The following is a 144,179-nucleotide window of genomic DNA, read 5'->3' on the forward strand; positions in this document are numbered from 1 at the left end:
TTCTTTTGTCTTTATTAGAAACAAATTTGTATACTATTGAATAATGATGGAAGAAAGTGGAAATTATTTTTGAAGGTCTAGGCAATTTTTATTTTGTCATGTTTAGGAGTTTGGATTATTTTGTTATGTGTTACACTATGAGTTTTTTTTCTTTTGTTATGATATTTTTTTGTTAAATACTTTGATAATATTATTTACTTTTCGCTAAAAATTAATTTGATTTGATAGGATAAATTTAGTTGTAATTTAAAATATATTTTTATTAATAAAACAGGTTTTATTGAAAAAAAAAGTTTGTAATAGTTGTGGGGGCGGGTAAATTAACAAGAAGTAGAATTTTATAGGGTGAGGCAAGGTTTCACAAGACCCCAAGTGGCGGGGATGGGGCAAGAAAATTTTCCCCGTCATACAGAGAGGGGCTGAGATGGGACAAGATAAAACCATGCGGGGCGAGAATAAAGACCCCATTCTCCGGCCCTACCCCGTTCCATTGCCATCCCTATAAGAGAAACTGTCAAATATTCTTTTCCTCCTCATGGAAAAGAAAAGAAACTATCAAAACATCAGCTAAGACTAAAAAAATACAACAAATCAAAACATATAATGTAATTATTGAAAATCTCACTTAGTATATCGAGCCCCACAACTATTAAATTACTAACACAATTCAACTGCATCAAACCGATCTACCTCAACCAGCCAAATTTTATTATGTAGATAGTCTCTCTGATTATTTGATCTACACCATCTATATAAAAAGCAATGTGTCCTTGAGCGCAATACCTGTCTAATTGTCAAGTGTACTATTAACATACTTGGTGGTAAAATCATTTTGATTATATATATATATATATATATATATATGAGATTGGTTCAAGTTACACCTGGTGTAACTTTATAAGAGTTATACCTTGTTGACACCCCATTTTGTAACCCGCATTTAACCTCACATGGAGGGTAAAAGGGTAATTTCACCTTGGAAATATGCATCTTGATTCTGGTCATTAGATCCTTAATCTCATTTCACCAAAATGATCTTGATGTTGTAACGATCAAATTGACTGGTCATAAGCCCTAATCGGACTATCGGATTGAAAGTTATTATCAAATCAAGTTCTAATGGCCGAGATGCACAATCACAAATTGAGTCCAACTATATGTAATTATGAACAATTGATTTCAATTGGTTATAAGTATAATCAATTTGAGAACAATGATGTGTCATAATTTGATTGGTTAGGACTACATTTTATGGTAGGGTTGCACATACCTAATTAACTAGATAGTTAAATATTAATTATTCAATGAGTAATTTGTGCAATTATCTTTTAATTAGGGTAAATTTGGAACCAATTAAGTCTGAAATGGAAGTGATTGGAGCCATTTAATGTTAATTGGGAGCTAATTTGGGACCTATTAATGTTAATTGTGCTGAAATCATTTTCTAACAAATGACCTCTGTTCACCATTTCATCGATATCTCTCAAAATATTTTGAATCTGTGAATGAGGTTAGTTTTCCCAGAAACTAGACATCCAGGGCTTCAATTTGAGCACAAGAACGAAACAATTCCGATCAGAATTGTGTCAGATATGATTATTCGAAATTGGCTTTATAGGCTATTACAGCAGCTACGGGAAAACCGAATTTTGGCTTGCTCCTCACTCCCACCAATCTTTCCATTTAATGCACCAGATTTCCCCCAAAGCTAAAATGAGGTCTAGGTTCATGATTCTTTGTCAACCCTCATTAAATGGCCTTTCATTCATATTTCCTCCACCATTACTATATAAACCCCCCATCTCCTTCATTCCAAAGACAAAAACAAAAAACCCCCCTCTCTTCTTTTCTCTTGAGTTTTAGTGAAGTTGAGTAGCCTTGTCATATCTTGGTCTTCCTGAGACTCAAGGTATTGAGTAAGACTCACTCTCCCTCTCCTAACTCTTCTTTTCCTCCACCCTTAGAACCTCCATCAAAAGTCCCCTCCTCCACCATATGGATCTTGCATGAAGGTATAATCTCCTTCCCTAACTGTTTGTTTATGTTGCCATGATGAGAATTTCAGATTAAAGCATGATAATTCCCTTAAATATGTTTAAATGTTCTTAAATTTTCTTATGTGTTCTTCACATGTTCTTGATTGTCCATCACATGTTCATGCATAACACTAGTTTTAATCTTAAATCCGCATCAAAAATATAAAAAACATGTTTGTTTCATAATTCTTTCAAATCATTGAATCTAGGATATCACCATCCACACACCTTCACTAGAGTTTATTTTTCAATCCAAATGTCATGCTTAATAAATTGAATTAGGGTTTATCACATGCACACACATTAAATTCAACATGCAAATTGATTGACATATTGGATGATATGATATGAATGCTGGCCATCATAGTCTAGAAGACCGGTTTCACCGGGCAAGGTGGGTGCCTAACACCTTCCCACCTTGTAACATAGCCTCCGAGCTTAGATCAAGGGTTAGTAAATCAAATACTTATCCACGTTATTTTCGATTTTTAGATTGTAACTATGAAATAAAGCCATGTACTTTATCTTAGATTGTATCTAGGACCAAAGCCATGTAATTTTCCTATGATCAATGTAAATTCAATTTCAAATTAATAAAATGAGGAATTTTTCAATTATGGTTTTCTTGTTTTTCCAATAATTAAATAAGTGGCGACTCCATTGTAAAACCCTTAATCTAAAGGGGAAAATATAACTAGTTGATCCTCTATTTTGAGAGGCAATAACACAACTCCACCCATTCATATGGGTTTGGCCCAACATCTTATAAAAACGGGCCGGGGGTACGGTCTCTCACATACCTTTTTTAAACCGTAGATCTATATAAGATCTATGGGTGAAAAATACACAAATGCCACATCATCAATATTCTGTTTATTCAGTCAAAAAAGATATATATATATATATATATATTCTGTCTAAAAATTAATGAGTCACTTGCCTCCTCATTAATTTCCCTAAAATCAATCTCTCTTTAAAGTCTAAATCTGAAAAGCTTCTCTCTCTAAACTCATTTCCGTTCTCTATGGCTCCAACGCTCATATCAATTTTTGGTTCTTGCTATTTTCAAGTTATCATGTGATAATCTTAGCTCTTTTATACTAAGGTAAAAAATAAATAAATAAATAAATAAAAACCATATACCTCTCTTCTTCAGTTACAAGTTTTCCAGTGGTGAAAGCTGGTGCCTTAAAATCCATAATTTAATTATTTTCCCTTAAGTCATACCATCTCTGATTCAAAAATCCAATTATAAGTACTTTTCCTTATGCGTATCCTTAAATATGGAAGCTCAAGCCAAAGAATATCGTCATCGCCCTTTTCAATCTCTTAACACGCCCAAATAATCTTCATATCATTTTTGAAACAAAACCAACCCATTCAATACTTAATTTCCTTTTAACACACAGAGAGAGAGAGAGAGAGAGAGAGAGAAACTGTTGAAAAATGCAATGCTCTTATGCAGTAAGTTTCAATGAAAGTAGAATTTCCTTGACATCAGAAAAAGGTGGAATGCTTGCAGAGAAGGGGTAATACTGCCAATGGGCTAAGCATGGAAATATTTTTTTGATCTTTCCCCTTTTTAACCTTATCTGTTCGAAAATTTATACATTTACCCAAAAAAAAAAAAAAAAAGACCCATAAAGACCAAGAATTATTAATGAAGAAAAAACACCAGTTTTCACACAAAATTATTCCACCACGACCTCATCATAGTTTTGGATCCTCCACTGCAAGCACAAGCATCTTCTCCCTTTGCATCCAACTGGGTTTATCATAGCCTGGGCAACTCAGCTGTTAGCAGGGTGTTGGAGAGTGTGGACTGGAGTCGTGGAGAAGAAGGTTAGTTTAGAGAGAGAAGTTGTTCAGGTTTAGACTTTAGAGGGAGAAGTGTTGATTTTAGGGAAATTAATGTGGGGGCAAGTGACTTGTTTATTTTTAGACAGAATATTGATGAGGTGGCATTTGTGTATTTTTCACCTTTTGATCCTATATAGATCTACAGTTTAAAAAATGTATAACTCTTATAAAGTTACATCAGGTGTAACTTAAACCCATCTCTTATAAGTTACACCTGGTGTAACTCTTACAAATTTACACCTTTTTTACCCCATAAATTTCTAAGAGATCTAACGGTTAAAAAAAACACCATTAAATATTATTGTTTTCCACCTTATTACCTAATTAATACTAGCATTCTCTCTCTCTCCTTATTTATTGCTTTCCACCAAATAATATTTTCTTCAACACAATCTAACAAAAAAAAATTTTGAAAAATAATCCCATTTTCATTGATTTCACAAAACTACCCAAAACAAGAGTCAACAAATGACTTTCAACATGCTCCTTAAAATAAATAAATAAAGGAACTTAAAAAAAAAAAAAAAAAACTTCAAATCTTCCTATCATAAACTAGACAATCAAACCTCCCATTTCATCAAAAAGCAATTGAAAGGTAGACCTATATATAGTCACTTACAAATAATAATATAATAATTGGGAAAAATAAATATGTATACGTTTTGAACCCAAGTGACTGTTATGTTTCCAAGGGTAGGTGTTTGTGTTTGTATCATCAGCGAAAAATACAAAATACAATAAGATTCATACAATCTCTTACAAAAATAATAATTGGAAAATTAATTAAGGAGTCTCTATAAAATAAAAGAAAAAAGGGTTGGTATTTGTTAATTTTGGACAGATTTCAATTAAACAAAGTTCCTAGAGGACAAGCAAAAAAGATTAATATAAAATATAATTCACTCCAACTAGAATATTGACCTGCTATATATTTCCATAGCAGTTAAGTTTAAGCTTGGTCACTTACTAAAAACACTTTTAAGCATTCCCAGCCGATTTGATTGTTTAGTGTGTGATAAGCTCAAATTTTGATGTTTTTTTTTTTAAGTTCCTTTATTTATTTATTTTAAGGAGCAAATTGAAAGTCATTTGACTCTTGTTATGGGTAGTTTTGTGAATCAATGATTATGGGATTTGTGGGGTCAAGGGCCCAAATCACATACTGGCCATGGGTCCTGTCCGAGGAGGTAAGTAATCTAAAGACGAGCAAGCAATATAAAATGGTTTGAGTTAGACTTTACGAACAAAACATGGATGGGAAGGTGGTCTGAGGAGGAGTATCTCCTCGGACCGGCTAAGAATAGGTCAAACACAGATCCTAATGATCAAGGCAACCTTCCAGGAAGCCTCAGTGACAAGGACGTACCCCAGAAACATACAAGAGAGAAGGAAACTCCAAAAAATATCTAAAAGGAAAGCTACTACCACCGCATTGAATGTACTGCAGCTACTTTTCTGGCCGCATTTATGTGGAGAAGACTCCTGAACAGTGCTGTCTTGGCAACCGCAACTCACAGAAAGCTAAAGTGGGTGTCTGATGGGACAAGTACTCAAGTAAGGGCTCAGATGATCGACAAGCGTGGGATCAAGATAACCCAAAGGAGGCTATATAATGTGTGAGACCCTCCATTAGGAAGGGATCGGAAAAAGAAGAGAAACACTGTAGCAATTAGGAATCAAACTTGTAATAGAGGTTCAAGAGCAATTCATAGGAACCAGTCTCCTCGGATATTGCCGAGGATATCTTTCCTTAGTGTTAATTTGTTTTCTTTCTTTATCATCAAAATCTATTGGCCTTTTACTTAATTCACTAAAGTCTAGTTTCCCGACCCACTCTCTACAAATTTATTACTTTGGGCTTCTTGGGCTTAAGTCCATACATTTGTTGGGCTAAAAGTTCAAATCAGGTCCTTATAGGATTATTTTTCAATTTTTTTTTTCTTTTTGTTAGATTGTGTTGAAGAAAATATTATATGGTGGAAAGCAATAAATAGGGAGAGAGAGAAAGAGAGAGAAAATGCTAGTATTAATTAGGTAATAAGGTGGAAAACAATAGCATTTAATAATGTTTTCTTAACCATTAGACTTCTTAAAAATCTATGGTGTAAAAAATGTGAAAATTAATAAGAGTTACACTAGGTGCAACTTGAACCCATCTTATATATATATAGGGTTAGGTTCAACTTACACTTGGTGTAACTCTAAGTAATGTTACACTAATCAATATTTTTTAATTAGATGTGAATTTTGACAAATCGGCCATTGGATTACATTATCTTTGTATATTCTCTATGCTTGCAAAATTTCAAAGTGATCAAAGATCAATAGACATGTCATCAATTGATTGTTTAAATGCAAGTTTTAGTAGTTTAAAATAATGCATAAAAAATAAGTTTATGGATTAAATGGTAAATAAAATCCAATTAACATGAAAATTGGCATGACTGTTAAGAAGATATAGAACTTGTAATTTAACGATGGAATTTTTAAAGTATGAATTCTATAACAAGTTATTGGGTAGTGTAGCATTGCTTAGAGTTACACATTTTTTAAAATATTGGATTTAAGTAGATCTTATGATAAAAAAAAAAAAAAAAAAAAAAAAGACACTTATTAATGCTTATATTTTGATTAGGATCTCATTAAATGTCTCCTATTTATGACATTCTATTTCTCTCTCTCTCTTTCTCCTCCACAACATATTATTAAATAAACTAATTAAATTTTAAGTGAAACTCTATTACCTAGATTTCAATAAGATTAAATTACTACATAAAAATTATTATTTATTTTGAATTATTTAAATATAGACTATAATTTTTTTATTTTTTTATTTTACTTTTGACATAATGTGTCCTTGAGCGCAATATCTGTTTGTCAGGTGGTAAAATCATTTTGGTTCTATATATATGTGTGTGTCCTTTATTGTTTATCAGTTTCTAATTGACTTGTAGTCTTGTAGATAACTTTTACGTACAAATTCATATACTGTGAGCTAGATATCATTCATTATAATATTAAGTACAAAATTTTTATCAATGCTTTGAGGGAACAGAACCAATCTATTAAAATTTGATAATAGACAACTTTGAGGGAGTCCTACCTCAAACAACATATGAATACAATGCTCCATTTGTTTCATTATAAACGTTTTTTTTTTTTATAGAAAATTGGTAATTTTCAAGGAAATCATATCATTTTCCTGTGTTTGGTATTGACCTTGAAAATGAGTTTCAAATATTTTCTAGTGTTTGGTATTTGCAAAAAAATCACTAACATTTCTTGTATAATTCAAAACATGTATAACATGTATATTGTGTAAACTAACTTTATGATCAATATAAATAGTACATAACCAAGAGTCTTATAATTCAATTGGTAGATACTTCTTAGTGTTTCTAATAGAATCATTCATAATTCAATCCCCTCCTATTATAACTCTTAAATTATCAAATATATATATATATATATAATATTATTATAGCACATAAACATTATAAAAATTATAAAAAGTTTGTATAATTTTTTAGTAGCCAAAGGTAATCCAGGTAGATAAAAAAAAAAAAAAAAAATTGTTGTCCTCAATTTAACATAACATTGTGAGATTGAAATAATTTTTTTACTGAATAACCCTTTGGGATGCCATTTCCTCCGTAGTTGTAGAAACTATCTAGACTAGCCTAAAGTGGGAGAAATTATAAGGTCCTCATGGTGATAAGTGATGTGGCCCACCATTCCACTAAAAGACTCCCACCTGTTTAAAATTTCTGAATTAGAAAAAAATTTTAAACAGAAACTAATTACTTACTCAGCAATTTTAAACAAGTGAGAATTTTTTAGTAGAATGGTAGACAAGTAACGTGATCCACCAGAGAACTGTATAATTTCTCCTAAAGGGACCTTATAAAGGAAGGCAGATAGATTGCTTTCTGATGACGTCTAAAATTGTCACCAATGGGTCACACCGTACTCGCGACTCGAACCGAACCTGCACGACAAGAACAATCGACGGAAGTCCTTCAGTGAGCACCGGTGTGGTGCCGGCCAAAGGTTCTCCGACGATCAAATTAGAATTGTTCTTTTTACTTAGAGCGTTAGAGAGGGTCAATTAAAGGGTTGACTTTTCTCCTTGGTTTCCAAACCTTTTCAATGTGGGATTCTCATACAAATTCCCTTGAGCGTAGTGAGTCAAGATTTCCGTTTTCGGATCATGGGCCCTTACTGGGCCTGTCAGCGATGGGCCTTCAAAGCACGTGGGATAGCCCTTGCACAGGCCCAACAGTCCCAACCCGTCAGGCCCGTTCAGGTGGGCCCGTCAAGCAGGGCCGTCAGGCCCGTTCAGGTGGGTCCGTCGGGCCCACCAGATGGGCCCGTCAGGTATACCGTATTTCTAACCGTCTTCAGTTGCCCCCTTCACCCCAATGGTCCGTCAGTTTTTAGGATAAAGGATCAATGGGGTGACGATTCGAATGTGAGGGTATGACGGGTATTTTTACGACGGAAGAAGGCTCATGTGATGGGGAGTTTAAAGTTGTCATAACGGGTTTGACGGATCAACGCAAGATAGGATGACGGTTCAAATGAGGAGTCCGTCGATCACACCAATTACAGACAGGCTGTACGAAGGTAATTAATGCCGATGACACGTGTTACAAGCTGATTGGACCTTGTCTCGGATCGAAGCGACGCTTCGACTTCCGTGCATCTCTCTTATAAATAATGGAGTGATTCCTCTCATTTCTTCAGTTTCAGTAGAAATCAAGCTGTCAGAGCTCACCCGTCACCCTTGTCAGAGCGCACCCGTCATAATTTGCTGATCCGTTCATTTACCTTAGTCGTCAACGCCGTCCTTCGTCACTTCGTTGGCAAAACTGGTAAGTGCTCTTCTTAAAACTTATACTTGTTTTAATTTTCCTTACAATCCACATCCGTTATAGACACATAGACCGTCAGAGTCTTAGGCTCTTGTCGTTTCGTGTAGGAAATGTCTAGTGCGTCGAGTAATCAGTCAGTTATTCGTGACGGGGTGGATTACGAGGAAGTATATCCGTCCAGTCAACGAGAACAAGGTAGTCCAGATGATAGTAGTCCGTCCACATCCTCCTCGTCCTCAACATATGAGGATCTGGAGGTGGTTGATCCAGACGAGGGACATGGTGTTGGTGAGGATCAAGTTGTCAGATCCGTCATTGGTGCTGATGGGCTTAGGAAGTTCGTCATGCTACCAGAGTGGACGGTGAATTTCTTCACGTCCGTTATCAAGGAAAAGCACTTTAAGACATTTAGAGATAATTACCAACTTCCAGAGAATGTTACGATCCGTCTACCCTACAAATCAGAGAGGTGTTACTATGACGGGGTAGAGGGAGTCGGGGTGTATGAGCAAATGTTGAAGGCCGGACTTAGATTTCCATTGAGTTCGCTTCACCGTTTGCTCCTCCGTCAGCTGGGGTTATCTGTGAACCAGATTTCCCCTAATGCTTGGAGAGTTTTTATAGCGATGGAGGTACTGTACGGTGCCATGTCCAACGGAGAAAGGAGGCTGACGGTTAGGGAGTTTTTCCACTACTACCGTCCGGACGAAATTGACAAATCCAGGGGAATTTATAGCTTCGTCCCTAGGAGTCCGTTGCTGAAAGTCATCTATGACACGCCGGACTCAAATAGGGATTGGAAGAGTCGGTTCTTCTTCCTAGAAGGCGACGGTTGGATGGGTCGTCCTGGGGAGACAGATTTCATGCCCGTCGACACTACTTGGGGCATATTGGATCCGTCTAGTATGGACTATCCTCCAAACTTTAACATTACTAAGTTTTTTTTTTTTTTTTTTTTTTTTTTTTTTTTTTTTTTTAATATAATCTAACCGTCCTCTTTCTTCTTTTGCAGTTAGACGACGGCCCCAAATTGACCTTGAGGAGTTTGCTTTCATTGAGAAAATCCTTAGAAAGACCAAGCCGGAGGAAAGGACTTGGGCGAAGCTGGTAACACTAAATACCATTCACTGGTATTGCGACGGACCGGAACCTACAGCGGCTGCCGTCAAGTACGAAACACAGATAAGGAGACGTAAGTTCGTCACCCTTTAGTTAAAGAAATTGTGCATCTTATTTTTTGTTAATTAACTCTCCCGTCCACGTTTCAGAGATGGACGATGCTAAGAGAAGAGCCTTGATTCGGTCAAAGGCTGCAAAGAAGACTGCTGACGACACTCCTCCTGCGACGGGCCCAAGCAATCCGTCTGCTAAGCGGAAGACTCAGCCCAAAGCGGACCGTCAGGCCAAGAAGGCCAAAGTGTCTTTAGATCCCGTCGTGGGACTCATGGCGGAGCCTCCGAAGACGGTCACTCCAACCAAGCACGGGGTTGGCAAGGGTTTGATGAAAGGCCCGTCGAAGGTTGACGAGAAGCCGCCCGTCCTTCTTCGAGAGGACTCTAAGCATGCCTTAGAACAGATTTCCTCCATCATCTCGGCGGAGGATTATGAAGACTTAGGCAACCACTCGACGGAGGCCATGGGGGAGACGGGCCTGTTTGCCATTACACAGGTAAGATAGTCCGTCTACTACTCAAATACAACTTAAATCATCTGTCGAGAGTTTGTTTTATAACTGTGTTGTTATTTTTCAGGCAATGGTCATGATGAAGGGGCTGATGGGACGGTGCCTCAGCCAAGAGACGGCCTTGGATCGTGTACGGGCCAAGGCGGAGAAGACGGAGGAAGAACTCCTCCAACTGCGAAACTGGAGACCTAAAATAGAGAAAAAGCTTGAGCTGTCGGAGAAGGCAAGGAAGAGCCTTGAACAGACGACGGAGGAGGCAAAGAAGGCTCTAGAGAGCAAGGACAAAGAGATAGCCGAGCTGAAAAACGAAGTCCGTCAGGCTAAGGACGCGGCGGTCCGTGAATACCGTGACTCCGACGCCCTAATCACTGAGCTGGGCGATTCTTTCCATCAGGGCTTCATGGATGCCCTCCGTCAAGTCAGGCAAGCTTATCCAGATGTGGACCCTTCCAAGTTCAAAGTTGAAGACCCGGTCCAGTCATCCGTCGTGCCTGTTGCCTCCGAGGATACAGACGACCTCTTTGATGTCGACGACGCCGTTGTTGACGGGGCGTCTGCGCCAGCAAAAGTTGACCAAGCTGAGGCTGACACGGAGACAGTTCCACAGCCCGTCGATAATGCGGACAAGGCTCAGTAGAAGGATTTTTATTTTTATTTTATTATTTTTCTTTTTGGAACAATTCTCATCCGTTGGTGATGATGTGTAAACATTGCCGTTTAATGGCCTATTTTGTTAAATGAATCCGTGCACTTCATTTTATATGTTTTGAATTTTGTCGTTGCTTGACCTGTTTACATCCGCTTGCGTATAAGTATGTTTTTGATCTTAAAAACTTATTCTTTGCAAAACCTGTGGAATGCTCCGTCCATCTTGTTGATACTACTTTGTTATCTAAGATGATTAGTCCGTCTTCTTTGCTTCATCTTATTTCCGTCCACGTTGTGGACGATCCGTCCAACCTGTGAACTTTAAGTGGTCATTTTGTGGACTAAGTTATCCCCATTTAGTATAGTCCGTCCACCTTATGGTGATCGTCCTTGTAGGATGATCCGTCCATCTTGTGGACTTAAGGTGGACTTGAAGTGGTCGTCCATGCAGGATGATCTGTCCATCTTGTGGACATAAAGCGATCGTCCTTGCAGGACGGTCCGTCCATCTTGTGGACTTATATTTTGTCCGTCCATATTGTGGACTTCTATTGTGTCCGTCCATCTAGTGGGCTTATATTTTGCATCCGTCCATCTTGTGGACTTAGGGTTATCGTCCCTGTAGGACGATCCGTCCATCTTGTGGATTTCTGTTGTGTCCGTCCATCTAGTGGGCTTATATTTTTCATCCGTCCATCTTGTGGACTTAAGGTTATCATCCGTGTAGGATGATCCGTCCACCTTGTGGACTTAGGGTGATCGTCCCTGTAGGAAGATCCGTCCATCTTGTGGACTTCATATTGTATCCGTCCATCTTGTGGACTTAAGGTTGTCATCCCTGTAGGATGATCCGTCCACCTTGTGGACTTGGGAGATCGTCCTTGTAGGACGATCCGTCCATATTGTGGACTTCATATTGTATCCGTCCATCTTGTGGACTTAAGGTTATCATCCCTGTAGGATGATCCGTCCACCTTGTGGATTTAGGGTGATCGCCCTTGTAGGACGATCCGTCCATCTTGTGGACTTCATAGTGCATCCGTCCATCTTGTGGACTGTATTTTCTGCCCGTCCATCTTGTGGACTTAAGGTTATCACCCCTGTAGGATGATCCGTCCATCTTGTGGACTTCATTTTGTTTCCGTTAACTTTGTGGATAATTGCAATGACATACATTCAAGTAGAAGATCAAAATTGCATCTGATTATAGAAATGCGTAAAGGAAAAGTGCCTGCCCCCTTGGGCTTAAAAAAGGCACGACAATATTGTAGCAAAAATATAGTTAAACAGTTAAAAGAAAAGTTAATAATGCCAAAAAGTCTTAAAAGAAGAACTGGTTGTCGTGTCACTATTACTGGTAGTATTTCCTCAAGTGCTCGGCATTCCACGGATGCGGTAGCTTTTCTCCGTCTATTGTCTCCAGGTGGTATGTTCCTTTCCTTTTCCACGACGTAACTCTGTAAGGTCCTTCCCAATTGGGGCCGAGTTTTCCCTGTGTAGGGTCTCTAGTTGCACCCATGACCCTCCTGAGTACGAGGTCTCCTACTTGGAAGCTTCTTTGTCGGACCCGGGAGTTGAAATGTTTGGACATGCGATCCTGGTATCTAGCGATCCTCTGCTCTGCTGCCGACCTGACCTCATCTATAAGGTCCAGCTGTAGCCTCATGGATTCGTCATTCCTGCCCTCGTCGTGGTTGTGAACCCTGTAGCTTGTGAGCCCAATTTCTGCTGGGATGACTGCCTCGCTCCCGTATGTCAGTCGAAACGGTGTCTCTCCTGTCGGAGTCCTCGCCGTTGTCCTGTACGCCCACAGTATGCTTGGCAATTCTTCTGGCCATATGCCCTTTGCCCCCTCGAGCCGAGTCTTGATAATCTTTAGCAGGGATCGGTTTGTGACCTCAACCTGACCGTTAGCCTGAGGATGGGCGGGTGATGAGTAGTGGTTTTTTATTCCTAGCTGTGTACAGAAATCACGGAAGGGGCCGTTATCGAACTGCCTCCCGTTATCTGAGACAAGGACTCTAGGAATACCAAACCTACATACTATGTTCCGCCAAACAAAACTTCTAATGTTCTTTTCTGTAATGGTGGCCAAGGCTTCCGCTTCTACCCATTTCGTGAAGTAGTCAATGCCCACTACCAAGAACTTTAGCTGCCTTATCGCCGTTGGGAAAGGTCCCATGATGTCCAGTCCCCACTGAGCGAACGGCCATGGAGCCTTTATGGGGGTTAGCTCTTCAGCTGGCTGTCCAATAAAATTTCTGAACCTCTGGCATTTGTCGCATCTTTTAACGTAGGACTCAGCATCCTTTTGCATGGTCGGCCAGTAATACCCAGCTCGTAACAGTTTGTGCACCAACGACCGCGATCCAGAATGATTTCCGCATATTCCTTCGTGTACTTCCCTCATCACGTAGTCTGCCTCTTCAATCCCGAGACATCTTAGGTAAGGACGGGAGAAACCTCTCTTGTAAAGAATGTCTTTTATCAAGACGAACCTTGCCGCTCGGACTTTTAGCTTTCTCGCTGCCTCCTTCTCTTCAGGCAATATCCCGTCCTTTAAGTATGAAGCTATCGGCGTAGTCCAGTTTCTTTCGGAGCGTATCTCCTGCATGTTGTCGGGGTCTATTAGCGGAAAGCTTTGAACAAAGGGAAGTACATTACCCGGTGTTATCATATGTTCCGCTGAAGCGGCTTTGGCTAGCCGATCGGCGGGCTCATTGTCTCCCCTGGGGATCTGGACGAACATTGCTTTTAGCCTGTCGATTCTAGCCCTCACTTGATCAAGATATCTCTTCAACCTTTCCCCTTTGCATTCATAATCACCGTTTACTTGATTGGTCACGACTTGAGAGTCGCAATGCACGACCACACTTTCAGCTCCGGCGGCTTTGGCTAGGTCAAGTCCTGCTGCTACCGCTTCGTATTCTGCTTCATTGTTGGTAATGGGGAAGTCGAGACGGACCATACATTCAATCTCGTCTCCTTCAGGTGATAGCAATACTATGCCGGCTCCTCCAACTCGCTTATTGGATGATCCGTCGGTGTAGATGTTCCACTGGGGGGGTTCTTCTGCCCCCTTGTCCGCGTCATGCGTAAACTCTGCTATGAAGTCGGCTACAGCTTGTCCTTTAATGGCCACACGTGCACGGTACTTGATGTCAAACTCACTCAATTCTATTGCCCACAGTGTCAGTCGACCTGCGGCCTCAGGATTACTTAGTGCCCTTCGCAAGGGCTTGTCGGTCATTACGTTCACGGTATGGGCTTGAAAGTAGGGCTTGAGCTTGCGAGCCGCCGTGACCAACGCAAAAGCGAGTTTCTCCATAGGTTGGTATCTTTCCTCGGCACCGCGGAGCGCCCGGCTGGCGTAGTACACAGGCTTCTGTGCTCTGTCCTCCTCTCTGATTAAGGCCGCGCTAACGGCCGCAGCGGAGACAGCCAAATAGAGGAAGAGCTCTTCACCTGGTTGCGAGGGGCTCAGTAGAGGCGGTGAAGATAGATAGGTTTTTAACTCCTCGAAGGCTTGCTGACACTCGTCCGTCCACTCGAATGACTTTTTCAATGTTCGAAAGAAGGGTAAACATTTGTCCGTCGCTCTCGACACGAATCTATTCAACGCCGCTACCTTGCCGTTAAGGCTCTGTACTTCCTTCACGTTTCTCAGGGGGGCCATCTCCATTATGGCTCGGATTTTGTCCGGGTTAGCTTCAATCCCCCTTTGAGATACCATGAACCCTAGGAATTTGCCTGCCGTTACACCGAATGCGCACTTTCCTGGATTGAGTTTCATGTTGCAGGATCGAAGTGTGCCGAATGTTTCCTTGAGATCTTCCAAGTGGTCTTCCTCCTTCCGGCTCTTTACAAGCATGTCGTCGACATAAACTTGGACATTCCTCCCGATTTGCTGTGCGAACATCTTGTTCATTAGTCTCTGGTATGTTGCCCCTGCATTTTTCAGACCGAATGGCATTACTTTGTAACAGAAGAGTCCTTGACTGGTTACAAACGAAGTCTTCTCCTGGTCGTCCTCGTGCATGCGGATCTGGTTATAACCCGAGAAAGCATCCATGAAGCTTAGCAATTGGTGTTGAGCCGTCGAGTCCACTAGGATGTCGACCCTTGGAAGGGGATAGCTATCTTTGGGGCATGCTTTGTTAAGATCGGTGAAGTCCACGCACATCCGCCATTTGCCACTCGTTTTCTTTACCATTACCACGTTTGCCAGCCAATCGGGGTAGTAGACTTCCCTGATGAAGCTTGCCTCTTGGAGTTTGCGGACCTCTTCCGCTATTGCTTGGTCTCGTTCCGGGGCGAATACTCTCTTCTTTTGTCGGACGGGTGGAAACGAGGGCAACACATTCAACTTATGTACCATGACCGAGGGATCGATTCCTGGCATATCGTCATGGCTCCAGGCGAACACATCCTTATTGCTTCTCAAGAAAGCTACGAGCTCTTGACGGATTGCGGGTTTGGCAAGCATTCCGATCCTGGTGGTTCGGTCTGGATTGGAACTGTCGAGAGTTATCTCCTCTAGCTTCTCTGTAGGTTCTGCCGTCGTTCGGTGTTCTTCTATGTTCAAGGCTTGGATCTGGTCTTCCACCTCCATCATTGCAACGTAGCATTCTCGTGCGGCAATTTGACTTCCGCGTAGCTCTCCTACCCCATACTCCGTTGGGAACTTGATCATCAGGTGGTAAGTTGATGTTGCCGCCTTCCATGAGTTGAGCGTTGGTCGTCCAATAATAGCATTGTAGGCTGACGAGCAATCGACCACTAAGAATGTTACGTCCTTGGTGATTTGTTGGGGGTAATCTCCTACTGTCACGGATAACGTGACTGCGCCCAAAGGGAATACCCTACTCCCTCCGAAACCAACGAGCGGGGCGTTTGTCGGTATCAGCTGCTCCCTGTCAATCCTCATTTGTTGGAACGCCGGATAATACAAGATGTCGGCCGAACTACCGTTGTCGACCAACACTCGGTGGATATTGTAGTCTCCTACCCGCAAGGTGACGACGAGGGCATCGTCGTGCGGGTGGTGTAGGCGTCTTGCATCCTCTTCCGAGAACCCGATAATGGGGCCTTCCCTTCTTGCCATCTTTGGCACTGTACCCGCCAACTGGACATTCTGTACCATCCGAAGGTATGTTTTGCGAGCCTTCTTCGACGATCCGGCTGCGGTCGTTCCTCCAATTATCATCCTTATTTCCCCTAATGGGGGCCTTGGTCGCTCGTTTTCTCGACGGGGGTGTTGTTCTTGTTGGTGTTGCTCCGTTCTCTCCTTGCTGACGAATTTCTTCAGCTTCCCTTGTCGGATAAGGGCTTCGATTTGTTGCTTCAAGTCGTAGCAATCGGCCGTGTCGTGACCATGGTCACGATGGAAGCGGCAATATTTGTCTCTAGACCTTTTGTTGGGATCACTCTTCAGCTTTCCCGGAAACATCAGGGATCCTTCGTCCTTAATCTGCATTAGGACTTGGTCTAGCGGGGCGGTCAACGGAGTGAAACTTGTGAACCGTCCGCCCATTGGTTTTGGACGTCTCTCTTCCCTTCGATCTCCCATCCGTCCTCTCTTCCGCCCCTGGTCCTGTCGGGGGTCCTCTTGTCTGTCCCTTTTCTTGGGTCTGTCTTCTCGGGCTAACAGTGCGTCTTCAGCGTTCATATACTTGGTGGCCCTGTAAAGCACTTCTGACATGGTCTTTGGGTCGTTTTTGTATAGGGAGAACAAAAACTTACCCCCCTTGAGCCCGTTCGTGAACGCTGCCACCAATATCTTGTCGTCGGCTTCGTCGATCGAGAGCGCTTCTTTATTGAAGCGTGATATGTAGGCCCGTAACGTCTCCTCCTCTCTCTGCTTGATATTCATTAAACAAGCTGTGGACTTCTTATACCGATGTCCACCGATGAAGTGCGTGGTGAACTGAGCGCTCAGCTCCTTGAAGGTGCCGATGGAGTTTGGTGTTAGTCGGCTGAACCAAATCCTTGCCGCGCCCTTCAGGGTTGTAGGGAATGCCCTACACATAATTGCGTCTGCCACTCCCTGAAGGTGCATCAGGGTCTTGAAGGTCTCTAGGTGATCGAGAGGGTCCTTGATTCCGTCATAACTGTCAATACTCGGCATGCGGAACTTACTCGGCAGGGGGAAGGAATTGACGGACACCGTAAATGGCGAGTCAGTCCGGTTGACAAGGTCGTCAAGATCGCTGGACACTCGCCCCTTGAGAGCGTTCATCAGGACTTCCATCTGTTCCTTCATCGCCTGCATCTCCGCGATGATGGGTTGTGGAGCTGTATCCGTCACTGAAGGGATGCTAGCGTCCCGTCGCACTTGTTTGCTCGGGGCGTTACTCTCCTGTGGTCCGTCATTATTTCTCCTTTCCTCACTGTTCCCTTCTTGATCTTCTCCTTGACTATTCACCACCACACTCTTTTGATTCAACTGCTCTACCAGGTCGTGGTTTTGTTTGGTGAGGCGCTCCACGGCTGCGGCGAGCGTCTTGACCTGTCTCTCAAGGGCAGTCGTAGGGGCTTCTTCTTGGACGTCATTTGTGGTTGCCATCGAGCGTGTGAGTACCATGTAACTCTTTTGTCTAGGAAACGTCTTCCCCACAGACGGCGCCAACTGATGACGTCTAAAATTGTCACCAATGGGTCACACCGTACTCGCGACTCGAACCGAACCTGCACGACAAGAACAATCGACGGAAGTCCTTCAGTGAGCACCGGTGTGGTGCCGGCCAAAGGTTCTCCGACGGTCAAATTAGAATTGTTCTTTTTACTTAGAGCGTTAGAGAGGGTCAATTAAAGCGTACCTCGATCCCTGAGGGTGGCAGGCCTTTTATAGTGATAAAGGGTTGACTTTTCTCCTTGGTTTCCAAACCTTTTCAATGTGGGATTCTCATACAAATTCCCTTGAGCGTAGTGAGTCAAGATTTCCGTTTTCGGATCATGGGCCCTTACTGGGCCTGTCAGCGATGGGCCTTCAAAGCACGTGGGATAGCCCTTGCACAGGCCCAACAGTCCCAACCCGTCAGGCCCGTTCAGGTGGGCCCGTCAAGCAGGGCCGTCAGGCCCGTTCAGGTGGGTCCGTCGGGCCCACCAGATGGGCCCGTCAGGTATACCGTATTTCTAACCGTCTTCACTTTCCAAAAACTTTTTAGTTAAAAACAACCTCTGAAACAAAAACAAAAACAAAAACAAAAAAACAAAAAAACTTTATTTTTAATAGAGTTTTTCATTGATGAAAGATAGTTTTCTTTTGACCTTTATTTTTTATGCTATCAAAAATTGGAAAATACGAAAAACTATCATGATATAAGGTTTTCCTTCTAAACAAACAGAGCGTAAAAGTATTTTAATTTTTGGACTAAAAAGTTGATGACTTTATTGAATTATGTTGCTTATTAAGACATCTCCCTCCAATCATTTAAGAGCTACGAAATAAGAACTAACACAAACTTTAAATACTAAAAAGTAGGAAAAAATTAATAAATTATAGACTCAACAATATCTAATCTAATCATATTTCTCCTAAACATTAGGACCTAAAAAATAGTAAAACTTTAAATCTGTTAAAAAAAAAAAAACACTATTGTTAAGTATTGTACATGAAATGGGGGAACCTAATTAATAATCACTTCTTACACCTTGTATGGCATATAATAGTAACTGAATTTAGAGTTGAACCAAATAATATCTCCTTAATTACACCTTGTATAAGGAATCTCTCTTATAAATAACTGTAGGGACCTGGGGTCAGTGACCAATACTGGCCCTACATTGTTGGGGTAGGCCCAACCTAATGGTAAAAGTACAAGGGCATAGGATCAGCGCTCAGAGGTGGCCTACTGTAGTTGGGCCAGGCTAGGCCCTTTACCGGCAAGTGGGCCAGGGATGGCCGAATGGGGGACAATCAAGACTCTGGTTAGTCCCCCAAGCATAGTTAGTGCCTTGGGCAAATCCGCTGCTGAGCACTATTCGACATCAGGTGCAAGTTTCAAGAGAATTCTCAGAAGGGACCAATTTACTTGGATTTTGGGTAATAGTGGGATTACGTGGGAATTGATGCAAATGTAATTATTTGGATCCCCACTAAGGGGAGATTGTAAAAGGGAAGGGATGATGAATGGAAAAAGGGGTTGGGAAAAACAAAAAGGGGTGAAAAATTATGAGAGAAGAAGAAAGAGAGGGACAAAGGAGAATTTAGGGAAGGGTAAAAACTAGGCTTGGGAGCAGCAAGAGTTAGAGGGCTGGGTTGTCAAGGTAGCATTTGAAGCTATACCTAGTAGGATTGCAAGGAAACCCACCAACAAACAAATTGGGAGCCCAAATTCTCCCTCCCTATAGGTAGAACCACCAAATTTGGGCACCACAATAACATTTCTTTTTATGAACAAAAGAAGGCATTAAATATACCTCAAAAGCCCAATACTTGTGAGATCAAGGCTTGAGTTTGCTTCAAATTCCAAATACCACAAAATTTTAAGAAAGGGAGAAAAGGAGTTAGCCATGTGTTAAGGACCAAAATGTGACAAGGAAGCCCATTCCATGAAAAGTAAGGAAAGACCATGGACCTTAACAAAAGAAGGCCCAACTCATGAAGTTAAGAAGGACCATGAGGGCCCAAAGGCCCAAAAAGAAGGAAAGAGAAAGAAAAAAAGAAGAAGAAGAAGAGGACCCAGACTTAGGCCACGAATGGGATCTCTCCATCCTCAAGGAAGCGGGTCCTTTAAGAGAAATCCTGAAGATCCTGAGAAGGATGTGGACAGTCTAGAAGATCCTGAGGACATAGACAGCCTAGAAGATTCTAAGAAGGACGTAGGCGACCTAGAAGATAGAAAAAGTCACTCACATGTATCCTTGAAAGAAGGAAAAGAATAAAATATTCGTTAGATGTCTTGTCGAAATCAAGAGGTAGAGAGAAGCGAAAGGGACAAGTGATGTCCTCAGGTTCAGTACTTGACGAAGGAAACAAGGGATCTCGGTCAAGCAGAGGACATGCAGCAAAGGGGAGTATGGTCAAAGGCTTTCCAAGCTTACCCATTGCTATGAGGAATCTATTCCATTTCTGGGAAAATGTCAAACCAAGAAGAGTCAACATCAAGGCCCTAGGACCTTGATGTGTCCTTTTAAAGCCTTGAGAAGAGGACCTTGGCTGACACATGGAAAGCCAAGGTGTATGTTTGGATTCCCAGCAAAAGTCATTAAATATCTAGCAAACAAGGTATCATCTTTGTAACCCATGGTCTAAGCCCATGGGATCTCAAATTGGTAGTAAGGGAGAAGTGGTTTGATCAGTAGGGGAGTGATTTTTGGTGAAAAGAGGAACCTGAAGTTTTCCCTTGGTTAATGTATTTGCCTGGAATACATGAACCAATGGAAAACTCAATTCTTCTGTGTGCATGGCATCCCCTCACAACTTCCTCTTAGTTGTCCTTATCAATCAAAGCTGTCACCCATTGCATTGAATATCCCACCTACTCCTTTGACTTTCTAGAAAGGCATCTTCCATTTGTAGTTAAAGTCAAATACTTTTTTGAGTTATAATGGCCAAATTAAGCTAAACCTCTACCCAATGAACTCTTTTAGGTTCTTGTCAGAGGACATGGTTTTACCCAACAGACCAAGGACATCCTCACCTAAGAGTCACAGACCATGTCCACTATAAAAGAACACCAAAGCATAGTAGAAGACCAATAGGCCCTGAATAGGCAAAAGACCATTAGTAGACAAAGAAACTCATGAATAGGTGCAAGTGCCCACTAACGAGTATGAAAGCCCATTAATGAGTGCACAAGCCCATAATTGCAAAAGCTCACTAATGGGCAAACCCAACTCTATCGGACTTGGAAACCCAATATCTAGAAAGGCCCAAACCTAATAGCAAAACTTAGGCCTAACAAATTGCAAAAAATAGGTCAGACTCATCAGTTAACAAGGTCGCTTAAGTCTTATATTCAGCTCGCTAAGGAGTCCTGTAGTTTAATGACATTGATTAGCAAATCTTTAATATAAGAGAATTTGCGTTTAAATTGCTCGTCTTCCACTTTTAACTGATGAGAGGGGGGGGAGTCCCATATTATACTTGTCCCTAACTAACAAGCAAGTGGTCACACTTGTAACCATCAAGTCAACCCAAGCATTTAAGGAAAGACAATAACTGTCAATTTCAAAGTTCTCTTCGAAGAATGATTGTTATCTCCACTTAACCATAAAAATAATAACTAAAAATCTTTTAGTATAAATTGGGTTCCATGCATCAGTTATGGTAAAAGAGTGATTAATCTCCTATCCCTTGAGTTTCATTCTAAAAATAAAGGAATAAAGTTTTCTTTTAAGCCAGTATAAAGAAAAGTTCCTCCAAACCCCACTATGTGACAAGTGACAACTCAAAAGATTATTCACATGTATTTTTAGTCACATAACTCTTGTTCATATAAAATTACGTCATTTTAACTAGAGGGTCTTTAACGGCTCAAATTTGACGAAAATAAATGGGAGGATTGAATTGAACAAAGTTGAAAGTTAGAAGATTGAATTGAATGAAAGTGAAAATTAGATGACTATATTGAATTTTAAAGAAAGTTGTACATTATGTTCAATTTGTAATTTAGCTTTATTTTTCTAAAAATTGCAACTTACATATAGTAGGTTTTTAATAAATATTTATTGTTCAATTATGATATTATTAATACAATTTTTCTTTAATGTACATATAATCTCTAATTAATGCGTATATCACACAAATATTCTATCAAAATTTTGGCCGGCATTGAAAAAATACGTCAAACAAATGACAAGTACATTTTTTTTTTTTTTTTTTTTTTTTTTGAGTAAAGAGAAGAATACTTTTTAATAAAAGAAATTTAAGATTGACATCCAAAATTGCTTCCTCCAAGCTTATAAAGTTATAATAACAAGACAAGATGAGAAAATACAAGTACAGACAGTATAAAAAATTTATTTAAAACTCTAGTAGTTGCTTTAGTGTTTTTTAAGCTTTTATGATATTCATGACATTCTGAGTTTGAAATTTATTGCTAGTATTTTAGGGTCATTACTCATTAGTGCATCTGTGTGGATATAAAAGCTGACTGCACACACTCAAAAGAATAATCATATACTCAAAGAGGTTCAGATACCATTGTTTCTCAAAAGAAAAGAAAAAATTTACAATTAATTTCTTCTTAACATGTGTATTATTCAAGTTGTATTAGTATCTTACAAGTTTGTCTGACTTAATCAATGGAATAAGTATAAATAATAATCCCAAGTATTCGGTAAGACAAATAAGGTCAAAGTGTAAAGTGTTTACAGAATCAAGTTTGCCGTCCATCCTAACGCGTAAAAATAATCAACGGGTAGGGGTGCATTGGATGACAGCATGGGGAAGTCTCTTGTGAAACTCAATCTCTGCCGTCCATTCTAACATGTAAGAATAATCAACGGTTTGGAATCGTAGGATGACAACATAAGAAAAGTCATGGAATATGGAAAATTTGGAAAACTGAGACTTTGAACGATGCATGAACTGAACATGCAGTTCCTTAGCTGGAAAGCTTCCCCTAATATATATATTGAGATACACTGCTCCATGTTCCTTACACAAATTCGATCCAGCCAATATTTTACAAGCAAATTTTTTCTTCCATTGCGTTTGCCTTCGTCTTAACTTGAAAAATGGTGAGTTACTTCTTTTTTTGTTGAACATTATGTTATTTGTGGTTTTCTTTTTCTTTTTTTTTTAAAAAATTATTATTATTTTTTTTTTCTATTTCATGATGATTATTATTTATGATTAAGTCAAAATACCAATTAGTTTTTGGTATTAGTAGAGTTTGAATCCCTAATTTCTTTTTCAAGAGGCAAGGGACGTTATCAACTAAATAAACCGGAACCCACTTATGAGCTGTCTTTCAATAAACCTCATTTTTTAAGTCATACAATGTTCCATTCTTGAAAAGAAAAAATCAATTACTTTGTGAAATATGCATTTCCATTTTTTGAAAAGGTACAAAGCTAATTTTGAAGCTATTACCATATTTAGTTCGTTGAAGATTCTCTAAATATAGTTAATTAGAATGTCCTTTAATTTCACATTAGTGGGTGACCAATAGGCATATTTGAATCTCTAGGCAAGATGCCTATGGCATATGGAAAGAACATAGTTTTAATTTTTGTTAACTTTTTAAGTGTAATTGAGAATCAAATTTTAGTGCTGAACTGAGAAGTTTGTCCTTGTGGTATACAGACACAAGCACAACAATCTCTCTCGCTCAAAATTGAGGTATTGTAATGCTTTACTTAACTCATTATTGACTTTTACAACCAGGTAAATTCTTTGTTATATTAATTTCTTCAAATTGTTTGACTAACTTGCCGATTGAATATTTCTGCATCAGAAAGAATATGTTCAAAATTCAGAACGAGTAAAATCTGTGGATCTGCATCCAACTGAACCATGGTAGTTACATATCTTTTCAGTGGAAATTAAAATTAATTAAATGGTTTACACCTCATAATTTAAATATTTCATTTTTCTGTACTTGAAAATATATAGTATTCATTATAAAGATGATACAACTAATGTATGTTGCATACTACTTTCTGATGTAGGATTCTAGCAAGTTTGTATTCTGGAACTATACGTATCTGGAACTACCAATCACAGGTAAAGCAATATTATGTTAAAGACCTATAGCTTCTATCTTTATCAAATAGTATAATATGTCGATTAATCTAGACTAACTAAAAAATTTATGAATATTACATAAATATGAGAATGCAAGTGGGTATTCAGAAATTTAGTTATAAGTTCTTTGAAACTTTATGCATTTGTAATTGATTTTTCTCCAAGCATTTGGTTCTAACTTGGTTATACAATTCCAGACTGTGGAGAAGTCTTTCAAGGACACCGAGTTACCAGGTAAATGACATATATTTGCCTTCCCCAATTGATAATGTCACAAAACATCTTTCTTGCATTCCAATTTTCTTCAGAAGTGGTCTTATTTATGTTCTACACATCCCTTTATGCGCTTGCAGTCAGATCAGCAAAATTCATAGCACGCGAAAACTGGATAGTTGCTGCAGCAGATGACACATTTATTCGTGTCTACAATTATAACACACTAGAAAAGGTTAAAGAGTTTGAGGCACATAAAGACTACATTCGGTGTGTGGCTGTCCATCCTACCCTTCCATATGTACTGACAGCGTCCGATGACATGGTTATAAAGCTTTGGGATTGGGAGAAAGATTGGATATGTACTCAAATCTTTGAGGGACATTCACATTACGTGATGCAAGTTGCATTTAACCCAAAGGATAACCTTAATTTTGCAAGTGCATCACTTGATGGTACCATAAAGGTATTATAAGGTTCATTGGTCACTACCTTGTTAACTGCATTTTAAGGTTTCAATACTTGTGTGACACCCCATGATTTGGTAATGGTTAATCCTGTAGATATGGGATATTTCCTCCCCTGCTCCAAATTTTACATTGGATGGCCATTTGAAAGGTGTGAACTGTGTTGAGTATTTCACAGGCGGCGATGAACCAAAAATCTTAAGTGGTTCTGATGATTTTTCTGCTAAGGTTTGCAACCTATTGCTCTTCATTTTGAGTTATGCACACACTTTAATTTCATATGCCTGTGTCAGTGTGGGTAAAGATTTGAATCCATTCATTGAAAAATTCTCTATGAACAGGTGTGGGACTCTCAAAGCAAAAGTTGTTTGCGAACACTAGAGGGCCACACACACAATGTTACCTCAGTATGTGTTCATCCCGAGCTTCCCATAATTATTACTGGTTCCGAGGACGGGACTATTCACATATGGCATGCAACAACCTATAGGTAAGATCTGTACGATTCAAAATTTCCCCATTCTATGTTCAGTAGACTGACAGATTTTTCCATCAAATTGTCTTCCTTATATTGCTTTCGAAGAAGACTTATGTTATGTACTTGCCTTTTATCTCGACTAGAGCCCCGGTAGTTGTTGCACATGTACCTATAAATTTCTTTGAATTTTATTTGAAACTTTAGTAAGACTTTGGTTAATTCTTCTTCATTTTGGTTTCAAAGCTTCTATATAAATCTGATTAATTTGCAGGCTTGAGAACACATTAAACTATGATCTTGGAAGAGTTTGGGCAATTGGATACAAGAAAGGATCAAACCAGTAAGATTCTTGATTTTTCTTCATTTATTTTGTGTGTGTGTGTGTTCAGAGTTGCAGGAGATGTTTAGATCACTATTAGATAATGTAAACATGTGAATGAGTCATTGTATTATCAAGTTTGTGCCTACAGCATATTGAAATTTATTTAATTTCTAGAAGAATTAGAAGGAACAAAGGATTTCTATATTTTCTTAAAGGTGTTGGTTTTTGTATGCAAGTGTAAGAAAAACTGTTTTCTGCATGCCAGTTTTAAAATTAAATACTACTACATTACTTTTATTCCTTACTGATATTCCTACTCCCTACAGGATTGCATTTGGTTGTGACAATGGAACTATTATGGTCAATATGAAAAGTACTTGAGGTTTTCTAAACCTACAAGTTGAGGAGGAAGAGTTGGAGGAATTGATTCATCTACCATTGCTGCTACAAATAGTATATGGGGTGTTTTGTATGAATAATTCTATCTTCGAGTCAAAGAGGAAGACTAGAAAAGGAAGAATTTGAATAATCACTAGTGTTGTTTTACTACTTACTATTATGGTTTTATGTTCTGGCTTGATTATAGCTATGTAATGTCACTAGAATAAACTTCAATGGCATGGATCTATCTTTGTCTTTAGAGTGGAATAGTACAGATTGTGAAAATTATTCAGTCACATATATACTTTCATCTAATTAAATAAGCCCTCTAGCTAACATCTGCAAGTAAAAAAAAAGAAAAGAATCACATTAAAAGCTGATGGAAGACTTCTTAGTGGAAACATAGTAGGCACCTTATGAGCATTGCTATTATCAGAATTTTTTTCTGGAACAACTTGCTCAAATTACATGAATTCACTCTTCATTTAAACTCAGATGCACTATTTTCCACCTACACACAGACAAATACCAACAAAAAGAAACATTGTCAATGTATAACAATTAATTAATCAGCGAGCCTGTTCTTAATAAATAAAATGGAAGAATTGATTAATGCTGCATACACTAAATGTTATTGGTTGCTTCGAAGAAATCAAGGCCTCTAAGTTTGATAAAATGGGTAAATTTGAAGGGAGTCCTAACCTCCTGCACTTAAGTGCTTCTTTGGAGAATAAAAGATGGTTAAGATTTTGCAGACTGTAGTGGAGCGTTCGACATAAGCCAAACCTTATTTGTTTTGGCTAAAATATCTTAAAAGACTGGTATATTAGGTCTATATAATTCCTAATCCTAAAATATTACCTTTACAAACATAAAAGTTTCCAACTATAACTGCATATGGATATTAAAAATTTCCAAGTTGTAAATGGTAATAGTAAACTGTCCACATTTTAACAATAGATCTCAAAATTGAAATTCAAAAATATTTTGGTATAATATGGAGATCATCTTTCACTCATACACCTAATTAGCTATAGATTTATATCATCATGAAAAATAAAAAATCCTATAGGTCTACTTGAATTTCAAATAATGCTAGTAATATGCCAATTCTCATCCTTCTATCTGCTTGCTTTTAACTATGACAATCAATTGTGTTATCTACAAACTAAAAATGTTGCCGTTGAAATTAATGGATCAAATATTTACCTCCTCATTGTCTCTCTCCTTAACATGCGTTCTAGCAACAAAAATAAAAAACATGTGCCTAGTCAATTATAGGTACTACTAATTAGAATTGAGATAATTAATATATCAAATTTTAAAATGTTTCACAGTTAAAGAATAAATGTGGAGAGGAAATCATTGTCAAGTTCCTAACTGGAGAATGGGTTTTAAAGGAAAGTTTTTTTTTTTTAGATGGAAACAGGAGGTCTTATTTATATAAGATAAAGTTTATACATCACCAACATCTGATCCTCGGGCACATAGTCTAGTAACCCCAACGCCGGCCAAATCCCTTACATAGTACAAATATACAAAATTGGGATAGTTACTATATACAGACAAAAGGTTCCGTTGGTGAGTTCCCTGCTTCGCTAGAGCATCCGCTTTACACATTCATTAGCTTCACAATAAATGTGCTGCACTTGCACCTCTCAGTCCTGATCCATGAGGCTCCTGCAATCACAAATTAAAGGCAACATATTAGTAGGGTAACTCGCATTGTTATTTGTTAACCATGTTAGAACTACTTTAGAGTCAAGTTCAAGCTGTATAAACTTAAAACCCATATTCCATGCCATAGGCAAGCCCTGCCAAATAGTTGCCAACTCAGCCATATTATTTGTTGTTAGTCCCAAATGAAGTGAGAAACCTAAAATCCATCATCCTGAGTGATCCCTTAATATTCCCCCTGTGTCTGCTATACTTGGATTACTTAGTGCACTACCATCAGTATTTAGTTTAATATAGGGATTTGGGGGCGCGTGCCATCGTATAATCTACGGGAGGCTAACCTAGCTCCGTCTTGTAGTGCCAGCTAGGAAGTAAAATTACATAGCGACTTGCACAAAGGAGTAGATAAGGCTATGTTGGGATCGAGATTGATTCTTGAAAATCCTTCCATTGCGAGCTAATCATAGATTCCAACAAGTAAAAGGAAAATAAACATGCCAAGGGAGTTGATGGGGCATGATAATGACATCTGCTGTTGCATTGCACCGTAGCCAATCTTGCAACGGCAAGTGAAAGAAGGGCATGGCAATATTCTCGGGGATTGACTCCAGGCCTCTTTTTCCCAGGGGCAATCTCGTAGAATGTGTATGGTCATTTCTAGGTTGTGACATCAAGAACAGTGGTTATCTAGATGGTTACGCCTAAAAGTTAGGAATTGTTTGGTGGGTAACCGGTTATGCATAGCTTTCTAGAAGAAAATTTGGATCTTTTTTGGCATGATAATGTCCAAATCCAGTTCCACACCGGTTTATTCCAAGGTACTTGTTGCTGTTGAAAAAGAAATTGAGAAGCAAATTTAACTGAACAAGTACCATTGTTATGGGGCCACAGAAAAGTGTCAGCGATTCTAGAAAATCGTGCCACAAGAATACCCTGAATAAGATTTTGAAGTTGGGGGGGAAGAGGGAGGTTGAGAAAGTCGAATGACCAAGAATGATTAGTTCGCAATGAACTAACCTAACGATCTTCATCAAAGAGGAGGAGGGGACCTTCAATATAACTTAGAAGGGAGCCATATGGAAGCCAAGGGTCCTTCCAAATTCGAATAGTTTATCCATCTCCGACAATCCAGCTCATGCCCTCAAGTAACAATTTGGCTCCTACCGAGAAAGCAGTCTAAATATGGGACCCTCTTGAATTTCGTGGACTAGTAAACAAGGTTACGTGTGGAAAGTATTTAGCTTTTAGCACCTGGGCCCAGAGCGTAGTAGGATTGGTATAAAGGCGCCAGGCCTAGTTCATGAGAATCACACAGTTTCTTTGCCGGGTGGATGGGATTCCCAGCCCACCAGCCTCTTTGGGTAAAGTGACAGTCTCCCATTTAACCATGTGACAACCTCTATGTTAAGCAGTATCCCCCTATAGGAAGTTGCAACTCATTTTGTCAATCTGGTGACTAATCTTTTGAGGAAGAAGCGTGGTTTGCATGGTGTAGATTGGGGAAGAGACTTGTTCCAAGAATGAAAGATCTACATACTTCACTTGAGACCAAACATAACCAATGGGTTGGTTGGAGGTTCTCCTAAGAGCAAGTGAGATAATGTGTTGATGAGAGAGAAAAATTCTATAGAGTAAGGGTTTATGATTTCAAACCTTAACCTAGAACAATGTCTGCCATAATTAACATATATATAAGATGAAATGAGCTGCAAAGAATAAGAGCATAGGGTGGAGATATTGGCTTGGATTTCATGCCAAGCTTGTGGACATATACACAATAGTACACTTAAGGTAAATTTGATAGAGCTCTTAATTTATTTGCTTATTTTTGAAAATATACTTTCAACTAGTATTATTATTTTTAGCATATGTTGTGAGTGATACTAGTAGCTATACTAATTTGCCTATGGAAGAATATATATACTTTTGAGTACACATGTTGACTGACTCACCCTAGTCTTACATAATTCATTACTAGAAAATGCAAGGAAGCATGGGTAGATAATAAGTGTCTGGTCCTACAACAAAATGTAAAAAAAATCGTCCAAATTTTTTCTTTTTCTTTTTTTTGGATTAAATGGAATGATAAAATGTAGGATAAACTATGTATTTGGTCTCTATCCTCATTGGTACTAATTTTTCATTTAGGAATTTTATCAAATAGTTAGAGGGCACTTACATATAAACTAGATAGAGAAAAAACATAACAAGAACATAACTAGATAAAGATAAAATACAGAAAGAAAAGAATACATAGAAATAGAGTGAAATAAGCCTTTGTAGCATACCTTGATAAGTCATTCTTAGTTGCACTGGTGGTGCACCTCAACCAGCCCGACAAAGCAAAAGTAATGAGATGATTTGTGTTCTTGAAACTTCAGTTGAAGACCATCAAAATTAGAAGATGCCACTTAGAAGGATTTGCATTGTGAGAAGGTAGAGAGGAGTTATTGGGTTTCTTAAAAAATTTGGGTTTAAAAGATGGAAGAGATATTGAGTGGTAAAAAATAAAATGAATTTGGGTGTTCAAAGTTCAAACAATATGTGGTTTGGGTTTAACAATAGTTTGGTTTTTGCTTTGCCAATTTAGGAAGCTAAAGTCCGCATTGTTTTAAAGAGGTGGCTACTTGGAGGACCACTTTCACAATTCTCTTGTGTTAAGAGATTCGAGTGTCATTATTGTTGTCTTCTTGAATTTTGTGTCAGGTGTTAATGCATCATTCATTTTTGGCGCAAAAATTTAAAAAAAATTTAGATGACATGTAGTGGAAAATTAGCCATCCAATTTAGAATTTAATTGGATTTTGTCTTGGTTTTAACTTTAAATATAGATATATAATGAGACTAGTTTAGAACTGTTCATATGCATGTGTACAATTTTTTTTTAAGTAGTAAACACTAAACACACACTATCCATATAAGTTTCTACTAAATAAATAATAAATGTTCATAGTATTATGTAAAAAGTTGATAAATTTGAATTATTTTTAGTTAGACAAACAAATGGCATTGTAAAACATAATCTTTCAAACTATCTCTTCTTCTATATATATATAATTAGATATATGATTGAGTTTCTTATGGTTATCTATATATAACTCTTCGTATTTTGCACTGAATTATCTCATTTAAATATGACACTAAATTAGATTTTAATAGAAATCCAATTTGAATTCTAAATGGATTTCCTCTTAGCTTTGGTTACATATATATGAAGGCCCTATGTTAGGACATATGTGTTTCACTTGTTATGAACATATGTCATGATTTTATGCAGTTGGCTTATCCTTTGACAAAACGCACTTTACTTGTATTTAGGTAGATTTAGGATGTTTTAAATACTTCAAGAAACCTTGTTTCAAGATCACGTATTAAAGCTTTCAAGTTTATTCAAGAAAACAAGTTCAGAGTGCAAAATCATTAAAGCTCGACAACTAGTCGATAGCTGCATCTATCGAGCTTAAGGAAGCTGTTCTTCATTCGGTGTGCTCAACACCTACTCGACACCTGCTATCTGTCGAGATTTAAGATTTTTAGAATTTCAATTTGATTTTCTTGGGATCCGTGAATGTGTCTTTGGGCTTTCTTTTCTCCTAACCCTAGACATATAAAAGGATCAGTTTAAGGGCCGTCAAAGTGTTCACAAGTTGCACAAGCATTGAGCAAACTCTGTTCAAGCAAATTGTGACTGAAGACGAAGTTCTTGCCCTAGTTCATCTCTTTCTCTTGAAGAAGTTGTTGTGTATGTGCACCGTAGGGTTTTGTGACCAAGCATCTTCTTGATCTTCATCGTGTGAATGAACTGAAGAACTTTGCAACTAACAACCTTCTTAGTTGGTGATTGAAGTCGCGTACTGGGATCCGCGCAATTAGTTAGTCACGTATTGGGAGTCGTGCATCTGAAAGGGAAACTATCACTACAGAACAAGTCCAATTGGGTATTGAGATAAGGGTTCAACTGTAGGTTGGTAAGGTACTAGGATTCCTTTACTTGTAACCGCTTGTTGTGATAATAGTGGAGTTTCGGGAGTGGTGACCTGAAAATCACCCGGTGGGGTTTTTGCCATTAGGTTTTCCTCATTCGTAAACAAATCACCGTGTTATTTATTTTCCGCTGCATAATTAGTTTATTGGTGATTTGTTTGTGCTACCACGCGTTTGCATGATAAATTGATTAATTAATAACTTGGCTAATTAATTAATTAATTTCTATCACAAGGGGTCATTCAGTTTGTGGCCTATCACCCTATATATACTTAAAACGTCTAGTGCTAGCGAGATCAAGGCCTAAGCTTTCTTCAAAGTCCATATGCCATCAAATTTCGAAAGGGAGAAAGAGATTTAGCCATGGAAGGAACTGGATTTAGAAGGGTTGGGCTACTGATTAAGGTGATAATTTTGCTTTTAGTGATGGAATTGCAAGCCCAATCCTTCCAATGCCAAGTGAAATGTGAGCTCCAATGTGCTTTGGTCATAAAACTTAGGTCAGTTTGTGTTAGCAATTGTTTGAGAAAATGTGAGTCGTCGCTCTCAAAGGTTTCACATGACTCAGCTGTGCATCTTCATGGTGCACAAACTTGAGCTATGGTATGTAATCCTTAAATTGCTACACATATCTTATCTTTTCTATATTAAAGAAAAAGGCTACACATTCATATAACACATTTAGCTTTCAAAATGCTATAATTTCCCGTTCATTTCTCCCTCTTACGTCAATTCATCCAATTTATTTATATTTAGGTTAATAAACAAACTACCACACACCCTTGGTGCGGTGGTCACTCCACAAGCATAAATGCTTGTGGGGTGTAGGGAGAAAGGGCCAAGGTTCAAGTCTCCAGGAGGGAACTTCACACACATATACACTTAGATTAGAATAGAGTGTAAATTCTATCTTGTATCAAAAAAAAAAAAAAAAAAAAAAGTTAAAAAACAAGTGACACCATTTAAATTTGGGTGAATTGGTATTTTTGTCCCTAAAATTTTCTTCTTCTTTTTTGGTCATTTATTGTTGGAACATTTTAGCAATAAACTTGAATACTAAAGAGTAAAATGATCAAAAATTAAATTATGCACAAAAATGACAGTTCATCCAAATTTAAAGGTTTTAATTGAATTTGAATTTATAAATATTGAATAATTAAAATCAGAACCTACTTAAGAATTATACTAATGCTCTTTGAGTTTTTGCTAATTATGTGTCCCAAATTAAATTTCAAATTTTTGGGACTGCATTCCAAGATCATAGAAACATTCCTCATCATTTTAAGTTTATCTTGGTAATATTAGTCTAACATATATTGTTATTTCATATGTAGAAAACGTTGAAGGTTGTGTTGATTCTTGCTCAAAGATCTGCAAAAAGTCTAATTGTGTCCGTCACTAGCGTTTCTCCATCCCTTGTCAAATTATCCAAAACTATCTATTGTGTCTTTGTTTTTTCTTCTTTTGAAAAGTGAACGTTCAAATAGTATGTAAAACACCTTGAACGTTTAGACCCCCAAAATACAAATTACCAATTCAAACTTAATATCAAATAATGTATGTGCGGAATATGAAAATAAGCTAAACCAGAATTGATAAAACAATCTAAACCAAATAAAAATCACAACCACAACAGAAATTAAATGGCAAAGATTAAGGAAAGAGAGATGCAAACACAAAGACAACACAGCGATGTATTATCAAAGAGGAAACCAAAGTCATCGGTGTAAAACCTCTCTGTCGTCCTCCAAGTGGTTAATAATCCACTAGAGAATAAAGTTAGGATACATGAACAGCAGAAGACCCTCCAAACCTAATCTACCCAGTGTACCTAAGCCCTCCAAGCTTCCTGCTCCAACGAGGTTACGCCGAACTTTTGTCTTCTCTAACTTACCGGATCCCTCTATAACCTATAACATCAACCAATATCAATTGCTCCCTTCCTAACTACTTCCCAAGCACCAAATAGCCTCCTCACAGATATGGGTATGATGAGAAAAGGTTTTGGCTAATGTACCTCTCAAGGATGTAACAATGGAGGGGGTGAAAGTAGAGGAATTTGGAGAATCAAAGAATGATGATTGTGGATGAGTCAATTTTCTTTTTCTCTAGGGTTTCTCTCTCAAAATTCTCTCTGGAAGCCTTCTGCAATACGTGGGTATAAGGGGTATTTATACTGGTGTGTGTTTGGAATACGAAAGGTCAGTTTTTCCCAAACAGAGTGGTCTGACGACTTCACCTCGCGACTTGACTGAGTCGTAAGTTTGAGTCGCGAGCTAACTGCTTAGCCAGACTGGAAGTTTTGTCCTGTAGTGCTCCAGCTGGCGTGACTCTTCAACTCCTCTGCATGCTTCACATGTGTGCCAGCTTTGGCGACTTGCTAGCCATGAGCCAGTCGCGAGATCCAGTCATGAGGCCCTGCTGAGTACACACTCTTGAGCTTTTTTTTCACACTCTCTCACACACTACCCTTACATGATTCTCATCTAAATACAAGGTTTCTAAATGCTGAATTACAAGTAAATTTGGTACGGAATAAAGCTAACAAGATGGTTGATTAAATTCAACCTTACAAAATGTATTGTCTTTACTACCCTTTATTACTTAACAACCCTCTTTGAATTGTGTTGTAAAATCTTTATCAAATATGTTAGGAGTATTCAATTGAAAATTAGTGGACATAATATTGATATGTCATCATAAAGTTTGAAGTTGGGGTAGTTTTTAATATAAAAAGTTTCCATGTAGACAACAAAATACTATATCCTTACTCCATTAGACTGATAGGCTAGTTAAGTAATGAAAATTAATAGAAAGACCAATTGTGCTCACTTTTGAAACTTCAGAGATCAATAAAACTTAAAACATCGAAGACCAAATGTGTACAATATGTAAATTTTAGGAACCACTATTGTATTTTTTTGGCCAAAGAAATTTAAAAATTGACATCCAGCATTGCTTCCTCCAAGTTTATAATGACAATATGAGAAAATACACTCACAATATTAAAAAATTCTTTACAATTAATTTCGTGGAACTTCCTGTAAAAAAAAAAAAAAAAAAAAAAAAAAAAAAAAAAAAAAAAAAAAAAAAAAAAAAAAATTTGGTGGAACTTGGTTAATAAAAAATAAAAAAATCTTGCTACAGACTCGAAATCATCGACAGCAAATTATATTGAATTGTAGTGATAGTATTTTACACGCTTGTCTGACTTAATTTGTAGAATATATAAGTATAGTACCAAGTAGAATGGTCAAAGAACGAACGGGGCCCAAAATCAATCTCTGCCGTTCATCCTGACGCGTTAGAATATTCAACGGGTAGAGTGCATTGAATGACAACTAGGGAAGACTCTTGTGAAACTCAAATCTCTGCCGTCCATTCTAACAATATAAGAATAATCAACGGTTTGGAACACATAGGATGACAACATAAGATAAATATAGGAAATGGAAATTTGGTAAACTGAGACTTCAGACTTGAACAATGCATGAACATGTCGATTATAAATATAGAGATATGCTTCTCCATATTCTAACTCAAATTCTATCCAGTATTTTACAAGCAAATATTTTCTATCATTGCCTTCCCTGGTATCAACTTGAAAAATAATGGTGAGTTACTTTTTTCAGTGCAAATTAAAATTTTATTATATGCATGGTTTAAATATTTTCTACCATAATATCCCAAAAAATATATATATATATATATTTTCTACCATAGCCTTCTTTTGGGATATATATGAATCTTTTAGAGTCAAAAGTCTAGTAACTTAATTGACATATTTTAATGCACAAAATGTTCAAGGGTCTAGGGTGGAAAGGTTCGAGTGGCATGGTAAGCAGCATATTGTAACAATTTCAAAAAATAAAATAAAATAAAAAAATCTCTTGGGAAGCTGCCTATAACATATGGGGTACAGTTCTAACATTTGTTAACTTTTTAAGTTTATTTGAGAATCTAATTTTAGTGTTAGACTGACAAGTTTGTGATTGTGGTATACAGGCACATCAATTTCTTTCACTGAAAATTGAGGTATTGTAATGATTTACTTATCATACTTAATTTTACAAGTGGATAAATTCCTTGTTGATTAAGTAATTTCAAACTATTTAACTAATCGTGGATTGATTTCTATATCAGCAAGAATATGTTCAGAATTCAGAACGAGTAAAATCTATTGATCTACATCCAACTGAGCCATGGTAGTCACATATAAGTGCACGTTTGGTCACTTCAAGTCTAAGTTTTGCATGTGCACATAGGTACGATTCCCGTCCATACACAACACAAAAATTAATTATTATGTATTCTAGGAATCGTGTTTCCTCATTTTAAATAATAGTGATTGTTAAGTAAATTTATGCATTATTTATATGAGATAATGAAACACTGCTTCATGAATGTTAAATAATTTTTCCAATTTAATTAAAATATAACGTTGGCCAAGTTAAAGTTAGTGTGATACCCCAAATTGTGCATTTACATATATGTAATGCAGCAAGAGCGTTGTACTTATTGATGCCTTTTGAGTTGTGAAGTAAACAGCATATTGTAATTATCTTCTTAAAAAATATATGTATAATGTAATTTTTTTTAACTTACGAGGCACTAATTAAATTTAATATATATTTAAAAAAAAATATGAAGGGAAGGCAGATTTTTAAGCCACCCCCCCCCCCCCCCCCTCCCCCCTCTATGGTATTTTCTGCATGTAACAATAAGTTTTTTTTTTATTTTTGCCTTTGACATATTGGTGAGTCTCATGCTTGTGGGATCTATCTTCATGTGAGTGGGATAGCAACTAGCATGTAACATATGCAAACGCATGGATATATTTAAAATTAAGCAATTTTTTTATTATAAAAATGTAAATAATTAGTCAATTTTTTTTTTAAAGTAAACGTAATTAGTCACATACCAAAATTATTACCTAAATTTAATACTACTTATGATCAATTTTCTTTTAAAAAAAAAATTAATAACATAGATGTGGTGATTTTTATTGAGTATATGTAATTTTTTTTTTTTTAATTTTATAGTTTATTAATATTAGATTCATAGTATTTTGTACTCATTAACTCACTTGGCACAAACATTTTAACTTAAGTGGATAATTAGGGTATGATTCCTACATATATTTAGACATATGGTGTAAAATTGGATTCTAATTTCAAATTTTAATTGAATTTTTTCTGAGTTTTACCTATTAATATATATATATATATATGTATGTATGTATGTATATATAAATTGTATTTTTTTTAATTTTATAGTTTATTAATATTAGATTCTTATTATTTTATACTCATTGACTCACTTGATACAAAGATTAAAAAAAAAAAAAACTTAAAAGGATAATTATGGTGTGGTTCCCAGAAAAATTTAGACACATGACGCAAAATTGGATTATAATTTCAAATTTTAATTAAAATTTCTATGAGTTTTATTTATTAATATATATATATATATATATGTATATATATTCATAAAATCATTAATGTGTAACTTTAGTCAAAATAATAATAATATAATAAATTCACTCCAAGACAAAATATAAAGACCAGAATTTTAAACAAGATGGAACAAAGAGACAAGGTTTTCAGATCCGGACCGTTCATTGAACCGTAAAAAGGAGAGGTTCAAGGTTTTTGAGGTTGAACCGAGGTCGAACCGGGATCGAATCGTAATGACGTCATAATTAATTTAATAATTAATTAAAGTCTAAATATAGATATTAAATTTATAAAACTAGCAAAATTGACAATATATCTATATATGTGAGGGAAATTTAATAATTTTCAAGCATATATTTAATAATTAAATAAGAAAGTTAATAAAATAAAATAATAACCATGAAAACATTAAAATTTATGATTAATTTTGAAGTAAAGTTGAATATCTTTGAAAGATTTTAGTTATAATTTTTTTTATTCCTTGTAAGAGATGGATAATTTAATTAAATAGAATAAAATTGTGTTAAGTTGTTTTTTTTTTTTTTTAATTGCTAAGGGGTTGGACCGCACGGTTCTCACTGGTTCGTGCGGTCCAACCCCGGTTTTAGCGGTTCATGGAATTAATAAAAAAATCCGGTTCTTTATGCTTAAAAAACCGGTTTTCATCCCGATTTCCAGTTTTCATAGTCCGACCTCCCGGTCCGGTCCGGTCCGGTTCTGAAAACTATGCAAAGAGATAGGCAAACATAATTAATAACCTGTAAACATTATTTTGTCCATTTCAATTGGAATTGATCGAAATTGACAACTTTGAATTCTAGTCCTACAACTAATCTGACCACGCTGCGAGGCTGGCCTGTGAAAACAAGTGCTAACAATTAAATTCATAGAACAATTTCACCCAAAAATAAAAAATAAAAATAAAAATAAAAAAGGAAAAAAAATTATAGAATAAATAGACTGTAAGAGGTTTTCCTTGACATGCTTGAAGAAGATACATATTTCCTTTGTAGCCCTATTTGCATATACACGTAAAAGTTTCGTTACCCTCTGAAGTTATGGTTGTGTTTGGATGGGTGGAATATAGGGAGGATGGAAAATATAAGAGGGAAAATGGGGTGGAAAACTCAGTTTTCCACTATTTGGGAATGGGAAGAAAATAGAGAGAGTGGAAAACTAGGGAGAAAATTTTCTCCCTGGGCCCACAAATTTTTTCCTCCCAAATTGGGAGGAAAAGCAAGGGGGGGACAACTGCACTAAGGCAGTTTTACGGTAATGCCCTCCCTTCCCTTCTTCCTTTTTTTTTTCTTTTCACGTGACCTGGAAACGTTCTTCTTCTTCCTCTTTTTTTTTTTTTTTTTTTTTTTTTTTTTTTTTTTTGTGACCTGAAACGTTCTCCTTTTTTTTTTTTTCTTTTTTCTTTTTTTCACGTGACCTGAACATTTTTTTTTTCAATGTGACCTGAACGTTTTTTTTTTTTTTCAAATATGACCTGATCTAATTTTTACATTATAATAAGAAAAATAATAATATAAATTTATATATGTGATGTGATAAATTTAATATTATGTAATAAGTATAAATAAATTTATTTCTTACATATTATACAACAAGGGTATAATAGTCAATTTATATAAATTACATTTTTCATCCTTCCCTTTTTCTCTCCAACCAAACAAAAGAGTTTTCCACCCTCCCACTTTTCCACCCCTCCAACCAAACATACAAGAGGGAAAACTAAATATTTTCCATCCTCCCACTTTTCTATCCTCCCACAATTTTCCATCCTCCCACTTTTCCACTCCTCCATCCAAACGGACCCTAAATATTTTGCACACTTTGATCGTTCAATTCTCATCATACGAGAATATAATGTTTGATCAATCCCCCATTCCAATACCACAGGAACGTGGACTTCAGGTTTAATTGGGTATCTTAATAAATTGGCATTGAACTCGCGTTCCAGTAAAAATGCATAGTTGCATGCTTGGTCGTTAGAGTTGGGGCTGGAGATATATTTTGGCTCTATAGTTGCATTGTATGGGGGGATCGGGGTAAGGCAGCAATTGATGCCAACGCAACTACTTCCAGCAATTTCAGTACTGTTTATCCCACACCGGAACATGCACCCAGCGATAACTGAGCCATCTAGGGACTTCATTGAGGCAAAGATATTGCAACCTATGGCGATGAAACTGTTTTTGGATTGGGAGAAGACAAAAGGGCTTTTTGTGAAGTCCACAATTTCTGTGGTCTTTGTAATACTATTATAACAGCTTGAAAATGTGGGATAGTTGACGCGAACTGTGCCTTGTAATGAAATATCCAGAACCTCCAGGTTGAATCTCCTCAAGAAAGGCTTGGGAAGGTTGCAAGATATTGCAAACCAATCTTCATAGTAGCAATCAGCTCCTACTCCGAAAGGGTATGGAATTCTAATATTCCCACAGTTTGCTTGACATGAAGGCTTTTCTAAATCCACTGCTTGTACGAATGTATTAATTGACCCCAACAACACAATTGCCTGAAACACTATTAATGGACAATGATATTGGATCTACACACTCCCGAGATTTCCGTCATGTCTTTTCTACGCAATTACATCAAGTTATATATATTTGCCTGGAACATCATTTTACTTCTGTTGGAAAAGGACTTATATGGACAATTTACATCTAAACATTATCGACCAATGATGCTAATAAATACTAAATTGGAAAAAATGCCCACACATCCCCCTGAATTTTAAGCTGGTGGTTATCTCTAAACTTTTATTTTAGCCAATTTACTTCTTAAACTATACACATGTGCCAAATCACCATATCTGCTAGATTGCTAATAAAATTCTGACGGAATATGCATGCGTGTGACATAATGTGCATGTGAGATACACGTGATGTTTAAAATACCAAATCTGAAATCTTAACTGAGTGGAAGGAGAAAGAAAAGTTTTTGAGAGAGAGACGACCAGTCAGAACAACCGTGGCATCCATCCCTTCGGCGCTGGAAGTCCATCTTTCTGTTCATGTCCCACAGTGCCGTTCAATCATGTATTTGGTTCCGCACCTTACACCAAAAAAAAAAAAAAAAAAAAACAAGTCTGAAATCTCTCTAAAACCAATTAGTTTCAATTTGAGAAGGTTATAATGGATCTAGATATAGGGGATTACGCCTAGGAAGATCCTCAGACTTTGATCTCAAAGAAACCCAAACAAAAAGAGGTTTAAAAAAAATTTATTTATTTAATTTTTGATTGAATGATTTTATAATTAATTGTTTATTTTTTTACACAAAAAAAATCTGGGTTTTGAGATGAATTCAGTGAAATTTAAATATATGTATTGTTGGAATCTAGAATTGGATTGTACCGATTGGTGGTTTTTGGTAGATTTCTTAGTTGGGTTGGTAAAGATTATTAATATATATGGGGGACTTTGCTAATCACTACTGGGGTTGGATTTTGGTCTGGTTGTTGATTATAGCTCCCAAGGCATTCGTCCACATAATGCTTGAAAGGTAAAACATCAGTGAAGTTTGACTTTCCAACCCTGCAAATCAAACTCATTATAGGAAAATAGAGTCCAGAAACTAACGCATCTTGAAAAATCTTTAGAATGCAAATATCAGTAAGACAAAGACTTTCGGCGCAGAGGGAGGAATGCCACGGTGGTTCTGACTTCTGAGCGATCATCTCTCTTCTTCTCAAATTTTTTTTTTTTTTTTTGGGTATTTTAAATATCATGCATGTGTCACATGCATATTCTGTTAGAATTTTAACAGCACGCTGACGGATGTGGAGATTTGGCACATATGTATAGTTTAAAGATTAAATTGGCAAAAATAAAAAGTGAGGAGATGTAATGACCACCAGCTTAAAGTTCAGGAGGATGGGTTGGCATTTTGCTTGTGGCTTCATCGAGCATATAGGATGCTCATGGGTTCTCCATGTTGATTGGTAAGTGTTCTCTCTAACATGCATCAATGATCAAACAATCTTTTTACTTTCATTTTTGATAGTCATTTTGCATCAATCAACACGAAGAACCCACGAGTATCCTATATGCTTGATAAAGCCACAAGCTTAATTAATTATGGCTTGAGCCTATCATTTTTTTGGGGATAATTTCACTTTACTCACTTGTGGTTTGGCTAATTTTAACAGTACCCACCCGTGGTTTAAAAGTTATCACTTAACCTACCTGAGGTGGCTTCCATTAGACCCCCGTTACCCACCTCTGTCCTTTTTTTTTAGAAAATCCCCTTTACTATATAAGCCAAAATTAGAACCCAAATAGAACCCTAAAAAGAAGAACGAGCTCTCTCCCTCTCTCTACCTTAGAATCCCTAAAAATCCCCAAACTCGTAATCCCTTTCTCTCTTCACTTAGATTGCCAAGTGAAATCTGAACACTTGTAAGCAACCTTATATATAAAGCAACCTGATCCTTTTGTGTGTTATATTTTATTGAACTCAAGCACCAATTGATTTCCGTGTAATCGCAATTCAAACCCATAAAGTTGGTTTCCTTAGACTTTCAAAAATAAAAAATTTCACAATATTTAACACCAATTGCGAAATTAAAAGAATAAAGAAGAAATTATATTAATAGGTTTTTCTTTTTTTTGCTGAATTATATTAATGGGTATGGTCAATACCATGATAAAACATCACATGCTATGAATGAATGAATAATGAATAAATACAATAAAACACCTAAACCCAAAAAAACATAAAACCCAGATCCAAAATGGTAGCGAATCTAAATCCAGCAGCGAATCCAGATCCAAAATGGTAGCGAACCCAGATCCAATAGCGAACCCAGATCCAAAACGACAATGAACCCAAATCCAGCAGCAAACCCAGATCCAGTAGCGAACCCAGATCCAAAACAACCGCAAACCCAACTCTGTTCAAAACAGTGCCATTCTGAGCTAGTCCAGGAGCTTCAACAAGTGGAGTACTAGGCGACGGCGCTGAAGCTTTAGGAGCAGGTGCTTGTGTTGGTGACTTTGATGGAGAGTGTGAAGGAGACTAGGCTAAAATTAAATTCACTCACCTCAAATCTTGCGATTTTGAACAGTATTTCACATCAAGGCCTTCAATTTGGGACTTAAGGGCCAATATCTTGAAATTCTGAGACGTGATCTTTTGGTCGAGTATCAAGCACCTTTGCTCCATGGCCCTGATACTTGCGTGCTGTGATGCCAAGACCTGAGACTTGCTTGCTTGCAATTCTCTCTTTGCCTGCAATCATTTTTTTTTTTTTTTTTTTTTTTGGCGTGGTGAACACAGGTTGATAAAATTAGGGATTTACTCTTGTTTGGTTGGTGAAAAAATTTATAGGAGAGGAAAACCCAAGCTTCAATACACCACCTTGCTTGCAAGTGTTCAAATTTCACTTTGGCAATCTAAGTGAAAAGAGAAAGGAGTTATGGGTTTGGGGATTTTTAAGGATTCTAAGGCAAAGAGAGGGAGAGAGCTCGTTCTTCCTTTTTAGGGTTCTATTTGGGTTCTAATTTTTACTTATATAGCAAAGGGGATTTTTTAACGGAAATGGTAGAGATGGGTAACGGGGGTCTAATGGAGGCCACCTCAGGTAGGTTAAGTGATAACTTTTAAATCACGAGTGGGCACTGTTAAAAGGGGCCAAACCACAGGTAGGTAAAGTGCAATTACCCCTTTTTTTTTTGGTCCACTTATTTCACTAGGGAGTGCATTTTCATTTGGAATTGATTTGTACATATTGTTTACTAGTGTTGAATATATGTTTTCTCCTAAGAAAGAAAATCCGTGAAAAGAATAACTTTTGTGTCACAACTTTTGACACAATTCTAATATGGTAAACTAGAAGTAGTTGAGAAAATGTGGCCGGTAGATTCATATAAAAATAATGTAATCTTCCTACTAAAATTCACTATAGTAAATCGAGGACACAATAACCTATACTTACAAAACCTTTGTACACAATAATGGAGTGAGGAAGGTGGAGAAACAATTAGCATTAGTGTGTGTATATATATAATGTTTTTAGTTTGAATTTATTATGCAAAAGAATATTACATAAGTGTGTGTATATTTATTCTCAAATCACATGTCATGCATTCAATGATTTAAAAGAATTTGTTTTTTTTTTGGTCAATACATGAAATTATCTTTTTATTAGATTTTGTATAATTTAAATTTCATAATAATCATACTGGAAAAAATTCTTAGAGCCACCACTGGGTTGATGACAACATTTTGAGCATATACAATGCTCATGAGTTCTCTTCGTGTTGATTGTATGATGCTAGCAGGTGACTGTAAAAAAAAAAACAAAAATCTTTTCTAAAAAATGAATGTTTGATTCATGTTAGCAAGAACACTTACCCAATTTCGTATTAGCATCATAGGTCGACAATGTTTAGATGAGAATTGTCCATATCATCGATAATGTTTAGATGATAACATGACGGAAATCTTGTAAGAACGTAGATCCAATAACATAGTCCGGCCGTTTTGCCTTCTTCAGTCTCTATTTTTTCTTGTTTCTTATTATAAAATGCTAGTCTAGGCTTGGACACACATACTACTTCACATTCACATTCATCATCGCAGAGGAGAGAGAGATGGTGGTGCAAATAGTCTTTCCAATAATTTTGTTATTGGGGTCAATTAACACTTTCTTAAATGCAGCAAGTTTAGCAAAGCCTTCATGTCAAGCATACTGTGGGAATATTAGCATTCCATACCCTTTCGGAATAGGAGCTGATTGCTACTATGACGATTGGTATGCAATATCGTGCAAAGAAAATTTCGTCTTCTTGAGGATATTCAACCTGGAGGTGCTGGAGATTTCATTACAAGGCACAGTTCGCATCAACCATCCCATATTTTCGAGCTGTACTAATAGCATTACAACAAGCATAGAAATTGTGGACTTCGTAGGAAGCCCTTTTTCCTTCTCATACCACAACAGATTTATTGCCATAGGTTGCAATATCTATGCCTCAATGAAATCCCCACATGGCTATGTTATTGCTGCGTGCATATCTGCGTGTAAGAAATTTGCACCTTATAGCTACTCACAAGGTTGCTATGGCTTCAAATGCTGCCAAACTACGATCCCTCGATATCCCGGGGAATTCAATGCAACTATAGAAACAAGAAATACCGCCATCATTGACCATGAATGCAAGTATGCATTTTTAGTGGAACAAAATTGGTTCAAGGCTCACGAAGCAAACACAATTGAACTTGGAAGTCCAAAATATATCCTACGTCCCTGTGGTATTGGAATGGGGGTTTAGTGAAGTATTTTTTGAACTTCTAATGAGCGGACTGAGCAGTGTTTGGTCACACTAACTCAAACTATACATGTGCATCGCATATAATTTCAGACGGTAACTTGACTTTTACTTGTTCATGCAAACAAGGCTACGAAGGAAATGCATATCTTGCTCAAGGATGTCAAGGTAAACCTCTTGCAGTCTATTTATTTATTTATTTGGGGTGAAATAGTTCTATGAATTTAATTGTTAACGCATGTTTCACAGGCTAGCTTCATAGCATTGTCAAATTACTTTTAGGACTGAATTTCAAAGTTATCAATTTAGTTGAATTCCAATTGAAATGGCCAAAATATTTCATATACAGGTTATTAATTATGTTTACCTATTTCTTTGTTCCATCTTGCTCAAAATCTTGGTTTTTGTGTTGTGGCGTGGTATAAATTTATTATATTATTACTTTTCCATTTCGATTTAAATAAGTCACATAATTCAATATATGGGTCTTGCAATTAAATTAGTAAATTACACCTTGATAGATTTATGAATCGCTATACAATTAGTTGGAAGAATTTCCCTCTAAAATGATTTGGAGATAAACTCTCTCCAAAATTTTGTTTGACAATACCTCAAGTATTTGGCCTGCTTTTCTTTTCTTCCACATACCTTTCAATTATCAATTATATTAAAGTGTCAAATAAAATATTTGGTAGAAAGTGAACCAGTAGAATTATAAGTACTTGAATCATCTCTCATAAACTTGATCAAGTTAGTTTTAACGTACAAGACAATAAAAATGTTTTTTTATTTTTGGAAGGGGATTTTTATGTCTATATTATGCACTTAAGTTCCTATTCCTTTTTCTTTTTTTACAAAGCTTAGGCAGTAGACTACTAATGATAAGTAAAAAAGTAATATCAGTAATAGACTCAGGATAAAATTAATACTAATAACTTGTCATCTTAGTTTTTTTGTGAAATTGTTGTAAATCTAATGCATGTGTGAGTAACACTACTCATAGTATATTATTATAATAATACTATAACCACAAACTATTTTACAACTTTTTTACAAATTGTTGTGAGGGCAAATTTTTACAAGTTTTCATCTGGATCCATCACTTTTTCACTTACTAATAACTACTCACAGCATCGGCAATCTATTAAAAATTTTGTAGCTCTAGTATTTTTCATATTATTATAGAGCCAAAAATGACTGTTTGGGTTTTTCTTTTAAATAAATATGATGCTGACTGTGTTTGTCATTACATATATATTTATATTGTCAGATATAGATGAATGCGCAGATCCAGATGCCAATCCATGTTTGAATAATTCTTCTGACAATAGACTCTGCCAAAATACCGCTGGGAGTCACTTTGTTTTGATGGGGAAACATATGAAATTTCATTCATTTGAAATTGAGATACAACAGAGAGAAACATCAGAGAGGACATAACAAACATAACAGAAGCTTACAAGCCACAATCCTCTAAGATTACATGCCTCACAAAACTTGGACACATACCCTTCCAAATCCGGGACACACCAGAGGAGCTGGCAGCTCTTGCAATTTCATGGGCTGCTCTGTTGCCACTCCTTTTCAAATGCTGAAAGGAGCACCAGGAAAATGAGGAAGAGACATCTTTGATGTTCTGAATAATATGTCCCTGGTCACTGCCAGTATCACAGCCAGAGATACCTTGAATAACTGAGAGTGCATCGGACTCCACAAGGACATGGGAGATTCCCATATCTGAAGCAAGCAGCACCCCCTCTTGCAGCGCCAAGGTTTCAGTGATTTCGGCAGAGAAAGGCGCCGGAAGGACTTTGCTTGAGGCTGCAATGAGGGAGCCCCGACAGTCGCGAATCACAACACCAACACAACGTTATTGTAGTGATTCTTCAAATACTACTTCTGGGATCATAACGTTCTTAATAGGTACGTCTTTGTTTAGCAAAAAAAAATAATAGGTACGTCTTTCTCCTATATTACGGTTTACATATGGATTAATTTAAACGTAATAGATTCAAGCAAAAAATAAGAGAAGATCACATATGCGATTGGTCAACTACTAAGAAAATATTCACACAAGAACATGTCAAATTTACATGCAAAATCATCTAGTGTAAAAGTAGAAACCACAAGACAAATGAGATGAATTTACATTCTGAAAATTATCATTCTCCGTGACCACAATACTGATAAGAATCATCACCTACAGAAACATTCCAATTATGTGTCATAAATTACTAAAACTATCTTTTTGCTTCTTTTTCTCTCACACGCCAAAATGCACACTTTCTCATTCATACATAGAAACATAACATGTCCCTTGATTTGAAGTTCTCAATCAAAACTTTATATATATGCGTGCAACAATCACTACTCTATAACCCTCAGCACAGTGGATAATTTTAACCATTTTCATTGAATTAAGCAGGAGAAAGAACAGAACTTAAGCTATTATTTATACTTACTAGGGCATGGTGATTCTACAAGATAGTAAAGAAAAGGAGAAGTTCTTCAAATGAAATGGTGGTTTATTGTTAGAAAAATATATATCTTCAAATGAAGTCAATGTTGAGAAAATCAAGTTGTTTGATCCAAAAGATCTAGACAAGGCCACTGATCATTTTAATGTGAATAGAATACTTGGCCAAGGAGGACAAGGCACTGTTCACAAAGGCATGTTGGCAGATGGAAAAATTGTCACCGTAAAAAAGTCCAAGGTAATTGATGAAGGAAAAATCGAACAATTCATAAATGAAGTTATCATTCTTTCACAAATTAACCATAGGAACGTGGTTAAATTACTTGGTTGTTGTTTGTAGACAGAATTTCCTTTGTTAGTTTATAAATTCATTTCTAATGGAACTCTATCTCAATATCTTAATGAACCAAATGAGGAGTTTCCACCAACATGGGATATGCGCTTAAGAATTGCCAAAGAAGTTGCAGGAGCTCTTTTCTACTTACACTCATCAGCTTCTTTACCCATTTACCACTGAGACATTAAGTCTACAAACATACTCCAAGATGATAAGTATAGAGCAAAAGTAGCTGACTTTGGGAATCAAGAATTGTTGCTATTGATCAAACTCACCTAACAACCACATTAGTACAAGGTACTTTTGGATACTTGGATCCTGAGTATTTTCACACATGTCAATTTACAAAAAAGAGAGATATTTATAGTTTTAGTGTTGTCCTAGTTGAGCTTTTAACTGGAGAGAAAGCAGTCTCTTCAACAACGACACAAGAAGTTAAAGGTTTAGCTACATATTTCATTTATTCAATGGAGAAAAATAATTTATTTAATATTCTTGATGCTCGAATTATGAATGAGGATAAGAAGGAACAAATGATTGCAGTCTCGAAACTTGCAAAAAGATGCTTGAACTTGAAGGGGAAGAAAAGATCTGCAATGAAAGAAGTTGCAATGGAATTGGAGGCAATTCAAATGTCTCAAATAGTTCAGCAAAACTATGAAGAGGTTGATTGTGCTAGAAATGAAAAGTTCAAGCCATGGGATGTTGTTTCTACATCAACGATGTTAGATATAAAATGTGGTTTGGCCTCATCTTCAAATTCCCAACAATTATCTTCTTCTAAATTAGATTAAACAAAAAACTTGGGTCATTCTACCGTACCTCCTCTTTTTTTTGGTGGGTACAGTACCCACCTAAATCTGAACCATTAATTTAATATTATTTTGATCTTGACCATTCATTTAATTTTAATAGATATTGGTTACCGATTTAGTAGATAATATATATAATCCAAAAAAACCAAAAAGAAAAGAACAACTACCAACTTCTTCTCTAACTTCTTCACTTCCAATCCAACCACAAGAACCCAAACAGCTGCTAAGCAAAACCCTACCCACATGAGAAGGAATAGGGTTATACGCTCCAGTTCCAGCCATTATCTTTGCTTCTCTTGTCTTGCGCACCCGCAACCTTAGCTCAACAGCGCCACCCACAATCTTTAGGTTCTCTCTCTACTTAGGATTATACACTGATATGGGTTTATATTTTTGTCTCTAAATTTTGTGGGTTTATGCTATTGTTGTTTTGTTTGAGTTTTGGTTGTTATATATCAATATATACTTTGGCACATACCTTTCTATTCACTGTCTCCTCGTATTAATTGATTTTGAAATTTTGATTATTTTAATTTTTAAGTCATCCGCAGAAATTACTTTCTACTTTCAGACACGGTTATATATGATATATACTACTAAATATATAATGCCAAAAGGCACAATTGAATAAAAATTCTTTGCTTAAAAAAAAAAAAAAATCTTTGATATGCTATGTAGCCAAATTGGCTAGTTGATCAAGGTTTGGTGGCCCATCCATGATTTTTTTTTTCAACCAACTTGGCGGTAAGAAGACCAATTTCACCATCAATTATAGATTTATAGTTATAGTTAATTAGACACTGTTGATAAAGAACACCAATTTTTTATTATTTTTTTCCACACTAGACCATCAATTGGTGTTGAGTGAGAGAGAACTGTGGTAGGAGAGGCGGGCAGAGTCCTAGCAACCTAGAACTTATAATGCAAATTTATAATCATTAATCATCCAATATAAAACTTTATGTTCTACACACTTCATGTTCTATGTAATACTCAATTACTCTGGTTCTTGATCATATTTTGTAAAACTAATGGAAGTATCTCAAATCTTAATTTAAGTTTATGAAAATTGAGAGCAGTACCCAATCTAAACAAAACTATAAATATATTTTAATCACTCTTCCCTTTTCTCTCTTCTTACTTTTAAACCAATTTAACCAGTTAACATCTCATTCTTCCAATTTACAAAAAACAACACACTCCTTTTCATTGTTGAATTGTATTCTACAATATAAAGTTATATCATTGTTGCACATATGTGCAATAGAGAAGCAAGCTTATATATTTGGTCGACTTGAAGAGATCCAAGCATTCCATATACAGCCCTGCAAAATAAACTGTACTGATGTAACTTTGTACCAAAATTATGACTACATTTTTTGTTTGTTATTTTTTCTTTATTTGGCTACAAATAAATTTATTTTAGAATCTCTAAACATAATAACTATTATTCAAGAGGTTTTCCTGTCAAACCATATATTCTGATCCCCTCTTCCCCCATAGGACTAGGAGGACTTGTCCTTTTTTTTTTTTTTACAAATATATAATGTTGATGGCATCCCTTTTTCTTTGCCTGGGACTAAATTATGGTTTACATGTGGATTTTTTTTTTTTTTTTTTAGATCAAGAAAAAAAAAAGACAAAATCACATATGCAACTAGTCAATACTAAGAAAATATTCACACAAGAACATATCAAAATTGTATGCAAAACCATCTAGTGTAAAAGTAAAAACAACATGACAAATCCAATGATCCATTATGAATATTATTATTAATTCTCCTTCATCACAACACTGATGAGAAAATTCCAATTATTCTTCATAAATCCTTACTAAAACTATCTTTTTTCTTCTTTTTCTCTCACAGGCCAAATTAAATGCATACTTTCTCACTCATATATTGATGAATAGAAATGTAACATGTCCCTTAAGTTGAAGTTCTCAATCAAAATTATTAGAACCTTTAGTACAACAGATAATCTTTTCCAATTTAATTGAATTAAGCAGGCGGTAGTACAGAACTTGGGCTATTTTTTCTAATTATTGGTGGATGGTGTTCCTACAAAATACTAAAGGAAAGGAGGAACATTAAATGCAAGACGAAGTTCTTCAAACGAAATGGTGGTTTATTATTACAACAATATTTATCTTCAAGTGAAGAAAAAATCAAAATGTTTGATCCAAAAGATCTAGACAAGGCCACTGATCCTTTTAATGTGAATAGAATACTTGGCCAAGGAGGATAAGGCATTGTTCACAAAGGCATGTTGCCAGATGGAAAAATTGTTGTAGTAAAAAAATCCTAGGTAATTGATGAAGGAAAACTCGAACAATTCATAAACGAAGTCATCATTCTTTCACAAATTAACCATAGGAATGTGGTTAAGTTACTTGGCTGTTGTTTGGAGACAAAATTTTCTTTGTTAGTTTATGAATTTATTCCTAACGGAACTCTATCCCAATATCTTAGAGATCAAAATGAGGAGTTTCCACCAACGTGAGATATGCGCTTAAGAATTGCCACAAAAGTTGCAGGAGCTCTTTTCTACTTACACTCATCGGCTACCTTACCTATTTACCACTGAGACATTAAGTCAACAAATATACTCCTAGATGATAAGTATAGAGCAAAAGTGGCAGACTTTGGGACTTCAAGATATGTTGCTATTGATCAAACTCACCTAACCACCACATTAGTACAAGGCACTTTATACTTGGACCCTGAATATTTTCAAACAAGTCAATTTACAGAAAAGAGTGATATTTATAGTTTTTGGTGTTGTCCTTGTTGAGCTCTTAACTGGAGAAAAAACAATCTCTTCAATAACGACACAAGAATTTCGAAGTTTAGCTATATATTTCATTCATTCAATGGATAGAAATAATTTTTTTGATATCCTTGATGCTCGAATCATGAATGAGGATAAAAGGGAACAGATGATTGCAATGGCAAAACTTGCAAAAAGGTGCTTGAACTTGAAGGGGAAGAAAAGACCTACAATGAAAGAAGTTGCAATGGAGTTGGAGGCAATTCAAATTGTGAAATATTAGCATTGATACATCATGTTGAATATGCTAGTATGGATGCGGAAGTGAAAGCATAAAGTATAAAACACAATAACACATGAGGGTTACGTGGTTCAGCCTAACGGCCTACATCCACGGAGGAAACCCTAAAGGGCTACATTAATAATATATTAGAGTGAAGTACAAATCCTGTGTTACAATGAATCATAACATGTGTATATATAGTAGACTAAACCCTAGACTAATAGACTTCTAGTACAAGTAGGAGACTTGACTTGCACACAAAGTAGAATTAGGCTTGGGCCTATGCTAATGGGCTAATATATCTCTAACACCCCCTCTCAAACTCAAGATGGAAGTTTGATGAAATCTTGAGATTTGATAAGGTTGAGAAGATCCCTGAATGAAGTTTGGCTCTGTGACGGTAATTTGAGGAAAGCAATGGTCTTGCAGTGTTGATGCGACTTCTAATGGTGGCTTGACTGTACCGGAGAGTTTTGACGACAGCAGTAGGAAGCCAAAGAAGATGAACGCAGCGAAGAAAAACACCGAGGAAGACAAATATTGCTCTTAAATATACCGTAAGGACAGAAAACCATGGCCACAGGAAGGTGGCTCTGATACCATGTGAAATATTAGCATTGATACATCATGTTGAATATGCTAGTATGGATGCGGAAGTGAAAGCATAAAGTATAAAACACAATAACACATGAGGGTTACGTGGTTCAGCCTAACGGCCTACATCCACGGAGGAAACCCTAAAGGGCTACATTAATAATATATTAGAGTGAAGTACAAATCATGTGTTACAATGAATCATAACATGTGTATATATAGTAGACTAAACCCTAGACTAATAGACTTCTAGTACAAGTAGGAGACTTGACTTGCACACAAAGTAGAATTAGGCTTGGGCCTATGCTAATGGGCTAATATATCTCTAACACAAATGTTCCAAAAAGTTCAACAAAACTATGAAGAGGTTGATTGTGCCAGAAATGATATGTACGAGCCATTGGGTGTTGTTTCCGCATCAACTATGTTAGATATAGAATGTGGTTTGGCCTCATCTTCAAATGTCCAACAATTATCTTCTTCTGAATTAAATTGAACAAAAAACACTTTTGTTATATTATTTGTGAGTATCCTCTTGTAGCCAATATAATTAGCTCTTTTGTGTATATCATGGTATCATTTTTTTTACTTACATTAACCTTATCTAATGTCTTATAGTAGTCCAATAAAGCAGAAGTGGAATTTTATTTTTTATGAATCCATACTTATTGTATGAATCAAATGATTTTCTTTAAAATCATTGTTGTAACAAGTTTCCCAAGGTGCCCCAAGAGATTTAACAACAATAACAATGCGGTCAATGCGTCCACCATATTCATTACCTCTCCCTGCAACACCAATATTTTAGTGCCCAAAAATGCATTTTTGTTGTTGAAAGTTGATCCATTGCTGCAGTTTCCACTGGGTATCTGAACGTTCTCAATGCTTTGCTTAAGGTAGAAAGGGATTCTATTTTTAACAATTGATTTTGGGTAATTTAAAAAGAATCATTTAGACTCATTACGAATTGAAAAAAAAAAATCATCTTTTATCAATTACAATTAGTAGAGCAAGCTTTTTCATATCACCACAGGTACCAGCGGGAAGGGGAAATAAATATTTAACCTTATCTCAATAATTCTTTTAAGGGTAGTGAAATAGGCTGAGAATGAAGATTAATCTTAAATATGATTAGAGATATCACCACACTTGATGGGATAAATTTTAGCTGGTTACTGTGAGAGAAACATTTTTGGAGAGCATACCATGCATTCTTCTTTAGTTGATTCAGAGTACACAATACTATTTCCAAGTTCCTTTAATCAAAGCTTATACTATTTGATTTAAATTCATATATTTGCTCGATTATGAAAGGCTTAAACTCAAACATAGTAATTTAAACAAACCTTATACCATGAGTTTGTTTGCAATATGTTACTATGTTTGAGCTTAAACATTTTATAATTGAGCCTATATTCGAATTTAAATTTAGCTTCACGTTTTAAAGTAGGATGTATGGACACTTTATTTGGAATGTTGTATCAATGTCATATTCATATTGTACTCATGTCATAACGGTGTCCAATTTACCGTATCAAATTATAATTTTTCAAAAATTACTCATGTATTAAACTAGGATGTACAGACCTTTTATTTGGGGTATCGTACCTATATCATATTCATGTTATACTCATGTCATAACGGTGTCCAATCTATTATATCATATTATAATTTTTCAAAAATTACTTGTATCATTGTATCGTACTCGGACATGTATATGTGAGACTGTGTCTGTGCATCTAGGTATTAAATAAACTAAAATAAATAATGTGTTACTTTGTAGAGTGGAGCTGAGTTCATATTTTCACGAGACAATACTAAAATACTGATCAGCTAGATTCAATTATTCATCATAACCAAAACTTATGTTATTTTATTATTATAATTTTTTTTACTATGGCACCACAATTGGCCCCCTCTATGCCAGCATGGCAGACCCATCCCTGCCCGTCCAACACGTTGTTCATAACCCAAAGCGACAACAACTGCTCCTCCTCCAATCTTTACCGTCCATCAAAGTCGTTGTATACAATACCTGAGGTATACAAAAACTAGCAGAAAATGTTCCTCTCATATAGAATATTCACATGCATCTTTAGAAGATATTACATCTCTAGTTGTATATTAGTGTTCATTTGATATACTTTATTTGGCTTTAAAAATAATTGAGATTTGATTAGAAAATAATATGTGAGATAAAATTTGGTAGAGTTCCTTTTGGTGTAGTAAATTAAGGTTCTCAACTAAATTCAAATGCATAATTGCGTTAAATATAATTGTTCTCATAAAAATTAATACGGATGTGTTTCATTGATAAATGTAACCATGCATTTAAATTTAATTCGAGAATCTAATATATAATACTTAAAGAAGGGAGCAAATGGGCTTTTGCCCTTTTTTTTTTAAAAAAAAAATCCAGCATTTTGCCATATTTTCCAAACTAATTAGGGAAATGCTCCTGTTTTAAAACTCGATTTTGGACAATCGAGTTATAACAAACTGAAAATTAAAAAAAAAAAAAAAAAAATTTGGAGCCCTATAGTGGTGTTTTAAGGAGCCTTATAGTGGCATGAAGCTCGAGTTCCATGCAAGTTTTTTTTTTTTTTTTTTTTTTTTTTAAAAAGTTTGATCGCCCCATACCTATAGTGGCGTTTTAAGGAGCTTATAGTGACGTTGAAACTTGATTTTGAGAAAATCGAGTTTCAAAATAGGAGTATTTCCCTAATTAGTTTGGAAAATGGGACAAAATGCTAGATTTTTTGCGCGAAATGAGCAAATGTCAATTTTCTCCCTTAAAGAAGCATATTTGTGTTTTGCTAAATCTTTAATAAATTATAAATAGAGTAACAATATACACAACATTTTCGCAACAAATCTTAAGAAACAAGTTATTATTAATTAGTGAGTAAAAAAATGATGATAGTGGTCGACCCATATTAGATGTGTGTTTGTATTCAGCTTCTGCGTTTGGAGCTGCGTTTTGTTCCTTTTTTTTTTTTTTGGTTTTCACGCGTTTTGGAGTGTTGAACAGTAACCGCAAATGTTGACTTTCTGCAGTAAACAGTGCAAATATATACTGTTCACGGACCCACAAATTTCATTTTTTATTAATTTTTTCATTAAAAATGGGTCCCACAGCACTATTCACACATTTAAAAATTATTTTGCTACAGTATTTTCAGTTTTCAGTTTCAGCAAAATAAGTTCTATCCAAACACACCCTAGAACCAGTAACTACTTGCTAGCTAAAATTATTATCAAATCGTTGTGAAAAGCATTACTTTTATAAATAACCCAAACTTGTTAGATAAACTGGAGAGAAAAAAAATACTCTTATACTTTTCTTTATTTAATTTTTTATAAAAAGTAAAAAACCGTAGCAAAACTTAATTTAGAGCAAATGAGAGTCACCTCATTCTTCTCGGCAAACGTAACCAAAACTTGGGCAACATGAATGTATTTTTTTTTTTTTTTTTTGGGTTACAGAAAAACGCTAACCTGCCACTATTGCTTAAAACTAAATACTTTATACTTTATTTTTTATATGAGTAAGTGATGTGCGACTATTCTTCATCCATTTTTAAATTAGGATGATGCATTTTATTGTGAATATTTTATTTTTGATGTACGCTGTTTGTAGATAATATAATTTTAGTGGATAAAATTAGAAGTTGGTGAGATGCTCTAGAATCTAAAGATTTTTTTTTATTATTATTAAGTAGGACTAAAACAAAGTAAATGAAATGTAAGTTTAGTAAAAGTAGAAAAAGAGATGAAGGAGCGATAAGACTAGATGGTCAAGAGATACTAAAGGGTGAGTTTTCAATATTGTGGATCAATAATACATAAAGATGGAGAGATTAAAAATGATGTAAATCATAGGATAAGAGCAGAGTGCATGAAGTGGAGAAGCGCATCAAGAATTTAATGTGAACGTAAAATACAAATTAAGGTAAGGAAAAAATTTTATAAGACCGTTATATGACGAATTATGCTTTATAGTACCAAATGTTGGACTATTAATAGGTAACATACTCATAAAATAAATTGTAGTTAAAATAAGAATGTTAAGACGGATAAATAAAAATACATGGAAAGACAAAATTCGAAATAAAGAAATCTGCTTAAAAATAAGGGTAGACCCTATTGATGATAGGATGAGGAAAAGTTTCTTAAGATGATTTGGTCATATTTAAAGGAGAGAGCTAATGCACCATTAAAATATATTTTAAACATTAGAATTAATTAAAAGTTTCAAATTAAACTCTATAATTTCATAAGTTATAAAAAAGAGAAAGTTTATAATATGGTGATCTATCTTATAATGCCTATCATTAGTATAAAAAAAAAGGGGTTAAAAAAATTCTATGGTAAAATAGTAGTATGAGTTTAGAGTGATTGTAACTAAAATTTGAAATATTTTACATTTCACTCTTTTATTCGCCAAAAGAAGGAAAATACATTTTAAACACTATAATTAATGGAGAGTTTCAAATTAATCCAATAATTTAATAATTTACAAATAAGAGAAATTTATCAATATAGTTATCAAAGCACCATATGTTAATCTATCTTATGGGCTTTTTGTTAGTTATAAAAAGAAAGGGTAAATTGCAAATTAAACTCTTAAAGTTTGGGGGTATTTGGATTTTACAACCTGAAGTTTCAACATTTGGATTTTACCCTCTAAAGTTTGGGAGTATTTGAATTTTACACCTTAACGTTTCAAATTTGGATTTTACCCCCTAAAGTTTAGAGGTGTTTGGATTTTAAATTCCCAAAATTTGAAACTTTATAGTATAAAATCCAAACATCCCCAAATTTTGGAAAGTAAAATCCAAACACTTCTAAATTTTATGGGGTAAAATCCAAATTCTGAAATGTTGGAGTGTAAAATTCAAATAACCTCAAATTTCAGATAATAAAATCTAAATTATGAAATTTTAGGGTGTAAAATGCAACACTCCCAAACGTTAGGGGTGTAATTTGCAATTTACAAAAAAAAAAGGTTAAAAATTCTATGGTAAAATGTTTGTATAAGTTTAGAGTAAATGTAAAATTTTATGTCGTTTAAATAGATTAGTTAAGAAAGAAAAAAGAAACTAAAAAGATCACGCATTTTGTATGCAAAATGATAACTTTAATTATAAAGAATAACGTTCATGAATCAATATTTAATTCTTGTTGGTCTCTTCAAAATGGACGTGTCTTCAAAATCAACTTGATTTCTTGAAAAATTTAGATAATACATTTTTTTATTAATTGATAAATTATAATGTAAGAACAATTCAATAAAAAAATTGATAAGACCAAAAGAGATATACCAATTCCTTAAAAAAAAAAAAAAACTAATTTAATAAATAATGTGATTGTTTTTATAGGGTTTCAATTTATAATCTCCTTTTCTGTGATTTTTGCTCTTTATAAATAATGAGAGTATAGACACTTGTCACATAGAAAGGATAACTGTTTGACATCTAAGACCCAACTTTTAAATTGCCTACCTTTTATCATATAGCATAGGACAATATACAATATGACATCATGTTATACCCCAAATAAGTTTAAAATAGTAATATTTATTTTGCCTCATTTTGTTTTGAGTACCTAGAAGATAGACTTGATTTCTTTTTTAGTTTTAACAAAAATTTTGTCATAGCAAAAAAATTTAAAATAGTACCGATTTAAAATATAAAAAAGATCTTATTTTGTAAATTTTGTTTTTCATTAGAATACAAAAATATTATAATGACGTAACAACAAATTTCTAAACAATATAAACTTTTTTTTTTTATTGAAAATACTACGTATTTTAACATACACACGAAGAGATGGGGGAAGGTTTTAAAGAAATTGACAGTGGTGTATATTTGGATACACAGTATAACCTTTTTGTTTTTTTATATAATATAGAATTTTTACTCTAACCTAATCTAAGTGTATATGTGTACGAAACTTCCTCTTGGAGACTTGAACCTCGGTTTTTGCCTTCTACACTCCACAAACACTTATACTTATAAAGTGACCACTGCACCAAGAGTGCGCGGTGGTGATATATAGTATAAACTTAGTGATACATAAAAGTTGACATTATTATGTTTCTTTAATGATTTTATTATTAGGGAAATTTTTAATAATAGTCCAAATTTGGTAAGGATAAAGTTTAATACCATCTAATAAGAGATTGCCACGTCAATCTTTTATTTAAAATTCAATACATCCTATTACACCTAATAACATCACATTAGCCTTTTATTTGAAACCTGAAGTATGATATTTATTGAGATGTGTCCTATGTGATCTATTTATGTTTTAGTAATACAATGATGTAACATGTCCTTATTGGAGGGTGTAAATCAAAGGGTTTGTACCAAGTTTTTGTAGAATTTAGTCTCTTTTAATAATTGTTGCGTTTATATCTTTTATGAGTCGAGTTTGATAAGGATGAGGTGAAAAACTCATATTTTACACCATCCAATAAAAAATTGTCACATTAGTTTTTTACTTAAAACTCAATGTATCCTGTTATACCGAAGAACATTTTAATAAACTCTTCATTCAGTTGGATTTTTAGATAAGTATTAGAATTGATTAGATATGTTTGTACTTATTTTTTAATATGTGATATGATGACGTGTGATGCTAGTATTGAATTGAAGAGTTAAATATCCTTTTAGAATTTAATCTTTTAGTAAATATACCCAAAAAAAAAAAAAAAATCTATAATGTACATATACTATATAAATGTGTTTTTGTTAATCTCCCAAGTAAAAAAAAAAAAAAAAAAAAAATGTTATTATCTAAATTAATGCAGCCAGGGTCCAACCTTTTCATAGGCCATCCCGCACCAGAGCACCCAACCCAGTGGTAGTTTCGTCAATCCCTGTCCCTAACTGAAAGACGTAATATTTACACACACACACAAAGCTCCCTCTCTCTCTCACTGATACAAAAACCAAAACCCCCTTCTCTCTCTCTCTCTCTCTCTTCGATCTATATATTGTTCCTGGATTTCGATCTCTGATTTTCGTGATTCAAATCCAAGCGACTGAATTTTCCCTGACCTGCGAAAATGGTGAGCTTTTTTTCTCTTTTCGATTCTCATTTCTCTCTAAAAACGCTTAGATCTCCCACAATTTTGCTTCGATTCGATGCAAATCTCTATTCAATTCAGTTAATTCCATGGAATTCAAACACTTTTTGATTAATTTATCTTAATGCGAGCTTGTAATTACTTTAATCGGTTTAATTTTTCACGAGATCTGGTGTCTGCTCACTCACTGACTAGTTTTCTTGTTTGCTTTTGTTCTTCGCGCTGTCACAGCCTCTCAGGCTCGAAATCAAGGTACTGTGAAATCAGATCTCAGATTTTTATTTATTTTTATTTTTTTAGTTTTGGTTTGTTCTCTGTTTGGCTGCCGAGAAATTATCTGAAAGATTTCTTAGCATCCAAACAGTGTGCGGATGTGGTAATGTTTAAGTGCTTGTTGAGTAACGGTGTTGTTTTGATGTTTGGATCAGAGAAAGCTTGCTCAAAGATCAGAGAGAGTGAAGTCCGTGGATCTGCATCCAACAGAGCCATGGTAAATCATGAGCTTGTTACTTCAATTCTTGTTATTCATATGGTTTTGATTTGAAAATATTGAGCAATGGTATACATGTGATTGCCATTGTGAAATTGTTTTCGAAAGTGCTTTTAGTTACGACTATATGTAATGCAAAAATTGCTAGTATTGTTATGTGCTGAAATCTGATGCACTTTCAATTTTATTGCAGGCTTCTAGCGAGTTTGTATTCGGGAACTGTTTGTATCTGGAACTATCAATCTCAGGTATGGGATTGTATTTACTACTGTTATGAATGTTGGTTTTTTGTTGTTAATTGTAATAAGACAGTGAGATCTGTATCGAATTGTAAATGACTTGCACTGTTTTTACTTTGTATGGCCTCTTTCTTGCTTCGTTTGTTGAAGTACTATATGATCTTAGTAGTCATGTATGATGTTTTCCCTTAACACACACAAATGGGCACCCACAAACACGGGGCCATACAAGGATTGTACACCGAAAAATATAGTAATTAGGAAGAAGCATGATCTGTTCAGTTGACAAAATACTAAACCTATTATAAAAAAAAAATTCTAAATCCTTTGTAACCAGACCCACCACATATAAAGAAATCACGTGGGAAAGAACCTTGTCCAAAATCTTGAAGCAGCACAACACCCAAAAAAGATCTCATTTGTTTCCTGATTTCAAATAGATTGAAACAGCATGAAACTATTTAAATGAGTCATGCTTATTCTTGGTTGAATTCCATGAAATAAGAACTTCCCTCATTGTGCCATGAATAAATCGCTTACCTATGGAAAATGTTGCTTTTACAGTGAGGGAAAAAATGACAAGATTTCAATTAGTGATTTATTGTCCTAGGAATGTCACAGCACGTGATTTCTGTAGGGTGTATATTTTGTTTCTTTAGTTTATGAATCTTGTCCAAAATCTTGAAGCAGCACAACCCCCAAAAAAGATCTCATTTGTTTTTTGATTTCAAATAGATTGAAACATCGTGAAACTATTTAAATGAGTCATGTTTATTCTTGGTTGAATTCCATGAAATAAGAACTTCTTTCATTGTGCCACGTATAAATCGCTTACCTATGGAAAATGTTGCTTTTACAGTGAGGGAAAAAATGACAAGATTTCAATTAGTGATTTACTGTCCTAGGAATATCACAGCATGTGATTTCTGTAGGGTGTATATTTTGTTTCTTTAGTTTATGAAAATTATGTTACGTAGTTCCAAAATAAGATCCTCTGGTAGTGTTCTTCTGGTATCAATTTTGTTCTCTTTTACTTCTGCACAATGCCTCCCAGGCTTCTCTTATAGTCTTGGTGATGATGAAAGCTCCAATGCTTGTGCTTAAACAGTGCCATTTAGGGTTGTAGTTCAGCTTTGGTCCTCTTTCAGATTTTTGCCAAATGGGTGTACATATACACGCACACACACATCTGTGTGTGTGTGTGTGTGTCTTGAATATTTTTCTTCAACACATTTTTCTGTCTTTAATAGAATAGTACTATGAAATAAGGCTATTCATTTAGGTCATAGAGGCATATACCAAAAGATATATAATATGTTTTATCTACTTGATGATTTTGAACATTAGGAGTTAAACAAAGTAACAAAAACAAATACAACATGTGTGGCTCTGTACTTACTAATAAAAAAGTTTTATGTATCTATATATAATGGATTTATATGAAATGAAAGTACTTGGTTTTTCCCTTCTTTATGGAAGTTCTTAAGCCTATTTCAAGCCTTTGGATTTTGAGATTATTATTATTATTACTCTCTCTATATATATTTTGGTGTGTGTCCTTTGGAGGTCTTCATAAGTCTTTACATCTAACTTAAATGTCCCTGTCAATATACCAGACTATGGCGAAGTCTTTTGAGGTGACAGAGTTACCAGGTATTTGATATACAGTTTTACTTTCTCTTTGCATATTCTCCTACTTGATGACATTGTGCAAAACATCTTTTCTCCTGCATCATTCTTGCTATTAACATGGCTAGGGGGCTAAAGCTATGTCTTTATCTGCAGTTAGGTCAGCCAAGTTTATAGCACGCAAGCAATGGGTTGTTGCTGGAGCTGATGACATGTTCATTCGTGTATACAATTACAACACAATGGATAAGGTAAAAGTATTTGAAGCACACACGGACTACATTAGGTGTGTGGCTGTACATCCTACCCTTCCGTATGTGCTGTCATCATCTGATGATATGCTCATAAAGCTTTGGGATTGGGAGAAAGGTTGGGTGTGTACTCAGATTTTTGAGGGGCATTCCCATTATGTGATGCAAGTAACGTTTAATCCAAAAGATACCAACACATTTGCCAGTGCATCGCTTGACCGCACCATAAAGGTATGATGGGATTTGTCAATGAAACTTGTTTCTTTTAATTTCCCTCATTTTTTATAATTATGCTGATTATGCACTGGTTTTGCATTCTTTCTAGATTTGGAATCTTGGCTCCCCCGATCCAAATTTTACATTGGATGCCCATCAGAAAGGTGTTAACTGTGTCGATTACTTTACTGGTGGTGATAAGCCATACCTAATTACTGGTTCTGATGATCACACTGCTAAGGTCTTCCTCCTGCCCCTTTTTTTTTTGGCCCCTAGAGATTTCTGATTGAATGTATGTATGATGATCTGGAGCCTTTATGGATAAATCCTATGAATACAGGTGTGGGATTATCAGACCAAAAGCTGTGTCCAGACTCTGGAAGGCCACACACACAATGTCTCTGCAGTATGTTTTCATCCAGAACTTCCAATAATAATTACTGGTTCTGAAGATGGGACTGTTCGTATATGGCATTCTACCACTTATAGGTATTTTTTTTTCCCCATAAAAGTATGTCTAAAGTTTTATATGCCTCTGAGGTTGGCTTAGCCTGAGAGCCTCTTTTGTTGACTCTTTTCCTTCAGAGACATTTTTCTTGGGTGGTAAATCAATAGGTTTTTTTTTTGCATAATGGCTCCCCTCCTCATAATGATGTATGGTTTTGAATTGAAATTTGAAACTAGAGTTGATAAAGGTGTTCTTAGATAAGGTATAGGAAACAACTGTTCAAGTATATTATTTTAGCATTTCATTTCTTTCATGGCCTATATTTTCCTTACATATCCTTAGCAAATAGTATTCTTTCACAAAGAAGCCACAAGGTGCTGGGGCTTTTCGGATTGTTCATCCATTCTTGAGTTCCTTGTTTCTCTTAGACCAGTCATTTGATTTATTATTATTATTATTATTTTTTTATTCCTTTGGGTTCATAATCGTGAACTCAAAGTTCATCCTATAAAAAAAAACAAAGAAGTCACAATGAATTGTGAATGCTTTAAGGCAATATACAGCTTCCACACAACTTGATATCTTGCTCATGTAAACATAAAATCTATCATTTTATTCCTGGTAACATGGGGTAATTACGATAAACATCGTTTTAATTTTTAAAGTGACAAGAGGTTGAATTGTACTATAAGAGATTCAAGTAATAGTCCAGTGGTAGTAACATCCCTTGTGGTGCCTCATGATTGACACATTGTTGAAACTTATGAAGTAGAACCTGATTGGTGTTTTTTATCTTCTTCTTGCTCCCTTACTATTTATTTTTAGTTTTTGCTTATTTATAAAATGTGTTGCATAATTTTTAGTGTTGCTAACCCTTAACTTCCAGAATTTGAAATCTTTTTATTTATTTGCAGGCTTGAGAACACATTGAATTATGGTCTAGAAAGAGTGTGGGCTATTGGATACATGAAAGGCTCACGCCGGTAAGTTTCTTGTTTAGTTTTTGATTGTTTGTTTTTTTTCGTTTTAGGAATATTATTGTTGTTTATCTTGAAAGTTTGAAGTATTTTGGGGGATTTGTATCCACTCTTAAATATTAGAAATATGTTTGAGGTACTTTAAATTTGTGACTTTTGCTCATTTGCTTAGAGGATTGTTTTTATTTTCCTGGCACTTCTCTTCTTGAGTTTCTTTCTTAAATCAAAATTCTTTGTATGAGGTCAAATGTATGGATAACTTTTCCCATAAAGTTGTTCTATATTTTCCAAAATTGTTTCTGTCATGTGTTCATTTTGTTGTGATTTTTCTTTAAAAAATACTAAACTATAGTGTCTCTGTCTAGGGTTGTGATTGGTTATGATGAAGGAACCATCATGGTGAAACTTGGTAGAGAAGAACCTGTAGCTAGTATGGACAACAGCGGAAAAATCATTTGGGCTAAGCATAATGAAATTCAAACCGTGAACATTAAGAGTGTGGTTGCAGATTTGGAGGTTTGAACTCAGACCCTAAGTTTGCTACATGACGTGAACTTTATGTATGAAATGTTGCCCCCCACTTTTTCCTCTTTTGGTGATGTCATAACTTCTCTGTTTACTTTGCTTGTTAGGTTGCTGATGGAGAAAGATTGCCTTTGGCAGTTAAGGAGTTGGGAACATGTGATCTTTACCCACAGGTGATGCGGTGTCCTTCTGGTCTAATTTAATTTTAAAGTGCCTTCTTTGTTACTTGTGTATTTTTCATTTCTTCTGCTTCCCACCACCTAATCCTTAAATGTTATCAAGAAATATGTCTTCTTGTAAGTTTACATGCACGGTAATTATGGTATTCTATCTGACTAAATAACCTTCCTTTATGATTATGACGAGCTATTTTGTGTTTGTATTTTAGTTGTTTCTGCAGAAGTGAGAGTCTAGTTAAGATTTACCAATTGAGTATTATTTCTAATTTTTTAGGAACAAAAAGAATGTGTGAAATTCACAAGTTTTTTTGTTTACGAGAAATTGTTCAGTATAAGCCAGGTTAAATTTATGGTAGATTTTTTGCTTTTCTGTACTTTTAGGTCTCATACTCTTTTTTTTTGGTTCTTGCACTGCTTTAATTCATAGTTGTTTCTTCTGTAGTCTATACGTTTTGATAAACCATATTTTATTTTGTTTATTTCTCTGCGTATCAGAAATATTTTTCTGTTTTGCAGTTCTCCATATAAAATGTAATTATCTATAGCCAGAGTTCTTTTTTTCATAGAAGTGAGTGTTAATTATTAAAGTAGTGATTAGTGTTGTGGAAGTTTACTGTCTAAGCTGATTTTAGCTGTTCAATTTCTGTGACTGAACAAAAGCACTGCTTGTCTTAAGAATGTGTTTTAGGAGAGGAAAAAAATGGTTTTCTTATTACCAAAATAGATAACATTTACTTTAGTTAAGAAGAACTGTAATCTAATGTTTGTGGAGTCCAAGGAAATGATGCGAAAAATTTGGTTCTATGTTGATTAGTCTCTTATAAAATGTTTTCATGTGTCTATTTGCATGTGTTATTGACTTTGTTGGGCACTATTTTTGTTTCCAGAGCTTAAAGCACAATCCCAATGGGAGGTTTGTTGTTGTTTGTGGAGATGGTGAATACATTATATATACAGCTTTGGCATGGAGGAATAGATCATTTGGTTCGGCTTTGGAATTTGCTTGGTCAACAGAAGGAGAATATGCTGTTAGAGAAAGCACATCAAAGATAAAGATTTTCAGTAAAACTTTCCAGGTTTGTTATGTGTCAATTGAGATGCTGGAAACAAGTAATTACTTGTCACTTATGTTGGAAAGCTGGTTTTAACTTTCATTTCCTAATTTTTTTTTTTTTAAAAAAAGTATCATTTCCTCTAAAACAAGTGATGATGCTTGACCATTTTTAATGGTGGATACAAATTATTGAATATCAAAGATGATCTCTTACCTTCATATTTTTGGTTACTGTATATTTTTATATTAGATCCTGTATATGCCAATGAGCTTTAGCTCAAATTGCACTTCCTCTTCCTTGCATATATCAGGAAAAGAGGAGCGTGCGTCCAACCTTTTCAGCTGAGCGCATATATGGGGGAGCTTTATTGGCAATGTGCTCAAATGATTTTATTTGTTTTTATGATTGGGCTGAATGCAGGATGATTCGGCGAATTGATGTTAATGTGAAAGTAAGCAATATCATAACTACAATATCTCTATCAGTTTCCCTTTTTTATTTCTTTCCCTCGGCTATACTGTCTCGTATGTTACCTATGTTTCACACCTTCATTTAACCGTCTCAGAACCTCCATTGGGCTGACAGTGGAGATCTAGTGGCAATTGCCAGTGATACGTCATTCTACATCCTGAAATACAATGTAAGGATCTTTCTAACCATAATGTTCCATTTAGGAAAAAAAATTTCTGTAGGATACTTGCTACTTTCTTTTTACAGAAGATGTGCCCAAGCAAAACCTGATTTTCATCTTCAATGTTGCAGCGTGATGTAGTTTCTTCTTATTTGGATAGTGGAAGACCTGTAGATGAACAAGGTGTTGAAGATGCCTTTGAGCTTCTCCATGAAGTGAATGAACGTGTCAGAACTGGTATATGGGTTGGGGATTGTTTCATTTACAACAATTCCTCCTGGAGGCTTAATTACTGTGTTGGTGGTGAGGTATATATGGTCCATCCTTGGTTTGATATATATATATATATATATATATATCCAGATATTGTCTATCATTGATGTGGTAGGGCTATCCTGATAAATTACTCTATTTTTTAGGTAACCACAATGTTTCATTTGGATCGGCCCATGTATTTGTTAGGCTATCTTGCTAGTCAAAGTAGGGTTTATCTAATTGACAAAGAATTCAAGTAAGTAATGTTTTGGTTTTGTCCATGGAAGTCAAATAGGCTGCTGGCTTCATTGTATTAACTTGTTCTTTATCTGGTCTTGCAGTGTTATGGGGTACACATTACTTGTTAGCTTGATTGAGTACAAGACTCTTGTGATGCGTGGGGATCTGGAAAGGGCCAGTGAAGTCTTGCCATCAATTCCTAAAGAGCATCATAATAGGTGTGTCTAACATTTGAACATTTGCAAAATGATGGCAAATGACGATTTCTTTTATTCTTAAAAGAATATGTTTTGTATGTTTACGATGGCTGTTGGGGCACATCTATGTTTCATTTGATAGGCCAAAGGCTAGTATAGTGAAAACTTGTTACTGTTCCAAAATGGTTTGTGAGATTTATGTAGCTTTCTAGTTATTACTCCTCTCTCTCTCTCTGTCTGCACACACATGCCCTATCTAAATCAAAGGTCTTTCCATAATCTCTTCATGGTTTTTGGTTTCACAAATTCAAATTTCTATACGTTGCTGGAAATGGGAACTATATGTTTGGCAGATCCTTGAAACTTTTGGTACTACACAGATCTGCTATTTGGTTCTTGACAATACTTTTCTGGGTCAATATTAATAAAGTCTTATATGTATACATTTTGGACTTGAATGTCGTGCATTATAATAAAACTTTTTTTTTAATACTCAAATAATCTTATTGTAAGAGCGCCAAGGGGTGATCTCTTGCTCTCTAGTCAGATTTGTGTACTCCTAAACTTTATTAGAGAATTTAATAATATCTATTATGTATACATGAAATTTTGGAAACTAAAATGTGTCTTATATTCAAATGATTGATTTTCTTTTATTGATAGTGTGGCTCGTTTCTTGGAATCACGTGGAATGATAGAGGATGCTCTTGAAGTAGCTACAGACCCTGATTACAGATTTGAGCTAGCCATACAGCTTGGTAGATTAGAGGTTGCAAAGGTAAGTCCAATTTGTTTATGTCATGGGATATGAGTTGCCTTGAGAGCATTCTTCTACTTGAGCATGTGAACATTTTCTAATTTCCTTTTAAAGAATGCTGATGTCCTTTTAGATTTACAATATTTGTCCCAAGCAATATTCATATACCTTTTATTTTCAGGGTATTGCGTCAGAAGTGCAGAGTGAGTCTAAATGGAAGCAGTTGGGAGAATTAGCTATGTCCAGTGGAAAGGTGCTGATCTATAAATTAATCTTTTGTTGTCTGATCAAGATATCACCACATTTCAAAATTTCATCTCAGTTTTTCCCCACATTCCAGATCTGATGATTGGATATTGAATTGGAAATTTTGAACACAAGATCTCCCCCCCCCCCCCCCCCCCCCCCTCTCTCTCCTCTTTAAATGACTGAATAGCAACTTGCCTTTAGGATTTGTGTAGACATTTTAAAAAGGTATCTTGTTTTACTATAACTATGGTGAATTCAGATAGTAATCTTGGGTTGAAAAAAAAATCCTTATTCAAACCTGACAACTTTTCATCTGCTCTTACCACCTCTCTTGTTAGATGCTTTCTAGGAAGAACAAAGACTTCATTTTTGCTCAAATACTGGTATCCAATAAGTATCCGCATGCATGTCCCTGCTTTTAAAAAAAAATTATTTTTAAAGGTGCCAAAATGTCCTGGATACAACTGTGATATGGCCCGGATACGGTCGTAACCCAACCCCCACATAGTGGGAGATTGCCCAAATTTATGAGGATTTTATTTGTATTTTTTATATATTGGTTTCAATGTTGAACACATATCTAGTTATCTTTTATTTACTCTTTAGATCTTGGGTTATATATTAAAATCATTTAATGACCATGGATTCATTTTATTATCCATATAGTACTCTTAAATTGTAATATGCTTAACAGTATGTGAAAAAAAAAATCATTAGAACAATATATAAAAATTATAAATACAAATATATTTAATAGTGAATTAATACCATATCTCTGTTGTATCGTATCCTAGCTCTTCAAGTATTGCTGTGTTGCTATATAATGTATCATATTTGTACCCCTACCCAAAAACATGTTGTGCTTCTTAGGATGCTTTGCACTTAGTTTTTCTGATCTGGATTTTGGATTCTTTCTTCTTGTTGGGTATGTTGTTTTCCTGGCCACACTTTTCTAGAAACTTATATTATTAAAAGGTTAATTTATTAAAATATTAAACGTACTGACATTCCTCTCTTATTTGAGTATTGCAGTTAGATATGGCCGAGGAATGTTTAAAGCGTGCAATGGACTTGAGTGGGTTGTTACTGCTCTATTCTTCTTTAGGTGATGCTGAGGGGATATCACAACTTGCATCACTTGCTAAAGAGCAGGGGAAGAACAATGTTGCATTCCTTTGCTTATTCATGTTGGGTAAATTGGAAGAGTGCCTTGAGCTTTTGTTGGAAAGGTAATTATTTTTAATTTTTCTATTTTAAACACGAAGCGCGACAGCACAAATTGATACAATTTTATCAATCAGCAACCGGATACCTGAGGCGGCCTTGATGGCACGATCTTATCTTCCAAGCAAGGTCTCGGAGATAGTTGCAATTTGGAGAAAAGACCTAAATAAGGTAACTGTTTTTCCCCTGTTTGTTGTGCTGAGTTCAGATCTTAAAATAGCTTGACTAACCAATATCAATTACCATACTGGTAGAATAGATAAATGGTGGACTCTGTTGTAATGCCTAAAGCTATGCATAATTATGTATATACATCTATATATGCATACTTGTATGATCGTGTAGATTGTTTAAAAAAGTTTGATGCTATCTGACTATCTGTAGGTTAATCCAAAAGCTGCTGAATCTTTAGCTGATCCCGAGGAGTATCCTAATTTGTTTGAAGATTGGCAAGTTGCTCTTTCTGTTGAATCCAAAGTCACAGAGTCAAGGTACCAAAGCATTCTGTTATTTACCTGCTTTTTGTTGGATAATATTTCCCCTGAGCTTATTATTGCTTTTTTCTATGCATGCTATCTGAAGAGACGGCATTAACTCATTTCTTTTAATTGCATTGTAGGGGTGTTTATCCTCCTGCAGAAGAATATATAAACCATGCCGACAGATCACATCTTACACTTGTGGAGGCTTTCAGAAACATGCAAGTAGATGATGAGGAACCCCTTGAAAATGGAGATGCAGATCATGAGGTATACTCTGCCTATGGATTTCATATTGCTTAACTTGGAAATTAGTGTCTTTGGTTTTCTCTAACACAAATAAAACCGTACTAACTTTTTTTAAATGTGCAACATGTTAATCTTGGCCTACTTTAAGAGAGAGGATTTTTATACAGTAGAAGGCTTTGTTATTTGACTTATTTCATATTCTAGATATATTTGTATCAATTAGAACTTTGGTTCTTCTCTTGAACTTGTGAACTTATGATGAAATTCTGTTTGTTGGTTCTCTGAATATTCTATGGAGCTTGTTTTTAGTTTACTCTTATAATGTTCTAATTTGTTACTCGGAACAGAATGGAGAAGAACAGAATGCAGAGGAGCTGAATGCAGAGGAACTGAATGCAGAGGAACAAAATGGAGAAGAAGAGAGCCAAGAGGAGGCTGTCGTAGTGGATGCAGATTCAACAGATGGTGCAGTACTCGTTAATGGTAACGAGGCTGAACAAGAGTGGGGTACGAATAATGAAGGAACCCCGTCTGCCTAAAAGCAATTGGTTGGGCCAGTGTGAAAATCCAAATTTTGTCTCCGGTGATTAATTGATTCTAAAATGCCATTTCTGACTCCCATTTACACCACTTGCGCTTTTCTTTTTTCTTTTTTTTTTCTTTTTTTTCACTACTAGATCTACTAGTGTTAACCCCTACCACTACAACTACCACTTATTGAAATTATCTATTATTTCGGTATATATGTGTTACTTTTGTCTGTGCTATTGTTGGTAATGCATGCTTTATGTATGGGAACTATATTATGAGCATTAGTATGTATTATTTTGTATGGTATTACATAGCAAATGTCCAAGTCAGGTCTCCACTGGTTGTCATAAAATTAATGTGTGTAATTCTTTCCATTTGGTCTCTTGTAGAGAACTTTTAACTTTTGTAGCTTGTATGGTAGGCATGTAGGCTAGTTGCTTCTCGATGTCAAATAGGCAAAACTGATTTCCGTGATATTGCCTTGTTGGTATGAAATTGACATCACATTGGCCTATTGGATTTCTGACTATTTCTTTCTGTAACTTTTCCTTTTACAAACTTAGTGCTACTGCTTGGTGATGCTTTCATTTTAGATGTATGGGCATGCAATTAAAGATTAATTTTTTGTCTCCTTTATTCATTGATTGTGTTTATGTATGTATGTATGTATATAAATAAATTTGTCTACTCTAATGTTACAATCTAGGAACTCTGCTTTTTTACCTTTTTTTAAAATAAAAAAAAGTGTACCTAGGAACTTGATTTACATTTTTCACCCGTTGTCATATTTAATTTGGTAGATTTATTTTTTGGCTGAAAATTTGGGTAGACTAATGATTGGTTTTTACAACCTTTTTTTGTTGACAGTGCTTACGCCACATCAGTAGGTTCCAGCTGTATGGATCTCTTATATAAAGGTGAGACAATACAAAATTAAAAAAAAAAAAGTGGGGAGGGGGGGGAATCTCAGATGTAGGAATAAGTTCTAGCTAGTCGTGCAATTGCCTGTACATGAACCAGAAAAAGGGGCAAAATAAAAAAAGAAGAAGAATGTAAACAACAGAATAATGATTTATTTAGAAACATTAATTTAGTCTTTGCATGTAACACTGAACCTGACAGCCGTCAATGTAGTTCTTGAGATTGACATTGGCTTCAGAGTGAACCTTCATTCTTGAATTGGGATGAAAGTAATTTCTTTTGGAGTGCATTTGGAGACACATTAATGGATTAGTCTTTTCATGTGATCTACAAGCTTTTGGAAGTATTGCAATATAATTGTCATTGATTAAAAAAAAAGAGAGGAAAAAGTACTGCAATAATTGTGTTTCTTAGTGATATCTTTTCATGGGTTCTACAAACTTTTAGAGACATTGAAATGATGTTGCTGGTTATTACATTATTTTTTTCCTTTGCTAGATTTATCAAATATTATTTCAAAAGGTAGTTTCTCTTCTAATTTTTTTTTTCTTTAAAATACCAGGTTTCCTGGAGAAGGCTATCAAGAAATGAATGTAGGAACTTGTTTCTGTTATCAGACGGTGTGGCATGGTAGTGCATTGAATTTTGTCATTGGGCACATAGTATAAAATGTTTCTTAGCTTCAGTTAATCGTTTTTTTACTCTCTTTTTTAGCATATTCTGAGGTCTTTCCCTCAAAATTTTTTGTGCCATTGTGAATGTAGAAAGAACTGAAGTAATGATTACTACTGAGATTTTATTTTTTTCTTTTCATTGTTCAAATTCTAGATGTTTTGGGTTCCCTTGTTTGTTGTGGGAATCCTCTTATTATATACTCATGTTGAACTGGAAACATGCGGTACAGGAAAAATAATTTCTTATATTATATGCAAGCTTTTATCTAAAGTGGTGGATGTTCCAACTTCCAATATCTTGTTTCTTGTTGTAGAGGGTTTGCACCTTTTCGCTTTCAATAATTTTACTATCTTGTGTTTTTTGGGAGATTGCAGATTGGGCCCAGTTATTTTGTTTGTGTAAGCTTGTGCCGATGTACGTATGAGTCCATCGTCTGCTGTGAAAGGACTACTAATAATTTTGAACATGTGTATCTGAAATTCTATAGTTGTGGGAGGATATTTTGGGGCCATCAAATCATTTATCAGTCTCTAAAATTAGAGGTCATAAAAATTCAGACTAAAACAATTAAAGCATAAACAGATAACTAAAACAAAGACAAAAAGGTTTTCCTTGTATTTTTTACAGCCCAGTGATTTGGTAATTAAATTGTATTTTGTTTTGGGTCCAATGATGGGAAACTCTATGTATCTAGGTTCTTTTTGTTTTGAACAAGAACAGGTAGTAGCACCTAGCCAAAGCCGCACACTTCTGTGTTCTCACCATCAATCAAACCATTTCTAACCATTAGCAGCAAACATTTCTGCAGAAAATATTCGCAAGGTACTCTTCTACAATTACGGAGACGCAGAACGCTTAAATTGCCTTATATGGTTGGTTAGCATAGATTGGGATAAGGATTATTTTTCCCAAGAGATGCTATAAAAGCCTATAAATCAAACACAGGACTCAATGCACCTGTAAGCTGGCATTTTAACTTTTCTCCTCAGTCCTTTCTGATGTCTGTATCACCGCTTGCTTAAGGGACAGATAGGAGGAGTCATTTTTGTTTGGTTAAAACTTGAAGTCTTGTCTCCTAATAATATCTGTTTAACTAGTCAATTCTCCAATAATAAGAAAGGCCAGAGCAATTATAATACCATATTGTCAATTTAGGCCCAGTTGTAGATCTTTTAAGTGGAAAACGTAGTGTTTTTATACACACTAAAAACACATGCATTTTCCACGTGCTTCCAAATTGCAATCAGATGAATAAAAAGGTCAAAGCAAACTGGACCTCCCCTTCTTTAATAGATGACTGGTCCTTGAAATAATCACGAGGTGGTAGTAGCATGGCCATGTGTTAGCCATACCCCTCCCATATTTCCTTTCCTTAACCTAAACATAAAATTGGAGCATTAGCACTCATGGATGCAAAAAAATGTTTATCATACATTTTCAAAACCTACCTTATCTATTTTACTATCTCATTTTACAACTCACTCAACATCACAATTTCCATTTTTACATACAACTCATTAAAATAATATGAACTATACCAACATATAATATAACAAATTAATTCTCTCTCCTCTCCCATCTCTTTCTATTTTATCTTTTCCTCTCTCACTCCATTAATATATGTGTTTTTATTTTTACATCCCATAAACAATAGGATTGTATATATACAACCTTGCTATTCACATATGCTGAAAAAATTTACATTTCCATACCCAGGAAATGCTCTATTTTAGTGTTTTAGTTGCTAAAATAGCAACTGAAAGATTTTTATACTCCCAATACTAATGCTCTTATGTTAAAATTTTATAAACTAAAAAACAAAGAAGTAAAGAACTCAAAAAATCTATTATTTGCCACATAGACTAACTAACAACATCCAGACAATTAACCCCTAAAAGCCCAATTCTTTATTTGTGGGCTTTAATACCCAAAAAAACCCAAATCAAGACTCATACTTAAAATAATCGAAAGATATTCCATTTAGCCCCCACCACCACACCCCCCCCCCCCCTTTTTTCCACGTGTCACAATTGGAGCACAGTAGCACAGAATTTCTATCCAACCCCATGTCACGAATCCTATAAAGAACCAAGCTTTACACGATTATAAAGCCCTTTTCGCAGAGTGGAATAAGGAGAAAGGAAACCCTCAGGCAGGCCCTTCCATTTCCAAATCCTTACAATCCCACAAAATTCAAAATAATAACAATAATAATAATAAATAAATAAATAAAAAGATAAAACAAAAAATAAGAAAAACCCATTTTCATCTCTGACCCCTTCACTTCTTTCTCTGTCGCCGAGGTTTTTGCTTTGGCTTCATTTTGGTACTAGGTAAGTCCCAAATCTCTGTTCATTCAGTCTCTACGCTAATTACTGTCTTGGATTTTTTTGGGTTTCATCAATGTGTTATTGTTCTGTTTCTTTTTCTTTTTTTGTGTACCTATTAATGCTAGATTGGTTGTGAATCTTATTGATGTGTTTGTTTTTGCCTGTGTTATTGGTGACCCATTTTGTGGTATTTTGGATTTCTTTTGAAAAGTGGGTTTTTATTTTATTTTATTTTATTTTAAAGCTTTTAGTCTCTATTTGGTTGCTGGGAAATGAAAGGAAAAATAAATTAAAGAAGGGAAATAGATAGAAAGTTTTAATTTATGTTGTTTGTGGGGTTTGGTTTGGCAAGAAAATGAAAACCCAGCTCAACTAAGAGTTAGGATTTAGGGTTTTGGTAGTTAGGGTTGATGGGTTTAGTTTCATATTCTTTTCTTTTCAGTACATTTTCTAAGTAATTTATGGAGCTTTAGAGATTGTTCTTTCAGAGTTCTCTTACCTTAGTTTTATAAGGTTGGGGATGAGCTCCGGGTCAAATGGCACTTCCTTCTTCCAGTAAGAATGGGTCGAGGTTGAGCTTATGGGTTTAAAACCCTCTGGATTTGTGTGATTCACCATTTAAACAAATCTGAACACCCAAGAAGAGATGCAATGCTACTTTGGCTCTTATTAGGCATCATTGTATTATGTTGGCGTAATAATTGTGTGAACTGTTTTTTCCCCTATTGGGTACTTCTTTTGGTGGATGTGTGGTTAGTGGTGGTTGGGACTTCGGATGCTGAATCTGTAGTTTCTTTTGACACTTTAGGTTTCCTAACATTTCTAGAGTCCCTTTTTGATGTATTGTACTGCTAAGCAAGCAACGGTAACTGTTTTTTTTAATCCCTGCTAAGCGTTTGGTTTGTTTTACTAGGTCATTTTTGCTAGCTTCTATGTGTGGTTAGTAGCAGTTGGGATGCTGGATCTTGTTAGTTCTCTACTACTATAGGTATATTTGCCAGGTTCTATTTTCTTCTGCCCCCAGCACATTGGCCACCTTCGTTGTTGCTGTACTTCGTTAGGGTTGGGATTGACGTTTGAAGTTGAGCATTATTCTTTTACTGTGTCTTGTCGCATTCCTCTTGATCTTGATCTTAACCAGCGCTTGTCTTGCATCTTACTTTTATTATGTATCTATATGTTGTGTAATTTTGTATGAATGTCTATTAATTTAGAGAATCTTGGAGATGAAGTTTTAATTTCTTTGTATATGTTATTTTCTGTTGCCTAATCAAACAGACAGAAGAGAAAAATGATATAAAACTTAACATTTTAAGTTGACCCCTGTAGCATGATTAATTTTCTTCTCTTTTGTATTTTTAATTTTGAAGTTGAAAAATATGGCTCTAACTGATGGTTTTGAACACATCCAGAGAAGGTTCTATTGTGATGGTGTTTAATTGATCTGTTATTTACATATGTTCATACTTATTTATAAATGTCAAGTGACTATGATCGTGTGTGTAGAAGACTCATTTTTTTCATTAATCAATATGTAAAAGACTCTTGTCATCATGGCTCTTGTATTAATTTAATCCCAAGATCCTACGAAAATGTTTTCAGTAGAGGAGATATCCTATTATGATTGAATTGCTGGATGATGTTTTTGTATGCTGATAAATGTAAAGCATTTTTTGGATTTTCATATTTAAGCCAGGACAAGAGGTCACTTGTAATGTATATATGTAAAAAAAGATATTGCAGAACTATATAGAATTGAAGTGTAATTGAATTAGACACCACATTGGGTAAAGATTTTACTTAGAGGTGCTAGTAAAATTTTACTTGGTGTGTGTAATTTCCAAGAAAAAATGTGTTAAAAAAATATGCTAGAATAGATCTCATTTAGATGTGACAACCAAAAGAAAACATGTCACATTTTAGAGAAGGCATCCATACATTTTGTTTTGGTGTCCAATGATTAAACTTTCTTGTTTTTGTGGAATTTGTAGATGTTGTCTGGCAGCAGATGCCTGATGGTTTTTACTCTTAATTCTTGTATGATCTGAAACTAAGCCAGGGATATTAGTGGGGATCTGTGATGTTAATATCCTAGTGGCTTGTTCCATGGACATCAAAAGGTGAAACATGGGATGTGCTGGTTTTTGTTTTGGCATTCCAGAATTTTATTCTTGTATATTCTTCTTTTATCTTGTATGGCTACCGTGAAAACTTTGAATCCGAGTCCAAAAGATTAAAGGATCCATGAAAAGAGAACTCTGTAGAGGGTATTGCATTTTTGTCGTGTAGTATTTCCTCATCTCTAAATGAAACTCTCCACATGTCTTTTTAGTTGATAATCAATGAAAACACAAAGAAAATGAAAATGGCTTTCTTAAGCATCAGCTAGCCAGGGTGATGGTGGCGTTTGGGTATTGCTTTTCTTGCGTTGCGTTTTCTGCCTTTTTTTTTTTTTTTTTTGGGGACACGTCTGGCACTGTTCATTGTCCATGAACAGTGCCAAACGCGTGAACAGTAATTTTTATTTTATTTTATTGTTTTCAGTTTTCAGCAAAATAAGTTATATCCAAATGGATCCGATGTCACAGCTTGTTAATTTGATTTATATGTTTGTGTGGTGCGAAATGCAGATTTTATGTTAATTCTAATTGAGAAGTCTAACATGAGAAGCAAAAGTTGTCCCTTATTTGTCCCCACTGTCCTGATAAGATTCATCATAATCTCATGTTCCTTTTCTTTTATATGGTATAATTTTACAGTTAGGTCCATTGTGTACAAGATGTAGCGCAAAAGTAAGTGGTTTCAGATTAGAAATAAATGAAGAATTTACCAACATAATCATTAAAATTCTTGTAATTAGTCAACTCTATATTTAAAATTCTAATTTATGTGGGATAAATTGACATTTAAAAGAGAACAAAAATTGGTAAAACAGGTTCATGTTAAAAGGGCTCAACCTGTCATGACATGAATACTGAATTGAGTCATTTCTGGTTGATTATGGGTTAAACAAGTTAACACAGAATTGACCTATTTATTAATCATGTCGAAGTGGGTCAACTTGCTTGACATGAACCCGTTTACACTAAACACTGACCTACAAGAAAACCATGTTGTGTTTGTAGGTTGTGTCTAACATTGTCACCCTTTATGAGATCTGGCTGAAGCTTATAAAATTCTCCCAAGAAATTTCTTATTCTTCATTTGATGTATCTCATGGTACATGTTTGAAATTGCCATGAGGGCTCAAATTGATACCTCAATCATCTTTTGGGAATGGGATGGTAATTAACTGGAGTTAGACATTAATATCAAATAATTATAAGAGTGAGTGCTCTTCATTTTAGTAATTTTTATGCCAGACAACAAAATGGATGTCCTAAAAGCCAATTACTCTATCTAGGTGTTTTTTCATGAAGATGCTTATGTTTTCTTGCCTATTTTCTTTTAGTTTAAAAACAACATGGTGGTTGGATGATGAGTTTATTTTACTATTTCGTAGTTAATGATATCTTTGGAAAAATACCATTTGCTGATTTGCAGATACCAGATTACCCATACTTGGCCTAACAACAGTTCTTAAGTTTTCCTTTGTTGCCTTGATTCTTCAATGGGGGATGCGGAAAATGCCCTTCCACCTTCAAAGAAGAGGTCTGCAGGAAGGGAACTCACTAAAGATAATGCTGGTCTCGATGATGAGGAGGATGCTCCTGAACAAGAGGGCGGAACTTTCAAGAGGGCCAGTGAGGATGTGCTAGCAACCAGAAGAATTGTCAAAGTTCGTCGAAATCAGACAACATTGGCTCCCTCTTCCAATCCATTTGCTGGGATTAGCTTGGTTCCTCCTAAGGAGTCCAATGTAGCCTCAGCTGAGGTTACAAGTGAAGCACAAGCTGCTGGTGAGAAGACAGTTTCAGATGATGTAGATGGAGAAGATGACGCGGAAAAGGGGAATGAAAAGGGTAAAGATGAGGAGAATAAGCAGTTAGAGAGCAAAGATGATAAGGCAGGGGATGAATCTGCAGTAGATAAGGAGAACGCTGTGGAGGAGAACAGCAATATTGGGAGTGAGGCAACTGAACCGAAGATAGACAATGAACAAACTGCAAAAGAAGAGAAGACTGAAGATGAATACAAGAAAGATGATTACAGTGAAAAAGTGAATTCTGGTGCGGAAGGCACTCCTTTGAGCTCATTCCAACAGCTTTCAAGCAGCAAAAATGCCTTCACTGGTCTTGCTGGAACTGGAATATCCACTTCTACATTTTCCTTTGGGTCTATTTCAAAGGATGGGTCTGCACTTGGTACTGCTTCTGCATCACTTTTTGGGGTGAAAGATGACAAGCCTTTTGGCCTTGCTCCCTCTAATAATGGAAGTTCTTCAATTTTTGGTGCATCAGGGGCTTCCACTGCTTCAAAGAGTGAGGGAAGTGGTTTCCCATCAAAGCAGGAGGTTGTGATGGAGACTGGGGAAGAACAGGAGAGAGTGGTTTTCACTGCTGATTCCGTGATGTTTGAATTTGTTGATGGAGGTTGGAAGGAACGTGGAAAGGGAGAACTAAAGGTGAATGTCTCCACCACTGGCACGGAAAAAGCCAGACTTGTTATGCGAGCCAGAGGGAATTACAGGTTGATTTTGAATGCAAGTCTTTACCCAGATATGAAGCTCACAAATATGGAGAAGAAAGGCATCACATTTGCCTGCGTTAATAGTGCCAGTGAAGGGAAGGATGGTCTTTCTACATTTGCTTTGAAGTTCAAGGATGCTTCCATAGTGGAGGAGTTTCGAGCTGCCGTTACAGCACATAAAAGCAAGACCTCTGAAATTCTGAAGACTCCAGAGAACTCCCCCAAGGCTTCTGATGATTGAAAGTTGCTCTCTTTGATGCACAGAGAATATCATTTTCTGACGAGAAGTGTGTCCTGGTAGTAGTTGTCCTTTCTCCACACAGAAGAGAAAGTTGTTTTAGATTTCGGAAATCCTCAGTCCTTATGCAGCAGAGTTATAGAGTCCTATCCTTTTTGTTGTAGTCTAATTTCAGTCTAGTCTGCGAGAAAATACTTAATTCTGGGAAAGTCCTTGCTTCAGACTGCATAATTTGAGCTTGGAAGACATTAAATGTTGGTCAGAGTTTTATAGTTAATCCCCTAAATTTGGGATATATATTGAACTGCAGTGTCATATTTTGGATTATATCTTCTTGATCCCGGAAGACAACCATGGGAAAACCCGAATTGCATTGGTTGTATAATGTTATTATATATCTCCCTTAAGTTTTATAATTTTGACATTATCGCCTTTGATGTCATTTATGTCTTTCTTCCCGTAATACTGGACCACTACATAAGGGGAACCCTCTCTAACACCAATGAGCTGCAACAGCCAGGGACTTGTATTTCCTTATCAGGTATCACAAGTCTCTGAGAATCTAAATAATGCTTGTAACATGTCATCGAACCTGGTAATTCCTTTTATTTATTTTCTGTTTTTGCTGATCATGGTGTTTCATTAGCCTTGCATGGTCGGTACTTCTATACATGTGCATGTTTGAATCTACAAGTGTCTTATCACACGGGAAAATATGTTCATTTGCTTGGAAAAGATCTCGCTAAGGAGAATCTGTTATGAACGGGATAAATAAATTACTAAATATAAAAGATAATCAATTCGAGATAACCAATTTCTTGAACTTGAGAGGGAGAATAGACTTTTTGGATTAATTTTCTACTTCATTCTCATTAATGCATTCAACATATGTAAATAGCTAAGGATGAGATAACTTCATCAACAAATCCTAAAACATAAGAACCAATCCTATCCTAAAACATAAGAATTAATTTAAATACATATAAATAACAATACTAAGCTATCTAGGAAGCCTTATTCTATTACTAAACTAATTTAAATAATTTATCCAGTAACAGAATAACCATGCCTTTGGAGGTCTCATGAGACCGTCTCATAAAATACCCCCTTCTTTCACAATGCATTTGATGGATATTCGTTGGAAAGTTTAGTTCTGCAAATGCTAAATGACAGTTTTTGACTTGTTAGGCTATTACAACAATACCACAATCGACAGTAGATAAGAAAAATAGCAATAGCTTTATCATGATTTGGGCCATGAGTATTTAGCTTCAACAGAATCACCCTCTAAAGTTGTTTGAGCCCTTCTGCAAGAGAACCAAGATCAAGGTAAAATATCAATGCACTTTATAATCATGTCCAAATGCGAGCAATGAAATTTTAAGATGTAAAAGGACAATTCATCTGTTGATTTTGTAGGATGTAAACTTAGGATTTGTGGGTGAGAATGATTTGTCAAGACAAATAGATATATTCTCATAGTTATCATGGGTTATAGACATATAAGGAGAATCCATATTTATGTTGAGTGAAAAATAGGAAAAAAGCACCCCAAGATATAAGTTTTAATATATTTTGGCCAAATTTATACTTATATAATAATAAAATAAAACAACACTGATCAAAATCCATTATTCATGATATAGATTATAACCTGTCATTAACTCTCATAAAACTCACAAACAAAAATCAACAAATCTCCCATAACGCATAGATTGAATTTTATCTTCCAATTCTCACATATATAATAAACAATTATAATAACAATTAATTATATAAAAAAAAAAAAAAAGGTTATAGTACCACTCTATTTATTAAATTCATAAGTCCTTATTTCTTTTTTCTTTTTATAAATTATAAGACCACTTTTAAATAATTTTTTTAAAAATCACTCTGAACAAGAATAATTACACCTTATTACTATTCTTGTAATAATTTGGCATTCTAAATCAATAAGAAAAGCTTCAAAATTATTTTCTAATGGATTAGACTTAACAAATCGTTAGCTCCAACTTATGAGGTGTCTTTACCCGTATATTTTTAAGCACTTTCTTTGCACAAATTTTAATTTGTTACCTTGACACATGTAACCACACTCACATGAATGCGGGTCACACATGTGACACTTACACCAAATACCATTTCCTTTGCACCCTTGTTTGTGGGGAGGTTGTACTCCAGATCATCAACAAATGATGCAATTAGTTGGGTTCGACATTATTTAAACTTCTCAAAGAACTTGACTTGCAAATTTGCAATCATTTCTAGTACATTCTATGCAAATCTCTCTCTTTTTTGTCCATCATAATATTTCCTTTGTTGATTTAACTAAATTATCTATTATACTTTTTGTTAAACCATGTACTAACATGCAAGCCACTTTTAACTGCACATGTCTCACCAGTTAACTTGTATAAACTGATTGAAAGTTCTCTCTCTTTGTCATCATAAAAGCACCTTGTAGATAAAATACCACATCCAACATTTGTAAATTACACAAATATCCCTCAAACTTTCAACAATTACACAGATGCTCCTCCAATTTCCACTTTATAAATTTCCCAAATTACCAAAGCACCTCCAAAAATTAGCAAGATACCCAAAACCTACCCAAGTTACAAAAATACTCCTTCAACACTTAAAATTACCAAAATACCCCATAGCACTCGAAAAATTGTTGGAATACACCGGAACATATAAAATTACCAAATCACCCCAAACTTCTTTCAAATATCCAAAATACCTCTAAGGGGCACTAGAAAACATCATGAGGCTCACAAAGTAGATCTCAAGGGTCTAATCAAAATAGTGCAACCTGAAGATGGAACTCCCCACTCTTCAAAACTAGAGTAAGCCTAATAGTAGACTATTCAGTTCAAATATGTAAATATGAGCCTTAGGCACATCCAAATATTGGATCCCAGTCAAGATAATTGCTGTTAAAGTGTCCGATTATAGTCAAGTCAGGTTATCAGGGTCATGATTTTCATATTGTCAAGTAACCTTTTTTTTTTTTTTTAAGAAGGCACTATCAAGTAGCTGTTAAGTGTCCATTCGGAATTTGTTTTTTACCTTAAATTTTATTAATCAATAAAGACAACAAAACTATTTTTTTTTTAATAATAAATAAGCAAACTTTTATTCTTTATTTCTGTCTTAATTTTAGCTCAAAAAGTTAATGATCGAATTCAATATGCTTTGTTCAAATTAGGAACAAATGCAATATTCCAAATGAATGAATTGCACTAACTATATGTGTGTGACAGTGTGAGCGTGTGTGAGAGAGAGGAAATTATTGGGTATTTCTGGTATTTACTGATTATTAAAGTGCCAATGGGCTCATGAATCATGATACATAAGGCCTTTTTTTCTTCTAAATAATTACTTTATTGAAACATAAACAGATGATTACGAAAGGGGAGAGGATCTGTCACCATCTTTACCTAACGCTCGAGCCACCAAATTAGGAAGACTAGAGAGGGCAACCGGCCCTATCCAATTGAACAAAGTGCCCAAAATGTTATCAAACTCAGATTAATAGTATGGCCCCCGTGATATCAGTGGTCCCCAATTTTCGTCGTCCCATACTCCGATTGTTTTTTTATTTTTTACTATATATATTTTTGTCATTTGCTTATTCATAATTGAGTTAGATAATTATAAGTTTATAACCTGAGGGATGGAGAATTCAACAATATATAACAATGAACTAGAAGACTCTTGATCCTCTACTGTTTACTCTTATTGTTAACAATATAAATTATAGGAATACATCTAGATTCTAGATTAAAATTTGTGACAACCTAATCCTGTAACCCATATATGACTCTTTAGATAAAAAGCTATTGGGATTTAAAGAACACTACTCATTTGCAATAACATCATAAACCAAACCTTAATTCCTTGAATAGGGTGATTTAACTTTTGGTGCATGACTGTGAGCAAGAATCCACACAACTATCCACTTTCTCTTCACCTACAAATAGATATGAACCCCCAAAATATAATGTAAATAATTTGAAGAAAATAGAGCTATTAGGAAGTGAGAGAGAGAGAGAGAGAGAGAGAGAGAGAGAGAGAGAGAGAATAATACTTGGGAATTCTTTGGTGCTGAAATTGGTGCACAAGGACGAAGCACAACCAAGTTTGCAGAAGTAATCGTTGTCTCTATGGGTAAAGTCTATAGGGAAGCTGGGTTTGATGCAATCTATCAAGCACTTGAAGGGGCAAGAGATAGCTGATTGGTTGGGTGTGATAATACAAAGAATGAAGCAACCCTGGTTGCAACTCTTAAACGAGGCTGTGGACTCCTTCACAAGCACCCCCATCACAAAACAAAGCAGCAGAAGTGATATATATTTTTTCTCCATTCTTCTTTTCCTTTACTAAAGGACTACAAGAAATTGCAAGTTGAATATAGACAACTATTTTGTCCAAGACTCCCACGCTTTATAAAGACTCAGTAACTAGCTGATCAAAAAAAAAAAAAAGACTCAGTAACTAGTGTTCAGTGGATGCACAGTTTGATGGTGGAGTGAAAATGAGAAGTGAATTATGAAACCCAGTATAGACAAAATAGTTGAATATAGACAAAATAGTTACAAGTGTTCAGTGGATGCACTGTGAAACCCAGTAGCAACACTGAATTATGAAACTCAGTAACTACGGAATTACTATTATAAATTTACAAGGTTATTGTAACTACACAATTATTATATATATATATATATTAAACTTGTAAATTTATACCATTATATATTGATTAATGTGAGTTATTTTTTGATAAAATTGTGTAAATTTTATACATTTCTCTATTATGCACCGACTTATGTGAGTGTTCTTAGAGCAATTGCATCAATTGATGCAAAATCTTACAAAATAGAAAAAATTGCTCATCTTACAAAATAGAAAAACAATTTTCTCATTCAAAACCAAAAAAAAAAAATGGCGTTTTCACTGTTTTCTACTCCACAGCAACCACAACAACAATCCTGTTTCAACCTCAAACTCGGTCTTTTCAACCAAGTAGTCCATTCTTTCCTCAACAACAGTAGCAACAGTTGTTTCAACCACAACAGCAGCAACAACAATTGTTCCATCCTGAGTCACAGAAAATTCTCCTCCAGATCGAGTATGTTTTTTTCTCTTATTTCCTAGTTCTTGATTTTTTTTTTTTCTTTTTTGCTATGTTTTCTGTTTGGTTGCCGAGAGAATGTGGAAAAATTAACAGAAACAATGCAAGATTGAGTCTTTTCTTTTTCCCACTTGTTATAGTCTCTTGGGTTTCTAAATAGAGAAACCTTAAAAATTCAAGCTCTTGATCTCGATTTTTGAAGGCTTTGATGATTTTTGGGGTTTTGATGGTTTTTATTCTTTGTTTGATCAATGGGTGAAGGGAGTGCTTGATGATGGTGCTTGATGATCTGGGTTTTGATTAGTGGCTGATGATGGTGCACGGTTTGCAGTGGCTGTGCTTGATGATGGTGGATTGATCATTGATGGTGGCTTGGGTTGTGTGTGAGAGGATTTTAAGAGAAGAGAGAAGTGTGAAGGGTGAAGGAAATAATTAAAAATCATAAAAGAATAAATATTTTATTGAATAAATGTGTAGAATAGGTGTGTAAAAATGGGTATGTAAAATAGAAAAAGTAGGTTTTTTTTTGCAGTTGCTCTTAGGTGGTTAATCAAAGCACTAAAATTTTATGATTAGCATAGACTCCATACGTCCTTCCACATGAGAGACCTCACCAGGGGGTTGGACTGAATCCGATATTGGGACCAAACTCTATTGGTTCAACATTTATTTCCCCACTCATTTCCCTCTCAAAATTTCTTACTTATACTGTTCAATTGGTTTACTGATTAATCCAAGAAATAACTAGAAATTATAACTGTGTTTGATTATATGAATGTGTTTGATTATATGAAGGTTACCTTTGAGGCCACCTATAGGCAATATTGTATCTATTTACCTAGTGAATCTAAGTCCAAAGGAAATCAGTCTGAGCAGGGGCAAAGTTAGGAATTTTTGTTTGGGGCCAAGTTGCGGTACACACATATATACACACATTTTTTTATTTGATAAGTTATATATACACACAAAAAAGCAAAAAGAAAAAAAAGAGCATAGTATTCTCAATCAAAATTATGTTTGATGACAATCTTTTATAAAATAAAATTCATTTTTAGTATTTTCATAGTGAAATTCTTAAAAAGTTTCATTTTCAATACAAATTATCAAAATTTTCAAATTTTATACTAAAGTAAGTAAAAAATCTTTCAATTGAACTAATGAAATTTTCGAAGAAATGAATGAAAAAAAACTTGGAGGAATAAGTTATGCTCCAAGCATATTTGAAGCTCGCTTACTTTAACTCATTATATGGCTATTAAAGAGACATTTCATGTGTAGTTTTAGTGACAATATTTTTTTAATAAGTCAATGTCTTGTTAATTGCTACATAACGGGTCGAAAAAGAGAGATCCAAACATGTTTGATGTCAAAATTTATCAAATATTTAACAGATATAAGAGCACATTGTACAATAAAAAAAAAAAATTGTGACAAATAAAGCATGTCTCTATAACTGTTAGACCAATTTTTTTTTTTTAAAGTATCATAGGACTAATTCAAATATCAACGGGGCCAACTCTTATTTTTGTAGACTAAATTTTGAAAACATTAAAATAATTATATATATAGTATATAAAGAAAAATTTAAAAAGAGAAGATAAGAAGAGCACACCAAATCCCATTGGTAGCAGCTTGGCATCTTTGGAGGATGAAACAGAGAAGATCATCGCCAACAATTTTGGTGAAAAGACGTAAGGATGCAATGAGGAAAGGTATAATTTCATTTTTTTTTCTTTGATTGTTTGATCATTTTCTTGTGTGATTCTAACTAATTTCGTTCATTTTTTTTCTTCTTCTTCCTTTTTTTTTTTTTTTTTTTTTTTTTTTTTTTTGATTTTTCACTTTAGCTAAGTCGGAGTTGGCCAAACTTGAAGCTCTTGGTACTCATGGTAATTTTACTTCTATTTTCAAAAAACTACTTCATAGTTATGTTCTTTAAATATAGTTGTGTTTTTATTTCTGAAATTTGTTTTCTCTGTGTGTTTTAGACAATTGCTTAAACAAATTTATGAAAATTTTGTACGGTGAGAAGCTAGAAAGCATGGGTGCAGCACCAGGGCTGCCGCACCTGCACTGGACACTCGGCGACATGCCGATTCACACTCGACACACCGATTCGTGTTATTTTTTTTCTCTTCGTTTCTCGATTTGCGCCATTTGGGCTAATTTTGGCCGAGTCGCGCTGGTATGGAATTCGCGCCAATTCAGGCCGACTCGCACCAATTTAGCGTCGATTTAGGCTGAGTCACGCTGATTACAACCAAAATTGGCTGAAATACATTTTAAAAAAAGGACCAGTTCCTACTTATTACCTTCAATCAGAAGTTCACATGGGTGCCTGCCAAAAAGCCAACGTAAGTAACATAGAACTTTCACAAAAAAAAAGGACCAGTTTTGAAAGCTATGTGTAATTTTTAGCGTTGAATGTGTAAAACTGACAATTTTTTCTTATTTTAAGTTAGTTGAGGCGGGTGCTTTAAGCTTATATAAGTAAGAAAGATTGGGGAGTATTTTGGTACAATCCATTGCACTAAAAACTATAAAGAACCACATTAACTTATAATTATTTAAGATGTGTCTTTTATTTTAATTTTTTCTTTTAGAAAAAGAAAAAAGTCAAATAAATATATTTGAGAGACATTCATCTATTTATGTATGTAATATTCAATTTTCTTCACTGGTGAATTATGCTTTTCCAGGAATGCAGAAAAAGAAAATTAGGACAACAATTAATTTCACACATATTTTGATGACTATAAATGGTGAAAAAAAAAGTTCAAGTCAAAATCTACCATAAAAAATAATTGTAAAAATAAGAGTAAAATTAATTATGGCCATGAAATTACTCATTTTATATGCATCATATCACCAGAAGTGGTAGATAAAATTAATTGTAAAAAAATAGTTACTCCTCCCAAGTCCCACCGCGAGTAAAAGCCACTCTCTTTCACTAAAAAAATTTCGTCCCTTAAGTAAGGCTACTCTCTTTACAGAATCTCCTCTCTGTAACTCTCTAACAAAATACCTCTCGCTCTCTCCCACAGTAGTATATATATAACACTACTCTCTCCCTTGAAATCACTCACTACATCCACATAAACAATTTGAAGATAAGAAGAGCACACCAAATCCCATTGGCAGCTGCTTGGCATCTGTGGAGGATGAAACAGAGAAGATCATCACCAACAACTTTTGTGAAAAATCGTAACGATGCAATGAGGAAAGGTATAATTTCATTTTTTTTTCTTTGATTGTTCGATCATTTTCTTGTGTGATTCTAACTAATTTCGTTCATTTTTTTTCTTCTTCTTTCTTTGTTTATTTTAGATTTTTCACTTTAGCTAAGTTGGAGTTCGCCGAACTTGAAGCTCTTAGTACTCATGGTAATTTTGCTTCTATTTTCAAAAAACTACTTCATATTTATGTTCTTTAAATATAGTTGTGTTTTCATTTCTGAAATTTGTTTTCTCTGTGTGTTTCAGACAATTGCTTACCAAATTTATGAAAATTTTGTACGGTGAGAAGCTAGAAAGCATGGGTGCAGGTCCAGGGCCGCCGCACCTGCACCGGACACTCGGCGACAAGCCGATTCGCACTCGACACACCGATTCACGTTCTTTTCTTTTCTTCGTTTCCCAATTTGTGCCAGTTTAGGCCGATTCTTGCTGAGTCGCGTTGGTTTGGGCTAATTCGCACCAATTCAGGCCGAGTTGCGCCAGTTCAGCGTCGATTTAGGCTGAGTCGCGCTAATTACAACCAAAATTGGCCGAGAAACTAGCCGAAATACATGTTAAAAAAAGGACCAATTCCTAAGCACTTATTACCTTCAATCAGAAGTTCACATGGGCGCCTGCCAAAAAGCCAACGTAAGTAATATAGAACTTTCACAAAAAAAGGACCAGTTTTGAAAGCTGTGTAATATTTAGGGTTGAATGTGTAAAATTGACAACTTTTTCTTATTTTAAGTTAGTTGATGTGGGTGCTTTAAGCTTATATAAGTAAGAAAGATTGGGGAGTATTTTGGCACAATCCATTGCACTAAAAACTAAAAAGAACCCCACTAACTTATAATTATTTAAGATGTCTCTTCTATTTTTATTTTTTCTATTAGAAAAAGAAAAAAGTCGAATAAATATATTTGAGAGACATTCATCTATTTATGTATGTAATATTCAATTTTCTTCACTTGTGAATTATCCATTTCGGGGAATGCAGAAAAAGAAAATTAGGACAACAACTTATTTCACACATATTTTGATGACTATAAATGGTGAAAAAAAAAGTACAAGTCAAAGTCTACCACACAAAATAATTGTAAAAATGAGAGTAAAATTAATTGTGGCCATGAAATTACACATTTTATATGCATCATATCACCAGAAGCAGTAGATAAAATTAATTTAAAAAAAACAGTTACTCCTCCTAAGTCCCACCGCGAGTAAAAGCCACTCTCTTTCACTAAAAAAATTTCGTCCCCCAAGTAAGGCTACTCTCTTTATAAAATCTCTTCTTTGTAACTCTCTAACAAAATACCTCTCGCTCTCTCCCGTAGTAGTATATAAATATAACACTACTCTCTCCCTTGAAATCACTCACTACATCCACACAAACAATTTGAAGATAAGAAGAGCTCACCAAAACCCATTGGCAGTTGCTTGATATCTGTGGAGGATGAAACAGAGAAGATCATCACCAAGAACTTTGGTGAAAAGACGTAACGATGCAATGAGGAAAGGTATAATTTCATTTTTTTTTTCTTTGATTGGTTGATCATTTTCTTGTGTGATTCTAACTAATTTCGTTCATTTTTTTTCTTCTTCTTTCTTTGTTTATTTTGGATTTTCACTTTAGCTAAGTTGGAGTTGGCCGAACTTGAAGCTCTTAGTACTCATGGTAATTTCGCTTCTATTTTCAAAAAACTACTTCAGATTTATGTTCTTTAAATGTAGTTGTGTTTTTATTTCTGAAATTTATTTTCTCTGTGTTTGAGACAATTGCTTAACCAAATTTGTGAAAATTTTGTACGGTAAGAAGCTAGAAAGCATGGGTGCAGGTCCAGGGTCGCTGCACCTGCACCGGACACTCGGCGACACGCCGATTCGCACTCGACACACCGATTAACGTTCTTTTTTTTTTCTTTCATTCCCAGTTTGTGCCAGTTTAGGCCTATTCTTAATGAGTCGCATTGGTTTGGGCTGATTTGCACCAACTCAGGTCGAGTCGCGCCAATTCAGCGTCGATTTAGGCTGAGTCGCACTAATTACGACCAAAATTGGCCGAGAAACTAGCCGAAATACATGTTAAAAAAGGGACCAATTCCTAAGCACTTATTACCTTCAATCAGAAGTTCACGTGGGTGCCTGCCAAAAAGCCAACGTAAGTAATATAGAACTTTCACAAAAAAAAGGACCAGTTTTGAAAACTGTGTAATTTTTAGGGTTGAATGTGTAAAATTGACAACCTTTTCTTATTTTAAGTTAGTTGATGTGGGTGCTTTCAGCATATATAAGTAAGAAAGATTGGGGAGTATTTTGGTACAATCCATTGCACTAAAAACTAAAAAGAACCACACTAACTTATGATTATTTAAGATTTCTCTTTTATTTTTATTTTTTCTTTTAGAAAAAAAAAAGTCGAATAAATATATTTGAGAGACATTCATCTATTTATGTATGTAATATTCAATTTTCTTCACTTGTGAATTATCTTTTTCGGGGAATGCAGAAAAAGAAAATTAGGACAACAATTAATTTCACACATATTTTGATGACTATAAATGGTGAAAAAAAAAGTTCAAGTCAAAATCTACCACACAAAATAATTGTAAAAATGAGAGTAAAATTAATTGTGGCCATGAAATTACTCATTTTATATGCATCATATCACCAGAAGCAGTAGATAAAATTAATTGTAAAAAAATAGTTACTCCTCCCCAGTCCCACCGTGAGTAAAAGCCACTCTCTTTCACTAAAAAAATTTCGTCCCCCAAGTAAGGCTACTCTCTTTATAAAATCTCCTCCTTATAACTCTCTAACAAAATACCTCTCGCTCTCTCCCATAGTAGTATATATATATATATATATATATATATATAACACTACTCTCTCCCTTGAAATCACTCACTACATCCACACAAACAATTTGAAGATAAGAAGAGCTCACCAAATCCCATTGGCAGTTGCTTGGCATCTGTGGAGGATGAAACAGAGAAGATCATCACCAACAACTTTGGTGAAAAGACGTAACGATGCAATGAGGAAAGGTATAATTTCATTTTTTTTTTTCTTTGATTGTTTGATCATTTTCTTGTGTGATTCTAACTAATTTCGTTCATTTTTTTTCTTCTTCTTTCTTTGTTTATTTTGGATTTTTCACTTTAGCTAAGTTGGAGTTGGCCGAACTTGAAGCTCTTAGTACTCATGGTAATTTTGCTTCTATTTTCAAAAAACTACTTCATATTTATGTTTTTTAAATATAGTTGTGTTTTTATTTCTGAAATATGTTTTCTCTGTGTGTTTCAGACAATTGCTTAACCAAATTTATGAAAATTTTGTACGGTGAGAAGCTAGAAAGCGTGGGCGCAGGTCCAGGGTCGCCACACCTGCACCGGACACTCGGCGACACGCCGATTCTCACTCGACACATCGATTCACGTTCTTTTTTTTTCTTTGTTTTCCAATTTGTGCCAGTTTAGGCCTATTCTTGCTGAGTCGCGTTGGTTTGGGCCGATTCGCACCAATTCAGGCCGACTCGCGCCAATTCAGCGTCGATTTAAGCTGAGTCACGCGAATTACGACCAAAATTGGCCGAGAAACTAGCTGAAATACATGTTAAAAAAAGGACCAATTCCTAAGCACTTATTACCTTTAATAAGAAGTTCACATGGGTGCCTGCCAAAAAGCCAACGTAAGTAACATAGAACTTTCACAAAAAAAAATGACTAGTTTTGAAAGCAGTGTAATTTTTAAGGTTGAAAGAGCAAAATTGACAACTTTTTCTAATTTTAAGTTAGTTGATGTGGGTGCTTTCAGCATATATAAGTAAGAAAGATTGGGGAGTATTTTGGTACAATCCATTGCACTAAAAACTAAAAAGAACCACACTAACTTATGATTATTTAAGATTTCTCTTTTATTTTTATTTTTTCTTTTAGAAAAAGAAAAAAGTCGAATAAATATATTTGAGAGACATTCATCTATTTATGTATGTAATATTCAATTTTCTTCACTTGTGAATTATCCTTTTCGAGGAATGCAGAAAAAGAAAATTTGGACAACAATTAATTTGACACATATTTTGATGACTATAAATGGTGAAAAAAAAAGTTCAAGTCAAAATCTACCACACAAAATAATTGTAAAAATGAGAGTAAAATTAATTGTGGCCATGAAATTACTCATTTTATATGCATCATATCACCAGAAGCAGTAGATAAAATTAATTTTAAAAAAACAGTTACTCCTCCCAAGTCCCACCGCGAGTAAAAGCTACTCTCTTTCACTAAAAAATTTCGTCCCCCAAGTAAGGCTACTCTCTTTATAAAATCTCTTCTTTGTAAGTCTCTAACAAAATACCTCTCGCTCTCTCCCATAGTAGTATATATATATAACACTACTCTCTCCCTTGAAATCACTCACTACATCCACACAAACAATTTGAAGATAAGAAGAGCTCACCAAATCCCAATGGTAGTTGCTTGGCATCTGTGGAGGATGAAACAGAGAAGATCATCACCAACAACTTTGGTGAAAAGACGTAACAATGCAATGAGGAAAGGTATAATTTCATTTTTTTTTTCTTTGATTGATTGATCATTTTCTTGTGTGATTCTAACTAATTTCGTTCATTTTTTTTCTTCTTCTTTGTTTGTTTATTTTGGATTTTCACTTTAGCTAAGTTGGAGTTGGCTGAACTTGAAGCTCTTAGTAATCATGGTAATTTTGCTTCTATTTTCAAAAAACTACTTCAGATTTATGTTCTTCAAATATAGTTGTGTTTTTATTTCTGAAATTTGTTTTCTCTGTGTGTTTCAGAAAATTGCTTAACCAAATTTACGAAAATTTTGTACGATGAGAAGCTAGAAAGCATAGGTGCAGGTCCAGGGTCGCTGCACCTGCATCGGACACTCGGCGACACTCCGATTCGCACTCGACACACCGATTAACGTACTTTTTTTTTCTTCGTTTCCCAATTTGTGCTTGTTTAGGCCAATTCTTGCTGAGTCGCGTTGGTTTGGGCTGATTTGCACCAATTCAGGTCAAGTCGCGCCAGTTCAGTGTCGATGTAGGCTGAGTCGCGCTAATTACGACCAAAATTGGCCGAGAAACTAGCCGAAATACATGTTAAAAAAAGGACCAATTCCGAAGCACTTATTACCTTCAATCAGAAGTTCACGTGGGTGCCTGCCAAAAAGCCAACGTAAGTAATATAGAACTTTCACAAAAAAAGGACCAGTTTTGAAAGCTATGTAATTTTTAGGGTTGAATGTGTAAAATTGACAACTTTTTCTTATTTTAAGTTAGTTGATGTGGGTGCTTTCAGCTTATATAAGTAAGAAAGATTGGGGAGTATTTTGGTACAATCCATTGCACTAAAAACTAAAAAGAACCACACTAACTTATGATTATTTAAGATTTCTCTTTTACTTTTATTTTTTCTTTTAGAAAAAGGAAAAAGTCGAATAAATATATTTGAGAGACATTCATCTATTTATGTATGTAATATTCAATTTTCTTCACTTGTGAATTATCCTTTTCGGGGAATGCAGAAAAAGAAAATTAGGACAACAATTAATTGCACACATATTTTGATGACTATAAATGGTGAAAAAAAAAGTTCAAGTCAAAATCTACCACAAAAAATAATTGTAAAAATGAGAGTAAAATTAATTGTGGCCATGAAATTACTCATTTTATATGCATCATATCACCAGAAGCAGTAGATAAAATTAATTGTAAAACAATAGTTACTCCTCCCCAGTCCCACCGCGAGCAAAAGCCACTCTCTTTCACTAAAAAGATTTCGACCCCCAAGTAATGCTACTCTCTTTATAAAATCTCCTCTTTCTAACTCTCTAACAAAATACCTCTCGCTCTCTCCCATAGTAGTATATATATATAACACTACTCTCTCCTTTGAAATCACTCACTACATCCACACAAACAATTTGAAGATAAGAAGAGCTCACCAAATCCCATTGGCAGTTGCTTGGCATCTGTGGAGGATGTAACAGAGAAGATCATCACCAACAACTTTGGTGAAAAGACGTAACGATGCAATGAGGAAAGGTATAATTTCATTTTTTTTTTCTTTGATTGATTGATCATTTTCTTGTGTGATTCTAACTAATTTCGTTCATTTTTTTTCTTCTTCTTTCTTTGTTTATTTTGGATTTTTCACTTTAGCTAAGTTGGAGTTGGCCGAACTTGAAGCTCTTAGTACTCATGGTAATTTTGCTTCTATTTTCAAAAAACTACTTCATATTTATGTTCTGTAAATATAGTTGTGTTTTTATTTCTGAAATTTGTTCTCTCTGTGTGTTTCAGACAATTGCTTAACCAAATTTATGAAAATTTTGTACGGTGAGAAGCTAGAAAGCATGATTGCAGGTCCAGGGCCACCGAATCCGCACCGGACACTCGGCGACACGCCAATTCGCACTCAACACACCGATTAACGTACTTTTTTTTTCTTCGTTTCCCAATTTGTGCTAGTTTAGGCATATTCTCGCTCAGTCGCGTTGGGTTGGGCTAATTCGCACCAATTCAGGCCAAGTCGCGCCAGTTCAGCGTCAATTTAGGCTGAGTCGTGCTAACTACGTCCAAAATTGGCCGAGAAACTAACCGAAATACATGTTAAAAAAAGGACCAATTCCTAAGCACTTATTACCTTCAATCAGAAGTTCACATGGGTGCCTGCCAGAAAGGCCAACGTAAGTAACATAGAACTTTCACAAAAAAAGGAACAGTTTTGAAAGCTATGTAATTTTTAGGGTTGAATGTGTAAAATTGACAACTTTTTCTTATTTTAAGTTAGTTGATGTGGGTGCTTTAAGCTTATATAAGTAAGAAAGATTGGGGAGTATTTTGGTACAATCCATTGCACTAAAAACTAAAAAGAACCCCACTAACTTATAATTATTTAAGATGTCTCTTTTATTTTTATTTTTTCTATTAGAAAAAGAAAAAAGTCGAATAAATATATTTGAGAGACATTCATCTATTTATGTATGTAATATTCAATTTTCTTCACTTGTGAATTATCCTTTTCGGGGAATGCAGAAAAAGAAAATTAGGACAACAATTAATTTCACACATATTTTGATGACTATAAATGGTGAAAAAAAAAGTACAAGTCAAAATCTACCACACAAAATAATTGTAAAAATGAGAGTAAAATTAATTGTGGCCATGAAATTACTCATTTTATATGCATTATATCACCAGAAACAGTAGATAAAATTAATTGTAAAAAAATAGTTACTCCTCCCCAGTCCCACTGTGAGTAAAAGCCACTCTCTTTCACTAAAAAAATTTCGTCCCCCAAGTAAGGCTACTCTCTTTATAAAATCTCCTCTTTCTAACTCTCTAACAAAATACCTCTCGCTCTCTCCCATAGTAGTATATATATATATAACACTACTCTCTCCGTTGAAATCACTAACTACATCCACACAAACAATTTGAAGATAAGAAGAGCTCACCAAATCCCATTGGCAGTTGCATGGCATCTGTGGAGGATGAAACAGAGAAGATCATCACCAACAACTTTGGTGAAAAGACGTAACGATGCAATCAGGAAAGGTATAATTTCACTTTTTTTTCTTTGATTGTTTGATCATTTTCTTGTGTGATTCTAACTAATTTCGTTCATTTTTTTTCTTCTTCTTTCTTTGTTTATTTTGGATTTTCACTTTAGCTAAGTTGGAGTTGGCTGAACTTGAAGCTCTTAGTATTCATGGTAATTTTGCTTCTATTTTCAAAAAACTACTTCAGATTTATGTTCTTTAAATATAGTTGTGTTTTTATTTCTGAAATTTTTTTTCTCTGTGTGTTTCAGACAATTGCTTAACCAAATTTATGAAAATTTTGTACGGTGAGAAGCTAGAAAGCATGGGTGCAGGTCCAGGGCCGCCACACCTGCATCGGACACTCGGCAACACGCCGATTTGCACTCGACACACGGATTAACGTTCTTTTTTTTTCTTCGTTTCCCAATTTGTGCCAGGTTAGGCCGATTCTTGCTGAGTCGCGTTGGTTTGGGCTGATTCGCTCCAATTCAGGCCGAGTCGCGCCAGTTCAGTGTCCATTTAGGCTGAGTCGCGCTAATTACGACCGAAATTGGCCAAGAAACTAGCCGAAATACATGTTAAAAAAAGGACCAATTCCTAAGCAATTTTTACCTTCAATCAGAAGTTCACGTGGGTGCCTGCCAAAAAGCCAACGTAAGTAACATAGAACTTTCACAAAAAAAGGACCAATTTTGAAAGCATGGGTGTAGGTCCAGGGTCGCCGCACCTGCACCGACAATCGGCGACACGCCGATTCACACTCGACACACCGATTAACGTTATTTTTTTTTCATCGTCTCCCAATTTGTGCCAGTTTAGGCCAATTCTTGCTGAGTCGCGTTGGTTTGGGCGGATTCGCTCCAATTCAGGCCAAGTCGCGCCAGTTCAGCGTCGATTTAGGCTGAGTCGCGCTAATTACGACCAAAATTGGCCAAGAAACTAGCCGAAATACATGTTAAAAAAAAGACCAATTCCTAAGCACTTATTACCTTCAATCAGAAGTTCACGTGGGTGCCTGCCAAAAAGCCAACATAAATAACATAGAACTTTCACAAAAAAAAGGACAAGTTTTGAAAGCATGGGTGTAGGTCCAGGGTCGCTGCACTTGCACCGGACACTCGGCGACACGCCGATTCACACTCGACACGCCGATTCATGTTCTTTTTTTTTCTTCGTTTCCCAATTAGTGCCAGTTTTGGCCTATTCTTGCTGAGTCGCGTTGGTTTGGGCCGATTCGCACCAATTCAGGCCGAGTCGCGCCAGTTCAGCGTTGATTTAGGCTGAGTCGCGCTAATTACGACCAAAATTAGCCGAGAAACTAGCCGAAATACATGTTAAAAAAAGGACCAATTCCTAAGCACTTATTACCTTCAATCAGAAGTTCATATGGGTGCCTGCCAAAAAGCCAACGTAAGTAACATAGAACTTTCACAAAAAAAGGACCAGTTTTGAAAGCTGTGTAATTTTTAGGGTTGAATGTGTAAAATTGACAACTTTTTCTTATTTTAAGTTAGTTGATGTGGGTGCTTTAAGCTTATATAAGTAAAAAAGATTGGGGAGTATTTTGGTATAATCCATTGCTCTAAAAACGAAAAAGAACCACACTAACTTATAATTATTTAAGAAGTCTCTTTTATTTTTATTTTTTCTTTTAGAAAAAGAAAAAAGTCGAATAAATATACTTGAGAGACATTCATCTATTTATGTATGTAATATTCAATTTTCTTCACTTGTGAATTATCCTTTTCGGGGAATGCAGAAAAAGAAAATTAGGACAACAATTAATTTCACACATATTTTGATGACTATAAATGGTAAAAAAAAAAAGTTCAAGTCAAAATCTACCACACAAAATAATTGTAAAAATGATAGTAAAATTAATTGTGGCCAAGAAATTACTCATTTTATATGCATCATATCACCAAAAGCAGTAGATAAAATTAATTGTAAAAAAACAGTTACTCCACCCAAGTCCTACCGCGAGTAAAAGCCACTCTCTTTCACTAAAAAAATTTCGTCCCCCAAGTAAGGCTACTCTCTTTATAAAATCTCTTCTTTGTAACTCTCTAACAAAATACCTCTCCCTCTCTCCCATAGTAGTATATATATATAACACTACTCTCTCCCTTCAAATCACTCACTACATCCACACAAACAATTTGAAGATAAGAAGAGCTCACCAAATCCCATTGGCAGTTGCTTGGCATCTGTGGAGGATGAAACAGAGAAGATCATCACCAACAACTTTGGTGAAAAGACGTAACGATGCAATGAGGAAAGGTATAATTTCATTTTCTTTTCTTTGATTGTTTGATCATTTTCTTGTGTGATTCTAACTAATTTCGTTCATTTTTTTTTCGTCTTTCTTTGTTTATTTTGGATTTTTCACTTTAGCTAAGTTGGAGTTGGCCGAACTTGAAGCTCTTAGTACTCATGGTAATTTTGCTTCTATTTTCAAAGAACTACTTCAGATTTATGTTCTGTAAATATAGTTGTGTTTTTATTTCTGAAATTTGTTTTCTCTGTGTGTTTCAGACAATTGCTTAACCAAATTTATGAAAATTTTGTACGGTGAGAAGCTAGAAAGCATGGGTGCAGGTCCAGGGCCGCCGCACCCGCACCGGACACTCGGCGACATGCCAATTCGCACACGACACACTGATTAACGTTCTTTTTTTTTTCTTCGTTTCCCAATTTGTGCCAGTTTAGGCCGATTCTTGCTGAGTCGCGTTGGGTTGGTCTAATTCGCACCAATTCAGGCCGAGTCGCGCCAGTTCAGCGTCGATTTAGGCTGAGTCGCGCTAACTACGACCAAAATTGGCCGAGAAACTAGCCGAAATACATGTTAAAAAAGGACCAATTCCTAAGCACTTATTACCTTCAATCAGAAGTTCACATGGGTGCCTGCCAAAAAGCCAACGTAAGTAACATAGAACTTTCACAAAAAAAGGACCAGTTTTGAAAGCTGTGTAATTTTTAGGGTTGAATGTGTAAAATTGACAACTTTTTCTTATTTTAAGTTAGTTGATGTAGGTGCTTTAAGCTTATATAACTAAGAAAGATTGGGGAGTATTTTGGTATAATCCATTGCACTAAAAACTAAAAAGAACCACACTAACTTATAATTATTTAAGATGTCTCTTTTATTTTTATTTTTTCTTTTAGAAAAGGAAAAATGTCAAATAAATATATTTGAGAGACATTCATCTATTTATGTATGTAATTTTCAATTTTCTTCACTTGTGAATTATCCTTTTCGGGGAATGCAGAATAAGAAAATTAGGACAACAATTAATTTCACACATATTTTGATGACTATAAATGGTGAAAAAAAAAGTTCAAGTCAAAATCTACCACACAAAATAATTGTAAAAATGATAGTAAAATTAATTGTGGCCATGAAATTACTCATTTTATATGCGTCATATCACCAGAAGCAGTAGATAAAATTAATTGTAAAAAAACAGTTACTCCTCCCAAGTCCACCGTGAGTAAAAGCCACTCTCTTTCACTAAAAAAATTTCGTCCCCCAAATAAGGCTACTCTCTTTATAAAATCTCCTGGTTGTGTATCTCTAACAAAATACCTCTCGCACTCTCCCATAGTAGTATATATATAACACTACTCTCTCCCTTGAAATCACTCACTACATCCACACAAACAATTTGAAGATAAAAGAGCACACCAAATCCCATTGGCAGTTGCTTGGCATCTGTCGAGGATGAAACAGAGAAGATCATCCCTAACAACTTTGGTGAAAAGACGTAACGATGCAATGAGGAAATGTATAATTTCATTTTTTTTTCTTTGATTGTTTGATCATTTTCTTGTGTGATTCTAACTAATTTCGTTCATTTTTTTTCTTCTTATTTCTTTGTTTATTTTGGGTTTTTCACTTTAGCTAAGTTGGAGTTGGCCGAACTTGAAGCTCTTAGTACTCATGGTAATTTTGCTTCTATTTGCAAAAAACTACTTCATATTTATGTTCTTTAAATATAATTGTGTTTTTATTTCTGAAATTTGTTTTCTCTGTGTGTTTCAGACAATTGCTTAACCAAATTTATGAAAATTTTGTACGGTGAGAAGCTAGAAAGCATGGGTGCAGGTCCAGGGCCGCCGCACCTGCACCAGACACACGGCGACACGCCGATACGCACTCGACACACCGATTCACGTTCTTTTTTTTTCTTCGTTTCCCAATTTGTGCCAGTTTAGGCCTATTCTTGCTGAGTCGCGTTGGTTTGGGCTGATTCGCACCAATTCAGGCCGAGTCACGCCGGTTCGGCGTCGATTAAGGCTGAGTCGCGCTAATTACGACCAAAATTGGCCGAGAAACTAGCCGAAATACATATTAAAAAAAGGACCAATTCCTATGCACTTATTACCTTCAATCAGAAGTTGACATGGGTGCCTGCCAAAAAGCCAACGTAAGTAACATAGAACTTTCACAAAAAAAGGACCAGTTTTGAAAGCTATGTAATTTTTAGGGTTGAATGTGTAAAATTGATAACTTTTTCTTATTTTAAGTTAGTTGATGTGGGTGCTTTAAGCTTATATAAGTAAGAAAGATTGGGGAGTATTTTGGTACAATCCATTGCACTAAAAACTAAAAGGAACCACACTAACTTATAATTATTTAAGATGTCTCTTTTATTTTTATTTTTTCTTTTAGAAAAAGAAAAAAGTCGAATAAATATATTTGAGAGACATTCATCTATTTATGTATGTAATATTCAATTTTCTTCACTTTTGAATTATCCTTTTCGGGGAATGCAGAAAAAGAAAATTAGGACAACAATTAATTTGACACATATTTTGATGACTATAAATGGTGAAAAAAAAAGTTCAAGTCAAAATCTACCACACAAAATAATTGTAAAAATGAGAGTAAATTTAATTGTGGCCATGAAATTACTCATTTTATATGCATCATATCACTAGAAGTAGTAGATAAAATTAATTGTAAAAAAACAGTTACTCCTCCCCAGTCCCACCGCGAGTAAAAGCCACTCTCTTTCATTAAAAAAATTTCGTCCCCCAAGTAAGGCTACTCTCTTTATAAAATCTCCTCTTTCTAACTCTCTAACAAAATACCTCTCGCTCTCTCCCATAGTAGTATATATATATAACACTACTCTCTCCCTTGAAATCACTCATTACATCCACACAAACAATTTGAAGATAAGAAGAGCTCACCAAATCCCATTGGCAGTTGCTCGGCATCTGTGGAGGATGAAACAGAGAAGATCATCACCAACAACTTTGGTGAAAAGACGTAACGATGCAATGAGGAAAGTTATAATTTCATTTTTTTTCTTTGATTGTTCGATCATTTTCTTGTGTGATTCTAACTAATTTCGTTCATTTTTTTTCTTCTTCTTTCTTTGTTTATTTTGGATTTTTCACTTTAACTAAGTTGGAGTTGTCCAAACTTGAAGCTCTTAGTACTAATGGTAATTTTGCTTCTATTTTCAAAAAACTACTTCATATTTATGTTATTTAAATATAGTTGTGTTTTTATTTCTGAAATTTGTTTTCTCTGTGTGTTTCAGACAATTGCTTAGCCAAATTTATGAAAATTTTGTACGGTGAGAAGCTAGAAAGCATGGGTGCAGGTCCAGGGCCGCCGCACCTGCACCGGACACTCGGCGACATGCCGATTCGCAGTCTACACACCGATTCACGTTCTTTTTTTTTCTTCGTTTCCCAATTTGTGCCAGTTTAGGCCGATTCTTACTGAGTCGCGTTGGTTTGGGCTGATTCACACGAATTCAGGCCGAGTCGCGCCAGTTCAGCGTCGATTTAGGCTGAGTCGCGCTAATTACGACCAAAATTGACCCAGAAACTAGCCGAAATACATGTTAAAAAAAGGACCAATTCCTAAGCACTTATTACCTTCAATCAGAAGTTCACATGGGTGCCTGCCAAAAAGCCAACTTAAGTAACATAGAACTTTCACAAAAAAATGACCAGTTTTGAAAGCTATGTGTAATTTTTAGGGTTGAATGTGTAAAATTGACAACTTTTTCTTATTTTAAGTTAGTTGATGTGGGTGCTTTAAGCTTATATAAGTAAGAAAGATTGGGGAGTATTTTGGTACAATCCATTGCAATAAAAACTAAAAAGAACCACACTAACTTATAATTATTTAAGATGTCTCTTTTGTTTTTATTTTTTCTTTTAGAAAAAGAAAAAAGTCAAATAAATATATTTGAGAGGCATTCATCTATTTATGTATGTAATATTCAATTTTCTTCACTTGTGAATTATCCATTTCGGGGAATGCAGAAAAAGAAAATTAGGACAACAATTAATTTCACACATTTTGATGACTATGAATGGTGAAAAAAAAAGTTCAGGTCAAAATCTACCGCACAAAATAATTGTAAAAATGAGAGTAAAATTAATTGTGGCCATAAAATTACTCATTTTATATGCATCATCAGAAGTGGTAGATAAAATTTGTTGTAAAAAAACAGTTACTCCTCCCAAGTTCCACCGCGAGTAAGAACCAATCTCTTTCACTAAAAAAATTTTGTCCCGCGAGTAAGGCTACTCTCTCTACTGAATCTCCTCTCTGTAACTCTCTAACTGAATACCTCTCGCTCTCTCCCACAATAGTATATATATAACACTACTCTCTCCCTTGAAATCACTCACTACATCCACACAAACAATTTGAAGATGAGAAGAGCACACCAAATCCCATTGGCAGCTGCTTGGCATCTGTGGAGGATGAAATAGAGAAGATCATCACCAACAACTTTGGTGAAAAGACGTAACGATGCAATGAGGAAAGTTATAATTTCATTTTTTCCGAACTTGAAGCTCTTGGTACTCATGGTAATTTACTTCTATTTTCAAAAAAGGCATAATTGCACTTTTAGTCCCTACATTTTGGCTTTTTTCCGTTTTAGTCCCTACATTTTAATTTTACCACTTTTAGTCCCTAAACTAATTAATGTATGTTATTTTCGTCCTTTCCATCAGTCAACCGACGGAAATATCTAAGGTGGCATGCTAAACACTGACATGGCAAAATAATAATAATAATAATAATAATAATAATAATAATAATAATAATAATAATAATAATAAATACCATGTTAGCATCTATGTCAACATCTAATTTAAAAAAAAAAATTAACAAAACTAAAAAAAGGTAAAAACAAATTTTAAAACATAAAAATACATCAGATTTGAATAAAAATAAACAAGAAGGTAAACCCAAATCCCAAGAATACAAGAACATGAACCCAAATCATAAGAACACAAGAACACGAACCCAAATCTTAAGAACACAAACCCAGATAACAAGAACAATACTCAGAGAATTTCTATTCCAAAATTTGTATACATTCTTCCACCAAAAATCAATTGTAAATTAAATAAAAAATGGGTGCTGTGTTCTTCCATGAAATTCACAACCTAAACCATCAAACCCAATGACCACCACTACAATCCGCCACACTAACCCATATCCACCAGCACCAAACCCGAATGACCTCCATCACCACCACTACCAGATCCATCACCACCAAATCCTACAATCAAATTTCAACCACAACTCAAACATATTTTGAACCATTGAACAACCCAAACCCCCCACACCATCACAGATTAAAGAAAGGGGCACCGAGTGGGTGAGTCCAAGAAAAGAAGAGATAGAGGGAGAGATCAAGGAGGCTACCTTGATGGTGGCTAGTGGGGGTGAATGGTGAGGAAGGAAACCACAGCCACCACCACCGATCTGAGTTTCACAACACACACAAGGGGGAGATGCCATGTTGCCCATCATTTTCTCCAATCCATGCTGCCCACCAAGCACCGAAGCCTCCATAATCAAAACCCAAAAGAGGGATAAGCAGATCTGCTTGCCGTTGGTTTGATAATTTTTGGATTTGATTATTTTGTTTAGGTTTGAGAAAACCCAAAGGCGGTCACCAAGGATTGCAAGGCGGTCACCGACTGCATCTCAGGTAAGTCCAAAGGCTACACCTTTATTCTCTTCAAGCACCAAAACGACGCCTGGAGGGCTCTCAAGCAGCCCCAAAAGCAGATTGGCAATCGCACCACCCCATGGCCGAGACCCATGGCCACACCCATCAGTTGCTGATATTTGAACATAAACACAAGATCACAAATTCAAAATTTGAAAAGAAACAGGTATCGAGAGAGAGAAAGAGAGAGTCATGGATTTGAAAAGAAAGAAGAAAAACAAAGATACAAACACAAATAGAGCAAGTAATGGATCTGGAAAGAACGAAGAAAGAGAAGTATAAAATGAGAGTGAATGAGATTCGGCCATGGCTGGGATAGCTCTTTTCATGTTTAATTTCTTGTTCATGTTTAATTTGATGTGGATCTATAGTTTGTTATTGTGTTCTTTGTGTTTTTAAATTTGATCTAAATTTATGTATTATTGTTTTTAATTTTGTTTTTTCTTTTTTTATTTAATTAAAATTGATAATTTTTTTTTTAAATTAGATGCTGATATGGCATTTTTTATAATATTTTAATTCCTTCGTCAGCCACCTCAAATATTTCTGTCGATTAACTGATGAAAAGGATGAAAATAACACGCATTAATTGGTTTAGGGACCAAAAGTGGTAAAATTAAAATGTACAGACTAAAATAGAAAAAAGCCAAAATGTAGGGACTAAAAGTACATTTACGCCTTCAAAAAACAACTTCATATTTATGTTCTTTAAATATAGTTGTGTTTTCATTTCTAAAATTTGTTTTCTTTGTGTGTTTTAGACAATTGCTTAACCAAATTTATGAAAATTTTGTACGGTAAGAAGCTAGAAAGCATGGGTGTGGCTCTAGGGCTGCCACACCTGTATCGAACACTCGACGATACACCAATTCGCACTCGACACACCGATTCACGGTTTTTTTTTTTTTTTTTTTTTTTTTTTTCGTTTCTTAATTTGCACCAGTTTGGGCCGATTCGTGCCAATTTAGGCCGAGTCACGCCAATTCAGCGTCGATTTAGGCTGAGTCACACTGATTACTGCCAAAATTGGCTGAGAAACTGGCCGAAATACATGTTAAAAAAAGGACCAGTTCCTAAGCACTTATTACCTTCAATCAGAAGTTCACATGGGTGCCTGCCAAAAAGCCAACGTAAGTAACACAGAACTTTCACAAAAAAAGGACTAATTTTGTAATACCACAAAGGAGGAAGGGAGAAAGAAAAAGGACTTACTCTTTATAAATCACAAAAAAAGGTATCAACCATTTTTGTGTAAAATGAAAAAAGGCTCGCATGGACGGTGACATCATTGACCTCGTCCTAACTCCCAAGCGACTTGCTTTTAATTATTTCCAGAGAGTTCCTTGGCCTTGGCGGAGTAGGACCTTCAAGTAATTGTGTAAACAAGAATATTTAGTTAAATTTTTTTTTTTGATACATATTTAGTTTAATTTTTAGTTCTGGAAGTAATTTAACCATTTATCAAGTAAGGCCAAAATGTGATATCCACAATAGGCCACATCATAATAATTGGATTAAAAGAATTTTTCATTTAAATAATTTGCTCCAAAGTTCAGTTGATTTATATGCAACGTAACAGCTGGATCAAAAATGCTTTAGAATTCCACACAGATCTTTGCTTTATCTATTTAGGCTTATTCTCATAGTTGAACCACGTACTTCAGCATTTTTAATAAAGTCGCTCTAGGTGTGCATTGTTTCTGTTGTCATCAAATTTGACTCCTATAACTACAATTGAAGATGAGGTGCAGATATGAGTTGTTGTGGAGCTTTAACTGCTAGGCAGATGGGTAAAAAGCTAGAAAGCATGGGTTGCAGCTCCAGGGCCGCCGCACCTATGCAACACTGATTCGCGTTCTTTTTTCTTTTTTTCTTTTTTATGTTTCCCGATTTGTGCCAATTCGGGCCGATTCGTGTCGATTCTGGCCGAGTTGCGCTGGATTGGGCCGATTCACACCAATTCAGGCCGAGTCACGCCAGTTTAGCTTCGATTTAGGCCGAGTCGCGCTGATTATGGCCAAAATTGGCTGAAATACATGTTAAAAAAAAATAAAAAAATTGAGTTGATTTCTTATTTAGTTATTAACTTATTATATATTTGTCAAATTATTTATACATTAAACAATTTAAATTGAAATTACTGAATTATTTGTAGTTATTATTGCTCTTAAATTGGTATATATTTACCATTATATGAAAATATATTTAATAATATGTAAATAAAAATATATTTAATAATTTATTAGTAAATGTATCCCGCCGCACCCGCACCTTACTTTTTCAAAAATTGCCGAGTCCCGCACCCGCATCCACACCTACACCCAAACCCAAATCTGCACCTGTGCTTCATAGGTGAGAAGTACTTGGAGAAGAAGAAAAAATGGATAACAATGTACTATGGTGAAAGTTACAATGCTAAGACTAAGATTGAAGAAAGTTTGGCTAAATTAAGAAAATCGAGAGGTACATGATTTTTTGTCTCTGTTTTTTCGTATTTGGATTATTTTATTTCTTGTTTGATATCGTTAGTAATGTGTATACGCTTGCTCTATTTTACAATGTATGATACAGAGTATTGTTGGTTGGGTGGAAGAAGTGTAGGTTTTAATGTGTATACGCTTGCTCTGTTTTACAGTGTATCATACAAAGTATAAGTAATGTTTCATAATAAACTAAATCATGTATATAAATGATTTTTCTTTTTGAAAATTATATTCATTATTTTTTTTTTGAATTCTAATTTGGTTGTATTGTATTGTTAGGTGATAAGGACAAACTATTCAACAGACTGTCCAAATTTGGTGTTTGCGAGGGAACAACGAAAGTGGGACTGAAAAGTATTGGGAGGATTTATCATTTAGTGGACAAAAAGAAAAGCCTCAGAAAGGCTATAGAAGAGATACACAATGCTCTGTTGGGGCTTGATAACATCGAAATGGCATCACAGGTTGATAACAACTCAACTAAGCTTGAAATTGTTGCTGAGTCAGTCTTGAAAATGCTACCCCATATCCTCCGGATGTCGAGCGATATGACGTACCTTAGACAATATGGATGCCCTCGTGGCGGCCGCAAAGGAGGTGGAGGAGGCAGCGACGGAGGAGGTAAAGGAGGGAATGGTAGTGGAGGAGGCGAAGGCGGAGGCAGAGTCTAAGACAATGGAGAAAAAGATGATGGTGGAAGCAACGATGATGGAGGAGGAGATTAGAGAGATATTTTATGTTAATGGGATGTGAGTGTTAGCTTTTTAAGTCCTTGTTATTGGGCTAATAGAGACCATATGAATTGTTGCCTTTTAAATCCTTGTGATTAGGCTTATAATCACTTCATTCGTTAGAGCATTCACATCAATCTGGCCAAATTTTTCCGTCTATTTTACACTAAAAACCTACTTTTTCTATTTTACACTATCACATTTCCAAAACACCCACATCAATTTATCTATTTTACAAATCTATTCTACTTAAATAATATTATTTATTCTTTTTTTTTATTATTATTTATTAATACCTATCTATCAAATATCAATTCCAAACCCATATCCCAAACCGTCTGAACCATCTCCCTTAACTCTCTTCCTCTCTCATATCCCAAACCCATATTTATTAATACCGTCTCTCTCTCAAATATCAATTCCAAGCCCATTTGATATTGTTAGGACATATGTGATTCAATGTTAGGAACATATGTCAACATTTTATGTAATTGGCTAATCCTTTGACAAAACGCACTTTACTTGTAATTGGGTAGATCTAGGATGTGTTTAATGCTTCAAGAAACAAGGTTTCAAGTTCAAGTGTTAAAGCCATGCAAATTTGTCCAAGAATCAAGTGAGAAAGTGTAGGATTTTAAAGCTCGACAACTAGCATCTATCGAGGTTTAAAAAGCTGCTGAAGCCTGTGGCTCGATAGCTAGCTCGATAGATGGCTATCTATCGACGTTTATGAAAATTAGTTTTTCAAGACTGTTTTTCATCCAATCCGTGAATTTATGTTTAGGTTTTCTTTTCTCACAACCCTAAACATATATAAGGATTATTTTAAGGGTCGTAAAAGGTGACACAAGTTGCACAAGAGAAAATTTCACAAGAGTGTGACTGAAAACCTAGTTTGCCCTAGTTCTTCAAGAAGTTGCTGTGTTTTGTACACCATAGGGTTTTGTGACCAAGCAACTTCATGATCTTCATCGTGTGATGAACAGAAGAACTTTGTAGCCAACATCCTTCTCTAGTTGGTGATCAAGTCGCATATTGGGATCCACACAATTAGTTAGTCACGTACTGGGAGCCGTGCATTGAAAAGGAGAGATTGTTACTACAGAACAGGTCCAATTGGGTATTGGGGTAAGGGTTCAACTATAGGTTGGTATAAGGTACTGAGATTTCTTTACTTATAACCACTTTCTTTGATAATAGTGGATTCTCGGGAGTAGTGACCTTAAAATCACCCGGTGGGGTTTTTGCCATGTAGGTTTTCCCCATTCGTAAACAAATCACCGTGTCAATTTATTTTCCATTGTATACTTTAGTTAATTGGTGATTTGTTTGTGTTGCCACGTACAATTGCATGTTAATTTGATTAATTAATAAACTCGGCTAATTAATCAATTAATTTATCATAAAGGGTCAATATGTTTTTGGCCTATCAAATATGGCAATGGAAATGCCAAGCACCTGGGTTATTAGCCTTGAACCTAATAGCAGTCCAACCATAGGGATGAAGTGGCACTGTATTCTTCATGATTGGATTCACCAAATTGTATTTCTTTAGATCTTTGTTCATGTCAAACTTGCCATCTCGAAAACCCATATCCCAAACTATCTGAACTATCTCCCTCAACACTCACATGCGGCGGCAAATCTAGGAAGATCTGGTGGCAACAACAGTGGAAGACCCAACGGCAGTAGATTGGGTGACAGTAGTGGTAGTAGATCGGGCGGCAGATCCAGCTCCGTTAGGCTTTTCACATGAGTTTTCCGTTGAGTATGGCTTGGGCTGGGTTTTCTAGTGGGTTTGGACTGTCTTTGGGTTGGGTTTCCTGGTGAGTTTTGATTGATTTTGAGTTGGGTTTTCTAATTGCTTTTTCGTTGATTTTTGGTTAATTTTCTATGCTAGGTTGCAGTGTTTAGTGGTGGTGCTAGGTTTGGTGGTTGGGTGATTATTTTCTTCTTCCTTCTTCTTATTTTGCCGTGCTGGGTTGTTGTAGACGTTGGGGAAGCTGCTGGTTGTTGTAGACGTAGAGGAAGAGAAGTAGTTTGATAGAGGAGAGAGAAAAAAAGAATAAAAAAAATCATTTGCACATGAACAGTAACCGTGCATATATGCACGGTTACTGTTCATTTGCACAACAATTGTGTATATTTGCACATTTTTTTAAGTACTGATGTGGATGTTTTTTGGGTTAAAATGTGCAAAATTGAGCACTTTTTGTATTTTGCAAATTTTTGCAACCACTGATGTGGTTGCTCTTATTGGCAATGTTGAATTTAAACTCTTCTCCTTTAAGTGTGTGTTTGGATTGAAATGAAAAATTAAAATTAAAATTATTTCACTATTCAACTTATTTTTGCTATTATTCATGGGCCCCACTGCACTTTTTGGCAATATTTATGGGCTTTATTGTACTATTTCAACTAACTTTTACCTCTATCTACAGTACTTTCAGCAATAATTTTTCAATTTCAGCAAAATAAACGGTATCCAAACACACCTTAAATATATTGATTTTGTTAATTAGTGCGAAAGTATTCTTGCTTTTTGGGAGTAGAGGGAAAAAAAAAAGCATGGTAAAGCAAGGATTGAGATCAGCCGTTCATTTAATCCAAAGGTTCATAATTTTGACACACTGGCAATCTGCGTGCTTCTCTATTTCTCCCTTTTCTCTTTTCTTTTTTCACTTCTGCTTCCCCAAATTTGAGTTTCTCTCTTTCTCTCCCACTTCCACCGGCAAGACCTGCGGCACTTAGTGGTGCTTCCACTGCTTTACTTGTCTGGGTTACTCATGTGGGCCTTTCTCGGCTCTCGTCGGCTAGCCCACCACTCCTGACGCCGTGTACCATAGCCACGACATGTTTCGGAAGCTCTAGCCTCATATTCACTCTAATAATTCCTCTATTCTTGAGGTTCGCTTTTGTTTTGGGTTTTTCATTTGGTTGCGGAAGAATGTGCAAGAAAAGAAAAAGAAAAACAATTATTTCAGTTTGTTTTTTATTTTGTTTTTTGTGGAAGACATGGTTTTCTTTTTTTTTTTTGACACATGAAGACATGGTTGTTGATCACTGCATTAAAGGAACGTTTCTGATCTTGGAATATACTAGAATTTTTCAATGGCATTTTTTTTTCCAAGTGTAAGAAATTAAAATGAGTAAAATATCAAATGGGTTTTACTTTTCTTTTTTTTTTTTAGGAAGTGGGTTTTACTTAATTAGGATGATTGTAAGGCTATTTAGAATTTTGGACTCACTTATTCTAAAAAAAAAAAGGACTTACTATCAGTTTATTATTATTATTTGTGGGTTTTCTTTTGCCCCCTCTGTAGCAATAATGTTTCTTTATGATTGCAACCACACAGAAAGTAATAGCTAATGGAAGTGGCATATGTTGTTTTCTTTAGTTGGTTGATGACTGGAACTGTTCCTTGAAATTTCAATTGGAAAATTGTCTTGGAGACTCATATATACTCGTGAAATGGTATTCGAATAATGAATTTACCAATAAAAATTGAAAAGTGTTGCTTAAACTATCATACCAAATGATCCCTTAATTAAAAAAAAAAAAAAAGGGATAATTACAGTAAACCCACCTGAGGTTTGGCCCGTTTTCACGTTGCCTACCCGTGGTTCAAAACTTATCACTTTGCCCACCTGTACATCAATCCGTTACCACCCCCCCCCCCCCCCGTTACCCACCTCACCCTCAGACGTTAGAAAAACACCCTTTTATGCCAAATTAGAACATTACACGGATCAAACAACGCGAACTCACTCTCTTTTCCTCACGAGCCCTACAAACGCGAAAAATCCCTGTAATGCTGGGGTTTTGATTTTTCTGATCGTGCTTTCGTGTGAGGGTGAGGTTCTGACTTTGGGTTGTCTTGAGTCGTTGAATATTTGAAGATAGATCATCACCAAGTACGACATTTCTGCTTTATGGTTCTGAGCTGGGGTTTCAAGTTTTGATGATAGCGTTGATTCACAGGAAGTTGATAATCGATGTCTTCTTCGAGTGGAAATTACTCAGGTTCATGTGGGCATTTGTGTACATATGAGACTTGTGTGCTGAGAACAAGTCTGACAGTGGATAATTTTGGGAGAAGGTTTCTGGGTTGTAGCCGATATAAGGTAAGTATACTTTTTACTTAATCTAGCTGATTCACATGAGATTGGAATGTGATGTGTTCAATTCAATTTATGAACAGATTGGTCCCAAGTGCCCTTTCTTTAGATGGATTGATAATCCCACTTGTGTGCATGGGAATGAAGCTGCCCATTTGGTGCAACAAAAGCTGGATTTACTGCAGAGTGAGCTGCAACTTGCATGTGAAAGGGAAAGAGAAGCTATCCAGGCAATAGCAGAAGCTACCCAAATGGCAGAAATTGCTCAAGACAGGGCAGTAAAAGCCATTGAGAGGGAGAGAAAGTTTCGAGCTTCCTCTGTTCAAGCCAAGGAGATAGCAGTGAGAGCTTTAAAGCAAGAGAGAAAGTGTAGAATTGCACTAATTCTGTCATGGTTTTTTTTTTTGTTTTGGTTATGTTGTTTTCAAGTTTTAGCTCAAGTGAAAATGTTGGAATGATGAGACTGAGTCTGCCTGATGGGTTGTAATATAAGCTGGTCCTCAATTGCATTGTAATTGAACTATGAAAGAATTTTTTGAGAATGAAAACTATGTAAGGTGGTAGATGCTATTGGCTTGAAGCCACTTAATAATATAAGTCTTTTTAAGACAAAGTGTTATTTATGTTAGATGATGTTGGTATTTTTGTTTAAAGTGAATTGGCTACTTAGAGCTGTGAGCTGTTGGTGTTGGTGTTTTGTTGGATGTTGTGAGCTGTGTTGGTTTGTGCATAAAGTGCATTATGTGAAGACAATTGTGTTGAAAGTGAATTTAAAGTGCATGACAATCTGTCAACTTGCAAGAAAAGACAACAAATTCAACACACACACCTGCTATTCAACACATACACCCTGCACACATAAACAAACTCATATAATAATAACTCATATGACAAACTACAATAATCAAAACAATAATTCTGAACACCTGTCATTAAGTTGGGAAATTGTATACATATTTTAAGGTGGCATTGAATAGTCTTTCATCAACCACCAGTAAATATAAGGCATTTGGTACAACAACCAAAACAGTTGCAGCTGCCCAATGTTTACAAAACTTACAAAAATACAAAAAGTGTTTGAACAGCTATATCAAAAAGTATCTTGCCATTGTCTGCCCTGCCATTGTCTGCCCTGCCTAACCCTAACACTACATAAAACCCTAACACTACATAACCCTAATACATTATACATAGCAACAAAAGTGTCTTGACTTAGTCTTCATTTACTGCCCCTGCCCCTGCCCCTACCCCTGCCCCTGCCTCTCCCACCACAGCTGGCCTTTCCACCTCTTGTTCTACATTTCTGAGCTCTAGCTGCATCACCCATTCCTCTCAAAGCAGCTCCTCTGGTAGCAGGTGGTCTTGTAGGCTACAAAGTACAAGAATTCACAAGTTAGCTACCAGCATCACAGTTTTATGAATAAAACATCAAACCTAACACTACAGTACCTGTGATGATAGTGGTCTACTGTCCCATGTTTCTGCAGGGGTGTGTGGTGTTGGCTGGCTTGAAGAGAACCAAGGAGCTCCTCTAACTGTGTACCTGAAGTTTGAAGAGTACCATTGACTTGGGTTCTGTGACCATGGAGCTGGTGGCCCTAACCATGGAGCTTGTGGCTGTGACCCTGCTGCCTGGTTGGATGAGGCCATAGTGTAAGGCTGATGTGTTGGTGGGGGCTGAGCTGAGGATTGGGTCTGTGATGAAGATGGGGCCTGGGATCCTTGTCTATGTGTAGAAGGCCTTCCACTTCCCTGCAACCAAATATGAGCATGTTTTTACAGTGTCAGTTATTGGAATTTTGCATTTGAATAAAAAAAATTTGTAAAAACTTACAGATTTCCCTTTCTGCAATCTTTGCCTCCTCTCCTATGCTGTCTCACCAGTGACATTGGCCTTGCATCCCCTTGCATTGTGCCCTTCCTGTTGACACCTTCCACACCTCACTGGTATGTTTCCTCTAGACACCTTATAAGGGTTCGGCTCATCAGCATCTCTCTTCTTCTTCATGGGTGGCCTGCCTGGTGGCTTATAGACAGTAGGTGCAACAGGCTTGGGTTGGCCACTTGAAATCCACTCAGACTGGCCAGGCATGGGAGGTATGGGTGTCTTGTATGTCTCCACATAAGCATCCTTGTAGTAGCATGGATGGGTGTAGTCTTCTGGTTTCTCACGATTAACAAAAATGGCTGCAACTCCATGCTTGCAAGGGATTCCTGTCAAATCCCATACTCTACAACTGCATGTCCTATTTACCAAGTCCACCACATGCCTTTCCCTCTCATTGTCAACCTCATACACAAACCTCCCAGAAGGAACTGCACAGAAACTCTTACACTTTAATTTTAACTGCTCCAACTTTTTTGTATGCTTGGACACAAATTGCCACCATACTTTTCTATGCCAGCCTTCTTTATATACAGCGTGCTCATAAGCCTAACTCTGATCCACTCCAGCATTGATAAGATGGGCTTGTCTCTAGCCTTCACAATCATAGAGTTAAAACTCTCACTCAGATTGTTTACCATACAATCTGTCAAAGCTCTTGAAGAAAAGTGGGATCTGGTCCACTGTGCAGGCTCTATATCAGTCAGGTACTGCCAAGCTTCTTCATCCAAACTCTTAAGATGGTCCATCCCTCTCTCAAATTCCTTGGCTGATGTTGTGCCAGCACACCTCCACAGTACACTTTTCAACTCCATGCCCTTGTGGTTAACCTTGAAGTTGTTGTATATGTGCTTCACACAATACCTGTGCTCCACAGTTGGGAATAGAGTCTCCATTGCAGGTAAAAGGCCTTGCAATCAAGTAAGCATTCAATGTTAGCAAGTAAGCATGTAAAAAGGTAAGCGTGTAATGAAGTCATGAACATGACCTAGATGGTAATACCTTTTACCTGTCACTGATGAATACCAGATTGAGCTCATCTGGCCTGCCAATGTCATCAGCAAACTGCTCCAAGAACCAGGTCCAGCTATCCTTGTTCTCTTGCTCAACCATAGCCATTGCCACTGGGAATATATTGTCATTTCCATCCTTGGCAGTGGCAGACAACAATTGCCCACCAAACCTACCCTTCAAGTGGCATCCATCCAGCCCAACAAAGGGTCTACAACCACCTAGAAAGCCAACCTTCTGAGCATTGTACCTAATGTACATCCTTTTAAACTTGGGCTCTGCATTCTCATTTTCCATCTCTGTTTGCAGAATCACCCTACTTCCTACATCTGTCCTTAATATCATTTCTGCATAATCTCTAAGTAGGCCATACTGAGCCTCTTCATTCCCAGTAATCAGCCCCCTAGCTGCCTTCCTTGATCTATACACCTGACTAAGACTTAAATCAACTAAAATCTTCTGCATCACATGGTGCTTAACACTTGAGACCTCCCAATTAGGATTCTTACCAAAATCCTCCAAATACCTCTTTGCCACATAGGCTGATGTAACTTGCCCATTTTTAAATGATAGGGGGCAAGTACACTCAGGATAAAGTGTCTTGATCTCAAATGTGCACTCTCCAGTCACCATTGAGGCATAACACCTCCATCCACAATTGTTCTTACAATATACATAAATCTTCTTCTTCTCATTCAACTTCCACTTGACATCAATGTGATTCTGAATCACATACTCCCTCAAAGCCTTCCTAAACACCTGGGAGTTTGGGAACTTCATCCCTTTTGCCAACCTAACATTTTCCATATCAGTCCTCTCCAAGGTTGTCAAAATCGGGATCCTATGTAAGATTGTTGAAGGTAGGTAAGATCGTAGATCGTAGGATCGGATCGTGAATCGTAAGATCCTACATATTTTCAGATTTAAAGCAAAAAACACATTGATAATGACTTTGTATGTTGAATAATTACGTAAATTATAAATTCATCCATAAAAAAACTTAGATTTGCATCATATGATGTAATTTGCATGTCATACATCGCTAAGTCTATACTAACGAAACAAATATATTTAAGTTTTGACTTAATGTATCTAAAAAGTTCAATAAACATTTAATTAGCAACCAAATACCAAAATATTTATCAAAACATAAGGAAAATATTTTTAAGTTCCAAGTTCCAAATTTGAAATCCAAAATAAGTTAGCAAATGGAAACTAGCTAATTACAATATGAAATTCAAAAGTAAGATGAATATTAAGATAAGGTGAATATTTAATTATTCCCATTCTAAGGTTCTTATAACCACCGTCTTAAATTCCTAATCATCATCATTCATTTCATCATCTATGTAGACATTATATATTTGTATACTAGAGTTGTAAAAGATATCAAGATACAATTTCACACTCAACTATTCAAGTTATACCACTCAGCAACAATTAAAGAGTATACTCAAAAAAATCAATCAATCTATATACAAATACAAGCATAACTAATAAAATTATATAAAAAAAAATATTTTAGTAATATTAGAACACAAATTAGTATATTGATCAAACAAATTTAACAATATTATAGCTTAAAATGCAGCAAAGCCAAGTCAAATTCTTCATTTAGAAATGATGAAACATTCTTTCATTTTGATTACAAGTGAACTAGAAACTAGAAAACATTTGCTTAGGTTGACATAATTTTATAAAATAAAAAATAAAAAGTCATACCATCACAACATGAAAAAATAAAAATCCTTAAATCTTCATCAAAACAAAAAATTTATCCAAAAAAAAACAAAAAAATTATGTTTTTGGTAGGATCGGTAGAATCCCATACGATCCTACGATCCTATACGATCCTACACGATCCTACATACGATCCTACCATTTTTACGATCCTAGTGCGATTCTAATCGTTTTGGTGAGGTAGGATCGTGAAATCGTGCGATCCTACGATCCAGATCGCGATTTTGACAACAATGGTCCTCTCATTGAACTCCAAATTGCCAGGCCCCTGCTCATCATCAGAACTATCCACACTTGCAATATCATCCTCTAAAGCTGGTTCAGCCCACTCTTCATCTAAATCTATGTTTGGAGGAGGAACATTGCTTGGGCCAGGTGCATCTGTGTTTGGCTGAGGTGTATCAATGTTTGGATGAGGTGTATTAGTGGTTGGAATAGTGTTAGGCTCATGTGGCACTATGTGAGGTGGAGAAGACTCACCAAAAATGTCATCAGCAAAGTCTTCTCCTTCCAAGCCCTCATTCAACCAATCAAACTCCTCCTCCACACCATCACCCCCTGTAGCAGCTCCTGCACCACCCCCTACACCAGCCCCTGCATCCCCTATAGCAGCCCCTGCACCAGCTCCTACACCAACCCCTGCACCATCAGGAACTTCAACTGCAAGTAGAGCATTACCACTCTCCACATACAGTATGATGGTGTCTCTTGGCCCTCCCTCATTAGGCTTCCACAAGGGTTCTACATCTTGATCATCTTCTATGAGCCTTAAGTCCTGCTCCAAGTTGCCCCCAGGACCTAAATAATGAACCCTACACGATTCATCAATCCCCAATTCCTCACATATAGCTTTTATTTCAAAATAACCAAGCAAATCAGCATCCCTATACACTACTTCAACTTTCCCACCAAAGTACTCTAAACTAGGGTTCCACACAAAAGCACCCCCATAATGTACCTCCAATTTCACTTCAACATCCATCTGCAATAACAAATTACAAGTTGACACGTATACAATTAACAATTAAAGAATTGTAAACAACAAAAGAGGCAAAAGAGTAAACAGTTGCATGTTTCAGTTTTGCTTTTGGGATGCAACGCACACAGAGGGACCACATTTTCTGCTTTTCTTTTGATTTTGATTCTGTTTTACTAAATAGCACATGCAAACACTAAAAATTTCAACCCAATAGAAACTTGGGTCCACTGTGAGACACAATGACCACGACAGACAAAGTGCCCACAGACAAAATGCCCATAAACAAACACAAATCCAAAGAACAGGTAGTCACATTTTTCATAAATATCAATAAACACAACCAATATTCTCATTCCATTACATGTAACATTCACCATTGATTGATTACTCAAAAGAAAATAAAACAACCACAAGCCCAAAGTAAAAACTCAAAGAGTGATTGATTTCTTACCAGGATTTTAGTCACTCGAACAACCCGTTGCTCGTCTAGGTTTACTCTTGCAGCAGTATGTCAATATCAGATGCAGAATGGATTTTTCGCGTTTGTAGGGCTCGTGAGGAAAAGAGAGTGAGTTCGCGTTGTTTGATCCGTGTAATGTTCTAATTTGGCATAAAAGGGTGTTTTTCTAACGTCTGAGGGTGAGGTGGGTAACCGGGGGGGGGGGGGGGAGGGTAACGGATTGATGTACAGGTGGGCAAAGTGATAAGTTTTGAACCACGGGTAGGCAACGTGAAAACGGGCCAAACCTCAGGTGGGTTTACTGTAATTATCCAAAAAAAAAAACGTTTATTTTCCAAAATACTTGTGTGTTTGTCTTGTACTGTATAAAATAATAAACTGAATTTATGCAAAAGGGAAGTAAACGCAGATGACTTATGCCCATCCTGTAAGCGAGTCCATCACACACCTTAATCTTTTGTGAGTTTGCCAGGCAAGTCTGGGATATGTGGGAAGACTATACGGTGAATCTAACAGCTGTTTCTATGGATGTATCAGACATTGCTATGAGAATCCTAGTTGAAGGAACCTCCCAACATTTGGAGGTCTTCTTTATGACCGGCTTGGTCTATTTGGTACAACAGGAACCCAAAAGTCTTTGAGGATATCAGCCAACCTCCTGGACAAATCTGGAGTTTTGATAGAAGACTAATGCTAGACCATAACGAGGCTACTGCCTTGTTTATCCAAAAAAAGCAGCCCCCCCGAAAGAATCTGGTTGGAAAGCAGCCCACCCCCCATCTCGCAAGTCATCTTTGAAATCAATGCTCTGCCTTGGTCATCTCTACCAAAGGTATCAGAGATCTTCTTGGCTCCTTTAGAAGTTAGAAGATTCGTCATTTGAAAAGGGATCAAAACAAGGTTTCTCATGAACTTGCCTAGTTTGCTAGAGGTAGTTTAGCTATAATCAGGGACAGACCCAAGGGGGTTTGGGCCCCCAGCCCAAAGAAAAAAAAAGGAAAAAAAATTTTGGGCCCTCCTTGCCCAAAGAAAAAAACTGAAAAAAAATTTTATTGGTTAATTTTTTTTTCTTTAATTTCTAGAACTACACTTCCCTCTTCCAAAAACTTAGACATTCTCTCTTTTAATTAGTCTAGCCCAACTAGCAACTATCAGATTAAAAAACTTAACAAAAACAAAACTTTAAAATAAAAAATAAAAAATCGTAGTTAGCCCAATATTAGAGTACTAGCATCAAGTGTTCTAAATGATAAATATTTAGTATTTAAAACACCAAATACCAAAAACACTACTGTATGAGACAGTTTCAATGATATATTAGAGTAGCAAAAATAAGTTTTGGTATAATTTGTGAAAATAAATTTATTTTTTTTGGCAACAGCTGACGCTCTTAAGAAACAATATTATTTTGTATTATTTTGTTTTTGTTGGTAGTGATTACATCTTAATATATTAAAGAATAATGATTTTGTGTATTCATCTTGGTTGATGATTACATCTTCATTCTCAAGAAACAATACATGTAGTTATCCGGGGATGCAAAAAATTTCTATTTTGCATCCTCAAAGCCTACTTCATCTATTTTACAATCAATTTTACAACTCACCCTACATCATAATTTCTATTTTTATGTACACCTCATTAAAATAATATAAACTACACCATTAAATAATATAAAAAAATCTATTTCTCTCTCTTCTCTCCCATCTCTCTATTCTACCCAACAACTCTTCCTCTTCCCCACTACTACCCGCCAACATCAACCACAACTCATACATCTAAACAACCACTACAAACCCAACAAAACACTGAGACCCATCACCATTCACATAGCAAACCACCAAGAGCTAGCCAAAAAGCCCATACCAAACCCATTGAATCACCACCACAGCACCACCAAACATCACAACAAACCACCAAACCCACAAAATCAACCAAAACCTGCCAAACCAAAACCATACCAAAACGATTCAACCCATCACCACCAAAACGATTCAACCCACAACCACCATGGCCCACACCTCAACCACAACCATGAACCACACCATGAACACAAACCTTGACCCCAACCCACTGCCTCTTCGCTCCACCACAGACATCAATGTCCACCACAAATGCCAATCACCACAAACCCACACCCTCCACCACATCGATCCACAAACCTAGACCTCTAACACATCGATCCGCACAAACCCACGCCCTATACCTCACCACCACAGCAACACCCCACCACCACCACACCATATGCACATAAACCCATAAAAAAATCAAAGGAAAATCCACACAAGACCCACAAGCACCAAGCAAGCAGAGAGTTAAGAGAGGAAAGTTTCAGAGGGTCAGAGAAAAAGTAAGAGAGAGAGAGAGAGAGAGAGAAATGAATAATTTTTTTAGGTTTTGCATACCAGGTTGGAGCATGTTTTTGGGCTTTTAGTGGCTAAAATAGCAACTGGGGGTTGTAAAACACCCCCCAATGCTAATGCTCTAATGCAACATCTTCTACAGAGTGATTGTGCCTAATTTAACTATCTGCCTCTGTATCTTGCTCTTGTTATCCAATTTCACTTGAATGAAACTACTTTCCCATAATAAAAAAAAATAAGAAAAAGAAGTGTGCAAGCTGGACAACAGTTAAAAAAGTACAGTCAACAGAGAATAACATAGTCAACACAATTAGTTACAGTTAGTTACCACTTACCACTATTATGCTAGCTGTCTCGAGTTAGTTAGGGGATTTGCATAAAACTTGATATGGCTATGAATTTGATTGGTAACCTTCAACAAACTTATATTTGTATATTTAAATTGTCTTTTTATGATTGATGATATAACAATTTGTAATTTTTTTTTTTTTTTGAGAATCTATCAATTTGTAAATTTAATGTAGTAAAACTTGTAGTACGTGTAGCACAACTCCTAAATTTTTGTTAGGGAAAGTCAAGCAAATATATAGCAAGTGAAACAAATGATTTGTTTCCCTTTTAAACACTCTACTTTCTATTTTTAAAATGGATGGATTAAATTCTACCAACTCATCTCTATATCTAAATAAAGTTCATAAACAGTAATCCCCACTATGTTTTAACCTATTTTTGGACATGGAATTGCCAATAATTTGGAGATCAGCCAAAATTGTTCTGGGAGGAATTTTTTTTTCCTTCAAGAATCAAATATTTTGGGAATATTAGTTAGGTTTCTACTTGCCGAGTCTTTAATATTTATAAAGCTATAAGGAGTTCTAGGACAAAGTCTTTTCTATTTAACTTGGAATTTCTGGGAGTACTTTGGTAAGGGAAAGAAAAAATGGAGAAAAAATTGATGTCTCTAGTTGTGCTACTTTGTTTAGTGATGGGGGTGGCTGGCTAGTATTCCACAGCTTCTCTTAAGAAATGCTAGCGTAAGTGCTTCTCTCTTTGTATTGTCACTCCCGACAGTTCAGCTATCCTCTGCCCCGTGAAGTGCTTGAGACACTGCACCGTGTCCAGCTTTCCTATAGACTTTACTCATAGAGTCAACGTTTACTTCTGTAAGCTTGGTTGTGCCATGTCCTTGTGTACCAATATCAGCACCATATTATTTCCATGTATAATTCTCTCTCTCTCTCTCTCTCTCTCTCTCTCTCTCTCTCTCATATCACTTTTTCATATTGTTTTAACTTTCTTTTTTGGCTTTGTTTCTTAATATTGTAGAGTAAGGACAAGTGGAAGCTTGTGTGGATTCATGCTCAGATACATGCCCCAAAGCTAAACCATACAATTTATGAAGGAATTTAGGTTTGGTTTACGTTGTTATATTGCAAATGAAACTAGCTAGTACTGTTCTTTAAATTCTAATAGCCTTGTTTAAAGAATCACACGGTAGGTTGTCTCACAAATTTTAATCTTGAGTCTAGATGCAATCCTTGTTACAAAATATATATATATATATATATATATATATATATATTGAATGAAAATAATAACTAGTCGCTAACCCGTGCGATACACGGGAAAGCTATTGTATATGAATGTAAACTATTCTTTTTCTCTTCCTCTTTAATTGTTGATATGAAACATTAAATTACATAATGAAAAATAGAAATCAAACTTAAGTTTAAATTAAAATGAAGAATCAAATCTTTAACATCCTCAATTATCTATTAAATGTATGAAACACAAATTTAAAGAACTACTCAATCAATATTTCAAATAAATTGAAAGATAACTTTAAAGTGTTCTTTGTATCTTCTTCCTTTGTTGCTTTGTAGAAGTCACTAAATATGCCCTTTTGTTTTCCTTGATTATAGATGTTGGTGTGAGTTGTACATAACTTTGAACATAAACTTTTTGAAACTTTGTAAAATCACCATCTTGTTCACTTGATAATTTGTTGTTACATTCATTTGAAGTATAACTAAGCCTGGCAATAGAACAGGTTGAGAAATGTATTACAACATATAGAAGTTAAAAATCAAATTTATAATTTTGCCATATTAAATAATACGTACTTCTGTCATTTTATCAAGCTGAATTGCTTTGTCAATTCCTTCAAAAGATTCAAAAACTTTCTTGACGGTGAAGAATTCCCATCCATACTTGAGATTATAGTCATTTAGTTGTATTTGGAAAACAAATTCTTTTCCATTTAATTAATGAATATCAATCAACTCATAATTTTATAGTTAAATTTTGTAAAAGCAGGTCTATAGTACATAAAGCAATGTTAAGGACACAATACTATTGTTCAAGGTTCTCTTTTTTCTTACCTTATTATCAGAGTCCCACATAATTTTTGTTATTTCACTAAGGGTTCTTTTGTAGACAACATATCCTTCCTTAATGTAATCCTTCCGTGGGTATCCACCAAGCATAACGGCAATATTGACATCTTTACACGCTTCAACAACATCTGTGGTAGCAACCACACCTATTGAACCATATTCATGACATGAGTGAAGAAACCTGAGGGAAGAGAATAATTCTACCTACCTAGAATTAGCTCTCAAGATAAGGGACATACCTTTCAGAAGAGGAAAGGTAGCATTAGTCATTTCCATTCTTATCCCATTCAAGGATTCAGCTGCCTGTTCAATATCAAGCAAGTGCAAAATCACAGCTTGTGCTACTATTATAATCTTTCTAATTTCTATGGTTAAACTTTTTTTCATGTCACTGTCCGTTTATTTAAGCAATTGTCGAACCATGCAAACTCTTTTTTATTTTTTTATTTTGTTTTGCGTAATTTATTTTCTTCTTTAATTTGAATCATGAGTGTGCTATTTGCTAAACAATAATTATAATAATGGATATAATCGGAAAAAGCTTGTAAAGGTTACTATGAACTCCGACAGTCCACCTCAATTTGTAATCGATAGGCCACCCATATCAGGTCCCTTCTATGCATCTCTAGGGTTGAACCAAAACCATCGGCAAGCAGCCCCACACTCTTAAGGTGGTTAAGTGCTGATTCCTACAAGGACATGAGTTTGGAAATTAAGTTAAGCATTTCAGTTGGTACAATATTGAGTTTTGATGACATACATATCAAACTAAGATTCAATAGTCAGAACCTGCAAACGATTCACTAAGGCTACTATGGAAACCTTTCCATCAAGGTCTAACTCATATGATCTAATCATGCTTAGAATTGGGACCATAGGCACTTGAAACACCAACTTGTATTGATCATCCACACATCTGAACTTACATAAATTGAATAATTTCCCACAGCCCCATCAACTTTCTTTACTACTCTTCTAGTCCACAGCAATAGCAGCCCAGCGGAGGCCCCTAAAGCTCCAAAGTGACACTAGTCCACAGATTAATAATCAATATGGTAAATCATTGTTACAATAGTGCAGCTAAAAACAAAAAACATTTGTACAGTACTATCAACTATTACCAAAACTATCTAAATGTTGTTTTATACTATATAAACCTATCTCACCATCAATGCCAATAAAACTTTCTAAAAGCTTTGATTCCTTTGAAGTTATTAAGGGTAACAAACTCTAATCTTAATGCACAAACCTGCCATGAAATAAATCATTAAAAAAATCAAAATTACTTCTCAAAGGGAATCGTATCAAAATCTCACCATCAATACCAATCCCAATATCAAACATATGACATTGAGAAAATAAGGCCAACAAAACATCTCACCTTGATTAAATCAACAACACAACATCGCATTTCCTACTTATCTTCCTCCTTACCACTCTCCATGTATTATGACTTCTAAAATAACAACAAAAAACCACTTAGGAATTTTATCAAACAGCTTGTGTACGTGTAAGAGAAACAACACTTAATGAAAGTGGACATCAATGAGAATGATCTTTTACTCTGCAATTCTTTAACTTTAGCTATCTTCTACCTTTTACATGGATTTAGATGTATATTATTGCCTACACAACAAAGCAAAAAACCCAACCCTGGTTTGAATATGCTTAATTTTTGTATTCTTTCTAATTAATATATAAAGAAAAAACAAAACAGAGATAAAAGAAACAAAAACCCCAACCCTGATCTGAATATGCTTAATTACAAATTTGCTAATAAATTAAACTTACCTTGGGACTGTGACAATGGTTCAGAGCAATCATCGCTTTCACTTTGGCTCCTCCTCGGCTTCAAGAGAGACAGCCTTAGCCCCAACCCCTTCTTCGCACCAATGGACAGTGGCAAAGGTTCACAACAATCATCGCCCATTCTGCTCCTCCTTGGCTTATGTTGGATCGGATTTCGGCGTTATGTCTCAATCCTGACCATTCTCGGAATATATTGAGCCAGTCCAATCAATATATTTGAAAACATTGTAGTAGGAATGCCATAGCCCATAGAGGGTAGAGATTTAGAGTGAGAAAGGGAGTGCTTCTGCATTAGGTCTCTTTATAAAAGGAAGAGATTTCGTGCGTGAGGTTAAGGATTTGGGGGAAGGTTAGAGATTTAAAGAGAGAGGGAGTTCTTCTGCATTAGGAAGGGAGTCGGGGAGATATAGTATAGTCGGGCTAATTCTCTTTAAAAAAAATTAACTTAAATAAATAAAATTAAAAAATTAAAAAAGAAAAAGAAATACTGGTGACGTGGAAAATTGTGGGAGCTTCAAAAGCTTCGGTTTTATATATACTAGTCGCTAACCCGTGCGATGCACGGGATTAACAAAAAAAAAAAAAAAAAACAATATTGCAATTATCATCTCCATAAAAATACATACATGCCGAAAAGATTAATACCACTACCATAGGTCCATTGGCAATGAAGTTATTTTCATAGTTACATATATACTATGAATAAACAAATAAACAAATTGCAATAATGATCGCAATCTTATTTTCATAATAAATAAATAGAATATAGTTACCAATGTCAAATTCTTTTGCTATGCATCAAATAGAGTAGAGAAAGAACATAATACAACAAATCTGCATTATATAGTACATCATATATTTATTCAACATAAAACATTGAGTTTTATAAATCTTCTTTGCTTGCTCACATTCCCAACCACGTCTCTTGTGCTAAGATACCATAGATATTGCTTTTTCAAAATCATGAATAGACTTTGCCAATAAAGCCTTCTCCATGTCAAACCCTTTTGCTTTGCCTTGAAATAGTTCCTAGAAAACAGCTGCTTTACCCAAGTTAGGGGCTTTGAGAATAGAAGAAGATTTATAGTATTTGAGAAAGTGCGATAACCACAACATATTGGTGTTATTTTCATATATAACAAATAACGAAATGTGGAAACACCATTACTAAACAAAACCTATTCTTTAATCTCAGAAAGTATCATTAACAGGCAATTCTGTCAACTTCTTCTCTCTTTTCTTAAGGGAAAAAAAAAATTGCTTTACACCTACCATAGGCAAAAGGACCATAATCCAAAGCTCTACCCAAATACAATTTAGGATAGTTAAGGACAACCAATATGAGAATCAACTTCAAAATAATTAAATAAGAAATAAAGACCACCATAGCTCAATTTTTAAAGTAGCTTTCCTCATAGACACATGCATAAGAAATCACTATATCAGACGCATAAAGAATCAACATTTAAAGCAACCCAAATGAGATTTCAAGAAAAATAAGCTCGATTATGAAACCCATATGTCATAGTAGTGAAGCTAAAATTTTCTTAACTGTGACTTATGAACAATTATGAAGCATATATAAATCATTAAACAAACTTTTTAAAAAATCAATGACATAGATAATCCATTTTCACAATCCTTTCTTCTACCAAAGTTCCAGACTTGTCCTGTAAATTCACCTACTTGGCTGCCCTGTTTTTAATTGATATAATGGTGGTTAGGATGTTGAGAGATAAGTAGAGACTCTTTTTACTTTCAAACAGGGTATAATCAAGCCAAGTCTCACATGTGTATGAGATACAAATTGCAATGCCATCAACAGGATATAATATGTATGAGATACCCTCACTGAGATACAAATTGCAATACCTGGTCGATACCATATCTCAAAACAGGAGAAGCAGAGTAACCGTAAGATTTTCCATAACTCAAGGGTATCTCATAAGATTTTCCATAATCAAGCCAAGTCTCACATGTGTATGAGATACAAATTGCAATGCCATCAACAGGAATAGACATAATAAGCATAGTAACTGTAAGAAACAGCAATTAAACTTCCTTAGCTCAAGGGTTCAATTGTTCCCCATATGCAGAATCCCACTAAGACCTAGCATCAAACACCTCACAGGCACAACCATTTAAATTGCCACAATGATTTCTTGTATACGAGTGTTTCAATTTAGGTCCACGACAACCGGTTGTCTGTGGGGGATAAGGTTCTTATTATAATAACAACAACTTTAGTGGGTGAGGCATTTATGAACACGATACTTTATAGTTACATCAGAATCTTTCTGTGTCCTTGATCACTAAGGAGACACAGTAAACCAAGTGTGGTGGATAAATCATGACTAAAAGTCATATGATCCATTGGTTAATACTAATAGGGCAATAGATGATCGTTCTTAGCTATAATAAAATATGAAGACGAAGCAGAAGAAGAGTTTGAAGAAGTTACCCATGACTGGATTAGATTACGGCTTGCTCTTGCTCTTCTTCGTCATCTTCTTCTTTGACAATCTTTATCTTAACAAACTACACGCCCAAAAGAACACCATATGAGTTGTTATTTCAGATTAGTTTACATCCCCAAAATCACGGATCTTCAAAATCGTTTTTTGCTTTTGGGTTGTGGGTTTGATATGGTCTGATTATGGTGGTTTACATCCCCAAAATCGCCCAAAATCGCGGATCTTCAAAATCCCATCTACACACTAAAATAAATGAATAAATTCTCAACATTTGGATAACCAAAAAAATCTAAAGCGCATCCAAACAACTTCTAAGAAACCCAATGACCCAGAATCGAAATCATCAAGAAGGAAACGAAATAAAAAGCAATGGATTAGTAAAATACCAACCGTAACCAAACGCGGAGGTACCGTAAGTCGTTTTTGTAACGGCGATCGGAATCAAAGGTCTGTGCACACTTCTGCAAAAACCGTGGCAGCTTCTCATTCAGAACTTGCGAAGGTAGCGAATCCTTCATCTTTCTGATCCCTCTGTATATACAAAAAGCCAAACAATCTCACTTTTTAAAACCATTAACAGAGCTACCCACAGAGAGAGAGAGAGAGAGAGAGAGAGAGAGATAAAGAGGCATACCGGAGCCATATGGTTGGTGATGCCTTCTTTCTAACTCAGACCTGACAGTATGGGGATGGCTTCTAGGCAGGATTGATTTTTAGTGTTGGGTTTTAGGGAAGGAGAAGGTAGAGAAAAAGAGACCAAAGAGGAACGGCAGAGCTTTTTTGGTGCTTATGTTTTTTTATACTTAGGTTTTTATCGGGTTTTAGGAAAGGTTTTTCTTTGCTTATTTATTTATTTTTTTCATTTATGTTTTTTTTTTTAATATTGTGCTGACGTGGAAATTTGTGGGAGCTTCAAAAGCTTCGGTTTTATATATATATATAGACTAGCCTCTGAGCATGCGCTCATGAGCGTGCTCAGAGGCTCTTCTATTTTTTGTGTAAGGATTAATAATTTGCATTTATTATAATTTGAGATTTCTACTTTTTCCAATTAAAAAAAAAAAAAAAAAACACTAAGGGTGTAATGAATTTTATTTTTTTAATTGAAAAAAAAGAGGACAGAAGAAACAAATACATCGTGATGAAGTAAAAAAAAAAAAAAAAAAAAGAATACGTGAGGTGAGTTTTATAAACTGGAGGAGTTTTAAAACTAACAAAAGAGTAATCCTATTTTGTAGGGAGTTAGTGAGTAGAAGTAGGAATTTAAATCAACGTAAAAGTAGGAATTTATTATTTTTGTCAATTTACTATTAAAACCCCATTTTTAAGTTTTAAGTAGGGGTATTTTTGACAGTAAAAAAAAATAACTAACTTTCTTTTTCCAATTTACTATTTTAATCCCATTTTTAAGTTGATAATTAATTAATTTAGGGGTATTTTTGACAGAGAAAAAAGCAATAACCAACTTTCTGAATCCTCTTAATATATACAGATAATAATAATAATAATAATAATAATATTGATAATAAAGAATAAACATTATTATCATGTGATTTGACTGAATTTATAATCTAATTTAAGGTAAATACTATCTCTTTTAATTCTATCACAGTATAATGTGAATAACAAAATCTAAATTTTTTTTAAAAAAAAGGCTAAAATGCAAAATTGACCCTCTAAGTTTTTTCAGATTTTATTTCAGTCCTCTAACTTTAATTTCGTTCATTTCACTCCTCTAAATTTCAGATTTATTTAATTAAGGTCTTTCCTTTAACTTTAGTTAAAATTTTTTGAAAAAAGAATCTGGAAAATATTTTTCAATTATTAATTGAAATTTGAAGAAAAATTTATATAACTAAAAAATTGACCACAACATATAACAAAAGTTGATGGAAAAGCCTTAATTGAATGAACTTGAAAGTTAGAGAACTGAAATGAACAAAAGCAAAGTTAGATGACTAAAATGAAATCTGAAGAAATTTAGAGGGTCAGTTTTGCATTTTATCCTTAAAAAAATGTAGAATTATTACTCTATGTGACATGAGTTCCAAAATTTTTTTTTTTTTTTTTTTTTTTTTTTGAGGAAGTTTCAACCTATGACGTCCTCTTCTGATAAAGGCACTTTATCATCAAACTAAGACACCAATAAGTTTTTGGTATAGGCGGGGATTGAACCTCAAATCTCTTATTCAACCATAAGATACTTTACCAATTGAGCTAACGGAAACCCATAGTTCCAAAACCAATATCAGAAAGTTCTAAACTCATACCTTTTTCCAATTAAGTGATAAAAATGCAATTTATGTATCCTCCTATGTTACATATATTCGAAAATTTGCTACTAAATTAGTATTTATGATGATATTGTTCCCTTTTAAATAAATTTGATGCTAATAATTGGATGAAGGAAGTGGTTGGATTAAGAGACTTAAATTTATTTATTGTATATAATGTGTGAAGTATGAACTGTTCCTCTTTTGAGAATCTTCTGGCATGTTTTTACTTTGTAGGCAAGCTAACACATATTGATGAAGTGAAGGACTCTATGGAGACTTGTAGATAAAGCTACGAGAGGATCTATTAGTTGCTTCCTTTAATATTTGCTTGTAATAATACCATCTTATGTTCTGAAAATAAAATAAAAGTTCAATACCACCGACCTTATAGTTGAGTGGTAAATTTTTTTTTTTTTTTTTTAGAATACTAACTATTTTAACACACACAGGGAGATGGAAAAAGATTTTAAAGAAACTGACAGTGATTTATATTCAAAAAGTATAACTCTTGGATTTACAGTTGAGTGGTAAATCTGTTCATCAAAAAAAAAAAAAAAAAAGTTGAGTGGTAAATCTTTCTATTTGTATGGTGCAATTCAGGGTTATTCAATCCATGGAAGGGAGGGCTACCCCTCTCATGTGTAGCCTATTTTAAAATGTATATTCTTAATAAAACAGAGATTTTCTTAGTTTCGACATAAATGAGAAGGTTAGCCAATACCTGGGCAAAATTTGCCAAATAGTACGATTCTAAAAAAAATTTAGACGGATGGCATGCGTTTAAAGTTTATTAGTTAGTTGGACTATTTTTTGGATATCGAGTATAGCAAAATCAACTTCCAGCCAAAATTGCTAAAATCGAGTATTGTAAACTCGATTTTGGCTAGAAGTCGATTTTACTGTACTTGATTTCCAAAAAACAGTCCAACTAACTAATAAACTTTGAACGCATGCCATCCACCTAAAATTTTCCCAATATTATACTGTTTGGCAAATTTTGCCCCAATACATGCCCAGCCCACTCTTGAAAAATATGTTTAATTTACAATGATAGAATCGTTGGGATTATTATACATGAATAAGTCATGTTAAAAGGTCTCATTATCAAAAATATTGTACTTTTTTTTTTTTGTTGAGAAACAACAATAGTGTACTAAAAAATTATCATGAAATGATTTTATGTTCTTATCAAGTACAACTTATATTGGTTTTTTGTTAAAGCTATAAAATGATTAAAAGCCAAAATACAAGGTGGTTCTTAAAGTTTACCTTGCAAGCGTTTTCGGTCATTGAAGCTTTAAATGAGTACTATTAGTCCATAAGTTTCAAAAATGAGTAACTAATGAAATATGACACTAATTCTTTAAGTGCCATGACATCATTTTTAATATTAAAAAATTACACTTCTCCTCCATAATATATCACCCTTTTAATGGGCCCAAATCAAACCCAGTATTCCCCAAATTCAAAACTAAACCCACCCACCTACACATCGTATACTGCAAAACTAATGTATTAGGGTAGAGAAGGAGTTTCCACTCGAATTTAGGATAAAAATATGGGAAATTATTTTGCACTCACTCTTCCTAATTTGAAAACATGCAGTCATTAGTCAAGTATACGGATATATATATATATAGACACACACGGATATGGTGCTTGGGAAACAAACTCCAATTCTTATTCATGCGATGCTTTAAGAAACTAAATTCCTTATCAAAAATAGAAAAAGAAAGAAACTAAACCCAAAATATATAGTTAGTATAATATCAAGAAAACCAAGCAAACATGTAGAAAAGCACCAAAAGTCAATTTATATAATACTAGTCGCTAACCTGTGCGATACACGGAAAAACTATTGACTCTGAAAAAAAAAAAAAAAAAAAATTCAACAATGAGTAAATAGACATTTTGCTAGTTAGTATTTTTTTTTTTTTTAAAAGAAGAAATATTTAACTTCTATACTTAGTTTAGAAGTGTTGTCTAACATTGAACGTTATTGAGTTGTAAGTGCATAGTTACCGAAACCTACAAAGTAATTTACAATTCTTAAATTAAAACTTACTACCACGACCATGTGACAGCTCTGAGTTCACGGACTACTTCTTTCCTTCATCTGCAGCAACCACAAGTTTTCCTACTTGTAACTTTGAGACTCCACTCAAAGGTTTCAGATCTTCTTTAAGTTCTTTATGCAACAACTGAAGAGATCATCAAGTTCTTGACATGAATCTTGATCTTGATAACTCTTTGTGTGAGTATGAAGGCAAACACCTCTAGATCTCACAAAAGATTCAACACACAACTCTCCAAAGACTTCTAAAATGTAATTAGGTTTTTTCCTTTTATACTTGGAGTAAAACACAAAACCCCATGTCAAACGGGCTTGGGCTGAATTGGAATTTCTATAGAAAAATAAATCTGCACGTGTTTCGATCATTCGTATCTAACTTTTGATCGATCGAGCCTTGCAGATTTTGTCCAATATTTTCTGCAATCACTCGATTCCAATTTTATAATTAAACACACTTTGAGCAAGCCTAAACCTAGACTCTACGTTTTGATCATAGTTTGCCAACATATTACAAATTGAAGTTCTAATACATTAGTTCCTAAAGTCTTAGAACCTAACAAACTCCCCATTTGGTAATCCGTGACAAAACAAATCACAAAATTTAAAAATGCTCAAAGTAAAATAGCCCATTCAAATTAAAAAGCCCTAAATACAATTTAACCTAACCATTATCTATCAGTTGCTAAAGTAGACAGCAGCCACGATTGAATTAACCTATAAATTCCTAAAACACTCAACAAACACATAAATGCATGTGTGGAAAATACAAGTAAAACAAATTAACTTCTTGATTTCACAAAACATAAAATAAAAGACATATATCATGAATAATCTCGTAAATATAAATCAATAATCTATGTACCATATGTGAAACAAGAAACAATAAACTAAACATAAAACATAATGTCTCCCCCTAACATATACAACCCATAAAAAAGAAATACATCAAAGCCAAAATGAAATACATCATAAGCCAAAAAACATAAATACATAATCAAGCTCCTAGATACAATCTACAAACACCAATCTCCCCCTATCTCTATGTGTATGTAATCCCCCTTTTTGTGACGAATTGCTAAAGGACAATCATGACTCATTAAAGGGTGGAGCTTATGGAGTAGAACCTCTAGCATCTGCCAAATCTACTCATAAAGCATGAAGTTCATTGAGCACATCCAATAGAAGCTGTCCATGCGTCGCTTGAACGGTCATAACATTATCCAGCATACTTCGCAAGGAAGAATCACCTGATGTAGATGGTGGAGGATCCACAGCAGCTGTAGGGTCTACATATGTCTTAATAGAAGGGTCACCAGATGGAGGAGGCCTAGATGCATCACCTGTAGAAGACGCGACTCTAGGGCGCTTAGAGCTAACTCTCAACTAAGCTGCTCTTTGCTTAAGGAAGGTGGCATCTATAGGAGCTATGATATGTACGGGCTCGGATGTTGGAAAGTCCTCTAAACCTAAGTCCAAAAGAATCCTACGAATAATAACCGAAAAGAACAAGCCATGGGATTTGGCACTACTCCTATGAACCTCAACAAGTGAGCTAATGAAAAGAGAGGGAAAACTTATAGGAACATCAATGACGAGAGCATACAAAAACGCACATCTCTCAATAGGAATAGTATGAACATGAGAGATAGGCCAAATACAGTGACAAGAAATCTGGAAAAACAAATAGTTGAGCTCAGAAAGCTCATGAGAAGTGACATGAGGATCAGTACCCAACTAATGGAAGTACCAGTGATGAGTGAAATAATGTCATCACAGTGAGAGGTCTTAGTGTAAGGGTACACGGGTTGTTGTAAGAAAGGTACACCAAGAGCAGAGGCCACTACATCAAGAGTAATGACATACTCTTCACCCCTTATCCAACTCTTCACAAACTGAATGTTGGAGGAAGTGGAGTGGACAGAGAGGTTCGAATAGAACTCTCTAATCAACGCAGCCGAAGGAGGATGCTCTACCTCTAAGAGTGGTAACCAACCCCTACGCTCAAAATTCCTATATGTCTCAGGATCAGCCTCATCGAAAATGACCTTATGCTCAACCCAAACCGATCTAAAGATATTCAGCTTCTCATAGGTTTCTTAGTTTTTCATGGTTCTAAACCTATCACTCTGGAACTCAAGAGTATAAGGGGTAGGGGTTTTCTTAGCTCTAGTCTTCCTAACCATGATGCTAAGGGTTTAAAGGAAAGGAAAACAAAAAAACAAAGAAAATACCAAGGGCAGACTGCATTAGAGAGGGTTAGAGCACAAGAATATTAATAAATAACAATCTATATGATGCATGTAATGAATGCACATATGATGCATGCTCTAATGCATTGAAATTTGTCCAATTTCACTTTAGAAACCATCAATTGACTTGAACATAAAGTTTTAGTCCAAAAACCCCAAATTTGAAAAACCCAATTTCAAAAAAAAACCAAATTGATCAATTAACCATTATACTAGTTAGGAAACATCATATAATGACTTAATTTATCAATATCACAGGTCAATTTCATCAAATTAATCTCAATTGAACAAAATCCCCAATTTCACTAAAATTCGAAACCCTAGAATTTCCAATTGTTCTTAAACCAACAAACTAACCAAATTAATGCATGTGAATCATGTTTATAGCATCTAAGAACAAAAACCCATTGAACAAAAATGATTAAAAACAATTGAAATGAACAAAAATCCCTAAATTCCTATGTTTGGAATTTTCAAGAAAAATGCATGAAACATGTAATTAAATTGAAAAAGAAAGAGTATCGAGGTCTTACCAATGCTTGAGGACAAAAACCTTGGAGAAATTTGAGAAAGAAAACAAAAAAAAGAAAACCACTTAGATTGGATCGGTCGAAGAGAGAAAGTGAGAAAAAGTTTGAAAAAGCTTTTGAATATGTGAAGAACACGTGAGGAGAAGCTTTTTATAAAACTGAACTTTCGAAATTCAATCGGTCGAGATTGGTCTTCGATCGATCTAAAAAATAGATTTGATTGATTGAAAACTAATCGAGCACCAATCAAGCTAGGCAGATTCAAACCAAATTTTTAAACGCAATTTCGATCAATCGAAAAGCACATTCGGTCAATCGAAAATCTGGAAATTTGAAATTTTTGAAAAAAAAAAGGAAGTTTTATGGAGAAACCACTCAAACCAACTTATTTCATGAATGAAATGCATGATTATGAGTTTAAAAGTTTTTCAAAAACACTTGAATTCAACCCAGATCTTCCAAAAACAAGATTTTCACACTTTTTGTCCCTAAAACTCAAACAATAAACATATTTTGTATCAAAATCAAGATACATATAATCTTGGATGGCCAAACCAACTTCACACACAATTTCATGTACTAAGTTTAGCAAAGCATAACTTATGTAGTGTGTGTAACTAGTAACAGCATGAGATACATGTGAGGTGATATGTAGATAGTAATCAATCACAATTTCTTCATTATTCATCACATAAGTTTGCAAGAGACTATCACCTAAAGAGTTACATCATATACTCTCACATCTTCTAGAAAACAAGCTTGCAATCATGTAATTTTTTATTTAGCCTCATAATGTACACACCATTTTTATTTCATTGTGAAATTGTTATTGTAGCTAGATAATGTACACACTAATTTTATTTCTTTGTGTAATCTTTATTATAGCCAGATAATGTACATACCAATTTTATTATTATTCCAAAGCTACACCTTATGTTCTTTTTGTACATGTGCTACACTTTCTCGAGCTCAAAATCTTATAATATGCACTAAGGTGTTCATGATTGGCTAGTAAACAGTGGTGAGATGGTTATTTATATATTTCTCTTAAGTTCTAGTCCTAACAATCAAAAGCATGTAACTTCAAAATCAAGATCAAGTGATCAAAAACTATAAATAACTTCCACACAACATGCACTACATAGTTAAAACTAGCAAAGTGCAGCAAAATAAGCTCATCCAAGCTAAACAAGGTACATGATGAGAATGCAAATTGTCATATTTTTCTCCCTTAATGTTTATTCTTTTATACTTATTTGGTGCCTAACTGTACTCATTATTCTTATATTTTGATTTAGGATGCAAATTGAGGCATCAAGTGCAAAACGTAGCTAATTGGGTGATTTTGGACAATTTCGACATCGCTTCATAATCTAGGCATAACTCTCTCATCAGAACTCCGATTGATATGATTCAAGATGCTATGGAACGCCAAGAAAAAGATCTACAACTTTCATGTTTTGAGTTTTGAGAGATACTGGATGAATCAAGGTCGAAATTGGGCTTGAATTTGCTACACTTGCACTGCTAACGTTCTGGAATGTTCCTTTACTTGAAATTCTAATACCTGATACGGTTTATTTTCAAAATATCCTCACTTCACCAAAATATTCTAATTTCACCACATCCTTGTAATAACAATGTTAAAAAAAAAAAAAATTAAAAAATGCATGACTTAGGTACAGTACTTTGATGCTGTTCCTCAAGTTCCTCTTTTAAGATTCAGTTATGTAGATTTTTTTTTCATGGGATGGAAGTGTATTTTTTAATTAAGTAGCCACATGGCTAAATCTTAAGAGGAGAATTTAAAGAACTATACCTAAGATACGGTACCTAAATTTTGTCCTTAAAAAAGGTTGTAATATGTAATATAGTTTTTCAATCTCTCTATAATAAATAACTTTTCCTTTTTCTTTTCTAGAATCACCCTAATATATAAGAGTATTAACATCTCATAAAAATCTATTTTTTCTATTTTACACAACTAATTTGCAAAAACATCACATCAGATTATCTACAATACACCCTCTTTTATTTAAATAATACTTTCTCACATTTTTATTATTATTTCACACTTACCCATACACTCTACCACCTTAGAGCATTAGTACCCGGTTTCTAAAAAATATCACATTTTACCATTTCAAAAGCTACTTTCTCTATTAGATCATACAATTTTACAATACACCTAACATCCCAACTTTTATTTTATTATATAACAAATTAAAATAATATATTTACACAATAAAATAATATAACCCCAAAACCCAATAAAACCCAAAGTCAGTGAAAGAGGGAGACAAAATGATCAAAAGAAAGAGGCTAAACGAATAAAAAATAAATTAAAAAATAAATACAAGCTACTACAGTAATTTGCATATATAAGAGCCTATTGTAGTAGTATTGTAAATTTTTTAGGATATAGAAACCGGATAAAGCATCATTTTAGTGTTTGTGGTTTGTAAAATACCATTTTGGGGTTTGTAACTAAGCCTTTGTTTGGGATGAGTGAATGAAATGGAATGGAAAAGAAGGAAAAAAAATAATTTTAGAATATTCTTCACTTCCCTTATTTGGAAGTTTTAATGGAAGGAAAGGAAAGTTCATTCCCCTTGTGGGAGTTTAAGGCCTCATTTGCGAGGAGGGAATGGAATGGAATGGAAAGGAATGAAAATAATAATTTTAGAATATTCTTCCCTTCCCTTATTTTGAGAGTTTTAATGGATGGAATAGAAAACTCATTCCCTTGTTTGGGAGTTTAAGTAGGAGGGAATGGAATGGGTAGGAGGAAACACTCATTCTTCTCTATTCCCTTAAGTTTCATTTGGGAGTTCATAAGGAAATGGAATGAGTAGGAGGACACACTCATTCCTCTCTATTCCCTTAGGAATGGAATGATCATAAGGGAACGGAAATGGATGGAATGTATTTATGTAAAGGAAATGAATGGAATGAAATGGAATTAAGTATTCTTAATTGGATGTTTTAAAATAAAGGAATGAAAATAAATGAAAATAAATAGAATGTAAGTAATCTTGTCTGGGAGTAACATGGAGAGAATGTAATGGAATCATTTTATGTCAATATTACTATTAGACCCCTATTTTAAAATAAAGTGTTGAATATATAGAAGTATTTTGAGAGTTTTAGTAAAAAATTCATTAAATCTAATTTCATTCCCTTCTATTCTTTCCAATTTTAGAAGAATGAAAAATTTGAGATTTTAAAGGAATAGAGAGGAATGAGTGTTCCCTCCTACCCATTCCATTCTCTCTAGTTTTTACAACGAAGAGTTGCGGGTCTAGTAAGGCTCTCCAGCGAGAAGAGGTCAGTAAGAGTGGGAATTTGACCTGGTTGCAGAGAGAACGCCATGGTTGGTAGAGATAGAGTGAAAGTGAGAGAGAAATACGAGGGCGTTGACAATAGCAGAATGGTTATTGTTTAGGCGCGCATTTTATTTTTATTGACAGCAAAAGATGACAACAATAGTTGACTCATCATGTTTATGATTCCTTATCAATCAAGCACATGTTTATTTGGGAATATTCAGGCATCTCAACTAGGGCTGTCTAGCGGTTCTTTGACCCGCCCAAACCGACCGGGTCCGACCGACCCGCATCCCAACGGGTGAACCCGATATCTGTAGTGAGTCGGATTCGGGTGTGTTTCTTTCAAAACCCGAATAATCGGGTCGGGTAGCGGTTTAAGGAAGAAAAAACCCGCATTACCCGACCCGACCGATATTTAAAAAAAAAAAAAAAAAAAAAAAAAAAAAAAAAAGGTAATTCAGCACTCAGTTCAGTTTACCCGTGAAGACTGAGTTGCTGTCCAGGACTGAAATGAGGAGACAGAGACTGATTGGACTTAAAGCACTCAGTTTTTTTTTGTTGTTTTACACGCTAAGTTCAAATCAGCCTACTTGCACCTAAGATTTTTACACACCAAGAAATCATGGCCGTCCGATTTGAACGTGATCAACGGTTAAAGGAGCACTCAGTTTTTTTTTGTTTTACACGTTAAGTTCAAACTTCAAATCAGCCTACTTGCTCAGTTGCTCCTAATATTTTTACACACAAAGCAATCATGGCCGTTGATTTGAGCGTGATCAACGGTCTTGATCCTTCTGAAGACCAACAAAATCATTCCAACTTCCAAGTTCCCAACGCAAAAGAAAATCCCACAAATCTCTCTTCAGAAAATCCCACAAATCTCTCTTCATCTTCAGACTCTCAGAGGTGCAGAACGGCTAACCCTCACCTCTAGGGCTGTCCAGCGGTTCTTTGACCCGCCCAAACCGACCGGGTCCGACCGACCCGCATCCCAACGGGTGAACCCGATATCTGTAGTGAGTCGGATTCGGGTGTGTTTCTTTCAAAACCCGAATAATCGGGTCGGGTAGCGGTTTAAGGAAGAAAAAACCCGCATTACCCGACCCGACCGATATTTAAAAAAAAAAAAAAAAAAAAAAGGTAATTCAGCACTCAGTTCAGTTTACCCGTGAAGACTGAGTTGCTGTCCAGGACTGAAATGAGGAGACAGAGACTGATTGGACTTAAAGCACTCAGTTTTTTTTTGTTGTTTTATACGCTAAGTTCAAATCAGCCTACTTGCACCTAAGATTTTTACACACCAAGAAATCATGGCCGTCCGATTTGAACGTGATCAACGGTTAAAGGAGCACTCAGTTTTTTTTTGTTTTACACGTTAAGTTCAAACTTCAAATCAGCCTACTTGCTCAGTTGCTCCTAATATTTTTACACACAAAGCAATCATGGCCGTTGATTTGAGCGTGATCAACGGTCTTGATCCTTCTGAAGACCAACAAAATCATTCCAACTTCCAAGTTCCCAACGCAAAAGAAAATCCCACAAATCTCTCTTCAGAAAATCCCACAAATCTCTCTTCATCTTCAGACTCTCAGAGGTGCAGAACGGCTAATCCTCACCTCTAGGGCTGTCCAGCGGTTCTTTGACCCGCCCAAACCGACCGGGTCCGACCGACCCGCATCCCAACGGGTGAACCCGATATCTGTAGTGAGTCGGATTCGGGTGTGTTTCTTTCAAAACCCGAATAATCGGGTCGGGTAGCGGTTTAAGGAAGAAAAAACCCGCATTACCCGACCCGACCGATATTTAAAAAAAAAAAAAAAAAAAAAAAAGGTAATTCAGCACTCAGTTCAGTTTACCCGTGAAGACTGAGTTGCTGTCCAGGACTGAAATGAGGAGACAGAGACTGATTGGACTTAAAGCACTCAGTTTTTTTTTGTTGTTTTACACGCTAAGTTCAAATCAGCCTACTTGCACCTAAGATTTTTACACACCAAGAAATCATGGCCGTCCGATTTGAATGTGATCAACGGTTAAAGGAGCACTCAGTTTTTTTTTGTTTTACACGTTAAGTTCAAACTTCAAATCAGCCTACTTGCTCAGTTGCTCCTAATATTTTTACACACAAAGCAATCATGGCCGTTGATTTGAGCGTGATCAACGGTCTTGATCCTTCTGAAGACCAACAAAATCATTCCAACTTCCAAGTTCCCAACGCAAAAGAAAATCCCACAAATCTCTCTTCAGAAAATCCCACAAATCTCTCTTCATCTTCAGACTCTCAGAGGTGCAGAACGGCTAACCCTCACCTCACCTCAAATCATAGTCAAAAATTTCCACTTCCCCAAGCCATGGCCGGTTACCCTCTCTCAGCCTCAAGAGACCCTCAACCCTCATCTCTTTCTCTTTTAAATAGATCTGATTTTTCTCTCTGTTCCACTTTTCTCTGCTCTCTAGTCTCAAGGGCTGATTCAAAATCCCTCTTTTATTTTGGAACCCTTGACTTCAATCCAACTCTCCAAGTCTCCAACGGACCAAACACCAAACCTTGCTGCCTTGCTGGTTCATCTTCACACGTATCCCGCGCTGAGCAGAGGATCGGAGTGTTGTCGCTGGTCTGTCGCACCAAGGGCACCGTCCGCCGCCTCTCAGCCTTCAAGCACGGCGACCGCGGTTTTGCTTTCCTCGTCAACAGGTTCGTGTCGCTCAAACAAATCTGTTCTTTCTCTTTTTTATTAGTTATTTAGATTCTTCAGTTCTGATTGTTTTTTAAAGCTTTTAAGATTATTTGATTGCCTTATTGTATAAAGAATGGTAAGGATTTAACGAATAATACAGACACCAAACAAAGTTTGTAACTTTTTGAAGTAAAAAAATATTTGAGGTGACGGATTGTGATTGGTGCTCAAGCACCTCCTTTCCATGTAAGAACACTGTGATGTTGAGGAAGTTTGTTCAAAAACCATTGGCTATGTGTAACTAAGCAAAGTAAAAAATAAAAATAAAAAAAATAAAAAAAAAAAAAAAAAGAGAAAAAAAAAAAGAGAGAACTAAAGACAATGAGAGTCTCAGATCACTTCAACTGAAGTTGTGTCTATGATCTGGTTTTATAAAAAAAAAAAAAAAAAAAAGATTTGGGAAAATGTATTGGGCCTCTATGTTTTGAACAAGGACAATTTCTTTCACATGCTTATAGTTATATCAGTTCTTAGTTTTGTCTTGACTCTTAAACAATGCATACTTGCAATTTAAATGAAATCATGAAGTGCCATGTAATTTACCTTGATACAGAACACTGAGTGTTAAATGAAATCAGTACTAGTGAAGTAAATTCTTATGCATAATGATATTTCTTATTTTACAAAGCTCCAATGTATGTGATTTTGCCCTTTAAGAGGTCAACTACAATGATCTTTCTTAGTATTAGTTTTTTTATGGTTGTTTGTTTTTGCTTAAATTTGATGTCTTTAGGTCATGGAACCCTCTACTGATGCCCCCCCTTCCCAAACAACACCCGCTGCCCAAGCTGGACCTGCTGTCCAAGCTGAACCTGTTCCCACTCCAACAAATGCTGAGGCACTTCCACCTAGACCTAGTGATAAAACCAAAGTGAGTGAGATAGCTGCTGATTGTGGTAATAATAGGAAAAAGTCTAGTGCCTGGGATCATTTTGAAAAAATAAAAATGAGTGAGGGTCAATTTAAGGCTGTTTGCCATTATTGCCAAAAAACTTACCGTGCTAATAGTAAGGGTCATGGTACTACTAATTTATTGAATCATACACCAAACTGTGTTAAGAACCCTAATAGAGCTTCACTTAAAGGGCAACAAACCTTAGCATTTGAACCCAAAATGAATGGGGAGGAAGGGTTTAAGCTTGTACCAACAGCCTTTACTGTTGAGGCTTCTAGGAAGGCACTCGCAGAAATGATTATAATAGACGAGTTGCCTTTTAGGTTTGTTGAAGGGTATGGGTTTCAAAAATATTCAACAACCTTACAACCTAAGTTGCAAATCAGGGATATCACATCTCGTCAAACTGTGGCTAGAGATGTGATTAGCATTTATGGTGTTGAGAGAGAGAAACTAAGGGAAGCCTTGAAAGGTCGTAGGGTGTGCCTTACTACGGACACATGGACTAGTATTCAAAATCTGAATTATATGTCCCTCACAGGTCATTTTATTGATGATGATTGGAACTTGCATAAAAGAATTTTGAATTTTTGTCAAGTGGAAGACCATAGGGGGGAGACTATAGGTAGAAAGATTGAGATGTGTCTCCGTGAGTGGGGTGTTGATGGCATATTCACCTTGACAGTGGATAATGCTTCCTCTAATGGTGCTACCATTAAATTTTTACAAACAGTAACTAAAGATTGGAAAGGGACTATTTTAGAACATGAGTTCTTGCACATGAGGTGTTGTGCACATATCTTAAATCTGATTGTGGGAGATGGTATGAAAGAAATTGATCCGTCCATTGCTAGGGTGCGTGAAGCAGTGAGGTATGTGAAGTCCTCACCAAATAGAAATCAAACTTTTAGGAGTATTATGGAGATATTAGGTATTGAATCCAAATGTTTACTAAGTCTTGATGTACCAACTAGGTGGAACTCTACCTATCTCATGTTAGATACTGCTGAAAAATTTGAGAAAGTGTTCCTAAGAATGGACTTTGAGGATGATAGCTATTCTTCATACTTTTTGAACAAGGAAAATAGTGGTGGTTTGGGATCTCCTTGTGGGGTTGATTTTCAAAATTGTAGGACATTTGTGGGTTTCTTGAAACTTTTTTACAATGCAACTAAAAAGTTCTCCGGTTCTTTGTATGTGACTTCAAATACTTTCTTTGATGAGATGTTTGTAATTCAAGAAAATATTGCTCATTTAATTAAATCTCAAAATCATCTCTTGAAAAACATGGCAACTAAAATGGAAGCTAAGTTTGAAAAGTACTGGGGGAAAGGGGATAAAATTAATAAGCTTTTGTATGTGGCTGTGGTGCTGGATCCAAGGAAGAAAATGAGGTTTTTGAAGTTTTCTTTTTTTGAAATTTATGGGGATGAAGTGGCTAATGAGATGGTTGACTTGGTGGGGAGTTTTATGGCTAGGTTGTATGATGATTACTCTAGGGTTGATTCACCAAATGTGGTGCTACCAAGTGAGAATGAGAGGACACACATGGAAGGTGATACAGTTGGTTGTAGTGATCCGTATGCAATGGTTAATTCACGATATGAGCGGTTTTTAGAGGTTGAGAAGTCTATAGGATGTAGCAATGAGATGGAAAAATATTTGGCTGAAAATTGTGAGAGTAGAAGGGATGTGAAATTTGAGATTTTGGGGTGGTGGAAAGCCAATTCAGATAGGTACCCAGTGCTGTCCAAAATGGCTAGGGATGTGCTGGCTGTACCTGTTTCTATGGTTGCTTCTGAATCGGCTTTTAGTACCGGAGGGCGCATACTTGATCCATTTCGAAGTTCACTCTCCCCTCTCATGGTTCAAAATCTTATTTGTGCTCAAAACTGGCTGCAAGCCCGTGTCCCAATTTCTTTTCGCAAGTCAAAGGACGAGATGGAGGCCTTGGAGGATGAATTTCATGAATTAGGTAATATGTTTAACTTCTAATCTTCTTGTTTACTAAGTGTTATTAAATGAGTCATATACTTGAGCAAAATTTAATCTATTGTCTCAATTTTTTCTTTTCTAGTTTTAAATCAAACAACAACAGCAGCAAATTCTAGTTCCTGTTCAAACAAAGGTGGTACTCGTACCACAGTCAATATTGATGAATGATCACTGATTGGGTATGTTTCTGCCTTTATAATTTTTGTTCATATTGGTGTCCCTTTTGGTTATTCTGTAGCTGTTATTCTGTCTTTATATAGTATTGATAAATATTTTTCCCCTTGTATTGTAGGAGGATTGAAGGTCGCCTTTTGTATAGGAGGCAGTTTTTTTGGATATATTTTGAAGCTTTTTTGGACAGATGTGTAGCTTTTCTAATTATAATTATACATGAACTCTTGTCTTGCTTAGAGGAAGGAAAACTTAGCATCTGTGTAGGCTTTCCTCTCTATAAGTTATGGACATGTTAACTATAGAAAATAGAGTAGTTATTTACTGCCTTAGGAAAGCTATTTTTTGGAAATACTTAATAGTATTTCATAGTTGTAACTTATTATATATACTGCTGGGAACTGCCTACTGATTTGGTAGTTTATTGCCTTGTGCAGTAACTGCCTTCTCTGCTGCCTCTATGGCTTTATATATCAAATTATGAAGATGATGTATTTTTAGTAGTGCTTGTAGCCTATGTGGTTCTGGAAATTTGTTTGATGTGTGGAATGGTTGGTAGGTACTGCCTAGGCCTAAAGGCTTGACAGATTGATGAATGTGGAAACAAAATGGTACTGCCTAGGCCTTAAGGCTTAGGCAATTTGGAAAATATTTGTTATAAATTTATAATGTGTGGATGATGAAAAGGTGGTAACAAAAATGGTAATTGTGTTTTATTGATGAATGTGGAAACAAAATGGTACTGCCCAGGCCTCAAGGCTTAGGCAATTTTCAAAATATTTGTTATAATGTGTGGAATGTGGATGATGAACAGGTGGTAACAAAATGATAATTGTGTATTTGTGTTTTTATCTATTTGATTAATGCTTAGGTTTTACATTCTATTGATATTTAACATGTATCCAGATTTTACTCTGAAGTCATACTCAATGAAGGCCCATTTTACATACTTTGAATTCATATTTTGAAATTTGAATTGATAATGTATTGGTATTTTACATTCTGGGAAGTATGAATTTGGAGTTTTGGACAAATTATAGTAGAGTTGAAGGCCCATTTTAAAAGAAATTTAGTAAAAAACAGGCCCAATCTGATATGTTAAGATTCAAAAACTCTTAATTCGTTGAAAAGTCCAATAATTTCGGCCAAAAGGCCCAAAAAAATTAATTTCAATAAAATTTACAGAAAAGGCCCAATAAGAGGTCCAACCCGTTCAAACCGATGATCCGACCCGTTCAAACCGATGATCTGACCCGGCGGGTTTAACCCATATTATAGATGATTGCGGGTCCGTTTTTCAGTGACCCGACCCAATCGGGTCGAGTGCGGGTTGGGCCCAAACCCGGGCTGACTCGACCCGTGGACAGCCCTAATCTCAACTGCCCTTTTGTCGTTTATGTTTATACAAAATGTAAAATTTTCGTTTTTACGGGAAAAAAAAAAAAGAAATCGTTTTTTTTTTTTTTTTTTTGAGAATAGTGACATGTTTTGTCTTATATACCATATATAGAATATGTTATGCCCTGACGGACGGCAGTTTTTGTCTTATAATGTATTTTTATTATTATTTTTGGAAATGTCATATATATATATATATATATAAGACAAAATCTTATTTAATATTTCCATTAAAAAAAAATTTGTCTTGCTTTTAGTCTTCGAGAGCAACTACATCACTTTTTCTAAAAGATTCCATCTATTTTACACAAAAAAAAAAAAAAAAAAAAAAAAAAACTTATTTTTTCTATTTAAACCATCACTTTTACAAAATACCCACATCAATTTATTTATTTTACAAGATATTTCAATAAAATATTCATTTTTCATCAATTTTTTATTATTTTCCCTAATGGTCATACTTTTTTAATTTAATTCTTTTTCTTCTTGACATTGAAGAGAGGGTGAGAGAGAGTCTGACAAGGCAAGGGAGAGGAGAGAGAAAAAAATTTAAAATAATAGGATAGAAAGCTACATGTAAATACACACGGTTACTGTAGTAATTTTGCATATGAATAGTATTATAGATGGACTGATGTAGATAGTTTTTAAGAAAAATGTGTAAAAATGAACACTTTTTCTATTTTGCACTGACTAATGCAAGTGCTCTAACTCAAGTGAATTTTCCATATAAAGTTAAATTCTTAATGCAAGTCTGTTTGGCACCAACTTAAACCTAGTTTTTAGCTTTTATATATAGTTTTTTAAAATTTCATTTTTTCTCACTTTTTTCAATATACAAAAATACTTTAACATACTTTCAATAAAAAAATTTCAGTAAAAAGCTAGATAAGTTGTTCCCAAACAAACATATAGATATTTACAACAGATTTTAGGTTACAAATTGTTATTAATAAGTAATAACGAAATGTCAGTGGTGGGTTCAAATTAAAATCTTGTCATTCATAATTTATTGTGAGATTTTTTTGTACATACAACTACTCGAAGTTAAAAGAAACCTTTTTTTTAAGGCAGAAAACACATTCTAGTCCCTACATTTTTAGGTTATTCCCATTTTAGTCCCTACATTTTATTTTTACTACTTTTAGTCCCTATCTTGAAAAACGTTTCTCGTTTTGGTCATTGCCATTATATCAGAAATGGAGAAAGCTGACGTGGCAAATGGCAGGAATAAATAATACTAAATTAATGTCCACGTGACCTAAATTAATAATAAAAAATGTTTTTTGGCATTAAAAAATGCCACGTCAGCATCTAAATTAAAAAAATTAATTTATTAATTTTAACTAAATAAAAAAAAATTAAAAACTAAAAATCATATGAATTGAGATCTAAGTGTGTCTTGAATAAGAACAATAAGAATACAAACCCAGATCCAAGAACACAAACACAGAAATTAAAAAAAAAAAAAAAAAAAAAGAGTTCATAATTTTCTGACAAAACTTCTCACAGAATTAGAGCACAACATTCCAATTCTACACAATTAAGCTAGATAACATAACTCATTGCATCAATAACACCTACAACTTCAAAATGAGTTCCACAAAACACAATATCGAAAACCCACATTAAAAAACACCTCCAATTTTGCACAAATAAGCTAGATAACATAATCCATTGCAGCAATAACACCTAAAAAACTTCGAAATTAAGTTCACTAACACGCACAATATCGAAAACCCACATCAAAAAAACACAAAAAGGGCATAAATTTACAACAAAAAGAGCTCAATTTTACCGCGGCGTGATCATAAGGGTGATTGTAACGGCACCTACTACCATATCCACAAAACATAGTAAGTTAAGCAAAACATTATCTAATTTAAAACATCTTACAGAATTTCTAAAACTTTGAGGTGAAGCGAATCTGGAAGTGGAAGTGGAAGTGGAAGAGCGTCGTCTTAGCGGTGGTGACTTTTCAGACTTTCCAAACTGCCCCTATCGGAACTCAATCTGGGCAACCTTCTGAAACCCTGAGAAGGAGACAGCCTCGGTGACCTCCTCCTAACCACCTCACATTGCATTATTAAAGTGGTTTTCTTAGCTACAT

General features: G+C 35.3%; 6 protein-coding genes, 2 long non-coding RNA genes, 1 other non-coding gene and 2 pseudogenes across 19 annotated transcripts; 8 read left to right on the forward strand and 3 right to left on the reverse strand.

Moving 5' to 3' along the window:
- Positions 1-22,644: 22,644 nt before the first annotated feature.
- Positions 22,645-25,919, forward strand: LOC126725534 (coatomer subunit beta'-1-like). Its single transcript, XM_050430304.1, has 10 exons — positions 22,645-22,790; positions 23,359-23,394; positions 23,510-23,571; positions 23,724-23,778; positions 23,997-24,033; positions 24,153-24,478; positions 24,576-24,707; positions 24,821-24,969; positions 25,229-25,297; positions 25,606-25,919. Exons 1-10 carry the CDS (start codon positions 22,788-22,790, stop codon positions 25,658-25,660), a joined length of 924 nt encoding a protein of 307 aa, XP_050286261.1. The 5' UTR covers positions 22,645-22,787; the 3' UTR covers positions 25,661-25,919.
- Positions 25,920-34,869: 8,950 nt separating this feature from the next.
- Positions 34,870-39,147, forward strand: LOC126725540 (uncharacterized). The gene is made up of 4 exons (XR_007655490.1): positions 34,870-34,935; positions 35,327-35,356; positions 35,465-35,586; positions 38,683-39,147. It is a non-coding gene; the product is annotated as an uncharacterized LOC126725540 (long non-coding RNA).
- A 4,238-nt stretch (positions 39,148-43,385) lies between these two features.
- Positions 43,386-47,670, forward strand: LOC126727990 (wall-associated receptor kinase-like 10; annotated as a pseudogene).
- Positions 47,671-48,070: 400 nt separating this feature from the next.
- On the forward strand, positions 48,071-51,833 carry LOC126727991 (wall-associated receptor kinase-like 9; annotated as a pseudogene).
- Positions 51,834-58,240: 6,407 nt separating this feature from the next.
- Positions 58,241-71,117, forward strand: LOC126725531 (coatomer subunit beta'-2-like). Of its 3 annotated transcripts, none has more exons than XR_007655487.1 (26): positions 58,241-58,412; positions 58,662-58,682; positions 58,859-58,920; positions 59,114-59,168; positions 60,776-60,812; positions 60,945-61,270; positions 61,365-61,496; positions 61,596-61,744; positions 62,618-62,686; positions 63,046-63,196; positions 63,313-63,378; positions 64,272-64,460; positions 64,750-64,890; positions 65,005-65,079; positions 65,202-65,378; positions 65,490-65,581; positions 65,667-65,783; positions 66,426-66,540; positions 66,701-66,772; positions 67,801-67,997; positions 68,070-68,163; positions 68,377-68,483; positions 68,612-68,741; positions 69,068-69,303; positions 70,119-70,168; positions 70,735-71,117. XR_007655487.1 is itself a non-coding variant. In XM_050430302.1 (26 exons), exons 1-25 carry the CDS (start codon positions 58,410-58,412, stop codon positions 70,136-70,138), a joined length of 2,757 nt encoding a protein of 918 aa, XP_050286259.1. In that variant the 5' UTR covers positions 58,241-58,409; the 3' UTR covers positions 70,139-70,168; positions 70,735-71,117. The 3 variants fall into 3 exon arrangements, 1 of the variants encoding a protein (XP_050286259.1); XR_007655488.1 differs by having other exon boundaries at positions 69,068-69,268; XM_050430302.1 differs by having other exon boundaries at positions 69,068-69,227.
- On the forward strand, positions 60,196-60,332 carry LOC126732041 (small nucleolar RNA snoR134). Its single transcript, XR_007659227.1, has one exon. It is a non-coding gene; the product is annotated as a small nucleolar RNA snoR134 (small nucleolar RNA).
- A 1,852-nt stretch (positions 71,118-72,969) lies between the features above and the next one.
- Positions 72,970-78,371, forward strand: LOC126725541 (nuclear pore complex protein NUP50A-like). Of its 4 annotated transcripts, none has more exons than XM_050430317.1 (3): positions 72,970-73,180; positions 76,721-77,481; positions 77,578-78,371. In XM_050430317.1, exons 2-3 carry the CDS (start codon positions 76,788-76,790, stop codon positions 78,045-78,047), a joined length of 1,164 nt encoding a protein of 387 aa, XP_050286274.1. In that variant the 5' UTR covers positions 72,970-73,180; positions 76,721-76,787; the 3' UTR covers positions 78,048-78,371. The 4 variants fall into 4 exon arrangements, with proteins under 4 accessions (XP_050286274.1, XP_050286273.1, XP_050286272.1 ...); XM_050430316.1 differs by adding an exon at positions 74,091-74,165 and having other exon boundaries at positions 72,971-73,180; positions 76,721-78,371; XM_050430315.1 differs by adding an exon at positions 75,169-75,297 and having other exon boundaries at positions 72,971-73,180; positions 76,721-78,371.
- A 31,761-nt stretch (positions 78,372-110,132) lies between these two features.
- Positions 110,133-113,003, reverse strand: LOC126727992 (uncharacterized). Its single transcript, XM_050433883.1, has 7 exons — positions 112,195-113,003; positions 111,703-112,049; positions 111,189-111,616; positions 110,750-111,052; positions 110,528-110,669; positions 110,254-110,336; positions 110,133-110,150 (listed from the first exon to the last, which is right to left on the reverse strand). Exons 1-7 carry the CDS (start codon positions 113,001-113,003, stop codon positions 110,133-110,135), a joined length of 2,130 nt encoding a protein of 709 aa, XP_050289840.1.
- On the reverse strand, positions 110,202-122,348 carry LOC126725542 (uncharacterized). Of its 6 annotated transcripts, none has more exons than XM_050430319.1 (9): positions 121,926-122,348; positions 121,061-121,162; positions 120,710-120,823; positions 120,374-120,437; positions 120,120-120,280; positions 112,195-114,918; positions 111,135-112,095; positions 110,750-111,052; positions 110,202-110,669 (listed from the first exon to the last, which is right to left on the reverse strand). In XM_050430319.1, exons 1-6 carry the CDS (start codon positions 121,956-121,958, stop codon positions 114,100-114,102), a joined length of 1,293 nt encoding a protein of 430 aa, XP_050286276.1. In that variant the 5' UTR covers positions 121,959-122,348; the 3' UTR covers positions 110,202-110,669; positions 110,750-111,052; positions 111,135-112,095; positions 112,195-114,099. The 6 variants fall into 6 exon arrangements, with proteins under 6 accessions (XP_050286276.1, XP_050286275.1, XP_050286279.1 ...); XM_050430318.1 differs by having other exon boundaries at positions 112,188-114,918; XM_050430322.1 differs by lacking the exon at positions 121,061-121,162 and adding an exon at positions 121,516-121,590 and having other exon boundaries at positions 112,188-114,918.
- Positions 122,349-122,654: 306 nt separating this feature from the next.
- On the reverse strand, positions 122,655-125,343 carry LOC126725543 (uncharacterized). Its single transcript, XR_007655491.1, has 4 exons — positions 125,052-125,343; positions 124,808-124,948; positions 124,405-124,660; positions 122,655-122,983 (listed from the first exon to the last, which is right to left on the reverse strand). It is a non-coding gene; the product is annotated as an uncharacterized LOC126725543 (long non-coding RNA).
- Positions 125,344-139,744: 14,401 nt separating this feature from the next.
- On the forward strand, positions 139,745-140,707 carry LOC126725544 (zinc finger BED domain-containing protein RICESLEEPER 1-like). Its single transcript, XM_050430325.1, has 2 exons — positions 139,745-140,480; positions 140,583-140,707. Exons 1-2 carry the CDS (start codon positions 139,793-139,795, stop codon positions 140,666-140,668), a joined length of 774 nt encoding a protein of 257 aa, XP_050286282.1. The 5' UTR covers positions 139,745-139,792; the 3' UTR covers positions 140,669-140,707.
- The last annotated feature ends 3,472 nt before the right edge of the window (positions 140,708-144,179 follow it).

Source organism: Quercus robur, chromosome 5 (assembly GCF_932294415.1).
Source record: "Quercus robur chromosome 5, dhQueRobu3.1, whole genome shotgun sequence".
Lineage (NCBI taxonomy): Eukaryota > Viridiplantae > Streptophyta > Magnoliopsida > Fagales > Fagaceae > Quercus > Quercus robur.

Bases quoted from the DNA above. Each gene is read 5' to 3' on its own strand.
- LOC126725544 (XM_050430325.1), top strand. From the start codon at position 139,793: ATGGCAACTAAAATGGAAGCTAAGTTTGAAAAGTACTGGGGGAAAGGG. The intron at 140,481-140,582 runs GTAATATGTTTA...TTTCTTTTCTAG, and splicing joins GGATGAATTTCATGAATTAG to TTTTAAATCAAACAACAACA.
- LOC126725541 (XM_050430316.1), top strand. From the start codon at position 76,788: ATGGGGGATGCGGAAAATGCCCTTCCACCTTCAAAGAAGAGGTCTGCA.
- LOC126725534 (XM_050430304.1), top strand. The intron at 23,572-23,723 runs GTAGTTACATAT...TTTCTGATGTAG, and splicing joins CTGCATCCAACTGAACCATG to GATTCTAGCAAGTTTGTATT. The intron at 24,708-24,820 runs GTTTGCAACCTA...CTCTATGAACAG, and splicing joins CTGATGATTTTTCTGCTAAG to GTGTGGGACTCTCAAAGCAA.
- LOC126725531 (XM_050430302.1), top strand. The intron at 61,497-61,595 runs GTCTTCCTCCTG...CTATGAATACAG, and splicing joins CTGATGATCACACTGCTAAG to GTGTGGGATTATCAGACCAA. The intron at 68,484-68,611 runs GTACCAAAGCAT...ATTGCATTGTAG, and splicing joins TCCAAAGTCACAGAGTCAAG to GGGTGTTTATCCTCCTGCAG.
- LOC126725542 (XM_050430319.1), bottom strand. From the start codon at position 121,958: ATGATTGCTCTGAACCATTGTCACAGTCCCAAG. The intron at 121,163-121,925 runs GTAAGTTTAATT...TCTGTGGACTAG, and splicing joins ACCATTGTCACAGTCCCAAG to TGTCACTTTGGAGCTTTAGG. The intron at 120,824-121,060 runs GTAAGTTCAGAT...ATGTCCTTGTAG, and splicing joins TGGGAAATTATTCAATTTAT to GAATCAGCACTTAACCACCT.
- LOC126727992 (XM_050433883.1), bottom strand. From the start codon at position 113,003: ATGGAAAATGTTAGGTTGGCAAAAGGGATGAAGTTCCCAAACTCCCAG. The intron at 112,050-112,194 runs GTAAAAGGTATT...TGTGGAGCACAG, and splicing joins CTGGTATTCATCAGTGACAG to GTATTGTGTGAAGCACATAT. The intron at 110,670-110,749 runs GTACTGTAGTGT...TGTACTTTGTAG, and splicing joins GTAGACCACTATCATCACAG to CCTACAAGACCACCTGCTAC.